The 144,179-nt window shown below is 39.1% G+C and overlaps 10 protein-coding genes and 2 pseudogenes across 10 annotated transcripts; 7 read left to right on the top strand and 5 right to left on the bottom strand.

Moving 5' to 3' along the window:
• Window positions 1–533: 533 nt before the first annotated feature.
• Window positions 534–1,483, top strand: LOC108408899 (olfactory receptor OR51C1-like; annotated as a pseudogene).
• Window positions 1,484–16,801: 15,318 nt separating this feature from the next.
• Window positions 16,802–17,752, bottom strand: LOC108397218 (olfactory receptor OR51C1-like). The gene has a single exon (XM_036990993.2). It carries the CDS (start codon window positions 17,750–17,752, stop codon window positions 16,802–16,804), a length of 951 nt encoding a protein of 316 aa, XP_036846888.2.
• A 6,919-nt stretch (window positions 17,753–24,671) lies between these two features.
• On the bottom strand, window positions 24,672–25,613 carry LOC108397220 (olfactory receptor OR51C1-like). Its single transcript, XM_036990998.1, has one exon. The coding sequence runs from the start codon at window positions 25,611–25,613 to the stop codon at window positions 24,672–24,674; it is 942 nt and encodes a 313-aa protein (XP_036846893.1).
• A 1,562-nt stretch (window positions 25,614–27,175) lies between these two features.
• LOC108397221 (conserved oligomeric Golgi complex subunit 5-like) lies at window positions 27,176–29,716 on the top strand (annotated as a pseudogene).
• Window positions 29,717–37,863: 8,147 nt separating this feature from the next.
• LOC118967039 (olfactory receptor OR51C1-like) lies at window positions 37,864–38,811 on the bottom strand. Its single transcript, XM_036991009.2, has one exon. The coding sequence runs from the start codon at window positions 38,809–38,811 to the stop codon at window positions 37,864–37,866; it is 948 nt and encodes a 315-aa protein (XP_036846904.2).
• A 27,302-nt stretch (window positions 38,812–66,113) lies between these two features.
• On the bottom strand, window positions 66,114–67,058 carry LOC108397222 (olfactory receptor OR51C1-like). The gene has a single exon (XM_036990997.1). It carries the CDS (start codon window positions 67,056–67,058, stop codon window positions 66,114–66,116), a length of 945 nt encoding a protein of 314 aa, XP_036846892.1.
• A 13,589-nt stretch (window positions 67,059–80,647) lies between these two features.
• Window positions 80,648–98,321, top strand: LOC108399454 (olfactory receptor 51E2). Its single transcript, XM_017664248.3, has 2 exons — window positions 80,648–80,800; window positions 95,082–98,321. The coding sequence occupies exon 2, from the start codon at window positions 95,139–95,141 to the stop codon at window positions 96,099–96,101; it is 963 nt and encodes a 320-aa protein (XP_017519737.1). The 5' UTR covers window positions 80,648–80,800; window positions 95,082–95,138; the 3' UTR covers window positions 96,102–98,321.
• On the top strand, window positions 80,698–113,331 carry LOC118967027 (olfactory receptor 51I2-like). The gene is made up of 2 exons (XM_036990915.2): window positions 80,698–80,800; window positions 106,669–113,331. Exons 1-2 carry the CDS (start codon window positions 80,792–80,794, stop codon window positions 107,674–107,676), a joined length of 1,017 nt encoding a protein of 338 aa, XP_036846810.2. The 5' UTR covers window positions 80,698–80,791; the 3' UTR covers window positions 107,677–113,331.
• LOC108399452 (olfactory receptor OR51C1-like) lies at window positions 87,351–88,663 on the top strand. Its single transcript, XM_036990916.2, has one exon. It carries the CDS (start codon window positions 87,351–87,353, stop codon window positions 88,293–88,295), a length of 945 nt encoding a protein of 314 aa, XP_036846811.1. The 3' UTR covers window positions 88,296–88,663.
• Window positions 113,332–118,489: 5,158 nt separating the features above from the next.
• Window positions 118,490–120,242, top strand: LOC108399450 (olfactory receptor 51I2-like). Its single transcript, XM_073215676.1, has one exon. It carries the CDS (start codon window positions 118,523–118,525, stop codon window positions 119,483–119,485), a length of 963 nt encoding a protein of 320 aa, XP_073071777.1. The 5' UTR covers window positions 118,490–118,522; the 3' UTR covers window positions 119,486–120,242.
• A 10,215-nt stretch (window positions 120,243–130,457) lies between these two features.
• Window positions 130,458–131,568, top strand: LOC118967038 (olfactory receptor 51I2-like). The gene has a single exon (XM_036990995.2). It carries the CDS (start codon window positions 130,473–130,475, stop codon window positions 131,430–131,432), a length of 960 nt encoding a protein of 319 aa, XP_036846890.2. The 5' UTR covers window positions 130,458–130,472; the 3' UTR covers window positions 131,433–131,568.
• Window positions 131,569–137,181: 5,613 nt separating this feature from the next.
• On the bottom strand, window positions 137,182–138,135 carry LOC108399455 (olfactory receptor 51E1). Its single transcript, XM_017664251.3, has one exon. The coding sequence runs from the start codon at window positions 138,133–138,135 to the stop codon at window positions 137,182–137,184; it is 954 nt and encodes a 317-aa protein (XP_017519740.3).
• Window positions 138,136–144,179: the final 6,044 nt, after the last annotated feature.

The following is a 144,179-nucleotide window of genomic DNA, read 5'->3' as shown; positions in this document are numbered from 1 at the left end:
GAAATAATGAGTAGGATATTTTGACTTGTATACAATTACTTCCTTGAATTATTTCCTGAAAAGGTTATTTATCTTTCAAAGATATAATATCCCATGATAATGCACTTAATATTAACAAAAATATTCAAATATGTATTTTTTTATTAAATAATAAATCTTACTTCTAAAAAATAATATTACTTTGAGGTCTCCATTAAATTCTTGGTATTTCATATTTGATCCAATTCTTCCTCTGTATGGGTAGACAAAAGAAAGGGGAAAGGAAACCCCTGAGATGAAAAATATATATATGTCCTATTCTCTATTGTGAATCAGGACATGAGAATGATGGATCTTGGAGGGGAAGCTCAATACAGCACAAAGAAAAGAAATAAAAGCTGGGAGCAAAAAGGAGATAATAAAATCCTAAGAATAATTTCCAATTTGATTTACCTAACTACAGTTAATAGAAACTACAATGAAATTGCTGAATGGTGTTTTCATTTTTCCTTCTAGGATATTTTATTTCAGGAGAACTACCTTCCATAGTAATCATGTCATCTTTTCCTAACGTCACTTCCTCTTCACTGATCTTCTTACTGACTGGGGTTCCAGGGCTAGAAGTTGCCCATGCCCGGATCTCCATTCCCTTCTGCTGTCTCTACATAACTGCCCTCTCTGGGAATGGTGTGATCCTATTTGTCACCGTTATTGAGTTCAGTCTCCATGAACCCGTGTACTATTTCCTCTCTATGCTCTCAACCACCGACTTGGGCTTGTGTATTTCTACACTAGTCACTATGTTGGGAATATTCTGGTTCAATGCAAGACAGATCACTTTTCTTGCCTGTGTTGCCTAGACATTTTTCATTCAACTCTTTACTGTCATGGAGTCCTCAGTGCTCCTGGCAATGGCCTTTGACCACTTCATTGCTATTTGTAACCCACTGAAATATGCTACCATCTTGACTGATTCCAGAATCCTCAAAGTGTGGTTTGCCATCCTCGTCAGAGGGACAGTGGTCCTAATGCCTCTGGTCCTGCTTCTGAAACGTCTGTCCTTCTGCCAAAGCCATGTGCTCCATCATTCTTACTGTTTCCATCCTGATATAATCCAACTGTCATGTTCTGACAACAAGATCAACAGTGTTTTAGGACTTACTGCCCTCATAGTTACTGCAGGAGTAGACTCTATCTTTATTCTTCTCCCCTATATTCTGATTATTAAGACCATCCTAGGCATTGCTTTCCCAGAGGAATGGCGTAAGGCCTTTAGCACCTGTATCTCCCACATAGGTGCTTTACCATCTTCTATATCCCTCTCAATAGCTTGTGCTTTCTCCATAGGTTTGGGAAAAATGCACCTCCTTATGTGCACACCCTTATGGCTAATGTGTATTTGCTTATCCTTCCAGTGATGAATTCCATTATTTATAGTGTGAAAACCAAGCAGATCCATAGGGCCATTAAAAAAGTCCTCTTTCCCAAGGAGTCTGAGGTCTGACTCCAACATTTCTGCAATAAAATCTACTCCTTAGTTATCACTTCCAGGAACTAGTATTTAATCAATACAGTTTTTTCTATCAGTGACCTAAAATTTAAAAAACTAGAAGATTTGGTAGGGTAGATGAAGGATGCAGTTTGGTGGAAATTTATTTTTTATTTTCAGTAGAACTATTACTAATCTCTTTAGGAGTAAGCAATGAAATATTCCAATATTATGGAAGTCTTAGAGAATTTTTAAAAGTATGAATGACAATGGCTTAAATGAACTCTCTGACCATCAGACCAAGAGTCTCCAAAATTATACTTAAAACAATAATTCATTTTTTGTCCTATTTCATTTTCTTAAATACAGATAATAGTTATTAGGTTTTGCTTTAGCTTTGATTAAATTAGACCCTGTCACCTATCATTCTTGCATATAAATGAATCACCATTGATTTATTATTTCATTTATTGAGTATCTACGATGGCCAGACACTGCATGATATGATAGGGCAGCAAAGACAAATGAGATATTGTCATAATTAGTGAAGTGCGTAGATAAGAAAGATACCAATCAAAATCTAATGTGCATATATGTTGCAATATAGAGATATAAATAAAAGAATAATAAGAATATATAAGAAGAATGTTTACTCCAACCTGGGAAGATCAGGAAACCATCACAATGTGTTGTTTCAACTATAAGGTCAAAAATTGGAGACACTAACTTTCAGAATGGTAGCATGAGATCTGTGGATATATTCCACAGGGAAAATCCATAAAAGATACGGGCACAAACATTTAAATTCTCTGCATATTGCCCTAAGGTCATACAGCAAATGAAAAACTATTCAAAAAGTGCTATTAAATCACAGCATTGAATCATAGTGGTTGGGCTTATTCCGCCCTTACCAGCTTTAGCCACTCCTTTGCCCCATAGCTCAGAATATTGATAGCTCCACTCCCTGTGGGTGTAGCCAAGAACATAGAGCTTCCTACCCCATTCCCCCACCCCATCCCAGCCAGCTTTCAGCCTAGAGCTATGGTATCTCCCAGGAAGGGCAGACCACAGTATTTCTTACCCCCTCCCAAACTCAGCTTCAACTGTGGAATCTAACTCCCACATGAATGTAATCAGATCAGTGGCTCTTCCTTCCCTCTAGCCTCAATGCATAGAGCAGAGACTCTATCCCAGACATGGTAGTCAGAGAGCTCTGAGACCACAGTCACCCTTTCTCCAGCTCTATCATAAAGCAGAGGATTCACAATGAGAGATGCAAGCTGAAAAGACTCCATGCTATCTTGCCTAGTGCCATGCGTGTAAAGCAGGGGTTTGCTTCCAAGAGAAGAGAATGCCACAATATATTACACCAAAATAGTAGAATAAAGGATAAAAACCACATATTCATGTCAATAGATGCAGAAAAAATTTTTTGACTGAATTCAACATCCATTTATGATAAAAACACTCAAAATTTAGAAAGAAAAGCAATTTCCTCAACTGATAATAGACAACTATAAAAAATCCACAGGCAATATTATACTAATGGTGACAGACTGAATGTTTTGTCCCAAAATGATGAACAAAGCCAATATGTCCACTCTCACCAATGTATTCAACATGGGGTTGGAGGTTCTAGCCAAGTCAATTGAAGACAATGAAATAAAAGCTACCCAGATTGCAAAGAAGAAAGTAAAATTATTTCTATTTACATATGATCTGACTTTTTGTACAGAAGATCCTAAGAAATCTATTAAAAATTAATCAAAACTAATAAATGACTTCAGCAAAGTTGTAGAACATAAGATCAATATATAAAAAATCAATTGCACTTCTAAACATTAGCAATGAACAATCCAAACCTGAAACTGACAAAAAAAATTCCATTTATGATAACATCAAAAGGAATAAAAATACTTGGAAATAAACTTAGTCAAATAGGTATAAGACTTGCACACTGAGAACACTGTACACAAAAATACTGCTCAAAGAAATCCAAGTCCTAAATAAATGGAAAGATACACGATATTTATGAATTTGAAGACAGCATGGTTAACATAGCTATACTTACCAGTTGATTTATAGATGCAATGCAATCCCTATCACATTCAAGTTTGTTTCTTTACATAAAATGACAAGCTAAAATGAATATGGAACTGTAAGGCACCTGAAATAGCCAATACCATCTTGAAAAGGTAAAGCAAAGTTGGAGGATTCATACTCAGTTCAAAATTTACTACACAGCTACCATAATACAGACAGTATAGCACTGGCATAGGATAGACACATAGATCAATGCAATAGAATTGAAAGTACAGAAATAAACTCATATTTCATATCAATTGATTTTTGACACTGATGCCAAAAATCTCAATAAGGAAGAATCAGTGTTTTCCACAATGATGCTGCTGTTACCAGAGATGGGTTCTTGGTCTCACCGTGAGAAAGAATTCAAGGACGGATGTAAAAGCACTTAAACTTTAGAAATTTATTGGAAAATAAGAGTTTAAAGAAAAGAAGAAAATACAAGCTCAAGAGTTGAGTGCAGGCAAATTTGAGGCTAAGTCATGCTGGGATACAATAGTCTTTTTTTTTTTTTTTAGATAATTATTTTTTATTGAAGGGTAGTTGACACACAGTATTACATTAGTTTCAGGTATACAACACAGTGATTGAACATTTATATACATGATAATTCTATGTACCAGCTATCACCATACCAAGTTGTTACAATATTTTGACTATATTCCTTAAGCTACACATTACATCCCGGTTACTTATTTATTTTACAATTGGAAGTGTGTACTTTTTTGTGTGTGTGTGTGAGGGCATCTCTCCTATTTATTGATCAAATGGTTGTTAACAAAAATAAAATTCTGTATAGGGGACTCAATGCTCAATGTATAATCATTAATCCACCCCAAGCCTAATTTTCGTCAGTCTCCGATCTTCTGAAGCATAACGAACAAGTTCTTACATGGAGAACAAATTCTTACATAGTGAATAAGTTACATGGTGAATAGTGCAAGGGCAGTCATCACAGAAACTTTCAGTTTTGATAGTGCATTATGAACTAAAAACAGTCAGTTCAAATATGAATATTCATTTGATTTTTATACTTGATTTATATGTGGATACCACATTTCTCTCTTTATTATTATTATTTTTAATTAAATGCTGAAGAGGTAGGTAGATGCAAGATAAAGGTAGAAAACATAGTTTAGTGTTGTAAGAGAGCAAATGTAGATGATCAGGTGTGTGCCTGTAGACTATGTGTTAATCCAAGCTAGACAAGGGCAATAAAACATCCACAGATGCAGCAGATTTCTCTCAGAACAGGTGGGGGGAGGTTCTAAGCCTCACCTCTGTTGATCCCCAATTTCTCATCTGATGGCCCCCCTGCGACTGTGCCTGTCTTAGGTTGTTCCTCCCTTGAGGAATCTTACCTGTCTCTGGCTAACCAGTCATCTTCCGGGGCCATACAGGGAAATGTAGAGTTGGTAAGTGAGAGAAAAGCCTTATTGTTTGAAAAGGTTAGTTTTTTACTTCTTTGCATATTTAGGCCCTGTGGCTTCTATGCCCAGCATTTGTCTTGAGGTATCTTTACCACTTGGAAGAATTGTGATACATGGTAAATTCGATATGAGGCACGAATTCTATTTAAGCGTTGTAATTAGGAAGGAAGAAGAAAAGCTATAGAAGTAGCAGGCAGAAGAAAACATGGGAAGATTGATTATTTATTTCTTTGACATATCTTCTTGTAGAGTGACTTCAGCATGTATAGGTTTTAAACTACTAATTAAATTGCGTGCACACATTAACATAATAGGAATACAGTTACATAACCAAAGCATACGTATAATTACCAGTCATCTCCCGTGAAACCAAGAAAACCAGTTAGGCACCTTAGGCATTTGTGAAAACTTATCTATAATATGGTGAATATTGTCCAACTGAACTTGAACAGTCTGAGAGAAATCAGACAAATTAAAACAACCCATTCCTGGGGACCGTTCACATCCCATATGTTCTTTTAACAGTAAATAGTCTGTAGTTGTAAGATTTTGCAGCACTACAATTTGCACTTCTCCTAATTCTTGGTTGACTTCCAACAGTATAGATCCAGTCAAATTTGTTGTTTTACTGAATGCACAGGCCAGCTTAGATATCTCCTTCATTCCCATGTCAAGTCCAGGAACTGGTGGGATGAGTGCATCTACACCTGTAGCACCGCGTGGAACTTTGTTGGGGTTTTTTGATGGTCATCTTCTGGCATGAGTCTTCCAGAGAGTGCTGATGTTGGACGTTCTTTTTCATATCGTATCTTAGTTCATTCTCGGGTTAGCCAAATTAGGCTTTGATCCTCTGTATAAGCACAAACAAACCCTTTCCCTACACTTTTATATGCCCTTTATACCATTGTGTAGAACTCATTGGAGGTCACCACACAGGAACTGCTTTTTTGTTGTTGTTGTTGTTATCATTAAACTACACTTACATGATGAATATTATGTTTACTAGGCTCTCCCCTATACCAGGTCCCCGCTATAAACCCCTTTACAGACACTGTCCATCAGCATAGCAAAGTGTTGCAGAGTCACTACTTGTCTTCTCTGTGTTGTAGAGCCCTCCCCTTTCTCCCACCCCCCCATGCATGCTAATCTTAATACCCCCTTTCTTCTTTCCCCCCCTTATCCCTCCCAACCCACCCATCTTCCCCAGTCCCTTTCCCTTTGGTACCTGTTAGTCCATTCTTCAGTTCTGTAATTCTGCTGATATTTTGTTCCTTCAGTTTTTCCTTTGTTCTTATACTCCACAGATGAGTGAAATCATTTGGTATTTCTCTTTCTCTGCTGGGCTTATTTCGCTGAGCATAATACCCTCCAGCTCCATCCATGTTGCTGCAAATGGTAGGATTTGCCCTTTTCTTATGGCTGAGTAGTATTCCATTGTGTATATGTACCACATCTTCTTTATCCATTCATCTCTTGATGGACATTTAGGTTGCTTCCAATTTTTGGCTATTATAAATAGTGCTGCGATAAACATAGGGGTGCATCTGTCTTTCTCAAACTTGATTGCTGCATTCTTAGGGTAAATTCCTAGGAGTGGAATTCCTGGGTCAAATGGTAGGTCTGTTTTGAGCATTTTGATGAACCTCCATACTGCTTTCCTCAATGGTTGAACTAATTTACATTCCCACCAGCAGTGTAGGAGGGTTCCCCTTTCTCCACAGCCTCGCCAACATTTGTTGTTGTTTGTCTTTTGGATGGCAGCCATCCTTACTGGTGTGAGGTGATACCTCATTGTAGTTTTAATTTGCATTTCTCTGATAATTAGCGATGTGGAGCATCTTTTCATGTGTCTGTTGGCCATCTGTATTTCTTTTTTAGAGAACTGTCTGTTCAGTTCCCATGCCCATTTTTTAATGGGTTATTTGTTTTTTGTTTGTTGAGGCGTGTGAGCTCTTTATATATTCTGGACGTCAAGCCTGTATCGGATGTGTCATTTTCAAATATATTCTCCCATACTGTAGGGTTCCTTTTTGTTCTACTGATGGTGTCTTTTGCTGTACAGAAGCTTTTCAGCTTAATATAGTCCCACTTGTTCATTTTTGCTGTTGTTTTCCTTGCCCGGGGAGATATGTTCAAGAAGAGGTCACTCATGTTTATGTCTAAGAGGTTTTTGCCTATGTTTTTTTCCAAGAGTTTAATGGTTTCATGACTTACATTCAGGTCTTTGATCCATTTTGAGTTTACTTTTGTATATGGGGTTAGGCAATGGTCCAGTTTCATTCTCCTACTTGTAGCTGTCCAGTTTTGCCAGCACCATCTGTTGAAGAGACTGTCATTTTGCCGTTGTATGTCCACGGCTCCTTTATCAAATATTAATTGACCATATATGTCTGGGTTAATGTCTAGATTCCCTAGTCTCTTCCATTGGTCTGTGCCTCTGTTCTTGTGCCAGTACCAAATTGTCTTAATTACTATGGCTTTATAGTAGAGTTTGAAGATGGGGAGTGAGATACCCCCTACTTTATTCTTCTTTCTCAGGATTGCGTTGGCTATTCGGAGTCTTTGGTGTTTCCATATGAATTTTTGAATTATTTGTTCCAGTTCATTGAAGAATGTTGCTGGTAGTTTCATAGGGATTGCATCAAATCTGTATATTCCTTTGGGCAGGATGGCCATTTTGATGATATTAATTCTTCCTAGCCACGAGCATGGGATGAGTTTCCATCTGTTAGTGTCCCCTTTAATTTCTCTTAAGAGTGACTTGTAGTTTTCAGAGTATAAGTCTTTCACTTCTTTGGTTAGGTTTATTTCTAGGTATTTTATTTTATTTGATGCAATTGTGAATGGAGTTGTTTTCCTGATTTCTCTTTCTGTTGGTTCATTGTTAGTGTATAGGAAAGCCACAGATTTCTGTGTGTTGATTTTGTATCCTGCAACTATGCTGTATTCTGATATCAGTGCTAGTAGTTTTTGGGTGGTGTCTTTAGGGTTTTTTATGTATAGTATCATGTCATCTGCAAATAGTAACAGTTTAACTTCTTCTTTACCAATATGGATTCCTTGTACTTCTTTGTTTCGTCTAATTGCCGTGGCTAGGACGTCCATTACTATGTTAAATAACAGTGGGGAGAGTGGGCATCCCTGTCTAGTTCCTGATTGCAGAGGAAAAGCTTTCAGCTTCTTGCTGTTCAGTATGATGTTGGCTGTGGGTTTATCATACATGGCCTTATTTATGTTGAGGTACTTGCCCTCTATTCCCATTTTGCTGAGAGTTTTTATCATGAATGGATGTTGAACTTTGTCGAATGCTTTTTCAGCATCTATGGAGATGATCATGTGGCTTTTGTCTTTCTTTTTGTTGATGTGGTGGATGATGCTGATGGATTTTCAAATGTTGTACCATCCTTGTATCCATGGGATGAATCCCACTTGGTCATGGTGTATGATCCTTTTGATGTATTTTTGAATTCGGTTTGCTAATATTTTGTTGAGTATTTTTGCATCTACGTTCATCCGGGATATTTGTCTGTAGTTTTCTTTTTTGGTGGGGTCTTTGCCTGGTTTTGGTATTAGGGTGATGTTAGCTTCATAGAATGAGTTTGGGAGTATTCCCTCCTCTTCTATTTTTTGGAAAACTTTAAGGAGAATGGGTATTATGTCTTCCCTGTATGTCTGATAAAATTCTGAGGTGAATCCTTCTGGCCTGGGGGTTTTGTTATTTGATAGTTTTTTGATTACTGCTTCAATTTCGTTGCTGGTAATTGGTCTGTTTAGATTTTCTGTTTCTTTCTGGGTCAGTCTTGGAAGCTTGTATTTTTCTAGGAAGTTGTCCATTTCTCCTAGGTTTCCAAGCTTGTTAGCATATAGGTTTTCATAGTATTCTCCAATAATTCTTTGTATTTCTGTGGGGTCCGTCGTGATTTTTCCTTTCTTGTTTCTGATACTTTTGTTTTGTGTTGACTCTCTTTTCCTCTTAATAAGACTGGCTAGAGGCTTGTCTATTTTGTTTATATTCTTGAAGCACCAGCTCTTGGTTTTATTGATTTTTGCTTTTGTTTTATTCTTCTCAATTTTATTTATTTCTTCTCTGATCTTTATTATGTCCCTCCTTCTGCTGACCTTAGGCCTCATTTGTTCTTCTTTTTCCAATTTCGATAATTGTGACATTAGACCTTTCATTTGGGATTGTTCTTCCTTTTTTAAATATGCTTGGATTGCTATATACTTTCCTCTTAAGAATGCTTTTGCTGTGTCCCACAGGAGTTGGGGCTTAGTGTTGTTGTTGTCGTTTGTTTCCATATATTGCTGGATCTCCATTTTGATTTGGTCATTGATCCATTGATTATTTAGGAGCGTGTTGTTAAGCTCCCATGTGTTTGTGAGCCTTTTTGCTTTCTTTGTACAGTTTATTTCTAGTTTTATGCCTTTGTGGTCTGAAAAGTTGGTTGGTAGGATTTCAATCTTTTGGAATTAACTGATGCTCTTTTTGTGACCTAATATGTGGTGTATTCTGGAGAATGTTCCATGTGCACTTGAGAAGAATGTGTATCCTGTTGCTTTTGGATGTAGAGTTCTGTAGATGTCTATTAGGTCCATCTGTTCTAGTGTGTTGTTCAGTGCCTCTGTGTCCTTACTTATTTCCTGTCTGGTGGATCTGTCCTTTGGAGTGAGTGCTGTGTTGAAGTCTCCTAGAATGAATGCATTGCATTCTATTTCCTCCTTTAGTTCTGTTAGTACTTGTTTCAGGTATGTTTGTGCTCCTGTATTGGGTGCATATATACTTATAATAGTTATATCCTCTTGTTGGACTGAGCCCTTTATCGTTATGTAATGGCCTTCTTTGTCTTTTGTTACTTTCTTTATTTTGAAGTCTGTTTTGTCTGATACCAGAATTGCAACACCTGCTTTCTTCTCTTTGTTGTTTGCCTGAAATATCTTTTTCCATCCCTTGACTTTAAGTCTGTGCATGTCTTTGGGTTTGAGGTGAGTCTCTTGTAAGCAGCATATGGATGGATCTTGCTTTTTTATCCATTCTATTACTCTGTGTCTTTTGATTGGTGCATTCAGTCCATTTACATTTAGGGTGATTATTGAGAGGTATGAACTTATTGCCATTGCAGGCTTTAAGTTTGTGGTTACCAAAGGTTCAGGGTTAGCTTCTTTACTATCTTACTGTCTACCTTAACTCACCTGTTGAGCTATTATAAGTGCAGTCTGATAATTCTTTATTTCTCTCACTTCTTATTCCTCCTCCTCCCTTCTTCATATGTTGGGTGTTCTGTTCTGTGCTCCTTTTAGGAGTGCTCTCATCTAGAGCAATCCCTTTAGGATGCCCTGTAGAGGTGGTTTGTGGGAGGCAAATTCCCTCAACTTTTGCTTGTCTGGGAACTGTTTAATCCCTCCTTCATATTCAAATGATATTCGTGCTGGAAACAGTAGTCTTGGTTTGAGGCCCTTCTGTTTCATTGCATTAAGTATATGATGCCATTCTCTTCTCGCCTGTTGGGTTTCTGTTGAGAAGTCTGATGATAGCCTGATGGGTTTTCCTTCGTAGGTAACCTTTTTTTTCTCTCTGGCTGCCTTTAATACTTTGTCCTTGTCTTTGACCTTTGCCATTTTAATTATTATGTGTCTTGGTGTTGCCCTCCTTGGATCCCTTGTCATGGGAGTTCTGTGTACCTCTGTGGTCTGAGAGGCCATTTCTTCCCCTAGTTTGGGGAAGTTTTTGGCAATTATTTCTTCAAAGACACTTTCTATCCCTTCTTCTTCTGGTACCCCTATAATGCGTATATTGTTCCTTTTCGATTGGTCACTCAGCTCTCTTAGAATTCTTTCATCCCTGGAGATCCTTTTATCTCTCTGCATCAGCTTCTCTGTGTTCCTGTTCTCTGTTTTCTAGTCCATTAATGGTCTCTTGCATCTCGTCCATTCTGTTTTGAAGTCCTTCCAGAGCTTGTTTTATTTCTGTATTCTCCTTCCTTAGTTCTTGCATATTTCTCTGCAAGTCCATCAGCATGGTTGTGACTTTTGTTTTGAATTCTTTTTCAGGAAGACTGGTTAAATCTATCTCCCCAGGTTCCTTCTCAGGGGAAGATGTAGCAGATGCTGAAGCTGTCTGGGTTAGTCTTGTCTAGATTATATTTTTTTGCGTTTTCATGTTGACAGATGCTATTGACTGTCAGCTGGGAGGGCCAAACTTTTCACTTGCTACTGGCCTTTCTTTACTGGGACAAGTGCGACCCCTAGTGGCCCGTGTTGGGTAATTGCGTGTAGACTGGGTCTTTGTGTCTTTCCCGGACAATATGGAGAAAACTCCCTTTCTGAGGGCGGGGCTTGCCTTAGGAGGCTTCTCTGCTTTCCCAGCGCCCGGAGGGGTAATGGATGGGGTGGGGGGTTGTTTGGCTGTTTACCTCCATGAGGGGTCTCAGAGCTGTTGTCCAGGGGGTTAGTGTGCCCGGTTTTCCCTGTAATTTCCAGCCACTGGACTGTGACCTTTGTTGTTTCCGTCCAGCTATTATGTCCCTGTCCCTTTAAGACTTTCAAAAAGCACTCACCTTTCTTTGTCACAGTGGCATCAGCTTCGGAACCCGCTCAGAGGTCTTGCTCCCCTATTTCCCTAGTTTCCAGCCCTCCATGCATGCACTGTGTCTGCACTCTGGTGCGGGTGGCTGGGGCTGGGTGTTTAGCAGTCCTGGGCTCTCTCTCCCTCCCACCAGGTGCTGGGGGGAGGTGTGCGCAGGTCCCATCAGGCCGGGGCTTGTATCTTACCCCTTTCACCAAGCGCTGGGCTCTCGCACGAGTGCATGTATTCTGGCTGTTGTCCTGTGTCTTCTGGTCTCTCTTTTAGGATTAGTTGTATTTGTCATATTTTTAAAAATATATATGTTTTTGGGAGGAGATTCCCACTGTCTTACTCATGCCACCATGTTGGCTCCGCCCCCCAATAAGGAGCCTTTTTATGTGAAGAGGGATGAATATTTACTAAGTAGAATATGTTTCCATGGGAACAGGTGGAGTCTTCTTAGAGTTTGGGCTTATTCCACCCTTAACTTTGGCAGGGGAGTTCTTGGCTACATGGTTCTCACAAAAACTGCCATGGTGCAGAAAGGTGTGATATCTACCTGTTAATGACATAGGTGCATGATTACTATGTCAATGAATGTATAATGTATTTGGGGGAGAAGTTTGGGCCAACCTCTCCTCCCTATTGGAATCAGCGGTTTTGGCCAGTTGCTGTTCTCACTCCACATATTCTATGAGAATAGCTTACACAGAATGTGGAGAATGTAAACCATAGCCAGAAGACCTCCTCCCCTCCCTGCTCATATCTATCTCTCTACCTACTGTAACACCACCATCCAAACGCCCATCAGCTACAAAAATGGCTGTAGAAACCACGATAGATCCATACAGTGGAATACCATCTGCCAATGAAAAAGATAGAAGTACTTTACACTTACCACAAAACGGATGAATCTTGTAAACATTCTGCTAATTGAAAAAGCCAGGAACAAAAGACCACATATTATATGATTAAAGTTTTATGAAATGTCCAAAATAGGCAAATCTACACAGAGAGAAAGTAGATTAGTAGTTGCCATGGCCTGGATAGGATGGAAAGTAATAAGCTATAACTGGTCCTGGATAAGTGTTGCTTTCCAGATTATAAAAATGATCTAACATTCACTGGTAAGAGCAGCACACCTTTGTGAAAAATCCCTAAAACATTGACTTTTACATATGAAACGTGTTAACTATACTGCCTGTGGATTGTATCACAATAAAATGGTTATGTTTTCTTAAAGAAGAAAGAAGATTGGAGACTACCTGAAGAAGGTAGAAAGAGCAAACATGCCCAACTACTCTCACCCTACAGAAGGGAGAAAATATGTTTGGGATAAAGATTAAATTAACAGAAGCACTGGAATATACATACAAGCATAAGCAGTGCTCTCTAAATTGGAGAATCCATGAAATATAGAACGAATATAAAATAACATTGGTAGATGCAAGTGTAGCCGAAAATATGCACAGGAGAATACAGAATAGGAATTGTAGGCCACTTTAAGGGAGATTGCAAATTCCCAACTGTTGGACTGGAGAATTACACTTAAATCTGATTATTTTACTTCCATCACACCAACCCCAACCTGGCCCTCCATGTACCATATTTTAGGGCCACAGAGAAATTTGCTAAAGGTCGAAAAAATGAATATATATGGTCCTGCCACTGAGGCAGAGCTGCACTTTAACTCTTTGGCAACCCCCAGGAGGAACAGAGAACCCCTCTGCTCAGATGAAGAGCCAAACACATATTCTCCCTCCCCATGACAGGATACCTCATCCCCTCCTCACAATACTGAGGGCAGTCAGCCTTCAGTAAACAGGAACAATACCCATGAAAATATGAACAGAAAGTATTAAATAGAGAGATGATCACACAGTGAGGACTTCCTAAATGCATCATTGCAGGTGGGCTATGAATTGACAAGCAATAGCACCATATTTGCGCAATAGCACACACACACACACACATTAACATTAGATTAAGTAACAGAATGTTCAATACAGAGTATTTTTTAAAGTGTCTGTATATCAGAGCTACACCTGCAACATACCTTAGAGTACCTCCTCTTACACCCCAGAAACGTAAATGAGGGAGGCAGGGAAGAGCAACGCTGTCAACTGTCCTCACATGTTAGGGTGTGGCTAGACCCTTATTTCTTAACCAGCCAGAATCCTCAGACCCACAGATACTTAGAGCGTTTGTCTTTATCCAGAAAGAATTGTCAGTCAGACCATACTCAAGTATGTGGAAAGAGATGGGGAGAAAAACACCGTCAGTGTGCTTCCTCCACAACCCAAAGTTGCCGACTAAGCATCGTGCATCCTTCCTGTGCTGGGCAGTGCAAGACACAGTATTTTTCCTTTACTGTGGAAGAGATATTCCCAGAACACTGGGCCACTGACAGTCTTAATAATGGGACAGGCCTCTGCATCTCTGAAGGTTGCCACCCACCCTCTGCAGTGCATATGTTATGTTACTGGCTACTTCTTGTTCAACCCATGTGATCAGCATGGCTTCATCATTTCATCAACACAGTGAACCATTGTAATGCTCTGTAGGGAGTCCTAGTGACCCAGGTCTCTTTAGACCATATTATGACAGAAGTATGGAGAGACAATATAGTACTGGATTGACTATGAATGTGAATAAGGTGGTGGAATTGGAGCTGTCTACCATCTTCCCTCCAAAGAACATTGATTTGATAGTCAGCCACAGACAGTACCTTTTGGGGAGTCCTGTGGAGAAGCTCTTGTACAACATTGGAGCCCAAAATCCAAAAACAGATGTGCTGAAGAGGATGAGAACACATTGCTTTACCTGCATCTCACCACCCCAAGGTGGCATAGTTCAGTGCCAAGAGAGACCACCTCACTGCACAGTGGAAGTGAGAGGGTAGCAAGGGAGCACTGGCTTCTCCAGCTGTGCAGGATGCTTCCAAAAAAAGCCCACTTCTTTCTCACCCTCCCCAGAACACTAAGATGATTTGCATGACAGCAACAGGGAGAGGCAGGGAGCACAGCAGCCAGGGATTGGGATGGCACAGAAGGAATGCAGATAATTTTAACCACTTTGTGGACTCCATTGCAAGACAGTCCACAAGCCACTGGGGATGCTGCCCCTCAGATCCCCATCTGATGTATGGACATTCCCACTACTTCAGGCACCTCAACATACACCCTCCATGGCTAGCTGCCTGTGTGCACCCTCTCTGGTAGAGAGTGCAGGCTTTTGCAGATGGCCAGTGAGCACACACAGAAAGCTGGTTGGACTCTGTGGGGTTGGGCGAAAGCACACAAATTTTAATTGGTAGCACCACGGTAGGGAAAGCAAACAGGAAGATAGCAGAACACAGCCTCCCTATGCAGTATTAGGAGACGGCATGCAATCTTAAGAAATACCCATAAGAGGAAACAAGATGTTTGAGTGCTCACATCCATACAAAAGATTTGAGAAAGCCCCAGAATCTCTAGGAGAGCTGACATAATTTTTTTAAGATTTGTTTCATGGCCTAACATATGATTTTACCTGACGTAGTTTCTGTGTGTGTTTGTGAATATGTATTCTTCTTCTATAAGAAAGAATGTTCTGTATATATCAGGTAGGTCCATTTGGTCCAAAGAATACTTCAAGTCTAGTGTTTCCTGGAAACTGTCAACTAGCATCATTCCAGAAGATTGTATGGAGAGATATGGAGTGTAATGTGGAAGTGCTCCCTACTTCCATGTACTGTATAATACTGTTATGATCAACAGCTCAGATTAGAGTAACTAAGAAAACCCCTGTAATGGCCATATTGAGCTTAATTATGTTATACACATTACTTCACTGTGCTGGCTAAGAAGCTATTGTATCTTGGCTCCAAAACCACCATTCTATACACACTGCTGTTGATAAGATGGGGAATCATGAGCCACACTCATTTCCCAACTGGTTCCCTGCCATGTTCTGTTAATTGGCAGACGCCACAAGGAGACTGGAAGCTACGAGAAGAACAAGCATCTCATGTTTGCTTGCTGTTCCTGTCAAGGCCAAAACATAATAGTCCTTTGCCTACTAACATTGGATCCACTTTCCAGTTTTACCTTTACCCACACTCCCAGCACCAGTGTCATCATGCTCCCTTGGAAGAAACCAAACCAGATGCCAATGGGCCCCCTTTCAGGGGTGTGAGTCCTACATTCATGAGGCAGCCTCCTCTGTGTTCCTGAGGCTTGAGCTCCAGCCCTAAAGCACCTCTCCACAGAGATCTGCATCTTGGCTCCATGTGGGCTGCCATCTGACTCCTGAGGTACTAGAACCAGCAGGGCAGCACCCTCCCATTGGAGGTCTGAGTGTCAGCTCTGGAAAGACCCTCCACCAAGCTGCTAGGGTTCATGACCCCAAACTCTTCTCTTTGTTCCCACACACATAGAGGTGGAAGTGCATCCTGCACGTATTGTCTCAGTATTATTTCTGTGTTCCCTTTGCGCCTTTTTAGTCCTCCAATACCCAGACATCCAGTTCCTTGGATTAAATACTCCCAGAGTTAACCACTAGTATGATTTCTGCTTTCCTGCCAAAAGCATGACTAACATACCCACTTCCACTTTCTTTGAGGAGAGGGTCCAAATATAGACTCATAAATCAACCAGATCAAAATGTCTACATTTTGTTTCTGGTTATCTTGAGTCTTCAAAGAAAATAATTAATTTATATGAGAAGATATTTGCTAAAACCAAGAACAGATTTATTAAGCTTTAAGCTTAACTAATGGCATTAGTACTTCCAAAGAAATTATAGATTGAAGTTGAATTAAGCAGTTATTTTCACCAAATACTTATGCTAAATGTCTTCCCTAAAGAGCTGGGTAAAAGTAAACATATTTGACAAAGAAATGTTATGTTACTGACAAAGCAGTAAAACATGTATTGATGTTGAAACTAGTTATTACATTAAAAGTAGGCAGGTCAGAGGAAATAAAGAAAAGAATATTAAGAACAATTCCAAAGTCATGGGTAATGCTAGCTGTATGTGCCAAATTTAGATATAAAATTTAGTAATTTACTAGTTGTTAATACACTTTTACTCCTATATTCCTATTTAAGATAAACAATTAAAGTCTACATTTGACCCCAAACTGGGTTACTGATTATCTAGGTCATTAAATCTCTTTAATCTTAAATGAAGAAATATTACTATGGAGAATAATCCATGAATGGCATTTTCCTCATCTATATAAAGACCAAGATGAGAAAATTTTGAAAAACTAGTCTAGTTCTTCTTTATACCACTGGGGTGGAGAAGTTTCACCACAGCCCTGCGGATCTGTTTAGTCTTCACACTATAGATGATAGGGTTCATCACAGGAGGGATTAACAGGTAGGCATTGGCAATCAGAGTATGCACATAAGGTGGAGCATGCTTCCCAAATCTGTGCACAAAGGACAGACTGATCAATGGAATGTAAAATACAGCAACAGCCCCAATATGGGAGACACATGTGCCAAAAGCTTTCTTCCTCTCTTCTGGGGATGCAATGCTGAGGACAGTCTTAATGATAAGAAGATAAGAAAGGACAATGAAGATCAAGTCCACCCCAGCAGTTGTGATCAGGGCAGTCAATCCAATTGCACTATTGACCCTGGTGTCTGTGCACGACAGCTTCATCACATCAGGGTGGAAGCAGTAGGAGTGATGGAGCACGTGGCTGCGGCAGTAGGACAGTCGTTTCAGAAGTGCCACCATAGGAGTCAGTATTAGTGTCCCCCTGGTGATGATTGCTACTCCAATCTGTGCTATTTTACGGTCAGTTAAAATGGAGGCATACCGAAGAGGATTAGAGATGGCCACAAAACGATCAAAGGCCATGGCCAACAGCACTGAAGATTCCATGACAGTGAAGAGTTGAATGAAAAACATCTGTGATGAGCAGGCGTTAAAGCTGATCTCCCTGGCATTGAACCAGAATATACCCAACATGGTGATCAGGGTGGATATGGACAGGCCAAGGTCAGTGGTGGACAGCATGGAGAGAAAATAATACATGGGTTTGTGGAGGCTGGGCTGAGTGACAATGGCAAAGAGAATCATGCTGTTTCCTGAGAGAGCAGTTATGTAGATAAGGCAGAAGGGGATGGAGATCCAGGTGTGGAAGTCTTCCAGCCCAGGAACACCAGTTAGCAGGAAAATAATGGAAGAAGATGTATTCTGCAAAGTTGACATGTTGAACTCAAAATGCAGATTCTTAAGCTGACTGTTAAGCTGACTGTCCTTAGTGATAAATTGCATTTCTTTATAGTGAATTCAAGATGAAAATAATTATTTCACCAGGTAAACATTTATAGAAGACAATATCTACATTCTATTTAAAGGTCATGAAGATTGGTTAAAAAATGTAAGACTGTATCAAATAAAGGAGCAGAAAACATGAAAGAACAACTATATGAGGACACAGAATTTATAGCAAACAAATCTAACAATGACCCATCTTATTAAATTCACGTCTGTTTAGTAATATTGTACCCATAACTTCCTGAATTCGTGTGGTAGATACTCAGTAAATATTTAACGAAATTTGTCTCTAGTGCTGCCTGAAATTTTAGATGAACAGTAAACAATATATGGAGTAATTCTGATATTATACATAAGGTGAGTTTCTGGTGGCTGAAGAAGTAATCCTCCTTTCATCTCCGTATTCTTTCTTTCAATCAGTTTGGGTATCTCTAATCATAATAAACAGCTAACATTTGCTGAGCCCTTATATCTGTTAGAAATTGTGATAATATCCTGGTCAAACATACTGTCTATTTGCAATATCATAAATTGAACTGTATGTAATTAACTTTCATACCACATTAACAAGTATAAGTAATCAACAATTACAAACTGAACTATTTCAGTGTAGTGAGTCTCAAAAGTAAATATTATGGATATTTTGATTTTATGTATTTTATTTGGCATCCCCAATCAATTTTTGAGGATTGCACATTCTAAATTCTGATGGGTTCAAGTGTGGACAGATACATTTATCACCTGTCACCACATGGTAAGTTACTAAATTGTATATGCCTGGACTTCTCCACCGCTAAAGTAATAATGATATTCATACTTCCATAGGACTATGGTGGGGGTTAAATTAGTTGATGTATATGAAAAACTTGGGAGGGTACCTCACTGTGATGTTTTAAAGATCACCAATTATTAGCTATTATCACTTAAAAATAATTAAAATATAATACAATACATTATTTGCTTCCTTTCCAGTTCTATTTGCATATCTCCCTGACTTATCCTCATTTTTTATTATCTGATAGCTGAGAAAAACATGAAAAAATTATTTGATTTATGTAGTATCCCCTGGTTAATATCTTCTTCATGTGGTCCCTTCTTCCTCCACAGCTATGATTTTCTCAATCTTTCTTCATTCTTTTCTGATTCAGAACTCTTGTTTCTTTCCAAAGACAGCCCTACCACCTAGCCTCTCAATCCATTCTCAACATTAGTTTCATTTAACATTAAATTTCTGAGTGCACAAGGTAATCCAAACTATAGGGACGCAGAGCAGAATTAGATATGGCACCTGCCCTCGAGGATATTTAGGAAAGGATAAGATATGAAAAATGAACATGTAAACAAACAAATAAAATGCACAGTGATATGTACAACAATGGATTTGTATTTAAAATACAGAGATTGTATATGTCAGAAGATTGTGTGAGGGAAAAGTCAAGAAAGTCTTCCTTGAGAACAAGATTTCTTTGCAGGAGATGATACATAAAAATCATTATGAAAATATTTTCAGCATGTCCAAAGTATGTAGTTTTAGATATTTTAGAAAAGCCACTAAAGTTTGAGATACAAAGTGCTAAAAAGTATTGTTTGAAGTTCCAGTAAGGAACTTACCTCCATAAAAGCATAAGGAATGTGGAAGTTTCATAAACACAAGTAAAAAACACATAGATCTCTTTCTGCTATGTGAAATAACCCCAACAATTGTCCATCCTACTTAAAAAAAAAAAAGTCATGTTCATTTGTACCATTGCCACAATCTGTAAATGCACTCCTCACATAAAATTCTGCATTGTCTTCACCATGGAGTCAAAACTCTTTAAGATCTTTTTACTGCAGTAGTCAAGGATTTTCCTAATCTAACTAAAATCTACTCTTACTGCTACGCATCCTCTTCCCCACCCCTGAAAACTTTTGATATCATCAACCTGGGCTTGTCTTCCTTCACCACCTACCAAATATTGCTAGTTCTTTCACAATTCTGTGCTTTGCTGAATTTATGCACTTCTTTGAATGAGCCAAAATTCTTTAGATTCATTAGTTGTGCCATCGATTCATTATAATTTATTTACTTCTAGAGGCATTTTTGACATCAACTTCTCTTAATCCAAATCAAGTCAAAAGGAATTACTTCTTCCTTTGGAATCACACCCCTTTTTTTATTTAAGCATCTGGAATGATGGTTATTCTACTGTGTGATCATAAGTTATTTAAAAACATGCTTTTTCAACTTAAATTACTGGCAGGTGAATCATTGCTTATTCATCATTGTATTCCAAATACCTTTCATTCTTTTCTGTGCAGTGTGGGACAACAATATATACTTGTTGATAGAAATTAAATCCAGAATTGTAAACTGACCATGGATTTTGGAAATATATCAGGATCTCAGCACATTAGTTTTGTCCATTTAATTCATGCTGTGTAGCCTGAAATTACACATATGACTTTTGGAAGAACCTCATTGAATTCTCCTTCATTCCCACAAAATGAGGTGTGTGTGTGTGTGTGTGTGTGTGTGTTGGGTTTTTTTGGTGGAAGACTTAGTATTTTAGGGTAAACTTTCATATGCCTCCTTCCATTTTTTAGTAATTCTCTTCTTATACAAAGATAACATTCCAGTCCCAATGTAAGGGCATGCAGCAGGTTCTGTACAGGACTACTTTGAATTATCCCTCTCCTTTGATTACAGAAAATCACTAGTATGATTGCAGGGTCAGGCAAAGCTAGGTTCAGTTGCTGGCTCTGCTACCAATTAGCTAAGGTCCTCCTAATAAACTCTTTACATTAGGCTTTACTTCTGTGAAATCGGTAGTTTCCCAATAGCATTAATTTGTAAAAATTAAATGAAATAGCATTGGTAAAGCATTTAATCTGCTAACTGGTACTTGGGAGGCATTTTAATGGTAAATGAGGATGGGAATGAGGATGATGTTGGTGGTGGGTAGCAGCAGTATTGCCAGCTGCCCTTAGAGGATAGTTTTGAGATGTGGCACAGCTAAGCAGAAAACTCACAATTACAAGGGCATGTCAACAAATTATTCTAAGCATGAAGACATATGGTGCATAGTCAGATGGAACTCAATCAGTTAGAATATAATGCCTCCAGAAATACAGAATGCAGGAAAGAACTTTCCACAGTTTTCCTGAGGCACCCATGAAAGCTCTTTGCAGTTAATAAAATCTTTATTCTTAAAAGAAAACCAGTATGCGTAAAGCTTTACGTTTTCCCTGAATGCAGCAGTTTTACTTACAAAGTATGGAGATGTGCTCTTTTCTGCTTGCAAGTAAGGGACTGAGGAATTGGGAATTTCACTCAGCAATTGGTAGCATATATAAGGAGCCATGGGTCAGGCCTCCTGAAGTCTCTTAATCAGAAAACTCCTGGTGGATTTCTTTGTGACCCCTGGAGTATGAGGTTTCCTAAGGGTTCATTCTACCTCAGCATCCTTTCCCTTCTACTTCATTACACTTACTTTGCAGGGACTGATGTTATAGTTCTTTGATCTTATATCTTGATTAAATGTGGTTAAAGAAAATTGGTGAGTATAAAATCCCAAACAAAAGCACCTACCCTATGCATGGGCTCACTCCCAATCCCCACACTACCCACACACCTAGCTGACACATGTATCATCCACCAACATTATTTGGATGAACTCTGCCCTCTTTAAAGAAACCTCTTTGCTTCTGCAAAAAGGAAAAAAAAGAGGGAAAAAGAAAGCTTCATTAATTATTTCATGAAATGCCTTAAGTATCCATGACATTTCAGGTTGTGCTCTGGTAATACAGAGAATAGAACAGACTCACTTCCCTCTAAATGCTCAAACCCAGTAAAGAAACTGACATAAAACTCAGTGATCACAACAGGTCATTTTTATGATGAGAGCATAGAAGTGCATGTATTTATCCTGCAGGAAAGTGAGCACCAGCTCTGTCAGGAGACAATTAGCACAGAGAATAGAAAGAGTAATATATTCAGCATGCCTGGAACCCTGTGTCCAAGTGGAGGGAGCAAGTGTCAAATGTAGCTAAACAGGGAGGCAGAATCCATGTCATGTAAGTACTGGCCTTCTAAGACATTTGAGTCTAAATAACATAATACAAATGGCTCAGTATGGAATTTTATCTTTCTCCTTTTGTTGCAAAACACTTTTTACAGATCTTTGAGAAGCAGCTGAAGAATTTAGGCATCTATTTGAGTCTACATATTTTAGTTCCCTCCTAGCTGCAATATCAACTTAATAATTAGAATAAAAAATTTCTCTCTAAAATATATCAGTCACACAACAATGTCAGTTAAGAACATTCTCAAACAGAACTTCAATACTTACTCTTCCAAATTCTACATCCAATTAACCAAACTTATCATTATCAGCATTGGCTCAGACAGTCTTGAACTAGCATTGTTTTCATAGGTCTATAAATAAAAGCAAAAGCTGTGAAAATGTATGGATCTCTATATTTGATGATATTGAAATCACAGAAAAATACAGCTAAGATGGAAAACTATCGCCTGGAAGATTAAAAGAAAAAAAATATGCTTAGATAGTTTTCTGTGAATTGTATCACTTTGTAAAGAAGGAGCAGGAATATACCTTAAAATGGATTTTAATGTACATATGACTGTAGTATGCAAAATTATATGCAATTCATACTTCATGAGTCACCTTCATGATTAAGCATAAGTTAGAGTTGTACTTTCATAAGAACATTCTCTAAAAATACATTAAAAAATATGGTTGTCCCACCTTCAAAATTTTCCATTTTCAAATTTTTTCCTGAGCAACTATGAAATTTGAATCCCTCATATTTATGCTTTTATTGCTTAGGATTGAATGTGCAATATATCTCTTCCGTTAAACAATATATTTTTTGGAAGCTGTATTTTTTTTTCATGGCTAAGAGTTTCCTGGGTTGATGATTTTCCTGGGAAAGAAAGAGAGCACCATCTATGACTCCTCTTAGTATCTGGTATAATGTTCTGTACTCAGTTTCATTCAGAGAAATGGTGGGTTAAAATATTATTTCAATTTAGATATGTTTCAGTAGATTATTACCCCTTAAGAATAGAGGTTGTGTCTTCATTGTTCATTATTTTACTCCTGATACCTCCAACAATGTTTGCCAAAATGAACATGCTCAAAAAATGTAAGAACATAAAATTATGTAAAAATAAATTTAATTTAATAAGTATATATTAACTTAGCTATTACTAATAAAGCACTGTGATAAGATCTGTGCAAGATATATCAATCTCCTGAAAACAGTACAATGCTTGTTTTCAAAAAGTTTCAAGTCATTTGGGTAAGTGAGGACTGATTGCTTATAATTCAAAGATTTAATGGCACCTAGAAGAAGGGAAAATCAACTAGCAAGGGGGAAAAAAACAAATGGATGTTTCATCATCGTCAGAGAGAAAAAAATGATCAAAGACAAGAAGCAAGGTATTATGATGTTTTTCAGAAGTGAAAACATCCCAGAAGAATGTTATTCTAACATTCCTGATACTCTAACATGCATGATATACTCTCTATGTATATGATGTAAATTGAATACAATATACTCTAACATGCATGATAATCTGTAAAGAGAATATTAAAATGCAAATTATTGGGCACCATCTAAAGAGTTTCTGATTAAGTAGTTCTGGGATACAGTTGAGGAATCTTCTCTTTAAAAAATTATATGTGCTTCTGATATACTGATGCTGGACTACATTTAATATGTGATGGATAAAAAAGGACGGTGAATATCATATTATAAATGTATCCTATGAGTGGTACAAAGACAGGTTGTGAACGCACATGGGAATGGAAATTGGATGAAACTGAAGAACAAAAAAGTTATTTGTTTTTAGGTGGATGTTAAGTGGACATAGATTACTTCATTATCTGAAAATTTTTTAAAACTCAGTATAAGCATTTTTAAATGCAGGAAATATAAAGAAAATATAAACAAACCAATATCCCATTATCAGAAGATAAGTACATTTGACATTTGGAACATGCTTACCCATATCTTTGTAATGCAATATATAAAAGTGGGCATGCTTGAACCATTCATATGAAATATATACACAATGATAAGTACCCTGTATACTAATCTATCTCTTCTCTTAACATTATCATTTATATCTATATCAGAATTTTTTTGCATGCTAGTTCATATATTATTTAAACAATATCCTACAGTAACTATTTAAGTAGTTTCCAATTTTTGTTGCAATGTATAATGATGTTGAACAGTCACCATACATCATTGACCACTTTCCCCCATTAGACACATATTTAGAAGATGAATCACTAGATATTACATAATCAGATTTTAAAACATTTACCAAAAGGACCCGAATAACTCCTTTAAGAATTAGAAAAGTATGCTTCTCATTACATTTCTTGTGGCTTTTTGTGATTCTCCCCAGCCACGAATAATCCATTAGAGAAATAATAATCATTACCAATAAACAGTTAGGATTACTGCAACTTGGACTTCCCTACTGATCTAAATTATATCACATATCCCCTGGATAACTACATACCCTAGAGGGGGGAGAGACCCTTTGGACACCAATGTATGACTTCATTGTCCATTTTGCAGACATATTTCAATTGTGGATCAATTCTGTACCATAAGCAGCATTTGTGATAAGGTTAGAGGTATACAAGACATAGTTCCTATCCTCAAAGAATCACCAGTCTACAACTGTATATGTAGTAAGTTATCGAATCATCAGAATAGAATGAAAGCATGTATACATGTGTTTTTTCAAGATAGAGCTGTAACTCATGCTAATGAATGATCAAACATGAATTATAGAAGACTTCGTAAAAAAGGATATACTGAAAATGTCCTAAGTTAGCTTGGAAAGGAATACTTTGAAGATGGCCTTGCGAATTTGCTTGGTCTTCACACTGTAGATTATGGGATTCATTACAGGAGGGATGAGCAGATAAACATTGGCAATGAGAGTGTGCACAAAGGGAGGGGCATGCTTCCCAAATCTATGCACCAGTGACAAGCTGATCATTGGGACATAGAAGATATTAATGGCACTTATGTGTGAGACACAGGTACCAAAGGCCTTTTTCTGCTCCTCTGGGGAAGCAATGCTGAGCACAGAATGGATGATCAGAGCATAGGAGAGGAGGATCAAGACAGAGTCCAAGCCTGCAGTAGAGATGACAATGGCCAGACCAACTGCACTGTTGACCTTGGTGTCTGTACATGAAAGCTTCATCACATCAGGGTGGAAACAAAATGAATGGTGCAGAACATGACTATGGCAGAAGGACAGATGCTTAAGGAGCAGTACAGACACTAGAGCTGTTGTCCCTCTAATAACAATTGCCAAGCCCACTTTGATGATCCTTGAATTGGTTAAGATCATTGCATATCTTAGTGGGTTACAGATGGCAATGAAGTGATCAAAAGCCATTGTCAGGAGTACTGAGGACTCCATGACTGTGAAACAGTGGATAAAGAACATTTGGCCAATGCAGGCATCAAAGCTGATTTCTCGAGCATTAAACCAGAAAATACCCAGCACGGTGACCAGTGTGGAAAGGCACAGCCCTAGGTCTGTGACGGATAGCATGGAGAGGAAATAGTACATGGGTTCATGGAGGCTCGATTCAGTGATGATGACAAACAAGATCATGCCATTTCCAGAAATGGCAATGGCATAGAGACAACAGAATGGGATGGAGATCCAGGCATGCTGAGGTTCAAAATCAGGGATGCCAGTAAGAAAGAAGACTTCAGGTTGGAAAATGCTCTGGTTGATGGATGGCATGATGGAAGGAAGCAGATGACCCTGGAGGAAAGGACCATATCCTATGAAAATAGGAAAGAAAAATGTGTTCATTTTTCTCTAGATACCATACAATTTAGGATCACTAGTGAACGTTGCCCTACTTAATGGAAGCGCATGCCCAGCTGTTTTCCTTGATTTGAAGTCGATCTTGGGTGAACTAGGGAAAGAGAGCACTAAATTGTATGAGGGTTTTAGTAAGAGTCCTATATGTTATAGCTGAGCTTTAGTATATTTCCATATACATATATAAAAGTGGTTAGATTAGATAACAGTAACATTTCCTAGTTCTGTAATTCTATGTATACAGCAGGTATTTTTAACAATAGACAATGAAAAAGACAATTCATCCTGCTTTTATTCACCGCTCAGTTTCCAAAGCAAAAAACCTTAAGAGGTGCATTAAGATGTGTAATTCTTTGTGTACCCAGTGAACAAGGAAAATAAAGGTATTAGATATTTTTTTAGAAAAATACTTCTGAATGAATATAAAACAGCTATTTCTAAATACTAGAAAAGAATCAATCAGTCTATGCAAATAGACCATACTGGATGATACTTGTTAAAATATTTACTCAGATAATAGCTGTAAACCTGGTAATATTCAAGGGATGTTCTCCCTGAAGATATGTAGCCTGAAGGTAACCTCAACTAGAACAATGAAACTCTGGAAACTCTTAGATATCAATTGGAGAAGATTTACCCAAAAGTGTCTTGAGACACTATTTTCTTAAAAGGGCACTGAAAACTATGGGACCAGGGAGTTTGCTCAGAAACCCTCATTGAATCTGGATTCAGCTCTATTGTGATGGAGGATACTAACTGAACCATCTCCTCTGTTTGAGGATATGAGCATGTACTCACCAGATAAAGAAGTCTGTAGCATCAAAGTTCCTCTATATTGGATCTTCTTCTAGGTTTTCTGACACCCTATTATCTACAGAAAGAATGCTTGGTTTTCAATGTATGTGTTCCTCGTTCTTTCATACATGTACGCACTCATTCAACAAATGTGTAAAAAACCTATGAACCACCAGTATATACTCTAGAATTAGAATCAGTGCTGGTACCCCAAGGTCTCTACAGGACCCTGGGGAAGAAAAATCTGAATTTAAGTTAATGGAGTGAATTTCATTACAACCCATGAATGAACAGGCAGGCCTTCAACTGAGGTGAGAATAACTGCTTGCAGGAAGTGTGACGAAGAAGGTATCTCCCTAACTATTTGAAGAAAGGAAAAAAGGAAAATGTGGAAAATAGGAATTCTCTTGAAGATACACTAAAAAAATGTAATGGCTAGAAAACTAGAATTGAGGCAATGAAAAACAAAATAAAATCCAGGGATTTGGAGTGAGCTCTTGGATGTCACTTGGAAGACAAGCCTTACTTTTTCATCTGTGATTTACATGCAAGAACCTCTGTAACCCCACCCTCATAGTAAGGCTGAGAGTTGTCTAGCTGATGTCCAAATTACAAGAGAGTGAAAAATATCTTAGAGGAATAAAATCTAAGGAAAAGAAGGTCGGAGTAAAGAGCCCTGGGGAATGGCAGTGTTTAAGGAAAAGAAGCAGGAAGCACCTCCTGATGAGGCTGCAGAGGCATGGCCTCTAAGGTGAGATGACCCCAAGGGAACACCAGGTCCTCACTGGCTGTTCTTGGACCTGTGATCTCAGAGCCTGGAAACATGCCTGGCACAATAGGGTCTAAGAGTATCTGTTGAATAAATGAATGGCTTACATCTGGTAATAATGATAGACCCTAGACACTTAATATCAGGCATATATTGTGATTCCTGATATATGGCCCCTTCAAATTAGAAACAAATTTCATGTAACAATATTGGCATACTGTTTTTTAAATAGGAGAAAAACTAACATTTCTCTTACAAATCTGGTATTTATTCTTGAAACATGGACTTTGCTTTAATATGTATGTTGATAAAAACAAATTTTTCCAGATGAAGAGGTAAGGAACTCAACATCATACCCCTTTATTTTAAAAGTGAGGAAACAAGCTTTCAATTTAATGCTCTTTTTATTAGAGGAAATAATTTAAGACATCACAGTGATTAGCTAAGTATCCAAATTGGTCCTTCTCCCTGACAACATAGCGAAATTGTATGAAATGCCACCTATGAAGCAATTTACTTCACTGTGTCTTTTTGTCTGAATCTGTTTTTCTACTGCTCCACATGCTTCTCATGCTAACTTTATTTAGTCAAAGAGAAACATAGTAGGACTATTCTAATGCAGGAAACTCTATCAGTAAAGTTTGTAGGCAGAAATACTCCTTTTTTTCTCTCTCTCTTCCTTTTCACATCATTCCATTCTCTTTCTTTCACTCTGTGTGTGTGTGTGTTTTCTACTGCCTGAGAATTGTACTTAAGATTTTTTTGATTGGTAAAAAAAATCTTCATGTATAAGATTATGAAACACAATTGAAAAACTTTTAAAGTACATTTAAATTAATAGGTATGAACTTTAGCTTCCCCTATTTTTGTTATTGCTGCTATTCTTTAAGACTTTATTTTTGTCCTTCCACCACATAAAGACACAGAAGATGGCCATGTGTGAAGAAGCAGTTCTCACCAGATGCCAAATCTGAGAGCAACATGGTTTTGGACTTCCCAGCCTAAGGAACTGATGGACAATCTGAAATTCTACACAGATCCGGGAATTCAGTGACTCAAGCACTTTCTTCTCAAGTTCATACGGCAACAAATTCTATGCGAAACAGGCATTTGAAGGAGAATACCCTAAATTATTGCATCTCTGTAATGACTTATGGCAGCGTCTTCATCAATACAGCCAAAATATTCAGGGGACATTTAATGCAAGCAGACCTATTGACTCTATATTGACCTACAACACATGGAAGATAATACACAAAACATAGTCATACAAAAACACCCAGATTATGATCCAGAGAAGGCTTTGAAAGACTCACTGCAACTCTATGAAGCTGCTCATCTATCAAAACCCTTATCTCAACTCTTTGATCCTGTCATCTTGGTGTGTCCCTGTGGTGGTTGTGATCCTCCTTCTGCCGATGAACTTGCAGTTCATATATAAAACTATAGCAAGTGAACTGAATTAGCTGCTGTTGATGCAAACCTCACAGTTGTATCAAAAACATGGCAAAGACTAGTTAAATGGTGTAAAATCAGAGCAGCTTCTCTCCACACGAGGAGCTGCCAATCAGATGACTGGGCCTCTCACTGACGGGCAGAGAAGAAATGTGGCAGTAGTGAATTCACTGTCCAAGTCACACCAGTCAGTAACAAAGGTGGTTTCCAGTCAGAGTTCATTCCCACCAGCAGGTGAGCAAACTATAATTTCAGCCCTAAAGACAATCCATGTTCTAATGGGAAATGCTGGGCAGTCCTTATTGACTTCAGTGGGAGATGCTATAGAAGCCATAATTATCAATATGCATCAAGAAGATTTTTCTGGATCATTATCCACTTTAGGAAAGCCTGATGCTCCCTGTTCTCTGTACATGAAGGAGCTTCAAGGTTTTGCTGCCAGAGTTATGAGTGACTACTTTTAAACACTTTGAATGCAAGGGTTTTGTCTTTGACAACACTGAAGCTATTGCCCAAAGAGCAACTGAACTTTTTATTTACAATTTCAGTCTCATAAGACCTCCTGGTGAAGTAGGGAAAGTATCACTTGCTAATTTTGCACAGATGCAGTTGGCAGTAGGTCTGTTCTGCAGAAGAGCATCTGATTTAGGAAAATCCTATCAAATGCTGAGATCATTCAGACTTCTGCTCTTTCAGACAAGTGAACATGTGGCCAATAATCCTGCCCTAGGAGATGTTAATCCATTCGGCATCATTATTCAGTTTTCATTCCCCAGATCACTTACTGAGCTGAAATTTCCCCTTTCCAAAGGGCAGAATGGTCCCACGCACACTTTCCCAATGGCTGGGTGACCATCCATCTGAAAAGGACAGGCTTCTCCTCATCAGGGGAGCCCTGGAAGCTTATGTTCAATCAGTAAGTAGAGAAGGCAAAGGATTTGCACTGGTTTATCCCATAATGATTCAGCTGTTTCAAAAAGCTATGCCTGCTCTTCAATAATAATGTGATGTATTCTTAACCTCCATTCTGGCCAACCCATTCAAGGTTGGCAGTAAACTGAGTAACATTCTGAAAGACAACTACTTACTATCCACTATTTTAAGAATGTAACAGACTTCTCTTTCAATTTCCTGTTGCTCTTCTTCTGTTTACCTTTTTAGCTTTTTACCTTAAGAAGCTTAAAATACCAAATAAATCCATTATTATCACCTTCAAACTTCATGGACCTGATTTTTCTAGAAAGACACCCAATTCTTTTCTCTTCTTTCAGGCTTTTCTACAAGGCTAAAATTTCTTTTACATCACATAAGAGAGTCTTCTATAAGTACAGACACATATTAAGTACCCACTGCTTTTTTAAGGGATATGATCAAGTTATATAATAAGCACTCTGTTTCCCCGAACCAAACTTCTTCCTCATTCCATAAGTACGTAGTCCAGTGGTTTCTAAATTTAGCCGTACATTAGAATCACTGGTAGAAGCTTTAAAATTTCTGATGCCCAATTTGTACCCAACAATAACATTTGTGGGTGTGGGAGCCAGGCATTAGTATTTTTAGAAAACATCCCAGTGTTTCCAGTATGCAACAAAGTTTAGGAACCAGTGGCATATCCCAAAGCTAAGATGTAAGGTTAATTGTTTAAGCATGTCATACTGCATGTTTAATAAAGATAGAGAAAGGCTGTCATTAAAAACGAGTCATTTTTTAGAGCAGTTTTAAGTTCACAGCAAAATGAAAAAAAAGGGACAAATATTTCCCACGGATTCCCAACACCACACATGCATAGACTTCCACATTAGTAACACCCCGCATGATTTGTTACAACTGATGAACCTACATTTACTTGTCACAATCACGCAAGTCCACAGTTCACCTTAGAGTTCCTTTTTTATTAATTCTGCGATTCTTAAACCATCCTTTAGTCTTCTTTCACTGTAAATAATAAGCAAATATTAAATAACTACTTTTGTAAAGATTTGTTTATAAGTCTCTTTTCCTAACTCCAAAAATTCTTTCCTCTAACCACATCCCCAAGGACATTTACAAAGACAGCTTCCACTACAAAGCTTCACATCTATTGCTGTCACAGAAGCATACATTGGATCTTATTGGTTCCTTTTTAAGATGGAAAAACTAAGACTATGTTTAGAAAACTGAGGCTCAGCGGAATCATGTCACTTTTTTACATTCACCCGATGAGCTGATGGCAGTTTCTAGGGACTCAGCTCTTTTCTTTCTGACTTTAAAAGCCATGCTTTTGCCAATCCTTATTTTAAAAGTGCTTAACATTTAAAAAAAAAAAAAGATCATGGAAATAATGCACACATGCTCATGACTGTAGTCTATATTTATATATATTTTGAATATTGCAGCAATTATTTTTAAATTGACATAATACATAAATCTGTTTAATATATGCTGCTGAGTTCACCAGCTTCCTCTGAAATATAGGTTTAATAAACTATATGAAGATTGTACAGTCCCTGACGTATTAAGAAAAGACTCCAACACACTAAAACACTGACCTCATGCAAAGAAGAAATCATGGATTTGGAAAGGGAGGACACTTGATCCTGCTTGCTGCTCTTTGAAACATCATCCCAGGAAGCAAGCAGAGAGTCTTTTAAAGTCAGAAAGAGAGAGAGAGATTCTGTCAACCTCACCAACTTACAGACAGGAAGATCCTTCATCCTAAGGCTGGGGAAACAATCCCAATCACTCCTGGAACCTTAAACCATCTCCAAGAGGTTCTCCTTCTCAGAACTCACAGGGAGTTCTCAGGAATCAGAGAGCTACCAGATGTGAGAATGACAGCCTTCATAAGGAACCCAGAGGCTGCCTGCTGAGAGCCATTTACCCATCAGAAAAACAAATTCCTGGGGGAGAACTCTATACACCTGTGTCCTGCTGACACTTTGTGCTCCAAATGACAAATGATAAAGGGCAATTTCTTTTCAGTCCAGCTTCACTCTTATTCCCCAAAGGAGAATCCTGGAGATGAATGACTCAAGTTCTCATCCGAAGGCAATTTGACCCCTGCACAGCAGCTGTAAAGCAAAGCCATGCACAGAGTGAGAGCAAGGGAGTAGAGGTGTTAATGATCACCATGAGCTTGCTCAGCAGCCATTTGCCAGTAGCACAGCAATCATAAGGCATGAACCCAAGTAGGAAAGGAATTATTTATTTTGTGACTACAAAAATGTTTGTGGTGATTGTTGCACACCTCTGTAAATATAATAAATACCAATTAATGTTACATGTTAAATGAATATATTGAATGTGATGTGTGTATGTGTCATAATAACATTGTTATATTAAAAAAAAAACGAATTGGAATTATAAGGAAAAGATGGAAAGAGCACACATTTCCAAAGTACTCTTACCTTAGAAAAGGAAGAAGATAGGTTTGGAAAAAAGATTAGATGGCTAATATCACTAGAATATGACAGTATGATTAGTGATCTATAAATTTGGGAAAATCATGAAGGATAGAACAAATAATGAAATAATAATAGATGAAACTACCACCAACTTTGGCACTGAGAATATTGAAGAGGAATTAGAGGCCACTTTAAGGGACTTTCCAAATTTCCAAATGTTGGACTGGAGAATTATACTTGAATCTGATTATTTTACTTCCATCACACTAACCCCAACCTGGCCCTCCCTGTGCCATATTTTGGGCCGCAGAGAAATTTTGAAACAAAGTTTAAGAACTAGGAATGGTTCTGCCACTGCTCAGATGAAAAGCCAAACATGTATTCTCCCTCCCCGTGACAGGATGCCTCATCCCTTCCTCACAACTCTGACGGCAGTCACTCTTCAGTAAACAGGAACAATACCCATGAAAATATGAACAGAAAGTATTAAATAGAGAGATGATCACACAGTGAGGAATTCCTAAATGCATCATCGCAGGTGGCCTATGAATTGACAGGCAATAGCACCATGTCTGCACATGCATGCACGCGCACGCGCACACACACACACACACATTAACATTAGATTAAGTAACAGAATGTTCAATACAGAGTATTTTTGGAAGTGTCTGTATATCAGAGGTACACCTGCAGCATACCTTAGAGTACCTCCTCTTACACCCCAGAAACATAAATGGGGAGGCAGGGGAGAGCAACACTGAGAACTGTCTTCACATGTTAGGGTGTGGCTAGACCTTTATTTCTTAACCAGCCACAATCCTCAGACCCACAAATACTTAGAGCATTTGTTTTCATCCAGAAAGAACGTACACAAATACACCAACCCTGTAATGGACAATACACATAAGTGTCGGAGGATTCTCTTGGTATGTGAGAAAAGCTCAGGGTCAGCCAGACGCTACTCAAGTATGTGGAAAGAGATGGGGAGAGAAACATGGTCAGTGTGCTTCCTCTGGAACCCAAAGTTGCCTATTAAGCATCGTGAGTCCTTCCTGTGCTGGGAAATGCAAGACACAATATTTTTCCTTTACTGTGGAAGAGATATTCCCAGAACACTGGGCCACTGACAGTCTTAATAAGGAGACAGGCCTCTGCATCTTTGAAGGTTGCCACCCACCCTCCTCAGTGTATATGTTGTATATGCTGTGTATATGTTACTGGCTACTTCTTGTTCATCCCATGTGATCAGCATTGTAATGCTCTGTGGGGAGTTCTAGTGGCCCAGGTCTCTTCAGATTATATTATGACAGAAGTTTGGAGAGACAATATAGCCCTGGGTTATGCAGGAATGTGAATACATACTGTAGTACATTTTGGGTGAGTTTAAACTGTTTCTGATCCCCTTTTGTTACAGATAAATTATCCATCTCCTCATGCTGTCCCACCTCATCTCTTGACTCTGACTTCAATATCCCTCCTAATAATAAGACTAACAAATTACTTTCTATCCCCCACACATCTATGCTAAAATGTGTATTTGGGGCTCCTCATTCCACTGGGTTAGCCAATAATAAAAGGGGTTACAAAGCTGATTCCAAAAACCAAGGAGAAATTGGGTTGCTGCTGCACCGTGAGGACATATCTAGAGCCAAAGGTTTTACAATGACTCCTCTTAGGTTCCATATTTTATGGTAAACACAGATGAAATAATACAGTAACCCAATAAGGGCAGGACCAATGAGGACCCAATGCTTTTAGGGATAAAATTTGGGCCAATCCAGCAGCCTGAATGATGGCTAAGGAGAAGAAGATATGTGAAATAAAGTTGGGTAAGAAAATGGTAAGTGTAAACTATAGTCTCATGACCAGCTATGAAAGTGAGGATGTACCATCAATGTGTATTTTAATGCATATATATTAATTAATTATGTTTTCTCTTTCCTTATTATTTTGTATAAGGATTGCGGGTAGTACTTAATTTTACAATTTATGTCATAGGTCATGAGAAAATGAAGATCGCTGTCCTTGTCTTGAGCAGCCTTGGAAAACAGGTTATCACTAGAAGATACTGGACACCATGCTTGAACAGCTTTTGCATCTGTACTTTTTAGGGAGAGGAGGAAAGTGTGTTTATTCATGTAAAAAAACTGCTGGCTCCTATCATATTAAGTCATGAAACAATCATATATATGTATATTTCAAAAGTGACAAAAAGGGTGGACTGCAATAGCCCGGGACATGTTTTCCCTCAAATCCATCTCTTTCTCTTACTCTACTTTGCTTAGTATCTCAGGAGAGCTGACCCGTGCAGACTGTATTTCTCAGCCTTCCACATCAGCTGGATTCCAGATTGGTTTGGCCCATGGAAGACACCAGCAGAATATTGGAATCATACAGAAGGGATCACCCTTTACCTCCAATTCCTTTCTGGGATTTTTAAAGAGGGCCACACAGCAGCCTTATCTTTAGCTCTTATATTGTGAAAAACATTTGGGACTCACTTTTGCTTCCACACAAGTCTAATAGCTCCTGAAGACCTGAAAAGCAAATTTCTTTCTTCCAGTTTTATTGAGATACAGTTGGCATATAGCACCATATACATCATAAAAATTTGACTTACATACATTTTGAAATGATTACTGAAGTGAGTTTAGTTAACAACCATCATCTTACATAGATACAAAAGAGAAAGGGAAAAAAATGTTTTCTTCCCCTTGTGTGTGAACTCTTAGGATTAACTGTCTTAACAAAACTCTCATATATACCATACAGTATTAACTACATGTTGTACACTACATCCCTAGTACTTATTTATCTCACAAACTTTGGCTTCTACAGTGTCAAGCAGAAAGTAAACAGTACTTGGGTTCTTCCTAGTTTATGTTTTTAATGAAAGCAAGTTTGAATAGAACCAAAGCTTCCCTCCTGCCTACCAGTCTGCAATTCTGGCTGTTACTCTATTTGCACTAGAAAACTTCACCAGGCTGTGTGTCCAGTTTTCCACAGACCAGCAAACCAAGAGGTCAGACACTCTACCAGCTTTGTGATCTCAGATCCTGATAGAGTGTTGCGGAAAATCCTCCATAGCTCCTCTGTGCCTAGGAGCCACCTTGGCAGGCCTTGCCCTGAGGTCTTACATGTGGCTAAAGTAAGATTCATGGTACTAAGACCTGGAGTCAAAGGCTCAGAAAGGGCATTTACCTTTTGCCTCAGGTGATGAAAGGATCAACTAGCACCTTTTTTATGCATGTCATACTCAAAAAGTACTTATAAGGGAAGTTCAGGCAGAGGCACCATTGCCAGTAGGATCAAGGAGCCATCACCTTGGCTCATTGAAGAGATTTATGTCAGGCACAAAATCGGCAGGAAAAAAATCACTCAGATGACTTAAATGGAGAGACTTTAATGAAAGAACTAATTGTAGAAAGGTGTACAAAGGTTAAGGAAGCCAACAAGGAATGCTGAGATACTTAGAAACCAAAGAGAGTGAGAAACGATTACTCCAGAGACAAATGGTTGAAAGAGAATTGTTATCTAAGCAGGATTTCTCCACCTACTCTTTTTGATCTTTCTAGTGCCTTTCATTCTATAATGCAACTAGAAGTCTATCCACAGGAGAACCTGGGTGATACAGTCCCTTTGGGTCAACATACTAGAATATCAAGCAAAGCACAGAAGGATGAGCAATAGATCTATTTCACTGGGAAAGGCAGTGAAAATAATGAGCACAAGTTTCCAGTCAAAATCTATCAATAAGGATAGATACGGCATATACTCAGTCTTTGGATATTATCTATGATTAACAAGATAATAGTAATTGGGAGAGGTGAGAGATGCCCTAAGAGCAAAGAGCAAGTAAAATTTAGTGGAAAAGTCCATGAGCAACAAACAAACTCAAAACCAAGCTAATGCGGACACAGATGGAACTCTATCATTAGCCATTGAACAGAGACCTGAGTGGTCCTTGGAACTAGGGATGTGATAGAAAGGAAAGAAAGCAAACCCAAGAAAAAACTGAAAATTGTCAACTAGCAGCATTCCAGAAGACTGTATATAAAAACACTTGGTGAATTGTTGAAGCACTTGTATAGCTTATAGTTACTAGTTATGCTATTATTAGCAACATCCAGTTCAGAACAGCTAAGAAATCCTTATCATGGTTATATCAAGCTTAATTATGTTATATGCATGTTATCCCACTGTGCTGGCTAAGAAGCTATTGTATCTTGGTTCCAAAACCAGCATTCTATACACACTGCTGTTGATAAGAAGGTGGGGAATCATGAGCCATAGTTATTTGCCAGCTGGTTCCCTGCCGTGTTCTGTTAATTGGCAGACGCCACAAGGAGACTGGAAGCTACGAGAAGAACAAGCATCTCATGTTTGCTTGCTGTTCCTGTCAAGGTCACAACATAATAGTCCTTTGCCTAGTAACATTGGATCCACTTTCCAGTTTTACCTTTACCCACATTCCCAGCACCAGTGTCATCATGCTCCCTTGGAAGAAACCAAACCAGATGCCAATGGGCCCCCTTTCAGGGGTGCGAGTCCTACGTCCATGAGGGGTCCTCCTCTGTGTGCCTGAGGCTTGAGCTCCAGCCCTAAAGCACCTCTCCACAGAGATCTGCATCTTGGCTCCATGTGGGCTGCCATCTGACTCCTGAGGTACTAGAACCAGCAGGGCAGCACCCTCCCATTGGAGGTCTGAGTGTCAGCTCTGGAAAGACCCTCCACCAAGCTGCTAGGGTTCATGACCCCAAACTCTTCTCTTTGTTCCCACACACATAGAGGTGGAAGTGCATCCTGCACGTATTGTCTCAGTATTATTTCTGTGTTCCCTTTGCACCTTTTTAGTCCTCCAATACCCAGACATCCAGTTCCTTGGATTAAATACTCCCAGAGTTAACCACTAGTATGATTTCTGCTTTCCTGCCAAGAGCATGACTAACTTACCCACTTCCACTTTCTTTGAGGAGAGGGTCCAAATATAGACTCGTAAATCAAACCAGATCAAAATATGTCTACATTTTGTTTCTGGTTATCTTGAGTCTTCGAATAAAATTAATTTATTTGAGGTGGTATTTTTGCTAAAACCTAGAACAGATTTATTAAGCTTTAAGCTTAACAAATGACATTAGCACTTCTGAACTATAGATTGATGTTGAATTAACCAGTTATTTTTCACAGAATACTTCTGCTAAATGTCTTCCCTGAAGAGCTGGGGGAGAGTAAGAATATTTCACAGAAAAGATTATATTACTGACAAAGCCATAAAACATGTATTGATGATGAAACTAGTTTTTATATTAAAGGTAGGAAGGTCAGAGGCAAACAGGAAAAATAAGAATAAATGGAACAATTCCATAACCAGTAGTATATACCAGATTTAGATGATAAAATACAGTTATTTGCAAATAATGCACTTTTTTATCCTTACCTTTTTTGAGAAAAAGATTTCCACATTTGAAACCAAATCTAGTCATTGGTGATAAGGTCATCAAAAATCTTTCATCTTAAATGATGAAATGTTTATATTACTGTGGTTATCTGAAGAATACTGTGATAGAGAATTTCTATTTCATACTTAAAACTAATGTTTTAAAATGTTATCAGCCCAGGCCTGAGTCTCAACATTTTAACTTCTGAATGGCATTTCACTCACCTATTCAATGACCAGGACTAGAAAAATTCATTTTCTAGTCCAATATTCAATCCAATTTAAATCCTCAAAAAAAATTTAACGTTTGGATATACTAGAACCCATCTAGTTCTTTGTAGCACTGGGGTGGAGAAGCTTTACCACAGCCCTGTGGATCTGTTTGGTCTTCACACTATAGATGATAGGGTTCACCACAGGAGGGATTAACAGGTAGGCATTGGCAATCAGAGTATGCACATAAGGTGGAGCATGCTTCCCAAATCTGTGCACAAAGGACAGACTGATCAATGGAATGTAAAATACAGCAACAGCCCCAATATGGGAGACACATGTGCCAAAAGCTTTCTTCCTCTCTTCTGGGGATGCAATGCTGAGGACAGTCTTAATGATAAGAAGATAAGAAAGGACAATGAAGATCAAGTCCACCCCAGCAGTTGTGATCAGGGAAGTCAACCCAATTGCACTATTGACCCTGGTGTCTGTGCATGACAGCTTCATCACATCAGGGTGGAAGCAGTAGGAGTGGTGGAGCACGTGGCTATGGCAGAATGATAGGCGCTTAAGAAGCACCTGCATAGGTATTTGTACAAACGTCCCCCTGGTGATGATCGCTACTCCAATCTGTGCTATTTTAAGGTCAGTTAAAATGGAGGCATACCGAAGAGGATTAGAGATGGCCACAAAACGATCAAAGGCCATGGCCAACAGCACTGAGGATTCCATGACAATGAAGAGTTGAATGAAAAACATCTGTGATGAGCAGGCGTTAAAGCTGATCTCCCTGGCATTGAACCAGTATACACCCAACATGGTTATCAGGGTGGATATAGACAGGCCAAGGTCAGTGGTGGACAGCATGGAGAGAAAATAATACATGGGTTTGTGGAGGCTGGGCTGAGTGACAATGGCAATGACAATCATGCTGTTTCCTGAGAGAGCAGTTATGTAGAAAAGGCAGAGGGGGATGGAGAGCCAGGTGTGGAAGTCTTCCAGCCCAGGAACACCAGTTAGCAGGAAAATAATGGAAGAAGATGTATTCTGCAAAGTTGACATGTTGAACTCAAAATGCAGAATCTTAAGCTGAGTGTTCTTTATGTATAAATTGCATCTACTTTGAATTCAAGATGAAAATAATTATTTCACTAAGTAAACATTTATAAAATTAAATTTCCATACTAAACTATAAAGGCTTCATATAAACTGGTTAAAAAATAAATAAAACTAAGGCCACCACAAACCAAGAAACAGAAAAAAGGAAATGAACAATTACATGAGGATGCAAGACTTGTTAACAAAACAATGGAACAATGGCCCATCTATTTAAGTTCATATGTCTGTTAAGTGATGGGATCGGGATTTGAGTCCATCACCACCTGACTTCATGTGGTAGAAAATTAATAAAAATTTATGTCTGTTAAGTGATGTGATTGGGATTTGAGTCCATCACCGCCTGACTTCATGTGGTAGAAAATTAATAAAAATTTGTTGAAATGTGTCCAAAGGGTGTATGACTTATTAGACAAAAAGGAAACAATGTATAGTAATTCTGATAAAGTAAATGAATTATATCAGCTTCTGGATGCCCAAAAAGAAATCCTCCCTTCAAACATGAGAGATGAAGACAATTACAAACTAAACTACTTGAGTACATAGGTCTACAATGTATGTATTATGGATAGATTGATATGAGTTTCTATGTTGAATGCCAAAGCAATTTTTTAGGATTGAATATTCTAAACTTTGATTGGGTTCAAGTATAGGCTAATCTGTTTATGAACTAAGTAACCACATGACTAGTAACTAAACTGAAAGTGCTTGAATTTCTGTAGCTCAAAGAAATGATGACATATATATATATACATATATATATATATGTATATATATATATATATATACGCTGCTAGGATTACTTATGAGGATTAAGTATGATAATATATGAGGAAACTCAGCAGATTAACTCACTGTGGGAAAATTTCATGAATTTTAGCTATTAGCACTTAAAAAGAAAAATTAAAGGTAAAAAATTAAGAAACATGTCTCTCCCCTCCTTTTCTTACTTTTATTCCTATACCTGTCCCCACTACCCACCTGTCTCATTATGGGACAGCTGAGAGAAAATGTGAAAGTGCCATTTAAGTTTAACTTACCCAGTGCCTACTGGTCATTATCTTCTTCATGTGGTCCTTTCTTCCATACTTATAATTCTCTCATTCTTTCTTCATTTTTCCTGATTCAGAAGAAAAAGAACTCTTGCTCCTTTCCAAAGACAACACTATCACCTAGCTTCTTAATCATTTAGGATATTAGTTTCATTTAAGATTAAATTACTGAGTGCACATGGTAACCCAGACTACAGGGACACAGAACCAAATTAGATATGGCACCTTCCCTCAAAGATATTTAAGAAAAGATAGGATAGTTAGGAAAACAAGTGTGTAAGCAAACAAATAAAATGCAGAGCAATGTAGACAATAGTTAGTCTGTGCGTGAATCACCAAAGTGACATATACTAGAAAGTCAGAAGAGCCAAGAAAGGCTTCTCTGAGTAAGTGAAGACTGTTCATGTAGGGGTTAATAGGGGAAAATTGCCATGAAAGATATTTGAAGCATGTCAAAAGGTATTTATTTTCAAATATTTAAGAATGGTCACTGACATGTAAGATATGTACTAAAAGTAGTGTTTGAAGGTAACAGGGATTCAGTTAGGAATTATTCTCTAAGGAATATGGAAGTTTTCTAAACACTCAGAAAGGAATGTATGTGTGTGTGTGTGTGTGTGTGTGTGTGTGTGTGTGTGTGTACTTATGTATGTATGTATATCTTTCTGCTCTGGGAAATAACTCCCATAATTTTGTTAGGCAGGAAGACAGATATGAGTGGAATGAAAGAAAGGTGAAGCTCACAAAGAACTCAGGGAGTTAATCAGATAAAGCCAGAGAGCCAGAAAAAAACTCACAGTTAACTTCCTTTGCAATGTGAGTTTATTCCACATGCTCTGTATCTGGGCTGACCTTGCAACCTGCCCTAGCTAATGCAGGTAAGATAGGGCAGAGACATGGGACAAGCATAGTAATTAATTTTCCTAAAAAATACCAAGATTGGCATAATAAGAACAGGAGGGACTTCTCTTATGGCAAGGCAAGCAGTTAACTGATGTGTTCCCAATACTTGGGAGTGGCCACTATCTCAAAGAGGAATAAAAGGTTTGCCCTACAGAATTACCTAGAGGACTGGCTACAGGCAATGATATATTGTCTCTCACCAGAGATAGATATCATGAGACCACTTGACAAATCTATGCCCCCAAACTTTCACCGTTATCCAATTCTTGAAACTCCTTAAAAGATAGAATCCTAGCTTTTGGGTGTGCCTCTTCCTCTCTGAGGTTGCCCGCACCTCAGAGTGTGTATTTATAAAAGACTTCTTACTGCTCAACTTACTACATTTTGTCTCTGTGCTCTTACAGAGGTATCTTTGTCACTTTGCTATTCCATTTCATTTTCTAGACTTTAAGCACAAGTTTTCACTCTCTCTGTCCAACTCCAGATAAGTAGAGAGGGGCTACTGAGAGCTCTGATACAGGTTTGCAAGTTTCTGTAGCCTGGGTGACCTGGATGGAACCACAGATATGCAATCATGCTCCTTAGCTGCCTTCCTGAAAAATCTCTTTTCTTTGCCTTTAGGAAGTTCTCAGAACACAATCTCACTCCACTCAGTGCTCTGCAGCTCTCCCAAATCCTCGGGTGGTAGGAACTTCTTTCCCATGCCATGCAGACTCAAGTGGACCCTGGACAACAGGCAACACTGGCTTTAGGAATTGGCAAGGCATTATGCCCTATACTGGGCGGCAGTTCAGTAAGTTTCTCTTTCCTTCCTCTCTGCTTTATTAAGTAAACCTGCCTTTATCTGCCTTGACTCTAACTCATTCCTCCCTTAGAGTGTATTCAAATAAAACTTTCATTCTGCTTCACTACAGTGTCTCTGCCCTTCAGTTCTTTGGTGTGACAGGGACAAAAACTGAGGAGAAAAAACTCATCACCCCAAAAATTTTACCTTCTTTATTTTTTTACAAAATTTCTATTCCCTTCCATTCATACCATAACCACAGTATATAAATATTCCAACTTCCTTCTTATTAACTCTACCTTGCTGTTGCATATATCTCCTTCCACTCACCAATAATTCATTGAATATTTTTCTAGCCTCATTTCCCACTTTAATTATTCATAAAAATAGTTGAAATATGGCTTGTTTTGGATTGAAACATTCTCTGTTGCATTAGTTGTCTATTGCTGCATAAAAACTAGCACAAAATCATGATTCAAAACAAGATGCATTCATTATCTCACTTTCTGGTAAGTCTGAGCATGGCATAAGCAGGATTTCTGCTCAGGATCTCACAAGGCTAAAACTGAAGTTTCAGCCAGGACTGTGTTCTCATCTAGAGCTTGGGGTCCTCTTCCAGACTCATTCAGATTGTTGGCAAAATTGAGCTCCCTGTAGGATTGAGGTCTCTGTTTTCTTGCTGGCTATAGACTAGAGGTTACTCTTAGGTCCTAGAGACTACCCTCAGTCCTGGCCATAGGGTACATGATATCTTGCCTCTTCTATTTCAGCAGGAGAATCTCTCTGCTGCTTCTTGTCTCTTTTAAAGGTTCACCTAATTAAATCAGGTCCACCCCCATCACATACATAGGTCCACTCGCACTCCAGGGCTCGGTTTTGTCCTGGACAAGTACACAGAGGGCAGGAATCTTGAGGGCCCTTTTAGAATTCTGCCTATCACAACTATTTAGGCCATCTAATCTACAAACCTTTATAGGTTCAAATTATGGAATTGATTAATCATTGATTGATCATCCTTATCCTCTAGTTCCATCACCTCTATTTTATATAACACCCTCATTAATTTTGCAGGAACTACAGCAGTATCCTCATAAGTCGTTTTTGGGCCCTGAGTTTTAAGTGTTTACAAACTTTTTCCATATGGATGCCAGTGTGATCTCTCAAAAATACATCTTCATGCTACTCCTCATACAGAGCTCTTCATTGCTGTCAACATGAAATCAAAACTCTTCATCTCTTTACTAGAGCAGTCAAGGATCTTCCCAATTAACTAAAATCTACTCTTACTGCTACCGATCCTCTTCCCCACCCCAGGAACATTTTGATATAATCAACCTGGGCTTGTCCTCATCTACCAACTACCAAATATTACTAGTTCTTTCACACTGCTGTGCTTCACTTAAATCATGCACTTCTTTGAGTGAGTATAAATTTTTTAGACTCATTATTTGTTCCATTGATCCATTTATAAATTCATCATTAATTTATTTACTTCTGGAAGCCTTTTGTGACAACACCTTCTCCAAGTCGAGTCAGAAGGAATGATTTCTTCCTCTGGAGTCACATCCCTTTTCTTATTTGCGCATCTAGAATAGTGATTATTCTGTTGTGATCAATTGTTTGAAAATATACCTCTCCAATTGAAATAAATTATGTGAAAATAAGCCTCTCCAATTGAAATAAGTTACTGGGAAGGTGGATTATTGCTTATTTATCATTGTGTCCCAAATAACTCACATTCATTTCTGTACATTATGGAACAATAATATGTACCTGTTGGTATAAATTAAACACAAGAGTTGTAGACCGAGGATTCTAGAAATCTATCATGGTCTCAACACATACTTGTTTTTCCTTCTTAAATCATGCTGTATTTCTTGAAATTATACATGTAACTATTGGAATTCTTACTGAGCTCTCTCTCTCAATCCCACAAATACAGTAAATCTGTATGTGTTTTTGCCTATGTATTTGGGTGTGTGTGTGCATATTATATTTTGCATTTTTTTGTTGTTGCTTTTCAATGGAAGCCTCTGTCCTTTTATTTTAGGGTAAATGTTTATGTGTCTTTCCCTTCTTTGATAGTAATTCTCTACTCTTTTTAAGATAATACTCCAAACCCACTGTAAGAGCATGCTGCAGATTCTATATGGGGCTACTTTGACTTATATCTCTCCTCTGATTACAGATTCAGCAATTTGGTTATAGGGTAGGGTAAACCTAGGTTCAAATGCTAGGTTTGTCACTACCTGAGTTTTTCCAAGTAATAGCTTTATATCTGATTCTACTTCTGTGAAATTAGTAGCTCACCAATAGCATTAATTTTTACAAATTACATGATATGCCATTTGTAAAGCATCTAATGTGCTATTACAGGGGAAGCATTTAATAATGCTAAGTGAGGATGATGCTGGTGGTGGTTGGTGGTAGTACACCTTAGGCAATAGATTTGAAATGTAGCACAACCCAAAACTCCATGGGCATACTAAAAACCAGCTCCAAGCACAAGATTTATGGACCATAGATCAACCTAACCCCATCAGTTAGAAAAGAATGTCCCCAGAAATAAAGATTTCAGGAAAGAGCTTTCCACAATTTTCCTGAGGCACCCATGACAGCTCTTTGCAGTTAGTAAAATCTTCCTCATTCTTAAAGAAAACCAGTATGTGTAAAGCTTGATGTATTCCCTGAATGCAGGCAGCTGTACTTACAAAGTATGGAGATGTGCTCTTCCCTGCCCTGTTTGCCAGGAAGGGACTGAGGAATCGGAAAGGTGTTTTATTCAGCAATAGATAGCATATATAAAGAGCCATGGCTCAGGCTACCTGACATCTTTTAATCGGAAAAATCCTGGTGGATTTCTTTGTGGTCCCCAGAGTATGAAGTTTCCTAAGGGTTCGTTCTACCTAATGTCCTTCCCCTTGTACTTCATTACCCTTACTTTCCAGGGACTGATGTTACAGTTATTTGATCTGTTAATTATCTTATGAAATGCTTGAGTATCCATCATGTTCCAGGGTTGTGTCCTGGTAATACAGAGAATAGAACAGACTCACTTCCCTCCAAATGCTCAAACCCAGAAACTGACAAAACTCAGTAATCCCAACAAGTCATATTTATGATGAGAGCATAGAAGAGCATGTATGTATCCTATCAGGAGACAATGAGCACACAGCATAGAAAGAATAACATATTCAGCATGCCTGGAACCCTGTGTACAAGTGGGGGGAGCAAGTGGCAAGTGATGAAGCTAAACAGAGAGGCAGGATCCATGTCCTGTAAGTACTGGCCTTCTAAGACATTTGAACATAAATAACATAATATAAATTGCTCACTATGGAATTTTGTCTTCCTCCTTTCCTAGAAAAACACATTTCTACAGCTCCTCAAGAAGCAACTGAGGAAATGGAGCATCTTATTTGAAGGTCCATAAAATACTGTGTCAATATCAACCTGAGTGGTAAGAACATCAAATTTCCCCTCTAAACCACAATATATCATCTATACAGAAATAACATCTTGGGAAACATACTCAAACAGAATCTAAATGTGCTCAAAAGGTCTTAGCAGACACCCATCACCTCCTCTTCCAAACTCCACATCAAGTTAACAAGACTACTCTTTTCAGCATTGGCTCAGACAGTCTCGAGTAAACATCGTTTCATAAGGTCTATTAAAAGAAAGCAAAACTTGTGAAAATATATAGGCCTTTGTATTGTCGGCGCTAATAGTTTTTCTTTTTTGTATTGCAAGTGCCCGACTTAAGCTTTGATTATTGCCAAGGCATCCATTTCAAAGAGGCACCCAAATCAAAAATGGCTATCACAAAACAAACCAAAAAAATCACATTTCCAGCCACAAGACTAGATAAAGAGCCAAGCTTTCTGCCCTCATATTTCCTTTGTTTTATGGATCTGGTTGATTTAAATAACTGAACATTTGGACGTGTTTTTACTTCCTGTGCTTTAATTCCTGCACTTATGTTTTAAATTCACTAATAAAGCATATAATCCAAAACCCCAGGGCCCCATAAAAGCAGACCCCAATCAAACAGAATCCAGGCCTGTGCTTTTTCTCTCCCCCGACAAACCTCACTGTGTGACCCCAGGTGTCCCATGTACTTTCCAGGACTTGTAATAAATCCTGCCTCTTTCTAAGTTTCCTGATAGTTATTGCTGAAGGTCTTCTTCCAATCATAATACAAACCACAAGGACCAGTACAGTCACAACATTGGTTATTGATAGGCTGAGATCAGCACAAAACAACTTCCACATTGGACGGTGTTGAATTGACAATATAACACAGCTAGTAAGGAAAAGCAAAAAGTATGGCTTATAAGACTTGACAAATTTTTACTTGTGTAATTTTTCTGTGAATAGTATCATTCTATAAAGAAGGTAAAGGAATATACTTTAAAATGGGTTTTAATTTACACATGACTGTAGCATGCAAAATTATTTCTTTTGGAATTCACACCTCATGAGTCACCTTTCTTATTGCAGCATAAGTCAGAGTTAGAGCTTTTATAAGTATGTTTTCTAATACATTTACTTAAAACACACCCAAAAATATCATTTCTCCATCCTCAAAATTCCCCTTTCTCAAAATTATTCCTGCACATACATGAAAGTTGAATCCCTTATGTTTTGCTTTTTTTTTTTTTTTTTTTTTTGAGAGGGCATCTCTCATATTTATTGATCAAATGGTTGTTAACAACAATAAAATTCAGTATAGGGGGGTCAATGCTCAATGCACAATCATTAATCCATCTCAAGCCTAATTCTCGTCAGTCTCCAATCTTCTGAAGCATAACGAACAAGTTCTTACATGGTGAACGAATTCTTACAGAGTGAATAAATTCTTACATGGTGAACAGTACAAGGGCATTCATCACAGAAACTTTCGGTTTTGATCATGCAATATGACCTATAAACCATCAGGTCAAATATGAATATTCATTTGATTTTTGTATTTGATTTATATGTTGATCCCACATTTCTCCTATTATTATTATTATTTTTATTTTTAATAAAATGCTGAAGTGGTAGGTAGATGCAAGATAAAGGTAGAAAACATAGTTTAGTGCTGTAAGAAGGCAAATGTAGATGATCAGATGATCAGGTGTGTGCCTATGGACTAAGTATTAATCCAGGCTAGACAAGGGCAGCAAGACATCCACGGATGCAGAAGATTTCTCTCAAAGCAGGGGGGGTGAGGTTCTGAGCCTCACCTCTGTTGATCCCCAAATTCTCACCTGATGGCCCCCCTGCGACTGTGCCTGTCTTAGGTTGTTCCTCCCTTGAGGAATCTTACCTGTCTCTGGCTAACCAGTCATCTTCCGGGGCCATACAGGGAAATGTAAAGTTGGTAAGTGAGAGAGAAGCCATATTGTTTGCAAAGGTTAGCTTTTTACTTCTTTGCAGATTTATGCCCTGTGGCTTCTATGCCCAGCACTTGTCTAGAGGTATCTTTACCACCTGGAGGAATTATGATACTCGGTAAATTCGATATGAGGCACGAATTCTATTTAAGGTTTGTAATTAGGAAGGAAGAAGAAAAGCTATAGATGTAGCATATGAAGGAAACTTGGGAGGATTGATTATTTCTTTGACATATCTTCTTGTATAGTACCTTAAGTATGTATAGGTTTTAAACTACTAACTAATTTGCACACACATATTAACATAATAGGAATACGGTGACATAAACAAAGCAAATCTATAATTACCAGCCATCTCCAGTGAAGCCAAGAAAACCATTTAGGCACCCTAGGCATTTGTGAAAATTTATCTATGATATGATGGATATTTTCCAACTGTACTTGAACCATCAGACAAATTAAAGCAGCCCATTTCTGGGATCTGTTCACATCCCATATGTTCTTTTAACCATAGATAGTCTATAGTCATGAGATTTTGGGGTGCTACAACTTGCACCCCTCCCAACTCCTGGTTGAGTTCCAACAGTACAGATCCAGTCAAATTCGTTGTCTCACTGTATGCACATGCCAGCCTAGACATCTCCCTCCTCCTTCTTATGGCAAGTCCAGGAGACGGTGGGCTGGATGCAGCCACAACCGCAGCATCGTCCGGATCCCTGTGGAGGCTTTTTGATGATCCCCCGGCACGAGTCCTCCAGAGAGTGCTGATGCCGGAAGCTCCTCCTCATATCGTATCTTAGTTCATTTTCTGGGTATCCAAGCTAGGCCTTGATCTTCTGCGTAGAAACAAACAGACCCTTTGCCCACACTTTGACATGCCCTCTATACCACTGTGCAGAACTCATTGGAGGTCAGCACACAGTAACTGCTTTTTTTTTTTTTTTTTAATTAAGAGAAAGGAATATATCAGAAAAGAGTACCACCATAGCTGATCATCTGACACCCTTTAAGTGATCAACATTAAGGATATTTAAAGCATGCGTTGATCTTTGATTTACCAATAGTTTTATCCTGTTAAGGAGTAATCCCCCTTTTCTTTCTTTCTTTCTTTTTTTTTTTAAATTTTTAATCTACACTTACCTGAAGAATACTATGTTTACTATGCTCTCCCCTATATCAGGTCCCCCCTAACAACCACATTACGGTTACTGTCCATCAGCTTAGCAAAATGTGGTAGAGTCACTACTTGTCCTCTCTGTGTTGTGCAGCCCACCCTCCCCTTTCTCCCTCCCCCCCCATGCATGCTAATCTTAATACCCCCCTTCTTCTTCCCCCCGCTTATCCCTCCCTGCCCACCCATCCTCCCCAGTTCCTTTCCCTTTGGTACCTGTTAGTCCATTTTTGGGTTCTGTAATTCTGCTGCTGTTTTGTTCCTTCAGTTTTTCCTTTGTTCCTATACTCCTCAGATGAGTGAAATCATTTGGTATTTCTCTTTCTCCGCTTGGCTTATTTCACTGAGCATAATACTCTCCAGCTCCATCCATGTTGCTGCAAATGGTTGGATTTTTCCACTTCTTATGGCTGAGTAGTATTCCATTGTGTATATGTACCACATCTTCTTTATCCATTCATCTACAGATGGACATTTAGGTTGCTTCCAATTCTTGGCTATTGTAAATAGTGCTGCGATAAACATAGGAGTGCATCTGTCTTTCTCAAACTTGATTGCTGCGTTCTTAGGGTAAATTCCTAGGAGTGGAATTCCTAGGTCAAATGGTAGGTCTATTTTGAGCATTTTGATGCACCTCCATACTGCTTTCCACAATGGTTGAACTAATTTACATTCCCACCAGCAGTGTAGGAGGGTTCCCCTTTCTCCACAGCCTCGCCAACATTTGTTGTTGTTTGTCTTTTGGATGGCAGCTATCCTTACTGGTGTGAGGTGATACCTCATTGTAGTTTTAATTTGCATTTCTCTGATAATTAGCGATGTGGAGCATCTTTTCATGTGTCTCTTGGCCATCTGTATTTCTTTTTTGGAGAACTGTCTGTTCAGTTCCTCTGCCCATTTTTTAATTGGGTTATTTGTTTTTTGTTTGTTGAGGCGTGTGAGCTCTTTATATATTCTGGACGTCAAGCCTTTATCAGATCTGTCATTTTCAAATATATTCTCCCATATTGTAGGGTTCCTTTTTGTTCTATTGATGGTGTCTTTCGCTGTACAGAAGCTTTTCAGCTTAATGTAGTCCCACTTGCTCATTTTTGCTGTTGTTTTCCTTGCCCGGGGAGATATGTTCAAGAAGAGATCACTCATGTTTATGTCTAAGAGGTTTTTGCCTATGTTTTTTTCCAAGAGTTTAATGGTTTCGTGACTTACATTCAGGTCTTTGATCCATTTTGAGTTTACCTTTGTATATGGGGTTAGACAATGGTCCAGTTTCATTCTCCTACATGTAGCTGTCCAGTTTTGCCAGCACCATCTGTTGAAGAGACTGTCATTTTGCCATTGTATGTCCATGGCTCCTTTATCAAATATTAATTGACCATATATGTTTGGGTTAATTTCTGGGGTCTCTAATCTGTTCCACTGGTCTGTGGCTCTGTTCTTGTGCCAGTACCAAATTGTCTTGATTACTATGGCTTTGTAGTAGAGCTTGAAGTTGGGGAGTGAGATCCCCCCTACTTTATTCTTCTTTTTCAGGATTGCTTTGGCTATTCGGGGTCTTTGGTGTTTCCATATGAATTTTTGAATTATTTGTTCCAATTCATTGAAGAATGTTGCTGGTAATTTGAGAGGGATTGCATCAAATTTGTATATTGCTTTCGGCAGGATGGCCATTTTGACGATATTAATTCTTCCTAGCCATGAGCATGGGATGAGTTTCCATTTATTAGTGTCCCCTTTAATTTCTCTTAAGAGTGACTTGTAGTTTTCAGAGTATAAGTCTTTCACTTCCTTGGTTAGGTTTATTCCTAGGTATTTTATTCTTTTTGACGCAATGGTGAATGGAATTGTTTTCCTGATTTCTCTTTCTATTGATTCATTGTTAGTGTATAGGAAAGCTACAGATTTCTGTGTGTTGATTTTGTATCCTGCAACTTTGCTGTATTCCGATATCAGTTCTAGTAGTTTTGGAGTGGAGTCTTTAGGGTTTTTTATGTACAGTATCATATCATCTGCAAATAGTGACAGTTTAACTTCTTCTTTACCAATCTGGATTCCTTGTATTTCTTTGTTTTGTCTGATTGCCGTGGCTAGGACCTCCAGTACTATGTTAAATAACAGTGGGGAGAGTGGGCATCCCTGTCTGGTTCCCGATCTCAGTGGAAATGCTTTCAGCTTCTCGCTGTTCAGTATAATGCTGGCTGTGGGTTTATCATATATGGCCTTTATTATGTTGAGGTACTTGCCCTCTATTCCCATTTTGCTGAGAGTTTTTAGCATGAATGGATGTTGAATTTTGTCAAATGCTTTTTCAGCATCTATGGAGATGATCATGTGGTTTTTGTCTTTCTTTTTGTTGATGTGGTGGATGATGTTGATGGATTTTCGAATGTTGTACCATCCTTGCATCCCTGGGATGAACCCCACTTGGTCATGGTGTATGATCCTTTTGATATACTGTTGAATTCTGTTTGCTAATATTTTATTGAGTATTTTTGCATCTACATTCATCAGGGATATTGGTCTGTAGTTTTCTTTTTTGGTGGGGTCTTTGCCTGGTTTTGGTATTAGGGTGATGTTGGCTTCATAGAATGAGTTTGGGAGTATTCCCTCTTCTTCTATTTTGTGGAACACTTTAAGGAGAATGGGTATTATGTCTTCTCTGTGTGTCTGATAAAATTCCGAGGTAAATCCGTCCGGCCCCGGGGTTTTGTTCTTGGGTAGTTTTTTGATTACTGTTTCAATTTCTTTGCTTGTAATTGGTTTGTTTAACTTTTGTGTTTCTTCCTTGGTCAGTCTTGGGAGGTTGTATTTTTCTAGGAAGTTGTCCATTTCTTCTAGGTTTTCCAGCTTGTTGGCATATAGGTTTTCATAGTAGTCTTTAATAATTCTTTGTATTTCTGTGGAGTCTGTCGTGATTTTTCCATTCTCATTTCTGATTATGTTGATTTGTGTTGACTCTCTTTTTCTCTTAATAAGTTGGGCTAGAGGCTTATCTATTTTGTTTATTTTCTCAAAGAACCAGCTCTTGGTTTCATTGATTTTTGCTATTGTTTTATTCTTCTCAATTTTGTTTATTTCTTCTCTGATCTTTATTATGTCCCTCCTTCTGCTGACTTTAGGCCTCATTTGTTCTTCTTTTTCCAGTTTTAATAATTGTGATGTTAGACTATTCATTTGGGATTGTTCTTCCTTCTTCAAGTGTGCCTGGATTGCTATATACTTTCCTCTTAAGACTGCTTTCGCTGCATCCCACAGAAGTTGGGGCTTAGTGTTGTTGTTGTCATTTGTTTCTATATATTCCTTGATCTCTATTTTGATTTGTTCATTGATCCATTGATTATTTAGTAGCATGTTGTTAAGCCTCCATGTGTTTGTGAACCTTTTTGTTTTCTTTGTAGAATTTATTTCTACTTTCATACCTTTGTGGTCTGAAAAATTGGTTGGTAGAATTTCAATATTGTGGAATTTACTGAGGCTCTTTTTGTGAGCTAGTATGTGGTCTATTCTGGAGAATGTTCCATGTGCACTTGAGAAGAATGTATATCCTGTTGCTTTTGGATGTAAAGTTCTATAGATGTCTATTAGGTCCATCTGTTCTAGTGTGTTGTTCAGTGCCTGTGTGTCTTTACTTATTTTCTGCCCGGTGGATCTATCCTTTGGGGTGAGTGGTGTGTTGAAGTCTCCTACAATGAATGCATTGCAGTCTATTTCCCTCTTTAGTTCTGTTAGTATTTGCTTCACATATGCTGGTGCTCCTGTATTGGGTGCATATATATTTAGAATGGTTATATCCTCTTGTTGGACTAAGCCCTTTATCATTATGTAGTGGCCTTCTTTATCTCTTGTTACTTTCTTTGTTTTGAAGTCTATTTTGTCTGATATTAGTACTGCAACCCCTGCTTTCTTCTCACTGTTGTTTGCCTGAAATATGTTTTTCCATCCCTTGACTTTTAGTCTATGCTTATCTTTGGGTTTAAGGTGAGTTTCTTGTAAGCAGCATATAGATGGGTCTTGCTTTTTTATCCATTCTATTACTCTATGTCTTTTGATTGGTGCATTAAGTCCATTTACATTTAGGGTGACTATTGAAAGATATGTACTTATTGCCATTGCAGGCTTTAGATTCGTGGTTACCAAAGGTTCAAGGTTAGCTTCTTTAGTATCTTACTGCCTAACTTAGCTCGCTTATTGAGCTGTTATATACACTGTCTGGAGATTCTTTTCTTCTCTCCCTTCTTATTCCTCCTCCTCCATTCTTCATATGTTGTGTGTTTTGTTCTGTGCTCTTTTTAGGGGTGCTCCCATCTAGAGCAGTCCCTGTAGGATGCCCTGTAGAGGTGGTTTGTGGGAAGCAAATTCCCTCAGCTTTTGCTTGTCTGGGAATTGTTTGATCCCACCATCATATTTAAATGATAGTCGTGCTGGATACAGTATCCTTGGTTCAAGGCCCTTCTGTTTCATTGCATTAAGTATATCATGCCATTCTCTTCTGGCCTGTAGGGTTTCTGTTGAGAAGTCTGATGTTAGCCTGATTGGTTTTCCTTTATAGGTGACCTTTTTCTCTCTAGCTGCCTTTAAAACTCTTTCCTTGTCCTTGATCCTTGCCATTTTAATTATTATGTGTCTTGGTGTTGTCCTCCTTGGATCCTTTCTGTTGGGGGTTCTGTATAATTCCATGGTCTGTTCGATTATTTCCTCCCCCAGTTTGGGGAAGTTTTCAGCAATTATTTCTTCAAAGACACTTTCTATCCCTTTTCCTCTTTCTTCCTCTTCTGGTATCCCTATAATACGAATGTTTTTCCTTTTGTATTGGTCACATATTTCTCTTAGTGTTGTTTCATTCCTGGAGATCCTTTTATCTCTCTCTATGTCAGCTTCTATACGTTCCTGTTCTCTGGCTTCTATTCCTTCAATGGCCTCTTGCATCTTATCCATTCTGCTTATAAATCCTTCCAGGGATTGTTTCACTTCTGTGATCTCTTTCCTGACATCTGTGATCTCCTTCCGGACTTCATCCCACTGCTCTTGCATTTTTCTCTGCATCTCATCCCATTGCTCTTGCATTTTTTTCTGCATCTCTGTCAACATGTTCATGATTTTTATTTTGAATTCTTTTTCAGGAGGACTAGTTAGGTCTGTCTCCTTCTCAGGTGTTGTCTCTGTGATCTTTGTCTGCCTGTAGTTTTGCCTTTTCATGGTGATAGAGATAGTTTGCAGAGCTGGTACAAGTGACCGCTGGAAGAGCTTCCCTTCTTGTTGGTTTGTAGCCTTTTCCTGGGAGAATAGCGACCTCTAGTGGCTTGGCTGGGCAGCTGTGCACAGACAGGGCTTCTGCTTCCTGCCCAGTTGCTTTGGGGTTTATCTCCGCTGTTGCTGTGGGCTTGGCCTGGCTGGGGCTGTTCCTCCAAAATGGTGGAGCCCCGTTGGAGGGGGAGCAGCCAGGAGACTATTTATCTCCGTAAGGGGCCTCTGTGCTCCCTGCTGCCCAGGGGGTTAGAGTGCCCAGAGATCCCCAGATTCCCTGCTTCTGGTCTAAGTGACCTGTCCTGCCCCTTTAAGATTTCCAAAAAGCACTCTCCAAACCAAAACAACAACAGCAACAATGAGAGAGGGAACAGAAAGAAAGAGAAAAAAAAAAGGAAAAAAAAGGAAAAAACAAGCGATTTTTTTTTTTTTTTTTTTGTCCTCAGGTGCCGGTCCCAGGCACCCGCTCACTGGTCCTGCTGCCCTGTCTCCCTAGCACCAGGGTCCCTGTCCTTTCAAGGCTTCCAAAAAGCACCCACCCACCGGTCCCGCAGGGAAGGAACGCTCAATATTCTTTGTCCTCAGGCACTGGTCCCACGCACCCGCTCACCAGTCCCGCCGCCCTGCCTCCCTAGCACCGGGGTCCCTGTCCCTTCAAGGCTTCCAAAAAGCACTCGGCAAAAAGAGAGAAAAAAAAGGGGAAAAACGCGCGATTTCTTCCGTCCTCAGGTGCTGGTCTCAGGCACCCACCCACCGGTCCCACAGGGAAAAATGCGGGATATTCTTTGTCCTCAGGTGCCGGTCCCAGGCACCCGCTCACCAGTCCCGCCGCCCTGCCTCCCTAGCACCGGGGTCCCTGTCCCTTTAGGCTTCCAAAAAGCACTCGCAGAAAAGAGAAAAAAAAAAAGGGGAAAAACGCGCGATTTCCTCTGTCCTCAAGTGCCGGTCTCAGGCACCCGCCCACCGGTCCCGCAGGGAAAAACGGGGGATATTCTTTGTCCTCAGGCGCCGGTCTCAGCCACCCGCTCACCAGTCCCGCCACCGTGCCTCCCTAGCACTGGGGTCCCCGTCCCTTCAAGGCTTCCAAAAAGCGCTCGCCAAAAAGAGAAAAAAAAAAAGGGGAAAAACGCGCGACCTCCTCCGTCCTCAGGCACCGGTCTCAGGCACCCGCCCCCAGGTCTCGCAGGGAGAAACGCGGGATATTCTTTGTCCTCCGGCGCCGTTCCCAGGCACCTCCTCACCGGTCCCGCCACCCTGCCTCCCCAGCAATGGGGGCCCGTCCCTCTAAGGCTTCCAAAAAGCGCTCGCCAAAAAAAAAAAAAAAAAAAAACCGCTCCGGTTTCTCTCCACCCGCCGGGAGCCGGGGGGAGGGGCGCTCGGGTCCCACCGGGCTGGGGCTTGTATCTTACCCCCTTCACAAGGCGCTGGGTTCTTGCAGGTGTGGATGTGGTCTGGATGTTGTCCTGTGTCCTGTGGTCTCTATTTTAGGAAGATTTTTCTTTGTTATATTTTCATAGCTCTATGTGTTTTTGGGAGGAGATTTCCACTGCTCTACTCACGCCGCCATCTTCTTCTCCATTCTATGTTTTGCTTTTAAGGCTTAGATTTAAATGTGTATTTTGTCTCCTTGGTTAAACAATAAATTTCTAGGAACTGTATTATTTTTATCAGGCTAACATTTCCTTAGTTGGTAATTTCCCTTTAGTTCAGGCTCTTCCCAAGAAAGAGAGAGATCACTATTTATGACTCTTCTTAGTATCTGGTACAACATTTTATACACAGTCTCATTCAAAAGAAACAATTGGCTAAAATATTATTTCAATGTAGATATGTTTAACCAGATAGTTACTCCTTAAGAATGGAGTGTTTTCATTTTACAGTTTTGCCAGTACCTCACACAGCATTTGCCAAAGTGAAGATGCTCAAAATATGTAAGATAATATATGCAAAGTTATGTAAAAATAAAGTTAACTCAATAAACATATACTAAGTTAGCTATTATTAATAAAGCACTGTGCTTGGGTCTTTGTGTGATATATCAATCCCAAAGTAAAATGCCTGTTTTCAAGAAGTTTCAAGTCAGTAGGAGTAAAGATACTGAACTACATACAATGAAAAAAATGTATTAATGGCTTCTGGTAAAATGACAAAAAAAAAAAACTAGCAAGAAGAAAAAGCAGGTATTTCAGTCAAAGAGAGAAAAATGATTGAAGTCTAATGGCAAAATATTCATGAAGTGTGTCAGATGTGGATATTACCCTAGACCATAAGAGTATACTCTAACATGCATGATAAGCTAGGCATAGCTTGTTAATATACAAATTATTGGGCCTCATCTGAAGAGTTTATGATTAAGCAGTTCTGGGATAGTGTTGAGAAATATGCACTTAAAAAAAAAATACCAAGTGGTTCTGATTCACTGGTGCTGGACCACACAGAGAATAGTGATGGATAAAAATGGAAAATGAATACTGTATTAGAAATGAATCCCATAGGTAATGTGAGGATCATGGGAGTGAAGGTCCTATGGAAGGTGAAGAGCAAAAAAGTAGTTTTTTTTGGGGGGGCGGGGGATTAAACGGAAATTGATTGTTTCATTATCTGAAAAAATTAAAGAGAATATTAAACATTTTTAAACTGCAGGAAACCATAAAGAAAATATAAACAAACTAATATCCAACTATGAAATATAAATGCTTTTAAATTGGGGGATATGTCTATTCACATATTTTGTGTGTGATAAGAACACTTAATATAAGATCTAAACAAATTTCATGTGTAAATTATTGTTGACTAGAGATTCAATGTTGTACTAGAGTTTATTCATCTTAATTACCTGAAACTTTACGCCTATTAGTTAATAACTCTTTTCCCCTCCCCTAAACTCCTGGTAACTACCATTCCAGCCTGATTTTATGAATTTGACTACTTTAGATAAATCACAAAAGTGAAATTATGCAATATTTGTTGTCTGTAACTGGTTTGTTAAACTGAGCATAATGTCAAGATCCAACCATGTTGCCATATTTTGCAGAATTTCTTTCTATTTAAAGGCTAAATAGTACTCCCTTTTTTTCTTTATGCATTTATCTGTCAATGGACATATGTTTCTATGTCTTAGCTACAGTGAATAGTGCTGGAACAAACACTGGGAATATCAATACATCTTCAGGATTCTGACTTCAATCCTTTTGGTTATACACCCATAAATGGGGTTGGGATGGCTGAAACAGCTCAATTTTTACTTTTTTGAGAAACCGCCATATTGTTTTCTATAGTGGCTGCACTGCTTTGCATTACTACCAACAACGTGCAAGTTTTGTGACTTCCCCACATCCTCTCCAACACATCTGAACAGGTGTGAGATGAGATCTCACTGTGGTTATGACTTAAATTTCCTTGGTAATTAGTGAGGAAAAGTATTTTTTCATAAAACTGGTGGTTATTTGTTTATGTTCTATGGAGAAATATCTCTTCCAGTCCTCAGTCCATTTTTAAATAGGGTTATTTATTTATTAATTTGCTTTTGAGATGTATGAGTTTCTCATATATTTTAGACATTAGTCCTTTATCAGATATACAGTTTGCAAATAGTTTCTAGCATTCCATATGTTACCTTTCACTCGATTGTTTCCTTTGCTGTGCAGAAGATTTTTAGTGTTAACCTGAAAAATAAAACTGTCAGTTATTTTACTAGCAAAAGGGGTTATTCAGGAATAGCCTAGAATTGCAATTCAGGATGAGCAAGCTATGGCAAAACCACAAGCTTTCCAAGAATAAAGGAGAGGAGGACTCTTTTCAGAAGAAAGGGGGAGTGTTGGGGTAATGTTCTAAGCAAAAAATCCATTGGTAGAAACTGGAGGCCCATGTGCCACAGCTGCTCATTGGCTGAATTAGAGCAGTCTCTGCTTGGCTGGGCTGTTGGCAGGCTGTTGCTACGAGAGGCAGAAACTCTTCCCTCCTTCTACTAGGTGTAAAAGTAGTCAAAATAGTAGGAGTTGTAAGGTATCTGTCTCTTCCTTCTGGGGGGTCTGAAATTGATCAGGAGTGGTGGGCTTGAGAGCTCCCTGTAGGCCTACTGATGCCATGTCAGTGAAGCTTCCCCTTATCAATTTTCACATTAGCTTGATGTAGTCCCACTATATTTTTTATTGGTGTTACCTGTGCTTTGGTGTGCCCTATCTATGAAAAGCCAAGGTCAGTTTCATGAACATTTTCTCCTATATTTTCTTCTGAGAGTTTTAAGGTTCAGGTCTCATGTTTAACTCCTCAACCCATTTTGAGTTGATTTTTGTGTATGGTATAAAATAGGGGTCCAATTTCATTCTGTTACATGTAGATACCAAGTTTTCCCAATGCCATTTGTTGAAGAGACTCCTTTTCCCATTGTACATTATTGGCACCATTGTCATGGACCAGTAGATTATATGTGCATGGATTTGTTTCTAGGTTCTTTATTTTGTTCCATGGTCTATATGTCTTTGTTGGTCTGTATGTCTGTCTTGATGCCAGTACCATACTGTTTTGATTACTCTAGCTTCATAATATATTTCAAAATCAGGAAGTATGCTGTCTCATGCTTTGTTCTTTCTTATTTGTGGCTATTTGTGGTCTTTTATAGTTCCATATGAACTGTAGAATTAATTTTCTCTATAGAAAATGTCTTTGAATTTTTATAGGAATTAAATCTGTAGATTGCTTTGGGTAGTATGACTATTTTAATAATACTAAGTCTTCCAATTTATGAACACAAGATATCTTTCCATTTGTTTGGTCTTGTTTAGTTTCTTTCATCAGTGTTTTGTAATTTCCATATAAAAATCTTTCACCTTCTTAGCTAAGTTTATTCCTATTTTATTCCTTTTATTGCTATTGTAATTGGAAATATTGTCCTAATTTTTTTTCAAATAATTTATTGTTAGGGTATAGAATGGAACTATTTTGTATATTGATTTTGTATCCTATAAGATCCTTTACTGATCTTTTAGTTTTTAAACAATTTTTAATGGAGTTTTGGAGGCTTCTATATGCAACATCCTGTTTTTTGCAAACATACTTTTTATGGCTTCCTTTCCAATTTGGATGCCTTTTATTTGTGCTTCTTGTCTGATTGCTCTGGCTAAGACTTCCAGTACTATGTTAAATAGAAGTGACAAAGTGGACATATATGCCTTGTTCCTGAATTTAGTGGAAGAACTTTTGATTTTTTCACTGCTGAGTATTATGTTAATTGTGAACTTTTCATATGTAGCCTTTATTATGTTGAGATATGTTCCTTCTCTATCCAGTTCATTCAGAGTTTTTATCATGAAAGGATATTTATTTCAAATGCCTTTTCTATGTATATTGAGATGAACAGATGATTTTTATCATTCATTCTGTTGATGATATATTACATTAATTGATTTTTGTATATTGAACTATCCTTGCTCTCCGGGGATAAATCCCACTTAATTGTGACTAATAATAGTTTTAAAGTACTGTTGAAATTGGTTTGCTAGTATTTTGTTAGGGATTTTTGCATCTATACTCATTAGGGATATTGGCCCATGGTTTTTCTTCTTCCGTTTTTTTCTGGCTTTGATATCAGTAATGCTGGTCTAATAAAATGAGTTTAGAAGTATTTCCTTCTCTTCAACTTTTTGAAAGATTTTAAGACTGATTGGCATTAACTCTTTAAATGTCTGATAGCATTCATCATTGACACCATCTGGTCCTGGATTTTTCTTTTGGGGGATGTTTTTGATTACTGTTTTGATCTCCATACTAATTATATATCTGTTCAGTCTTTCTATTTCTTCATGATTTCATAACATATAACCTACTAAAATTATCTTGGAATTTATCATTTCTTTTATGTCATTTAGATTGTCAGTGTTGTAGTAATTGTTCTAGTAATCTCTTATGAGTATTTTTATTTCTGTGTCATTAATTGTATTATTTCTTTCATTTCTGATTTTACTTACATATCTTTTCTATTTTAGTGTAGCTAAGGGTTTGTAATTTGGTTTATCCTTTCAAAAAGCCAACTTTTCATTACTTGAAGTTTTTTTATTTTCATTTATTTCTACTCTAATTTTTGTTATTTTCTCCTTCTGCTACTGTGGGCCTGGTTTGTTCTTCTTTTACTAGCTCCTTGCTGTGTAATGTTAGGTTTTTTGAGATCTTTCCTCTTTTTCATATATGCTTTTATTTTCTTGAAGTATTTTCTAATTCATTTAATCTTTGACACAATGTTTTCTCAAGAGGGTTATTTAATTTCCACATTTTTATGAAATGCCCAGTTTTCCTTCTGTAATTGAGCTCTAGATTAATTCCACTGTGCTCAGAAAAGACATTCAGTATAATTCCAATCTTCTTAAATTTGTTGAAACTTTTTTTGTGACCTAACGTGTGATCTATCTTGGAGAAAGATCCAGGTGCATATAAGAATGTGCATTCAGCTGTTGTAGGGTCGAATGTTCTGTATAAGTCTGCTAGATGCATTTAATCTAACCTGCTGTTCAAACTCTCCACTTATTGATCTGTCTAGTAGATCAATTTAGTATTAAAACTGGAGTACTGAAGTCTTCTTGTATTATTGTATTGCTGTCTATTTCTTCCTTTAGATTTCTCAATGTTTGCTTCATATATTTAGGTGCTCTGATGCACGGTATGTACGTATTTATAATTTTTATATCTTCCTGGTGGATTGACTCTTTTGTCATTATGTATGTCATTTTTGTTTGTTTCTAGTTATGGTTTTTGACTTGAAGTCTGTTTTGTCTGATATAAGTATAGTCACTCTCTGCTCTCTTTTGGTTACCATTTGCATGGAATATCTCTTTATATCCTTTCACTTTCAGCATATGTGTTTCCTTAAGTCTAAAATGTGTTTCTTATAGTTAACATACAGTTAGATATTTTTTAATCCATTCAACCATTCTTTGGGTTTATTTTTATGGGGAGGGGGATATAATTCATTTACATTTAAAGTGATTATTAGTAGGGAAGAATTTACTATTGCCATTCTGTTACTTACTTACTGTTATTCTTGTAATTCCTTTACTGTCTCCTAGCTGTCCTCTTTGTATTTTGCTGATTTTTTATATATGCCTTGATTCCTTTCTCTTTTTCTTTGAATAAGTTCTGTAGGTATTTTTGTGTGGGATTACATAATATATCTTATAGTTATAACAGCCTAAGTTAAGTTGATAATTTAAGTTGAATCACATATGAAAATGCTATACTTTAACTTCTTCCCTACCTCCACATATACTTTGTTATTTCTATCACAATTTACATCTGTTCATATTGCATATATTTAAGCATATTTGTGGTTATATAGTTATTTTTAATATTTTCTTCTTTTAACTTTGCATTAAAAATGACTTACCTGCCACCAATACATTAATACTGTGTTCTTTATTTATCTTTTTATCTATCTCTTTATCTGCTGGGTTTTTTTCTCTCTTTGTTGAAATTCTCTGTTTATATGTATTGTTCTCGACACCTCAGTGAGCATCTTTATGAAATGTATTTTGAATTCTCTGGTAGGTAAATCATATAGCTCCATTTCATTAAAGTCAATTTCTGAAGATTTATCTTACTTCATTTTTTGGAACATCTTTGGCTGATAGTCTTTTTCCTTGCAAGTTAGATAAAGCAGAACCCTCTCCCAGTCTTCTCCTATACTGGCACTGTAGAGGAGACAACCTCCACCAGTGACTATAGTAGACCCATGTGAGCTCTAAAATTGACAAGAGCAATGTTAGTCCTCTGGGGACTCCTCTCAAAGAAGGTGGAGCATTGTACATACAGCCCAATTTTTTCCCAACCAAAGAGGAAGCTGAGGTGGCTTTTTCATCTGCTCATTCAGTGCTGAACAGGATGGGGAGCTATGGTATCTGTGAGTCCAAGCTGTTACATCCATTCTCCCCCAGATGCTGCCAGGTTGTAATCAACACATCCAACCTCCAAAATTAGCAAACCAGAGGTCAGTCCTCTGGGAGCCCTTTTGAGGAAACTCAGGTGTTTTTCACATGGCTCTATACTTTAATTTTTCAGGAGAAAGCTGGGAGCTGAATGTTTTATATATTGCCTCTGTATTGAGAAGCATGCAGAACTATGGTATCTGTGAACCTAAAATGAGTCTTCACTTTTCCAGACTGCTAAACTGTGGTGGACCATATTTTTTTTAATGCGTGTGAGAATGTATGTGTATAATCACATGAAATATATACACAAACAGTGATAAGTACACTCTATAGTATTCTATTTTTTCTCCTTACAATGTATCATTTATATCTATGTCAGTTTTAGTTTGTTGCATGATAGTTCATATTTTATTTAACCAAAATCCTAAAGTAATTGTTTAAACAGTTTTCAAATTTTGATTACAATGTATAATGATGTATTGAATATCAAAATGAAACCTTGCATTCTTACACATTTTCTCTGATAGACATGTATTTAGAAGATGAATCAATAAACTTTGGATAATTAAAATATTAATATATTTACCAAACTGACCTGTAGGGCTCTTAAGAAATAGGAGAGTACCATTTTCATTCATATTTCTTCATGTTTATTGTGCCCACTCATGTTTGTCAGCCATGAATAATCTACTTGTGAGAATAATAATCATGTCAATAAACTGTAAACAGGGACAGTTTAACTTTCTCCTTGCCAAGCTGGATGCCTTTTATTTATTTGTGTTGTCTGATTGCCGTGGGTAGGACCTCCAGTACTATGTTGAATAGAAATGGGGAAAGTGGGCATCCTTGTCTTGTTCCTGATGTTAAAGGAAAAGCTTTCAGCTTCTCGCTGTTAAGTATACTGTTGGCTGTGGGTTTGTCATATATGGCCTTTATTGTGTTGAGGCAGTTTTCAAATGTTGTACCATCCTTGCATCTCTGGAATAAATCCTACTTGGTCATGATGGATGATCTTTTTGATGTATTTTTGAATTCGGTTTGCTAATATTTTGTTGAGTATTTTTGCATCTATGTTCACCAGTGATATTGGTCTGTAATTTTCTTTTTTTGTGGTGTCTTTCCTTGGTTCTGGTATTAGAGTGATGCTGGCCTCATAGAATGAGTTTGGAAGTATTATCTCTTCTTCTACTCTTTGGAAAACTTTAAGGAGAATGGGTATTAGGTCTTCACCAAATGTTTGATAAAATTCAGTAGTGAAGCCATCTGGTCCAGGCATTTTGTTCTTAGGTAGTTTTTTGATTACCAGTTCAATTTCCTTGCTGGTAATTGATCTGTTCAGATTTTCTGTTTCTTCCTTGGTCAGCCTTGGAAGGTTGTATTTTTCTAGAAAGTTGTCCATTTCTTCTAGGTTATCCAGTTTGTTAGCATATAATTTTTCATAGTATTCTCTAATAATTATTTGTATTTCTGTGGGGTCTGTCGTGATTTTTCCTTTCTCACTTCTGATTCTGTTTATTTGTGTAGACTCTCTTTTTTTCTTGATAAGTCTGGCTGGGGGTTTGTCTATTTTGTTTATTTTCTTGAAGAACCAGCTCTTGCTTTCATTGATTCTTTCTATTGTTTTATTCTTCTCGATTTCATTTATTTATGCTCTAATCTTTATTATCGCCCTCCTTCTACTGACTTTGGGCCTGATTTGTTCTTCTTTTTCTAGTTTTATTAATTGTGAGTTTAGACTGCTTATATGGAATTGATTTACTTTCCTGAGGTAGGCCTGTATTTGCAATATACTTTCCTCTTAGCATGGCCTTGGCTGCATCCCACAGATTTTGTGGTGTTGAATTATTGTTGTCATTTGTTCCCATATATTGCTTGATCTCTGTTTTTATTTGGTCATTGATCCATTGGTTCTTTAGGAGCATGTTGCGAAGCCTCCATGTGTTTGTGAGCTTTTCATTCTCTTTGTGTAATTTATTTCTAGTTTCATAACTTTGTGATCTGAGAAACTGTTTGGTACAATTTCAGTATTTTTTAATTTACTGAGGCTCTTTTTGTGGCCTAGTATATGATCTATTCTTGAAGATGTTCCACGTGCACTTGAGAAGAATGTGTTTTCTGCTGCTTTTGGGTGTAGAGTTCTGTAGATGTCTGTTAGGTCCATCTGTTCTAATATGTTGTTCAGTGCCTCTGTCTCTTTACTTATTTTCTGTCTGGTTGATTTGTCCTTCAGAGTGAGTGGAGTGTTGAAGTCTCCTAGAATTAATGAATTGCATTCTATTTCCCCTTTTAATTCAGTTAGGATTTTTTTCACATGTGTAGGTGCTCCTGTGTTAGGAGCATAGATATTTATAATGGTTACATCCTCTTGTTGCATTGACTCCTTTATCATTATGTAATGTTCTTCTTTGTCTTTTGTGACTTTCTTTGTTTTGAAGTCTATTTTGTTAGATACAAGTACTGCAACTCCTGCTTTTTTCTCTCTATTAGTTGCATGAAATATCTTTTTCCATCCCTTCACTTTTAGACTGTGTATGTCTTTGGGTTTAAAGTGAGTACCTTGTAGACAGCATATAGATGGCTCTTGTGTTTTTATCCACTCAGTGACTCGATGTCTTTTGATTGGTGCATTCAGTTCATTTACATTGTGGGTGATTATCGATAGGTATGTACTTATTGCCATCACAGACTTTAGATTTGTGGTTACAAAAGGTTCAAGGTTAACTTCCTTACTATCTAAGAATCTGACTTAACTCACTTAATATGCTATTACAAACACAATCTAAAGGTTCTTTTCTTTTTCTCCTCCTTTTTCTTCCTCCTCCATTCTTTATATATTAGGTATCATATTTTGTACTGTTCGTCTCTCCCTTGATTGACTTTGGGGATAGTTAATTTAATTTCACATTTGCTTAGTAATTAGCTCTTCTACTTTCTTTACTGTGGTTTTATTACTTCTGGTGACAGCTATTCAACCTTAGGAACACTTCCATCTATAGCAGTCCCTCCAAAATAGACTGTAGAGATGGATTGTGGGAGGTAAATTCTCTCAGATTTTGCTTATCTGGAAATTGTTTAATCCCTCCTTCAAATTTAAATGATAATCTTTCTGGATAAAGTAATCTTGGTTCCAGGCTCTTCTGCTTCATTGCATTAAACACATCATGCCACTCCCTTCTGGCCTGTAAGGTTTCTGCTCAGAAGTCTGATATTAGCCGGATGGGCTTTCCTTTGTATTTGATCTTATTTCTCTCTCTCTGGCTGCTTTTAGTAGTCTGTCCTTACCCTTGATCTTTACCATTTTAATTACTATATGTCTTGGTGTTGTCTTCCTAGGGTCCCATGTGTTGGGAGATCTGTGGATCTCCATGGCCTGAGAGACTATGTCCTTCCCCAGATTGGGGAAGTTTTCAGCAGCTCCCTCCTCAAAGACACTTTCTATCCCTTTCTCTCTCTTCTTCTTCTTCTGGTATCCCCATAATGCAAATATTGTTCCATTTGGATTGGTCACACAGTTCTCTCAATATTCTTTTATTCTTAGAGATCCTTTTATCTCTGTGCCTCAGTTTATCTGTATTCCCTTCTCTAGTGTCTATTTAATTTATTATCTCCTCCACCATATCCAATCTGCTTTTAATACCCTCCACGGTGCTCTTCAATGATTGGATCTCCAACCAGAACTCATTTCTGATTTCTTGAATATCTTTCCGTACCTCCATGAGCATGTTAATGATTTTTATTTTGAACTCCCTTTCAGGAAGAGTCATGAGGTCCATGTCATTTAATTCTTTCTTGGGAATTGTATTAATAATTTTCCTCTGGACCTGGTTCCTTTGGCATTCCATATTTGTATATGGCGCCCTCTAGTGTCAAGAAGCTCTACTCTTTGGAGCTGCTCAGACCCTGAAGCAATGTCGGGGGTCACAGGGGAGTGGTACTGGTGCCTGGAGGGAGGAAAGAGATGTTTCCTGCTTCCCGGCTGCTATGCCTGTCTCCACTGCCTGAACCAGTGGACCAAGCACACAGGTATAAGCTTTTGTCCCAGAGCAGCTGGATATGGATCCCTGCTTTCCACAAGTGGCTGGAATCTCAGTCCCTCCAAGAATTCTCCCAGAGCAGATCTCTGGAGTTAAGTATTCAGCAGTCCCAGGCCTCTACTCCCTCCCCTGTTCCATTTCTCATCCTCCTGCCAGTGAGCTGGGGTGGGAGAAGGACTCGGGTCCTACCTGGCAACAGCTTTGGTATATTACCCTGTTCCATGAGGTCTGCTCTTTTCTCCAGGTGTATGCAGTCTGGCGCAGTCCTCTTTCCTGTTGCTCTCTCAGGGTTAATTGTATTAATTATATTTTCATATTACATGTAGTTTTAGGAGGAAGCCTCTGTCTCACCTCTCACACCGCCCTCTTTAATCCTTTCTCAATAAACTAATAATTACTGAAACCTAGAATTTCCCACTTTCCTAAATTATATCAGACATACCTTGGAACTACATATGCTAGAAATGGTGAAACATCAAACCCCAAGGAATGACTTCATTTTTCCATGCATGCTGACATATTATGATAATGGGCCTAATCTGAAGCAGGTGCAGTCTTGTGGAAGTGCCAGATGTGCACAAGGTAAAGTCTATACTTTCAAAGAATACATAGTCTATAGCTGTATAAATACTAAGTTACTTAATCATCAGAATAGAGTGAAAGCATGTATAAACATGCTTTTTCAAGGTGTAGTTGTAACTCATAGTAGTGAATGATCAAACAGGAGTCATGGAAGACTTTGTAAAGAAGGATATACTGAAATGTCCTAAATTAGCTTGGAAAGGAATACTTTGAAGATGGCCTTGCGAATTTGCTTGGTCTTCACACTGTAGATTATGGGATTCATTACAGGAGGGATGAGCAGATAAACATTGGCAATGAGAGTGTGCACAAAGGGAGGGGCATGCTTCCCAAATCTATGCACCAGTGACAAGCTGATCATGGGGATGTAGAATATGGAAACAGCACTTACATGTGAGACACAGGTACCAAAGGCCTTTTTCTGCTCCTCTGGGGAAGCAATGCTGAGCACAGAATGGATGATCAGAGCATAGGAGAGGAGAATCAAGACAGAGTCCAAGCCTGCAGTAGAGATGACAATGGCCAGACCAAATGCACTGTTGATCTTGGTGTCTGTGCATGAAAGCTTCATCACATCAGGGTGGAAACAATATGAATGGTGCAGAACATGACTATGGCAGAAGGACAGATGCTTAAGGAGCACAAGTAAAGGCACTAGAGCTGTTGTCCCTCTAATAACAATTGCCAAGCCCACTTTGATGATCCTTGAATTGGTTAAGATAATAGAATACCTTAGTGGGTTACAGATGGCAATGAAGCGGTCAAATGCCATTGCCAGGAGTACTGAGGACTCCATGAACGTGAAACCATGGATAAAGAACATTTGGCCAATGCAGGCATCAAAGCTGATTTCTCGAGCATTAAACCAGAAAATACCCAGCACGGTGACCAGTGTGGAGAGGCACAGCCCTAGGTCTGTGAAGGATAGCATGGAGAGAAAATAGTACATGGGTTCATGGAGGCTCGATTCAGTGATGATGACAAACAAGATCATGCCATTTCCAGAAATGGCAATGGCATAGAGACAACAGAATGGGATGGAGATCCAGGCATGCTGAGTTTCAAAATCAGGGATGCCAGTAAGAAGGAAGACTTCAGGTTGGAAAATGCTCTGGTTGATGGATGGCATGATGGAAGCAAGCAGATTACCCTGGCGGAAAGGACCATATCCTGTGGAAATAGGGAAGAAAAATGTGTTCACTCTTCTAGATATTGCACAATTTAGGATCACTAGTGAACCTTGCCATTCAATGGAAGTGAATACCCAGTTATTTTCCTTGATTTGGTATTGATCTGGGCTAGGGAAAGAGACAGAGCACTAAATTGTATGAGGATACCTTAGTTTTAGCAAGAGTCCCACATGTTATATCTGAGCTTCAGTGTATTTCCTTATGCACATACAAAAGAGGAAGTTAGATTAGATAATGGTAACATATCTTCCCATTTTATGATTCCGTGTACATGGGCAGTTAAGACATTTTTGTACAAACCTTGAACAACACAAAATGCTTTTGTGCTTTCCTTCAGTTTTTACTTTCCAAGGCAAATCCCTGAGGTCCATTAACATTTACAAGTCCTTATTACACAATGAAAATACAATAAAAGATAAAATTAAATATTTCCTAGAAAAGTACTTCTGACTGAACAAATACAAAACAGCTATTGATAAAAAGTAAATACTATAAAGGAACCAATTCAATCTAGCAAATAGATTATATACTACAATGGATAATAATTGGAGCAGAATATCTTAGTAAGATAATCTTAGTATTCCATTATTGCAAAAGGCATTGAAATGAAATGGAGGGGCTTGGGAGTGGGGGATGTGGTCCCTCAGAAACCCTCACTGAGTCTCAATTCATCTCCATTCAGATGGGGGATGATAACTGTGAACCACCTCTTCTGAGGATTGATGTGTTAACCCAGATCAAGAAATCTGTAGCATTGTAACAGTTCCTCTGTATTGATTCTTGTCCTAGGTTTTGACATCCTATTTTTATATAGAGAAAGAATGCTTGGTTTTTAATGTATGTGTTCTTCCTTCTTTCATTCACACAAGCATTCACTCAATAAATATTTAAATACCTACAAAATGCCAAGTGTGTATAATGGACAGAATCAGAATTAGACCTGGTACTCTAAGAAGGTCTGTCCATGACTGTGGGAAAGAAAATATCTGAGTGTAAATTAATTTGGTGAGCTTCTCTCCAACCCCTGAATATACAGGCAGTGGCTTCAACCTCACTGGAAATATTGGTTACATGATGTGTGATGAAGAGGGCATCTGAGGAGATGAAAAAAGAAAAATATTCAGTACAAAAAGCCTCTCAAAAACTTACTAAAACAGATTAATGGCTAGAAATTTTTTACTGAGAGGCAATGTATAACAAAATATTATTCATGTGGTTTTTTTTCAGTCCTCAGACCTTCTGTTGGAAGAGTAGCCTCCCTTTTCACCTGAGACTTAGTGCAAGAATTGGATATATGCTTACCTCTGCATTCTTAGGCTGATGTTCAAGTCACAGGAGAGTGAAAAATACCTTAGAGGAATAAAATCTAAGGAAAAGGAGGTCGGAGTAAAGAGCCCTGGGGAATGGCAGCGTTCAAGGAAAAGAAGCAGGAAGCACCTCCTGATGAGGCTGCAGAGGCATGCCCCTAAAAAGAGATGACCCCCAAGGAACATGAGGTCCTCACCGGCTGTTCTTGGACCTGTGATCTCAGAGCCTGGAAACATGCCTAGCACAATAGGGTTCAAAAGTATCTGTCGAATAAATGAATGGCTTACATCTGATAATAGTGATAGACCCTAGACACTTAATATCAGGCATATATTGTGATTCCTGATAATATGTCTCCCTCAAATTAGAAATTAATTTCATATAATCATATCGGCATATATTTAAGTAGGTGACAAACTAACATTTTTCTTATTAATCTCAACTTTATTTTAGACCTGGTTTAAAATCTAATTTTTCTAGATGATGTAAGGACCTTTAAATCGTATCTTCTTCTTTTTATAGATAAGGAAGCAGGCTCTCAACTTGATGCTCTTTTCATTGTAACAAATAAATTAAGTGTCCCCAGTGGATTATATAAATATCGAAGCTATCTTTCTCTTTAATAACATTATGGTAATTCATTAAATGCTCCTATGTAACAAACAACTTACTTCATTATATCTCTTTCTCTGAATCTTTCTTTCCACTGCTCTGCAATCTTCTTTTTTCAATCAAATGGAAACAAAGTAAGGCTATTCTAATTACTCTATTAGTAAGAATAGGAATAGCTTTCCTTTTTTTTTAATTCTATGATTCTTATACCACCCTTTGGTCTTCTTGCACAAAAACTAATGAGCAACTGCTAAATAATTATTCTTAGAAAGATGTATTTAAATGTCTCTTTCTCCCCAATGGAGAATTCTTCTAAGACAAGGGCTATGACTTATCCTATAACCAAACCACCAAAAACATATAAATAAACTGCTCCCATTCCAAAGTTTCATATCCGTCACTATAACAAGCACATGCCTTGGTTATTATTAGTTCCTTTTCATAGGTGAGAAAACTGAGGCTAAGATTATAAAACCAAGACTCAGAAACATCATGTTACTTGCTCTCATTTGTCCAATATGACAATGGCAGATCCAAGAATTGAATTTTATTCCCTCTGACTTGAAACACCATGCTTTACCTCTGTTTATTTAAAAAAGAACTTAATTTTTTAATGTTGAATGAATGAGCACATGTTCATGACTTCATGACTGTAATATATATTTTGTTCTATTATATCAATTGTTTTTCAATTGATATACTATATGCATAATATATATGAATATATTGAATATATACTACTGAGTTCACCAATTTCCTCTAAACTGTCAGTTTGATAAACTCTCTGAAGATTATACAATCCCTGATGTATTCATAAAAGACTTCAATACACTAAAACACTGATCTCATGCAAAGAAATCTTGGATTTGGAAAGTAAGTCACTTCATCCTTCCCCCTGCTCTTTGAAAAGTCATCCCAGGCAGCAGCAGAGTCTTTTAAAGTCAGAAAGAGGTATTCTCTCAACCTAACAAACTTACAGACAGGAAGATCCTTCATCCTAAGGCTGGAGAAACAATCCCAGTCACTCCTGGAACCTTAAACCATCTCCAAGAAGTTCTCCTTCTCCAGAAGAACTCATAGGAAGTTCTCAGGAATCAGAGAGCTACCAGATCTGAGAAAGACAACCTTTATAAGGAACCCAGAGGCTTCCTGCGGAGAGCCATTTACCCAGCTGAAAAACAAATTCCTAGGAGAGAACTCTATACACCTATGTCTTGCTAACCCTTTGTGCTCCAAATGACAAATGATGAAGGGAATTTTCAGTCTAGCTTCACTCTTACTTCCCCAAAGGGGAATCCTGGAGATGAATAATTCCAGTTCTCATCCAAAGGCAATTTACCCCTGAACAGCAGCTGTAAAGGTAGAGCTCTACGTAGAGTGAAAGTAAGGGGGAAGTGGTTTTAGTGATCACCCATAAGCTTGCTCAACAGCCATTTGCCAGTAGCACAAGAATCATAAGGTATGAACCCAGGTAAGAGAGGAGTTGTTCAGTAACTACAGTCACTGAGGCTAGTGCAATAGCATATGGTTCAGAGTCCAGCACTGTTCCTGGGCATTCTGCATGTCTTGGGAGTTGATGCTAACTTGTGCACAGGCTCAGAAAATGACGACTTAGAAGGAAGAAACTCACCAAACAAATATATGAAAACATGCTCCACATCATCCATCATCAGGGAAACACAAATTAAAACAATAAGATGTTACTACACACCTATTAGAATCTCCAAAATCCAAAACACTGACAATACCAAATCCTGGTGAAGATAGCGAGCAACAGGTACTCTCATTTGCTGCTGGTAGGAATGCAAAACGGTACTCCCACTTTGGAAAACAGTTTGGTAATTTCTAACAAAAGTGAACATATTTTTACCATACAGTCCAGCAGTTACACTCCTTAGTATACACCCAAAGGAGCTGAAAACTTATGTCTAGAAAAATTACATATGGATGTTAATAGCAGCCTATTCATAACTGCCAAAACTTGGAAGCAACCAAGATAACCTGGATATCTTGATAAACTGCAACATATTCAAACTGGAATATTTTCAGTGCTAAAAATAAATTAGCTACCAAGTAGTGAAAAGGCATTAAGTCAGTGAAAAAGAAGCCAGTTAGAAATGGCAACATGCTAGATAACTTCAACTATGTAACAGTCTACAAAAAGGCAAACTGCAGACAGTAAGAAAATTGGTTGTTGCCAGGGACTAGGGGAGAGGGAGGCATTAAGTGAAGCTATGAGGATATCTAGGGCAGAGAAAGCACTGTGTATGGTGCTGTAGTGGTGGGTGGATATCATTATCCATTTGTCCATAACCACAGAATGTGCAATACGAAGAATGAACCCTGACATAAACTATGGATTTTGAGTGATAATGGTGTGTCAGTGTAGATTCATCAGTTGTAACAAATAAATCACTCTGGCAGAGGATGTTGATAATGGGAAAGGCTATGGATGTGTGGGGTTAGGGGTTATATGGGAAGTATGTGTACCTTACACTCAGTTTGATGTAACCTAAAATTTCTCTGAAGTCTATTTTTTAAAAAAGGAAGCAACTAAGGACTACACAGCTTTGTAAGTCCCTTGTGTGTCCCTTGCAAGCTTACAAAGGCACTAGGCTAAAAATGACACCAGTACATACACCTCTATGGTGGAGACATTGACTATGTTTGACAGCTTTTGTTAAAATTGAAATTCATAAATTTCATAAATTTTGTTAAAAATGAAACTCATAATGGCCCTCAGCCTTTGTCCCTTAAACCACCCTTTGACAATGAGCGGTGAACTAAGAGGGTTGACAAGTGTCAAGAACAGTAATTAATTAAACATTCTTCTTGTCATAAAATGCTGTGCCAAGAGTACACTGACTTGCTAAGTTCTGCTGTAAGGAGAAGGGAATGAAGTAACTATTTCCATTTGGTGCTGCTGCAGAGCAGAAAACTTAATTATCCTGTTTAATTCTTTTTTATTCTGTTATAAGATTCTAAATCCTTGGAAAAGTTTGTAAAGACAGTTCTTTCCAGGAGTTTATCAAGAACCTGATAGAATATGCTACCATTTGTAGGCACCTTCAGGACTAATAGAAACGTAACCTGCCCCTACTTCACCAGCTGGGGGAGACAGTTTCACAGCCTTTTGTAAAGTTGCCATGAAATATATGAGATTCAGAGGGAAAGATGCATAAAACAAATAGAAGCTCCAATAGGCAGAGCAAAAGGAAATGCCCAGGCTATTACAGAAATATATATTTGAAAATCTTGCTGACCATGCTAAGGATTCCAATCTGAGGAGCACTGGTCCATGAGCAGGGCTGCAAGAGATGGTACACTATGATTGGAACCTCAAGCCATTTTCCAGTGCAAATCCAAGGGATTTAAGCTATTAGCCTAGGCCTAATAGTTAGTGGATATACAGATAAAGGGCATAATGACCAGCATTCATTCTGACTGTTAAGAGTATCTTTTCTAATTACCCTATCCCAGGGTTTGAATAGTTTGGATCCTTCCCTGCATTCACCTACCCATTTAGAGCTGACATAGCATTGGTTAAACTCAGTCTTTGGAACCAGGGAGCCAGGGTCCAAAGCTCAGCTCTGTCACCAAAAGTATGACCTTGGGTTTGCCTATGTACCCCACCTCTGTTTCTTCATTTTCACATGAGGAAAATAATTATATCTGCTTCAGAGACTAATTTTATATAATAAATAAGATGACCCAACATTAATCCATGGAAAAGTCACTTTGCACTCACTCAAAATATGTTATTAATCATTATTTTTTTTGTCATTACTATTATTGTTTATCATTAATATAGTAATTTTAATACATTATCATTTGGTGCCTAGTATATGCCAGATATTATGCTGCAGATAGTGAGATAAAAATAGTCTCTACCCTCCAGGAGTTCAACTTCTGATTAAGATAAGACAACCATTATAATAAGGCAAATCTGATCAGGATATCACCCTGCTTCCAATCCCTTGGCTTTCCAGTTCCCTGAAGAATCTGGCTTTATAGCGCTTCCAGCTCTGTTCTGAAAGCACTGTCTTTCTGTCTCAGCTTACTGAAATCACATTCAGTTCAGTTCCCTGTGCATCACGTGCTTTTGCTCATCTCTGAGCCTTGTCTCATTCCATTCCCCTACACAGTATTAAAGTAGTTTACTGGTTCCTAAATTCTACCTCAAATGTAATTCAAAAGTGATTTTGTTTTTTATTGACATAAAATTTACATTGATACTAAAATTAAATAGCTTTTTCCTAGATTTTATGTCAGCAAAATTAAAGAAAAATTAATGGAAGCTGAACATTGTGGGCTTTTAAAAATTTTTCTGTGTTTGTGTTTTGTTTTGCTTTTTTTTTTTTTTTCAGTTGCCCTGCTTCGAGGTTCCCTAGTACTATGCTCAGTCTGCCTACGGTATAAAGCACTACAGCTATTCGCTGTGCCTGCAGTGTCCCTTAACCTATTATCTCCTCACGCTATCCCTTACTTTCCTACCCCTCAACCCTAGTGTCCTCATATAATCCTTCTCATTCCCTCAGGTCTCACTTAGCAATTATGCCATGGTCAGACTCTTTTGAATGTACGGTTATCCCAGCAACTATGTAATCTACATCAGTGACTCTCAAACTTGAATGTCACATGAATCCCTTGCAAAAATGCAGATTACGATTCAGTACATCTGATATTCTGCATTTCTAACAAGTTTCCAGGTGATGTCAATACTACTGATTTTCAGTAGCAAAGATCTCTACTAATTCTCCTTTTAGATTAACTGCAACAAAGTATTATAATTTGCTGCATACTTAATCATATCCTCCACTAAATTCTGTAATATTTGGGGCAATAGCCACTGTGTTCATTACTCAGCCCTCAGATCTTGCTCAATAACAACATATAGTGAGCATACAGTATTTCTGTAATTATAAATGAATGAATGAAGAATGTTGGTGGAAGCATGTACAAGGTATGGTGAGAGCAGAGAGGAATGGGTAATTAGGAATAGTCAGAAGAAGTTGATAGAGGAAAGGAAGACTACATTCCTTTATCCACTAAAACTAAATGGTTGGTATTGGCCAAATCAACAGTGTAGGAGAACTGCTAATCATTAGATATGGCTGAATCTAGAAGAGGATGAGGCTGTCTAGTAGGAGTTGTTAGACCCTAATATTTTTTTGTAAGTAGTGATCTATACAGAACTATTACTGATGCAGGAAGCAGTTTTTTGTTATGATTGTCTGCTCGATTTTAAGTTTATTTCCACAATTTAGATACAGTACCCCTAGATTACCTGATTTGCTTCTGGCCTCTTGCTCCTGTCTCAGAATTTCTGTTTTTTTTCAGAACTTGCACTGTTTATTGCCTAGAAAGATCTCAGCCCTGTATCTTGCTTTCCCATCTGCTGATTCAGGATGATCATCCACATCACCTTCCACATGCATGAATTTGTAAGGTTGTGTAACATCATATGACTGGATGTGTAAATACTTTTCCTATTTCTGTGTGATTGAGAATTTTTGTTACCTACATTTCTTACTACAGTGAATAATGCTGCACTAAATGTTCCTCTACATTAAATGTGGCCTGCATCTCTTATCCTTTTCCTTTGCATAAATTTCTAAAAATGGAATATTATGGACATTTTAAGGCAACAATACACTGGAAAATCCACTTCCTGAAATATTCACGCAAATTTCGTAAAACAGTGTTGAGTGTATCATAACATAGCAAGACAAAACTATGTATTAGAAGTTTTTTAAAAATTGCTAATTTGACAGGCAAGAATATTTTACTGTTCACTATAATAAAATGTTGACACTCAATAAATAATATGTATTTTAAGTCCCTAATGCACAGTTTTCTCATTTGTAATTCTGCTCTTCCTGTTTGGATAAAAAAACTTTGGAATGCATTAATATAAAGCCCAATGATGTCTCAGACTGCTGTAGTTTCCAGGCTCAGTGATATTGATACTGATATATTGATAACTGCATATTACTGCTGCTACATATTTTTATTGAGGGATATTTTGTTCAGACTTTCAGAAGGTTGAATCAAGTTACCAGCTACTGTTCTGTTGGGCTGGTATGAGAGCAAAGCAGTGAAGAGGGCCTTATTCTGAAAGTATGTGTACAGTGTGTGTCAGTGCTCACACACCAGTTCACACACCAGTTTCTTATGCATACACCAAACTCTGGCACAGAATGCACATAATGCTACTATGTAACGCTATTGTTAGGTAAGAAAATTAACATTCTTTTGGCCAAGGGAATAATAAATGTGATCATTTCAAGGTTCTTTCTGAGCCTGATGGGAAAGCAATCACTGATGTAGAATTTGCCCAGCCTGGTAGAGAAAATGATTTCAAAATTCTCAAGAAGTTCACTGTAATGAGACACAGCAGAACAAACCTTCATATGCAACATATAAGCATACACAAGTGACAATGTGTAACATGTTAAAAGCATGCAAGATGTTGAGTTTAGACAACTTGACTTGGAATTAATAATGGATGAATGGTCATGTGAGGATTCTCTAGGGAATCATTTTTAAAACCCAAAGAGTCTCCAATAGCCCAATCTTTGAATACTGGTTGTAAAACTTATTGACAGACCTAAGTTACTTAAACCCTACAATCCTAGGTAACTTCATAAATCAAAGTAACAATGATCTTCTACCAGATTTATTATCTTACATAGTATAGGTAAGAAACCTGAAAGAAGTCTCACTGAGCTAAAATCAAGGCATCAACAGAACTGCATTCTTTTTGCAAGGGTCTTGGGAAAATCAGTAACCTGCCTTTTCTCCTTCTAGAGACTACCCACATTCCTTGGCTTCTGGTCTCCTTCTGCCTTCTGCAAACCCAGAAATAGTGGATCAAGTCCTTCTCATGCTGCCCATCTCTGTGGTTCCAAATGATTTCCCTCATTTCTGCAGTATAACAATGAAGCAAAACTGAAGGAACAAAACAGCACCGTACTCACAGACTCCAAGAAGGGACTAAAGGTTACCAAAGTGGAGGAGTTGGGGAGGGTGGGTGGAGAGGCAGGGAGAAGGGGATAGACGGGTATTATGATTAGTGTTCATGGTGTGTGGGGGTGTCATGGGGAAGACAGTGCAGCAGAGAGAAGACAAACAGTGACTCTGTGGCATCTAACTACATTGATGGACAGTGACTCGATGGATTTTCGAATATTGTACCATGCCTGAATCCCTGAATCCCTGGAATAAATCCTACTTGATCATGGTGGATGATCTTTCTGATGAATTTTTTAATTCAGTTTGCTAATATTTTTGCACCTATGTTTATCAGGGATATTGATCTGTAATTTTCTTTTTTTGTGGTGTCTTTCCTTGGTTCTGGTATTAGAGTGATGCTGGCCTCATAGAATGAGTTTGGAAGTATTATCTCTTCTACTCTTTGGAAAACTTTAAGGAGAATGGGTATTAGGTCTTCACCAAATGTTTGATAAAATTCAGCAGTGAAGTCCAGGCATTTTGTTCTTAGGTAGTTTTTTGATTACCAGTTCAATTTCCTTGCTGGTAATTGGTCTGTTCAGATTTTCTGTTTCTTCCTTGGTCAGCCTTGGAAGGTTGTATTTTTCTAGAAAGTTGTCCATTTCTTCTAGGTTATCCAGTTTGTTAGCATATAACTTTTTATAGTATTCTCTAATAAATCTTTGTATTTCTGTAGTATTCATAGTGATTTTTCCTTTCTCATTTCTTATTTTGCTCTGTGTGTAGACTCTCTTTTTTTCTTGATAAGTATGGCTAGGGGTTTACCTATTTTGTTTAATTTCTCAAAGAGCCAGCTCCTGCTTTCATTGATTTTTCTATTGTTTTATTCTTCTCGATTTTATTTATTTATGCTCTAATTTTTATTATGTCCCTCCTTCTACTGACATTGGGCCTCATTTGTTCTTCTTTTTCTAGTTTCGTTAGTTGTAAGTTTAGACTGTTCATATGAGATTGTCCTTCTTTCCTAAGGTAGGGCCTGTATTGTAATATACTTAGCTCTTAGCACAGCTTTCACTGCACTCCACAGACTTTGCAGTGTTGAATTATTGTTGTCATTTGTCTCCATACATTGCTTGATCTCTATTTTTATTTGGTCACTGATCCATTGATTATTTAGGAGCATGTTGTGAAGCCTCCATGTGTTTGTGGGCTTTTCATTTTCTTTGTGTAATTTATTTCTAGTTTCATACCTTTGTGGTCTGAGAAGCTGGTTAGTCAAATGTCAATCTTTTTTAATTTACTGACGCTCTTTCTGTGGTCTAGTATATGATCTATTCTTGAAAATGTTCCATGTGCACTTGAGAAGAATGTGTATCCTGCTGCTTTTGGGTGGAGTGTTCAATAGATGTCAGTTAGGGCCAACTGTTCTAATGTGTTGTTCAGTGCCTTTGTCTCCTAACTTATTTTCTGTCTGGTTGATCTGTCCTTTGGAGTGAGTGGTGTGTTGAAGACTCCTAGAATGAATGCATTGCATTCTATTTCCCCCTTTAAATATGTTAATAATTGTTTCAATAGGTAGGTGCTCCTGTATTGGGGGCATAGATATGATAAAGGTTATATCCTTTCATTAAACTGACCCCTTTATCATTATGTAATGTCCTTCTTTGTCTCTTGTGACATTCTTTGTTTTGAAGTCTATTTTGTCTGATACAAGTACTGCAATGCCTATTTTTTTTTCCCTATTAGTTGCATGAAATATCTTTTTCCATCCCTTCACTTTTAGTCTGTGTATGTCTTTGGATTTGAAGTGAGTCTCTTGTAGGCAGCATATAGCTGGTCTTGTATTTTTATCCATTCAGTGACTCTATGTCTTTTGACTGGTGCATTCAGACCATTTACATTTATGGTGATAATCAATAGGTATGTACTTATTGCCATTGCAGGCTTTGGATTTGTGGTTACCAAAGGTTTAAGGGTAACTTCCTTACTATCTAACAGTCTAATTTAATTCACTTACTATGCTATTACAAACACAACCTAAAGGTTCTTTTTTTTCTAACTCCTCTCTTCCTCCTCCATTCTTTATATATTAGATATCATATTCTGTACTCTTTGTCTATCCCTTGACTAACTTTGTGGGTAGTTGATTTGATTTTACATCTGCTTAGTAATTAATTGTTCTACTTTCTTTACTTTGGTTTTATTTCCTCTGGTGACAGCTAATTAGTCTTTAGGAATACTTCTATCTATAGCAGTCCCTCAAAAATATACTGTAGAGGTGGTTTGTGGGAGGTAAATTCTCTCAGCTTTTGCTAATCTGGAAATTGTTTAATCCCTCCTTCAAATTTAAATGATAATCTTGTCAGGTAGAGGATTCTTGGCTTGAGGCCCTTCTGTTTCATTGCATTAAATATATCATGCCACTCCCTTCTGGCCTGTAAGGTTTCTGTTGAGAAGTCTGTTGATAGCCTGATGGGTTTTCCTTTGCAGTGATCTTTTTTCTCTCTCTGGATGCTTTTAATATTCTGCCCTTATCCTTGGTCTTTGCCATTTTAATTATTATATGTCTTGGTGTTGTCTTCCTTGGTTCCCTTGTGTTGGGAGACCTGTGCACCTCCATGGCCTGAGAGACTATCTCCTTCCCCAGAGTGGGGAAGTTGTCAGCAATTACCTCCTCAAAGTCATTTTCTATCCCTTTTTCTCTCTCTTCTTCTTCTGGTACCCCTATAATGCAAATATTGTTCCATTTGGTTTGGCCATACAGTTCTCTCAATATTCTTTCATTCTTAGAGATCTTTTTATCTCTCTCTGCCTCAGCTTCTTTGTATTCCTCCTCTCTAATTTCTGTTCCATTTACCATCTCTTCTACTACATCTAATCTGCTTTTAAATTCCTCCGTTGTATGCTTCAGTTCAGATATTGCATTCCTTACTGATTGAATCTCAGTCCTGAATTCAACCCTGAGTTTTTGAATATTTTTTGTACCTCCATGATCATGTTTATGATCTTTATTTTGAAATCTCTTTCAGGAAGATTGATGAATTCAGTTTCACTTGGCTCTTTTTCTGGTGTTTTAGGGATTTGGATTTGAAACAGCTTCCTTTGACGTTTCATATTTGTAAGTGGTGCCCTCTAGTGCCCAGAAGCTCTACTCTCTGGAGGTGCTCAGTCCCTGGAGCAATGTCAGGGCTTGCAGGGGAGCAGTGCTGATGCCTGGAGGTAAGAAAGAGCTGTTTCCTGCTTCCTGGCTGCTGTGCCTGTCTCCACTGCAGAACCAGTGGTCCAAGGGCACAGGTGTAAGCCTCTGTGCTTTGATTTTGTAGTTGCCCTAGGTGGGGCCTCCCTTTGGCTGGCCTGATGCCAGGGCAGGGACTTCCAGTTTGCAAGCCAGTGCCGGAAGGCCTGGAGGAAGGCACAGCAGGCTTCATATCATGGTGAGGGGCCTTGGAGCTGCATAGCCAGCCGGGGTGATGGAGCACCTGAACTTCCTAAATGTTCCCAACCTGCTGGGCAGAGTGCACCCAAACAATTTTGTCCAGCTGCCCTTTCTCCTGAGCAACAAGGTCTGTGTAATCCTTGCCCCTTTAGCAGCCCTCTCACTGTTAGGAAGTGTCTAAGACTGCCTGCCTTTCTTTTGTCCCAGAGCAGCCAGATGTGGATCCCTGTTTTCCACAAGTGGCTGGAATCTCAGTCCCTCCAAGTATTCCACCTGTCTTAGCTTTCCAAACCCACTATTCTCCAGAGCACCATGCAATGTATGTTCGTGCTCCCAAAGCAGATCTCCAGGACTGGGTATTCAGCAGTCCTAGGCTTCCACCCTCTCCCCGCTCTGTTTCTCTTCCTCTCACTGGTGAGGTGGGGTGGGGGAAGGGCTTGGGTCCCACCAAATAATGGCTTTGGTAGTTATCCTGTTCCATGAAGTCTGTTCTTTTCTCCAGGTGTATGCAGTCTGGTGCAGCCTCTTTCCTGTTGCTATTTTAGGATTAGCTGTATTAACTATATTTTCATATTATATGTGGTTTTAGGAAGAGGCCTCTTTCTCACCTCTCATGCTGCCATCTTTAATAGGTCCTGATTCTGGAATATAGGACATTCTTATGAAATATTTAGTGGATATATGTATGAATGAATAAAGTATATGTTTTCCTAGTTGTAAGATAGATGTTGCTAAGATGCACAGGCCTATTGACACAGGACTGTTGTGAATAATAATAGATGCTAAAGAATTATTGGGCACAGTATGATTTACAATCCCCAAAGGAGATTGCTTTTAACAATATAGCACAATATTTCTTTTTTTTAAAAATCCTCTTCAGAGTAACTGCTCATGGGTATAGAGTTTCATTTTGGGGTGATATAAATTTTCTAAAATTAGACTGTAATGATGGCTTTTGCCCAACTCTGTGAATGTACTAAAAACTATTGAATTGAACACTTTATATGAGTGAATTTTATAGTATGTTAGTTACATCTCAGAACTGTTTTTACAAAAGCGCTTCAATGAAAGGACACAAACACAAAAAATAATTATATTATCCTGTAAAGCACACAGCCACAATAAGTAATTGCATAATAGAACAGATGTAAAAAGACTACATATAACTGAAGAAGTCTTCTGGGAACCAATGTACCCTGGAGACACAGCGAGTGAGTGACACCACAACTAGAACTGGCCTTTCAGCTCTGTGCTGTCTCCAACCAGGCTATAATAAGTTTCCTCCTAAGCTCAGTCCTCCTCTGGAATCTAAAGCCTCCTAAGCATTCAGAATCAGCCTGAGAGGGACAAGTAGACCGCTGTATGGGCTCTGTAAGTAAAATTGTTTTTGTGAAAATGGTCAACTCTAGAAAAACTAAGCTTTTTTATTCATGGGGAAGAATTTCCTTGAAACGTGCAGAGCTAGGTTAGTTAATGGGATGGTGTGCTGTGGTGAGTGGTAGAATTTCTAGAATTATTTATTCTCAGGAATCCTATAGGGAATGGGCATTTTTGTTCTGCCTGGTGTGAGTTTAAGAGCCTGTGGTTTGTCAATCAAATGGCTTAATCACTGTGCTAATATATTGATATATTAATAATAATATAATTAGTGGTTTGCTGCTTAAGAAAACCAAACAGGTTGTCAGGGAATTAAAACTCCACTTCTAAGCCCAATTATTCTTACTAAAAATGAAAAAAACTGTCTATTGTGAACACTTACTTGATGCTAGGTACTGTAAGAGGGATGTGTATACTCTACCTTTCAGATGAGGAAACCAGATGAAAGTTTACATTACTTACAGGTAAAATACTTAAGAGCATTAGCACTAGAATTAGAAAGAACCATGTTTAGAAACCCAGGTCTGATATTCAATAGTTATGTGTGATTCTGAATATGTTTCATAACCTCCCTGATACTCAGTTTATCATAAAAAGGGAATCTAAAGTAACTTTAATATTTGACAAATGGTGTTGTAAGAAAAAACAGAATGTTTACAAAGTTCTTAGCACCATAAACTTCACAAAACAAATTCCAATAAATGGTAGCTGTTATTAGGAGTAATATTTTTTTTATTATTGTTGCTGTACAAAATCTCAAAATTAGTTAGTGTTTGAGCAAGGATCTGAACCTAGATCAGTCACAATTAGCCATGCCATTGGCAATGGTCTAAACAATACTAATATTGCTATATGGTCTATTTCAGCAGTTAAAGACATAACTATGAGCTATAGCTTCTAACAGTGCAGTGGAAGAAGAGCATCACTATGATTAAAGGACAGGAAAACAAGTTAAAAATGATAGTTTATATCTCACAAAAAAATGAAGGCACATGGATTGGAGTAGATGGACTGAAAAGAGTCCAGGGTGATGGCAGCAAAACAGAGTAACTTGGAGGAGTTTGACTGTCTTCCCCTAATAATGTCCATTAGTTCCCTCTATTCTTTGATATTAACAATTTTTCAATTCAGGAAACTACAATGAAATACAACTTCAAGTACCCACTACAAACCAGATTGCTATTACTTAGCCTACATACCCAGACCTCCTGTCACTCCAGCTTTCAGTATTTTAGAAGTGAAATCAATAAACATTTAATGAATATTTGTATGGATGGATGACAGGGGGGGGGGGACAAGTGTGTGTACTGTGTGTACATGGGGGTGGTAATTCTAATAGGATGATTTGGGGGAGTTTGATGTCATTGACTGATAAATGAAGTATAGGAGAGAGAGCCAGGTCTGGAATCGGGGAAGGAATAAGTTCTGTTTAGCTCCTACTGAGGTTGGGGTGTCTAAGGGGTTATAGGTGGGGATGTCCCTCCGAGTAGATAAAATACCTTACTCACCTTTTATTCATTGACAATAAGCAGAGTGCTTTTATATGTTCTCCAAACTGTTGCCAGTTATTTTTCTAAATTGCCTGTTTGACGGCCTCACTCTAATTACCCTGATACATTACTGCCTTCAAGTTTAATCCCAGAAACCTTGCACGGCTTTAAAAATCCTGTTAACATTTGAAACATAGAACTCTAGAGAGTCCATAATTAGATTTCAGATTTGCTAGTCATCTGAACATAAATGCTATTTAAAGCTGTGGGAAAAACCAAGATGTCCCAAGGAGAGTATATGAAGATCAAGAAAAGAAGAGGGGCTTCTCAGAAGAAAAAGACTTCCAAAGAACACAGTTGAAAAGACAAAACAAAAACACTGACAAACAGATAACAATAGCACAGAATAACTATCATTGAAGTTAATGAAGGAGAAAGTTACAAAGAGAAAGTGGTCAACATTGAGAAGATTTGAAATGGAGAGAAAAACAAATCTGAAAATAAACTTTTGGATTTGGTATTAGGAAGTCATTGGTGACATCAGTTGGAGAATTTTCTGAGAGCTATTAGAGAAAAAATCAAGACTGTCACTGAGGTAAAGGAATAATAAACACAAGCAGACTGCCCTTGAAAGGACATTTTTTGTCAGTATAAAAGATATGACAGGAAATTTAAGGAGAAACGGAGTTTATGTCTTATTTCTCCCACTAGGTAAATACAGTGGTCAATTATGATAACATTTTCCTCAATTTCCTTCCATATCTTTTATAATTACTATATATATGTGTGTGTGTGTGTGTGTGTGTGTGTGTGTGTGTGAATTGAATGTGTTGAAAATATATTAAAAGTGTGAGAAACTTTCATCAGTGGGTTGGAATAAAACTTGAGCATTGTAGACTGCAAAAAGAGAGCCAATGGTACTAAATAAGATACTAAAGAAGGAAAGGAATTTTGTTGGAGTTAAATGAGAAGAATGATTTGTTTACTTATTCATAAAATATTTGGAAATGACTAGCTCTTAATGCTCTGCATCTAAAATCTAAGCTCCTCACTCTTTCTATGGAATGCAAAACAGTCATGTGCTGGCCCCCACTGGTACCTCTAGCTTCACCTCCCAGAGCACCCAGCCTTATATTTAAGTCTCCAGCATACCAATTTTCTTGTAGTTATGCAACAAACTGTCTTGTGTCATTATTTCATTCACTCTCTGCTCATGTTGTTATCTATGTCAAGAATACCTTTTTCCTGCTTTTAAAGCTTGTGAACTCATACCTACCCACCAAAACTTTACAGTTACTATTCATATACTCTGTTAAGACTTCTTAGATCTAATTCCTCCTGACACACACACAGACACATTCATGTATATTATACACACACTCAGAGTCTGTCATTTATTGGGCCACTTAATGTAACTTCACAGTTTTTTCTCTAGTTTTCCATTAATTTCAATTAAAATTTCTCAATATTTCAAACGTGCCTAATCCCAAAGATTTCTTTAGGGAATCCTTGAGGTAGCACTTTATCTAGCTGAACTCGCATGGTCTGGAAACACTTCACTTCCTCCGAGGGGCAGTTAACATTGTCAACTTCCTACTGACTGACCCCTCTCCAGTGATAGCCCTAATCTCTGTCTTCATCAGAACCCCCCCTCTTTCATCTCTCATATATCCATCTGGCAAGCCTTCAATTCTCTACTCAGTGAAAATAGAAATGTGATTTTTTACAATAAAGTTGCATCTTTCCTCCAAAGCAAACTGTAGCAGTAACATTCTACTAGGTATCTCCTGAGAAGTATGTGTTAAGAAAATGGAGAAAATCTGTCCTGGAGAACTGCTAGTCTTCAGGTAGACTGAAGACAAAAATATATTTCAGAATGGCACCATGTTACAGTATGTGAGGGCCAGGGCCTCTGTCCCTAACTCTCTCAAATGTGAAGCCACCTGATGCATTGTAGCTATCACTTTAAAGGTTAGATTCTGTCGCGACCCTTCAGGGACCGAAGCAACACGCCCAAGGTCTTGATTCTTCTCTAGGCTTTATTGTCTAATCTCTCATGGCAGTTACAGCAGTTGTCGGGAAGCTTTTCTCCCTCCCAGCGGGCTCCCTTATATTCAGTCACCCAACCAATCCGGGACAGTATCATGCGTGACCTTTAAGCGGATAGGTGTCACGCGCCACTCTAAGCGGGCAGCATGAGCTGTGCACGGGTACAGAAGTCTGCTGGGCCAATCCCCAACAGGGAAGAGGGGAAAGGGTGGTGCCAGCTAGAGTGGGGCTCAGCCTTGGCCATAGGCCAGGCCCCCACATATCCCCCTTTATTGTTTTAACCAAAGTGCTGTCAGGATCATGCCTGTCTTAGGTCGTCCGGAGTCTGCAGCATTCTTACCCGTCCTCAGGCAACAGACAGCTTAGGTCTGCGCCCTGTCTTAGGTTGATATGTGCAGCTCCCGATCTTACCCGTCCTTGACTACTGATCCAGCATAAGCCATACTCTAGGGGAGATGCCTTCCTCTAGCGCTGCCATGGCCTGCAACAGGACCTTCTGTTCTCCCCGTTGCTGTTTTTGTATGGAACAGACTTTCCTCCCAACCAGGAGGAGGCCCACAATTAGCAATATTCCTATGACACCTACACCTGACCAGGCTTTGGTGGTGTTTAACACAGCTTCAGCTATTTGAGCTACAGAGCAAAATTTCTAACCATAGGTGAGTGGTGAGCTCGTCAAGCTCACTGGACCAATTTGTGGTTAACATCTTGCCTAACTGTCTGGACAAGTTGGCAGCTTTAGAATAATTATGAAAAGGAATACCAGTAATACACCCTTGTATATGCAGCCCACAGACAAAACCTCCCCCAAGAGGTCCAATTGTTCTTGAAGAAGGTTCATGCATTGGTTGACCAAGGCCATCCCATTCTTAAAATGGCCATTGATGACGTTCTGCGCTATCATTGCCGAGGCAGTGGCCTGGGACAGACCATTCAGTGTCTCTGCCGTAGGAATGGTGATAGTCAGCGCGGCGGTGGCTGCAGCTGCAGCTCGGCTCGCCGTCACCTGCTGTAGGATCCACGGCAGGTGCAGAAGCAGTGCAATCATCTTGTACCTCCGCTCTGGGGTTTTCCACTCTGTGTATCAGACGTTCAGGCACCCAAACGGGGTTCTGCTGGTCCTGTGGAAAAACACAAACCGAGCCTCGGGTCCAGATTATCACTGGGTCCGGGCCTTTCCATGTTCCTTCCAACACATCCTTCCACAAAACTTTAGGCATGTGTTTTGGATTGGATTGTTGGCCATGCCGCTCTGCTGCACTGTGGCCATTTTTGTCCAGTGTTCTAGGCATTCTTGAGGGTGAGGTGGGTGCGTTCCACCATACCCTGACCCTGAGGGTTGTCTCTAGCTCCCTGCTGCTCTCATGACACAAAAGGATGTCATCCATATAATGATAGATGATTATCAGGGGAAACTGTTTCCTGACAGTTTGTAAGGCCTTCTTTACATACACATGGTGGGGCTATTAGCCATGCCCTGTGGCAATAAACCTTTGACAGTCTCTGGGGTGAAGCGGGATGGAGAAGAAACAGTCTTTGATAATCTCCACTTGCCAGACTTTTTCCTAATTACAAAAATAGGTGTGTTCCATGGCGAGGTAGAGGGCTGGAGGTGACCAGCTGCTATCTGTTCTTGTACTAAAGTGTGGGCTGCTTCCTTCTTTTCTTTGGTGAGGGGCCACTGAGGTACCCACATGGGCCTTTTTAACTGCCATGTCCTCATCAGATGGCAGTCCCTGTTCAGATCCCCCTTCCGATGCCTTTGCGAAGGCACGCTCTTCTCGTACTTCCTCTAATATTTCCTCCCCCTCTTGGATGGCCTCTTGGCAGCTTGGCTTCTGTCCCTTCAGGCAATTTTTTACTTGACCCCAAATAGGGATTGTCCCTGGTGGAAAGGGCTGGTGATTTTTCCTTCATGCTGTCTGCCCTGCCACGTATACTTTCAGTTTGCTCGCCGATCCACTCACCCTCCTCGGTTCCCTCTCCCGGTCTGGCCAGCCAACCGAACGGCGTCCAGCGACGTTCATCAGCAGGCACCAGGGTCAGCGGATCAGGTCGCAACGAGGTTTAGCGATTCCCGGGGTTCAGCACCACTCGTCGCGACCCTTCAGGGACCAAAGCAACACGCCCAAGGTCTTGATTCTTCTCTAGGCTTTATTGTCTTAATCTCTCATGGCAGTTACAGCAGTTGTCGGGAAGCTTTTCTCCCTCCCAGCGGGCTCCCTTATATTCAGTCACCCAACCAATCCGGGACAGTATCATGCGTGACCTTTAAGCGGATAGGTGTCACGCGCCACTCTAAGCGGGCAGCACGAGCTGTGCACAGGTACGGAAGTCTGCTGGGCCAATCCCCAATAGGGAAGAGGGGAAAGGGTGGTGCCAGCTAGAGTGGGGCTCAGCCTTGGCCGTAGGCCAGGCCCCCACAGATTCCATAGACACCTGAACATGACTACACTGGTGCCTAAGCCATTTATTATAACTTCACTCATGTTAATTGTATTATAAGTATCTCTTTGTTGACATTTTCCAGCTTTCCAGATTGTCTGTAAACTTGTCTGCTTTCTAACTTACAACTGATATAATATTGCTTCTCCACAGTCTCAATTTATTTTTCTCTAATGCCAAGTACACAGAAAAACTAATTTCTACTTTTTTATCATAATTTAAAAATGCATAAAGGATGAAATATGACTGGCCAACCTTGAGTAAAGTGTCTTTACTTAAAAGTCATCTTTGGTTATAGAAGTAGGAGGAAAGATCACATAATATAAACGTAGCTACCAGCAAAGGGCCCTAGTACGTACTATAGCAGGTGAAATCTTACAACTCTTTCATCAATTTAAATGAGTCATTCATATTTACATAGTATACATAATTACGTAGATATTCATTGTTGATTAGTTTTCAGTTGAATAAAGTTATTTGTAATTGGATTAATACAAAAAATATAGTTTTGTTATTCTTGTTCCAGAGTTTCATTTTGAACTCTGTTCTTTTAATCCAGCATGTCACAATTCCAGAATATCACAACTTCTTCCATTATTTTCCTACTAACTGGTGTTCCTGGACTGGAAGACTTCCACACCTGGATCTCCATCCCCTTCTGCCTTCTCTACATAACTGCTCTCTCAGGAAACAGTATGATTCTCTTTGCCATTGTCACTCAGCCCAGCCTCCACAAACCCATGTATTATTTTCTCTCCATGCTGTCCACCACTGACCTTGGCCTGTCCATATCCACCCTGATCACCATGTTGGGTATATTCTGGTTCAATGCCAGGGAGATCAGCTTTAATGCCTGCTTGTCACAAATGTTCTTCATTAAACTCTTCACTGTCATGGAATCCTCAGTGCTGTTGGCCATGGCCTTCGATCGCTTTGTGGCCATCTCTAACCCCCTCAGGTATGCCACCATTTTAAATGAGTCCAGAATAGGTCAAATTGGAGCAGCAGTTGTCACCAGGGGGACACTAATGCTGACACCAATGGTGGCACTTCTTAAAAGACTGTCCTTCTGCCGCAGCCACGTGCTCCACCACTCCTACTGCTTCCACCCTGATGTGATGAAGCTGTCGTGCACAGACACCAGGGTCAACAATGCAGTGGGGTTGACTGCCATGATCTCTACTGTTGGTGTGGATTCAATCCTCATTCTCCTTTCTTACATTCTGATCATTAAGACTGTCCTCAGCATTGCATCCCCAGAAGAGAGGAAGAAAGCCTTCAGCACATGTATCTCCCATATTGGGGCTGTTGCTGTATTCTATATTCCATTGATCAGTCTGTCCTTTGTTCACAGATTTGGGAAACGAGCCCCAGCCTACGTTCATACTATGATTGCTAACACCTACCTCCTGATCCCTCCTGTAATGAATCCTATCATCTACAGTGTGAAGACCAAACAGATACGTAGAGTTGTAATAAAAATTCTCCACTCCAAAATCACATAGAATAATAGAATTCTAGAGATGGTCTATGTTAGGTATGTTATCAATTTAAAAACAAAACTGGTGATCATTGAAACTAGGTGTACAAAAATTTTAAATTAAAGCTGGAATATATTTAGAATATCAGCTAGTTTGACACCTTTATTTTGCAGATACAAAGACAGAGACATAAGAATGGGAGAGATGAACAGTCAAATACCCTAAGTCTAGAATTTCTCCTGTCCATTGGTGTTTGTTCTAAACAATTGTTTATCCTGCCAACAGCTTTTCTCTTCTTTGTCCACTTTATAGAATTTAGAATGATACACTATGAAAATGTCACCTTTATAAGAAATAAGTTGTATTTTCTAGCCATAATAATAATAATTATAACAAGCATTTATTATTTCCTTCAACCAGTTATCATTTTTAGTGTTTTTTTATATATAAATACATTATATATCCTAAACAACATGATAAGGCAGTTACTCCTATTATTAGTAAGCAAATTGAGGCACAAAAATGTTATGTCACTTGCTTAAACAGCTAGTAAATAATAGAGCTATATTTTACATCCATGTAAACTAACCTCAGCATGCCCCATACTCTTAACTTTAATGCTATATTACTGCCTATAATACACACACACACACACACACACACACACACACACACACACACATGTAATTTGTACTGGGAGACATAAAGAAGCAAAACTAAAAACACAACTCTGTCTTCTAGAAATTTTCAACCAAATTATAGAGAAAAGGCCCAAAATAAAATTTTCAAAACTTATAAGTGTATTTCTACCTGATGTTCTTTCCAAATCAAGCATATTCCAAAATTCCTACCTGCCTTCTTTCATCTTTCTGCCCAGGACCAACTGAAAAGTGACCAAAGATGGCAAATGAGTATCAATTTGTGCCATTCACTTAGAAATGTTTAATTTGTGGTGTATGTTTCACATAACAGCTTAATTTGGGAAGTTAATTTTTTCCAACCTCAGTATATCCATTAATTCTCAAATTTTTAAAGCACATATTTCAATGACACATTGGTATCAATCAGTAAAGGTGAGCCCTGCAACTGGAATCAGATCCAACAAGGAATTAGTAGTCATTCATATCTATAGGGAATTTGCTAAGTGATTATACTTCTGACTATTTAATAATAAAGATGATGTAAAATCCTCAGCCACTTTGACACTAATATTTCCTGTCTCAATTATTGTTAGTCTTCATCAGCCTGAAGTATGTATGTTGGAATGTCCTAGAACTTTGTTCTCAGACCTGATTTTTTCTTTATTATATTCCCATTTTGGGTCATGTCATCTAGTATCAAGGCTTTAGATACCACCTATATATGACAAATCCCAAACAATATTTATAGTCCAGATTCATATGTTATGTATCAATACTCCTACTTGAATTTCTAATAATCATCTTAGACTCATCATGTCCCAAACCATATCTAATATTTCCATCAAGGGAAAAATATGCTCAACCAAGTTTTTCCTAACTCAGGAATTCTACCTTTCAAGTTGAGATGGAACTCTTGGATTTATGGTTGACACCTGTCTGTCTCTCTCATTCCATGTCCAAGCAAGTGCTGATGGCTCTTTCTTCAGATATTCCAGATGTTGATGTCTGGAATCCAACGACTTCCCACCAGTTCTGCTTCTACCACCACGTTAGAAGCCATCATCGTCTAGGACTGAAATATAATAATGTCTGGGTGGATCTTTGTTTATCCACTTTTGCTTTACAGTCCATTTTCCCCATAGTAGTTAGAGTGATTATTTTAATACACAAAACAGATTGTATCACTTCCTCTGTTCAGCATGTCCCAGTGGCCTCCTGTCTTACCCAGGGAAAATTCAGCATCATTGTATCTCATAAGGATCTATACAGTCTGACTCCCCTCCAGAAACTCAACTTCATCTCCCACTACTCTCCCCTTTATTTGCTCTATTACAACCACACTAGGCTCCAAATATTTCCTTATATTCACCACGCATGTTTCAACATCAAACTTCACGCTTGCTGTCCTCCCTTACTGTAATGTTCTCCCAGATACTCGCACAGCTTACTGACTCACTTCATGCAGGTCTGTGCTTAAGTGTTTTTATTACAGGGCCCTTGACATATTTTTTTAATTTTAATAATAACAATAGTAATAATAATAACACCTTTTCCTCAGTTCCTGTCTGCATTCACTCTCTTCCTTATCTACTTTGGTTTTAATTCCTATCACTACCTACCCCACACAAAATAGTACATAACTGTTTTTTTCTTTTCTAGTTTCCCCATTACAAGGCAAGCACTTAGACAGTAAGGACTTTGTTTCATTCATGCTGTCTTCCAGACCCCAAAACAGAGCCTGACACATAGTAGAAATAACAGAATCTCTAAAAGACCTGGCTCTATGTACCTCTCAAGCCTCATTGCTTCTCCTCCATGTGGTGCTCCAAGCACAGTGGATGAACACATTTCCTTAGCCCTGATTGCTCTATGTCTCTTACAAGCCTCTGTACAAGCTGTTACCTCTACCCTTACTACAGCACCCTCACTAGCTCCCTCCTCCTGACTTAGAATACAAGAGGCTTTCTTTCAGAGACTCCTTCCTAACTTCTCACATCTACCCAGTGTCCTTTTCAAGAGCTTCTGCAGCACCCTGTGCTTCTTTCTCTGGACATCCCTTACAGGCTCTACTGTGACCACTCTCCCCACAAGACCCAGGACTGTGTCTTATGCACTGCTGGAAATAAGTGGAAAAGTTCAGATGATGTGGACTTACAGACTGGATTATTTGTTTGCCTATTTATTTCCACATGTTACGTAAGATGGAAAATGGAGAGAAGAGAATGAGAAAAAGTGACTTAGAGAAGAAGGATGGGGACACTCAGGGTCCTACAAGTGGGAAGAAGGAACTTCAGTCTCAAGACCCAGACAGCCCAGATGCTCATGCTACTTCTACAGTTGTTTCTGTCATACCCACACCCCCACACATATGCACACTAACCCATGGACAGACCCACTGTCCAATATTCCTGGAAACTTGGAAGCTCCCATCCCTAGGGAGTGGGTAGCTTGGACACTGTGGGAACAGGTGGTCCACAGAGCAAACGTCCTCTCTGACCAAGGCAGACAAAGGACTGTAGACTTTCCTGGAAGGCAGATCAGAAGTGGACACTTGGCTTCTGTTGCAGCTACTTGTATTGAGAATCCAATGGAAAACCTTTAAATGTCCTATAAAAAGTCCTATGAAGTGCTATATGATCCAATTTCCTATTATCTTTCTGATTCTCCCTAGTATTCTCTCCTTTGTTTTCACTGCTGAGGCACACTAGCCTCCTTATTCTAAGCCACCAGATAAATTCCCTTCTCAAGAACTCTATCTGCAGTTTCTGCTCCTTCATCCTTGATATAGTTCTCATTCCTTTCAGGCTTCTCCTCAAATGTCTCCACTATGTGAGGCCTCTCCTGGCAATTTCATTTAAAATCTCAACAGCTCCCCACCCTGATAATTATCTGTTCTCTTCTTTCCTTTGTTTTTCCTCCCTATGACTCCTTAACATCCTATTTCATTTTTCATATTTGTTCTATTTACTGTCTGTCTCCCTTACCAGAATTTATACTCCATGAGGGTGGATTTTTAAAAATATCTTATTATATCATAAGCCCTTGATAAATATTATTGAATGTGAATAAATAAGAAGTCAGAACATCAGTTCTCCAATATTATTGTTAATTAACTGTGTGACCTAAGGCAAAGAGCCCCTATCACATCCTTTCTTTATCTGTAACAAAGGTGCAATAAAGAGTGGCTTCCCTATCAGAAGGTCTGTTTCATCAACTGACAGAAAAGCTGGGAATGGTGAAACTGAAGAAGCATATGCTCTTTATTTTGAATTGTGGGAATTTTTGGTTTTGTGTACCCATCTTTGTTTTTAAACAAGATGTATACTCCTAGAGTCAAAGGATACAGTTATACACCCATTACACCCATGTTGCCTGTTGTGTCTAGCAACATGGCTAATGAGGAAAAGCACTAACCACTGTAGCTAACTGAGGGGGGTTTGAGCTCTTTGGAAGAGTGAGGAAGGACTGTTGAGACCCATAAGTGTGTAAGTATGGGAGTGATAGCAGAGACAGCGGACACTTACAATTGTCTCCACACACACACACACCAGACAGAAACAGTGGAAAGTTTGTGGGAGTGACCCACAAATGGACACGGAGATATTTTTCCCCTCTGCCAAGCTCTTGGTACCTCAGTCCATATTCCCACAGCCTGTTCCCATGGCCCTCCTGGGCAGCATTATAAATAGGCCTGTGCCTGAATGGGGAGCCAGCTCCAGCTGCTCTCTTTCAGTAAGACTGCACCCTTTCCACATGAGTACATCCTCACCTGGGGCCGGGCACCCTAAACTCCTGCCATCCTAAGGAACCTTGAAGACCTCACAACTGCCTCTTGGCAGGGCAGGAAGAAGCCCTTATGTCTTACCCACATCTTCATGGGCTGAGAAGAAATGTCCCAGAGCACTAGCTGACAGCCCAGAAAGGCAAGTGAGAATGAATGCAACAGCCACATTCAGATCCAAAGAGAGAGTGAAATTGGGTCTACCTAGGGGTCCCTTTAGGAAGGCCATATAGCATGGGAGGGGGACAACAGGTCTTCTGGGATAGGTTAACCGGCCCAAAGTCTTAGGCTGCTACTAGAAAAACTGAAAAGATGACCTGCAGAAAGAGGAGTCAGGAAAGTATCCAATTCTCTGGAAAACAGAGGCCCTGACATCTGTCAGCGCTGCATGTAGCACCATGAGCAAGAGGCCTTGAAAAAGGGGAAACACATCACTCTCTCCCCTCACTGTCCCTCCTGCCTGCCCTTATCTTCACCATGGACCCTATTTCTCTTAGACACAGGGGTCTAATGATCTAGCCTCCCTCCTGGGAAGTTTCTTTAACCCTATCCCACACTTTTCAGCCTGATTTTTCTGGATTTCTGAACTTCTCCCCCCAAACTACATAGGAGAGATACAAGTTGAGTGGATACAAGATAAAGTTTTTTTATCTTGGTGAAGGATGCAATTAATCTACCTCTGAAAAAGGCTTTTCATTCTCTGACTGTAGTTGGGGGCCAAGTTTGGAATCTGACATTTGTCAAGAAGGATATTTTCTTTATCTGCACAAAGTCTGAGGATAGGAAAAGAGCAAATAGTGGTCAAAGATGTGATTTGGTGGTCTTTGAACCCTGGATCTGTTCTTCCTTGCATATCCATGATGGAAAATGAAAGTTAAGTCTTCTAGTTCTCATTTTATCATTTTATATTTTAAGACTGTTGGCCTTCAAACCCACTCTATTAAGGCTAAATGTAAGAGCATCTCCTCGTTGCAGTATGGACCCAGATTAGGAGTGAAGAAGAATCCTGGGTAGATAAAACAGGTTAACTGGAATACCACTGATGAAGACACCTGCAGAGTTATTCCAAAGATTCAGAAGTTCATGAAGTGAACTTGCATTTTTAGAGACAATTAGCTCTAAAAACCAGGGCACCTAGGAAGCCTTGCAGGGAAAGCATTTGATGAGGTCAGAGCCCCAGTGAGGGGGTGGGGGTGTAGCAACACTGGTTCCTTTCCAGAAAGGATATGTCTCCTTTAATAGGACTGATTTGTTGTCCAAGGTTCCAGGAAAGACAAAGCTCTAGGAGTATCAGACTCAACCTAAGTTCTCCTTGGGGCAGAACTTAGAGTGGCCTTAGGGGCAGCTTTCAGCTGCAGCGGAACCTATCAGCCAGAAACAGAGAGAGGAGCCTTCACTGAGACTGTTCCAGGCGGTCAGGATCTGCTAAAGGCCACACAGCCAGCAGTATCTTCATCTCTGGAGTCACTGGAGGAAGCTGCCTTCCACATAATGACCCCGGATGAGTTCCCTCTTTCTCCTTAATGGATTGACTTTTGTTTGGCCCTTTTTTCTCTTTGTTTTTTAAAAAGTTATATTTCTCTCACCCCATGCTGGCCTTATACCTGGGTACCTGGAATCATGAAAATTTGCAACAGTAAGAACAACAAAACTCCCTATCCTCATTGGTCTGGTATGTTCTTTATTCACTTATCCGTCTAATTTCTACTCATGTTTCAAGACTGAACAGAAGGATCATCTTTTTCAAGAAGGTTCTTCTGTTTATGCCTTTCCCCTTCCTGTGCATTAAATGTACACCTTGTGCTAACACTTATCCCAAACCTCTGGCAATTTGGTTACTTGTCTTTATCTTTCACCTAGGCAGGGTATCTGAAGGGCAACATATATATCTCTCATCTCTGTATTATCAGCAACTAGCAAATAACCTTGTACATAGTACAAGTATTTAGGAGGTCATATAAGTAGATGTTTATGGAATGAATAAATAATTGAAAGAAAAAAGAGGAGAGGAGAACAAAGAGGACACAGCCCTATCTGGAAGGGGTTCCCAATAGGGTATCTCTAAACACCTATCTGAGAAAAGGACCACTCAGTATCCAGACAATGAAGGACCAGGAGAAGGAATAGAAGGAACTCAGAAAGGACCATTTTGGTATAAGCATTTTTCTCCCCAGATTGACTTTTAAAAATTTACATGGACCTTAAGAGTAGTGATTGATAAATGAATTTGAGCTGTCACTTTCCTGTTGGAAGAGGCCTTCAGAACTTATGAGAGAGCTGAAACAGCTTGGAAGAGTGGGAAGAGAAAGTAGGGGAGGGAGAGCTAGGTGCATTCAATTCCCAGGTTTCCAGGACCAGCCTCTCTGACTATGCTCCATGTCCTAGCAGGCTAGCAGACTGCCAGTGTGACCTCACCCTCTCCAGTGTCCATTCTTGGTGCCAGCTATGAGTTCCTGCAACTTCACCCATGCCACCTTTGTGCTTATTGGTATCCCCGGACTAGAAGAAGCCCATTTCTGGATCGGCTTTCCCCTGCTTTCAATGTATGCTGTGGCAGTATTTGGAAACTGCATCGTGGTCTTCATCATAAGAACAGAGCGCAGCCTGCACGCTCCCATGTACCTCTTTCTCTGCATGCTGGCAGCCATTGACCTGGCCTTGTCCACATCCACCATGCCCAAGATCCTCGCCCTCTTCTGGTTTGATTCCCGAGAGATTACCTTTGATGCCTGCATTGCCCAGATGTTCTTTATTCATGCTCTCTCAGCTATTGAGTCCACCATCCTGCTGGCCATGGCCTTTGACCGTTACATAGCCATCTGCCACCCACTGCGCCATGCTGCAGTGCTCAACAATACAGTGACAGCCCAGATTGGCATGGTGGCTGTGGTCCGTGGATCCCTCTTCTTTATCCCACTGCCTCTGCTCATCAAGCGGCTGGCCTTCTGCCACTCCAATGTTCTCTCACACTCCTATTGTGTGCACCAGGATGTGATGAAGTTGGCCCATGCAGATACATTGCCCAATGTGGTCTATGGTCTTACTGCCATTCTGCTGGTCATGGGTGTGGATGTCCTATTCATCTCCCTGTCCTATTGTCTGATTATACGAACAGTTCTACAACTGCCTTCCAAGTCAGAGCGGGCCAAGGCCTTTGGAACCTGTGTGTCACACATTGGTGTGGTACTGGCCTTCTATGTACCTCTTATTGGTCTCTCAGTGGTGCACCGTTTTGGAAACAGCCTTGATCCCATTGTGCATGTTCTCATGGGTGATGTCTATCTACTTCTGCCTCCTGTGATCAATCCCATCATCTATGGTGCCAAGACCAAACAGATCAGAACTCGGGTGCTAGCTATGTTCAAGATCAGCTGTGACAAAGACCTTCAGGATGTGGGAGGCAAGTGACCCTTACCACTCCACTTTCCCTTACCCTTAATGACTTGATATAATAATTTCCTAATGCCATTTTAATTTTATTTGCCAATAAGCATATCAATGCTTTTCTCTACTTTGGCTCCCAAGTTCTGCTCTGCTCAGAGTGAAATTTTGGGGGCTACCAAAATTCCCTTCCATACATCAAAAGGTTATTGATATCATTATTCCATTAAAAAATTCAGATTAAAAAGTCCAACAATGCCCCTAATAAGTAGTAAGAGAACATAAAAAAGAGTGACAAAAAAATATAATTGTCTTTGAAACAAGGGAAAAATTATTCTTTCTAGTAATCCAAGCAACCTATATTAAAACAATAGTTAAGCAGCATTTTTGCCTATCAAATTGGCAGGGGTTTTTAATGAAAATTCACAATGAAAAAGGAGACTGTTGAAACATATATTGTTGAGCATCACAGTTGATGGTGTAATTGGCAGTATGTAGCAAGAACTTTAAAAAAATTATATGCTTTAATGCTGTAATCTCACTTTTGAAAAACTACCTTAACAAAAGATTTCTAAATGCAGAAAACAGGCTTTTTATAAAATGTATTAGTTACAGCATTATTTAAAGTAATCATATATTATAAATCTTAGGGCATCTAATCTAAAGAATTAGAATTCTGTAGAGTAAGGAACATACATATATATATAAATATATACACACACACACATATATATATGGAATTACTTTATATATGTATGTGTGTGTGTGTGTGTGTGTGTGTGTGTGTGTGTGTGTGTGTGTAAGGAATAGTAAACACAAGCATGGTACATTTACTTAAAGGAATATCATGTGGAATAATCCACATTAAAGGAATATTATCTGACCTTTAAAGACTGCTATAAAATGAAACGTTTATAATGTTAAGAGGAACAATAAGGACACTTGATTAGAGCTAACTTATGAAACAAATTATGCCTTGAAGGAAATGTGCTTCAATTACTAGTGACTTATTTTTGTTCCTACTTTCTAAACTTCTTTATTGTGGAGGTCTTATCCAACTGATGTGTACAACTTTCAAAATGAAGGAAATGAAACTGATAATTTACATAAATCAGGACTTGTCACAGAGCTCAGTACTGGTTTGCTAGGCATTACCTGGGAATTTATCTAAGCCCTAAATAACAATGCCAATGAACATATTTTGAGTGCTTAGAATGTTGCAGGCACTAAGGTATGTGCTTTATAGGTTTTATTGGATCTTCACAATTTTATGGGGTAGGTATTATTTTTGTCTCCCATTACAAGTGAGAGAAATAAGAGAAAAATAACAAGAAACTTAAGTCACACAGTTTGTGGGTGCTGTGCCAAAATTTGAAATTAAATTTGATATCCAAATACATTTGCCTAATTTCCATGTTATATTACTTCCTGTTTAACATCTGTCATTTATTTCCTCAGCCTGTGAAAATTCTGTTTTCACTCTGCTGTGTGTCTTATAAGATGAATGACTATATTTGTGCTGAGTGATCCCCCTGCCCTGTTGTTGACAACAAATCCCAGATCGTTCTTCATGGTTTATAGCCACCTGTCATGTTCTATAGTCTGCTTCTCTCCAGATTGAGGAAGGATAGTTTTGTCTATTTATATCTTACATCTTCTCAAGGATGTCTTCCTTTTTTTAATGTATTCTGTATCTGTCAAACATTTCCAATATCTGAGTTTTAACTTAGGTATAAGATTTAATAAAATTTTATTTTAAATTTTGCCAAGTGGAATGCCTATTGCTTTTATATGTATAGAATCCTATAAACTCAGATTTGGAGATGTGAGAGTTTCCCTCATCTTCTTTCCCACCAATGCAGCAATCCTGACAGATATCATTTGTACAACTGTAAAGATGCTGAATACATCTTTTTCTCAATTCTGATGTACTGGACAAAATGAACAGAACCTTATGTTACGCTAAATGAAACAAGCTAGACACAAAAGAACAAATATTGAATGATTCCACTTATATAAAGTACCAAAAATAGGCAAATTCATAGAAAAGGACAGTATAGGTTACCAAGGGCTGGAGGGCATGAGGAGGATGAAGAGTTATTGTTTAACACATACAGTTTCAGTTTGGAATGTTCTAGAAATGGTTATGGTGATGGCTGCCCAACAATGTGAACATACTGAATGCTATGAAATTGTACATTTAAAAAAACTATTAAAATGGTAAGTTTTATGTTGTGTATGTTTTACCACAATAAATTACCCCCAAAGAAAGAATGTAAAATATCTCATTATCAATTTTATATCAAGAACTTCTTGAAATGATTGTATTTGGGATATACTGAGTTGAAGAAAATATATTATTAAGCATTTTTTAAAGTAGCCCAAAGAAGATGATATTTGATCCCCCCGTTAAAGGACGGACAGAGCCCTGGGACAGGATTTAGGACCTCTGAGCTATAGTTCTGTTGTGCCACTAAATGGGTGACCTTCTCTAAATCACACAATCTCTTTTAACTAACTCTGTAAAACATGGTGATAGGTAGGCTCCAAATCCCATCCCCATTCTAAATATCATGTGCTCTGAACACTAAGAGCCATGAACAATTCCAAAGGGCCTGTGAGGCTGAAAACCTCCAGGGGCTCCATGGGATTTGCTTTCTGACCCACATAAGAAAGCCAGCCTCGTTCCCTGAGGCCGCGTGTTCACCCAAACATGGTTCTTATCCACTTGATCTCTACCCGCTGATTCTACCAATCATGGTTCTTCCAAAAATCAAAACTGCTCTCAAAGACTGAGGGATTTTCACCCTAGGAGATCGTCACATGCACAGGCTTTCTAAAAGAAGCCCAGTCCAATAGGAAGAGCAAAGGGACCTGGGACATCCTCAAGTCAGTTTGCCCTCTGTGAGCCGTTTCCTCCTCTGTTTACTAGAAAATCGTATCTACTCTTCGGTGTTTTTGTAAGAATTACATACAATAGTCCATTTCCAACACTTAGCACAGTACTTAGTACATGGTGTGAACTTAATACTCATTATTATTATTACCACAGAACAGGCGGATAATAAACCTTGCCTCACAGTAATATCGAGGGGATAAATGTGGGTTTCTGCCTCTGACAAGCAAACCACACAGATTTTTTTTTTTTTTAAACACTCAGGCAGTCACATAGCCTGGGAGCTTGGAGTTTAAGAACTGAACTTTTTCCCCTTACACCCATACTGGGACTAAGGTTGGGGGATGGCGAAAAGGAAGGGAGCGTGGTGGATGGGGGAAGTGGGATTTAAATGGGATTAAAATGGGATTGAAATGGCTCATTTTATGCACTAAAGGAGGAAGACCAACAGAAGCACCACATTTTCAAGGTTGGCCCAGGAAAATGTGATTGCCTGCTGGAAGGTGGCAAACTAAAGGGGAGTTAGACCATTGCTTATTCCTTGTTTACCCAGGCCAGGGTCCTGGGAGAGCATCTGCCTTCTGGTTCCCAGTGAACTAGAAGGGCTTCCAGGAGGAGGCCCTCCGGATGCTTGGGGAGCTGAGTCAACTTGTAGAGGTGGTCCCAGGCAGCCCCTGCCATGAGAGGCCTCTGGGTCTCAGGCAAGTGCTCACAGCAGTGAGAAAATATTTCCCAGTGAAAAAGGGTCTCCAGGGACAGAGGACCATAAAAATACTGCTCTGTTCCCAGCCTTGTTTATGTTGGCCTGGTCAGTGGAGGGCACCAATTTAGGTAGCCAACTCCCCCTGAGAGCCAAAAAGTCTGAGGTTGCCCCAGAACTAGGATAGCTCCCATTCCCAGTAATTTCATTTAGCCCCATGTCTAATCAGTCCATCATTTATATTTATCCCAGGCCGGATTAACAAAAAATAAGGACAGGATGTAAATTTATTTGTTTTGAACGGACAGGGATTTCCCCAAGCTCTTTTTATTTTTGGGAGAAAGATTTACTCTCAATACATATTTATGACCAGAGATTACCAGTATTACATATTTGAGATTCTCTCTGAGATGATCACCACCAGTTCTCCCAGCTGGTGCCAATACACACCCAATGTCCATTTCTTTGATACCATTCAACGTTAAACACACAAGAATCATTTACTGTGTTCTAGGCCTTGTAACAGGTAAAGGGAATGCAAAAGTAAAAAATAATGAATATTATAGAGGGTGTCAGGTACTACCCAAAAGAAGAGAAATAAAGTGTTGGCAACGATGTGGAGAAAAGGGAGCACTTGTGCACTGTATTTGGGAATGTAAATTGGTATAGTCACTATGCAAAACAGTACAGAGGTTACTCAAGAAATTAAAAATAGAACTACTATATGACTCAGCAATCCCATATCTGTCTGGTTATATCTCCAAAGTAAATAAAATCATTATCTCAAAGAGATATTATTATTATTCACAACACCAAGTTATGGAAACAACTTATGTGTCTGTCAGTGGATAAATGGATAAAGTAAATGTGATATATATTATATATACAATATTTGGAATAATATTTATCCTCAAAAAAGGAGGAAATCCTGTCATTTGCTACAAGATGGATGAAACTGGAGGGCATTATGCTGAGTGAAATATGTCACAAAGAGAAAAACAAATACTTCATGGTATCACTTATATGTGGAATCAAAAAGAAAAAAAAGTCAAATTCATAGAAACCAAGTAGAATGGCAGTTGACAGAGGCTGGGTAGGAAGCAAACAGGAAAGGCTGGTAAAAGAATACAGACCTGCAGTTATGAGATTAGTAAATTCTGAGAATCTAAGTATAACATGATGGCTGTAGATGATAATACTGCATTGTATAATTGAAATTTGCTAAGAGAATAAAACTTAAATGTTCCAGAAAAAAAAGTAAATATGTAAGGTGGTGGATATGTTAACTTACTGGGAGAAAACTTTCACAATGTATGTGTATATCAAATCATCACCATGTAGACTTCATATTTATTGCAATTTTATTTCTTAATTATACTTTAATATATACATAAACTAACTCAAAATTGATCACTGACTTAAATATGAAAATTAAATTAAAAATGTAAGCATAAACCTAAAACTTTTAGAAAAACAGTAGAAAATCTTCAAGGTCTTGAGCAAAGGTTTCTTAGTCTTAACACCAGAGGCATGATTCACTTAAGGAAAAACTGATAAATTAGACTTCCTTAAAATTAAAAACTGCTGCTGTGTCAAATAGTTAAGAAGATGAAAAGACACCCCACAGAGTAGGAGAATATATTTGCAAATTACATATCTGAAGGCCTACTATCTAGAATATATAAAGAACTCGGAAAATTCAACTAGAAAAAACAATCTAATTAGAAATGGGCAAAAGACATGAAGAGACATTTCATGGAAAAAGATATACAGATAGCAAATAAATCCATGAGAAGATGTTCAAAATTATTAGCCAGTAGAAAATGACAATTAAAACAGTGACAGTGATGTATCTATTAGGATGGTTAATTTTTTTTCAAAAAGGGTGAAAACTTCAAACACTGGCAAGGATGTGGGGAAACTGGATCACTCATACATAGCTAGTTGAAATGTAAAGTGATACAGCCAGACACTCTGGAAAACAATTCCTAAAACACTAAACATGCAACAAACAAATGACTTGAGCATTTACACTCCTGGATATTATCCCAGAGAAATGAAGAGTTAATTCACCAAAGACATGCACACAAATGTTTATAGCAGCTTTATTCATAATAGCCCCAAACTGGAAACAGCACAGATGTTCTTTGACAGGTAAACAAACTATGGTATAGCTATGCCCTGAAATATCATTCTTAATACAAGGACAAAGTGGGCTAAATCTCCACAAAATTATGCTGGGCTGGGGGTGGGGGGGGGAGCAATCTCAAAAGATCACATACTGTATGAATTCATTTATGTAACATTCTTGAATTGACAAAATTATACAGCTCTAGAACACATTAGTGACTGCCAGGGATTAAAAAAGAGATGAAGAGGGAGGAAAATAGGAGTAGCTACAAAAGGATAACAGGAGGGATCCTTGTGGTGATGGAAATGTTCTGTATCTGTAGCAATGTCAGCATCTTTATTTTGATAGTGTACTATTTTTGCAAGATGTTCCCACTGGAGGAATTAGGTAAAATATTCATGGGATCTCTCTATTAAGTCTTACAATTGCATGTGAATCTACAACCATCTTGAAAGCAAAAGCTTTTTTTTAAACAAAATCTTAAAGGGTCTTAGGTTTTATGCTATGGCATTCAAAATGTTTCATTTGTTTTGTTTTTTGTTTTTCTATAAGTAATGGGCAGCCAACAAAGCAGTGATTAAAAGGGTTAAGAAGGGTTGAGATGAAGCCCCACATGCCTTACAGTGGTCTCTCTCACAGGGTATAAATGGAGGAGTGGAAGTGGGTAGGAAAGTAGATGAGTTGGGCAACAACCTAGAAAAAAACACCCTAGATGGCCTCCACTTCTTGTGAAATTAAGAGCAATACCAAATTAGTGACTGAGAGCAGAGATGGTGGACTGGATAAAGAGCCTGGGAAGAATGGTGACAATTTAAAAACTCAAAAGAAATAATTAAATTACAGAGTGATCTAAATTCTAAGCTCAGATTAAGGGCCATGAATTTGTTGTGATATAAGACTTCAAACTTGTGTAATTTCTCCCTCAATTTACTTATCAGCTCAGGAGGAAAAAGGTAGACAGAGACTGGGTCCAGTTTAGCTGGGAGTGTGCAGCCAAAATCAAGTAGGAGATGTCAAATGTGTCCATAGAAAACAGCTTTTCAGTGAATGACCATAGTCCAAATATTAAGGAAAGAGCTGAGACCACAGCTATTTTGTGGTAGAGAGCTCCAGAAAGTAAAAATGGAGATGGACTTATATGTGGTGAGAAATAGAGTCAGACTTTGAACCCAGGTCCAACTGGCTGAGCGGTTCATGTCCCTTCCACTGTCCAAGTTCCCTTCTTTTTGAACCTGGTTGATTTAGCAGGTCAGTCCTCAGCTAGGAGTGTGGGCAGAATCTGTGCCAGCCCCAGTCTAGAGCTGAAGTCCTGATGTCTGTTGCAGCATGAGAGCTTAGAGGTTAGAAGAGGGTCTGTGGGTAGACCTGCTCCTTCTTACAGGAATCTGCTCCCTCTCCACCTCTAGGAAGCCCTCCCTGACTCCCTCAGGCTGGGTTAGGCCAACACTTCTAAGCTCCCAACACATCACTCCATATCTCCACATACTGCAGAGACTGGGCTCTGCAGGACTCATTCTGGGACTTGGCCAAGAGGAGGTTTCAGGAATATTGTCTTGGCAGGATTTCAAATGCAGGTGGACTGTTGAAGCTGATAGTCTCTGAATATAATCATTTCAGCTTGGTGGGATATTGCAGAATCTGATTCTGTCTCCCTTTCCCCTTTTTTTGTTTAGTTATTCCAAACTCCTTCTCCTGACTCCAAAGCTACCCCTAATTTTTCTATTCCCCTGGGACCTGAGTGGAGTGATTCCCCTGTGGCCCAAGCCTGGCCTTCCCTGGAGATAAGCACTGCTGACACGGCATCTCTGTGCAGTGCGATAAAACTCAGTCCCTCTGACACAAAGACATCCTGGGCTCCTGAAGGATGTGGAGTGGCAGAGCAGCCTAGGATAACAGCCAGGGTGAGTAACCTAGGGCTCCAGCACACCCCCTTCTCCACTTCCCAGATGAGTGACACCCAGCACCTTAGCCTCTGATGGGGATATCACTGGGAGGGGTCTGAAAATAATGCAGAAGGAGAAATAATCCAATGAGAGACAATAGTCCCATCCCCTGCTTGAAGAAAAGGGCCTAAAGAAGACTTGTCTTCCTGTAACTCAGGGAGCTTACAGTTCAGAGATGAACTAGAATCCCGGATCACATCTCCAGGGAGGGATGTCTCTCATAGTCTCTCAGGAGAGTGAGTGGATGACAGGATGTGTCAAGCTATCGTCCCATCTGAGACATCTGAGGTCATCTGAGCATCAGCTCAGCATCTCAGCTGTCATTATCTGTGTCTGAGCTGGCATTTCTCCACAGGCATTCTTTGTCACAATCAAGTTTTTATTTTTTAACTTAGATTTTTCTCACTGCATCTCCTGCTATCTTTTAACAATGCTATCTCCTACATTCTCTATAAGTTGATAGTCAGAGATGAGTCAGGCTTGTTATTTTTTAAAAATACCTAGTTTTCTCTCATTTGTGATGCTATCACAAAATAATTGTTTTTTGCCATTATGTCATTGATTTTTTTTAAAGTAACACTTTAATTCTATTATTTCTTAGTAAGAATGGATTGCTGCTATAGAGAGAAACTTTCTTCATTAATATTTTCTTTATTCAACAATATATAACTAAAAAGCAGGTTATTTACCAGCTTTCAAAATACTGAGTACCTAGCCTTGCTGACCTCATTCTTATACACGAACACACACATTTGATGTGTTTCAATCTATTGCAGTTCTTACTCTCATTGATGCTCCATTGGTCATATTTGACAAGGGGAAGCCTCTTTGAGTAGACTTGTCTTTTTCAAATTATCCCAATTGTTTTGGTTTAGTTCCTTATTCTCCAGTATTAAAAGATATCCAAGCTCATTTGGTCTATTTCCAGCCCAAAACTTGAAGTCAGCCATTTATCAAAGAATACCTCACTCTTTTGAGGGGAAAATGGTATTTAGAAATCATACCTAAGGATTAGGTGTGTTCTTTGCTACTACTCTGAATAAAACTGAGAAATACATATTATTTAAAAGAAATATTTCTTGAGCTTACTAACTCAGCTTTGATATTCCTAACTCAGCTTTATGTTTATAGCATTTTAATACATTTGTTTGATTTTAGAGATGTACCCGTAATTCTTACCCTGAAAGTTTTGGTTCCAAAGGCATTACTTAATCAAATGTTTATCCTACAACAGCCCATATTACAAATAATAATAAAAACATTGATTTGATGTATTTGTTTTCTCTTTCCACCTGAATAACACCCTGAATGTCATAGAATGCTTAGAATACATAATTATTTTTCCACATATCTCTCTACACATTGATACTTTCTTTGTGGCTATCTAGTGCCTTAAGTGATTTCTGGGATTAATCTGATATTTTTCCATTTTGAGAGTTGTTGCTTCTACCAGCATACTTGTAGGATTTTTATTTATCTTGGCAATACAATAACTATACCTAAATACAACTAGAGATTTGCTTATTCATTAGTATTTATTTCATGGTACATGATAAGCACTTGGGCATAAAGTTTTAGTTGGTTGTTTTTTCATTTTTCAAAAAATATTTTATGATGTGTTCAAATATTTTTTGTTTCTTATTTTTATTTTACTCCTCTTCAGTAATATGTATTATGCTTGGAATTTCACTATTTATTCAGCATGTCTATTATATTCTCTCTACTTACTTTTATCATTGTCTTAATTTAATTTTGATTATCCTCAGTCCTATTCTGTGTATCTGAGTATTTTAAGCAGTATGTTTTTTTGTAACAATATTTTCTGTTTTATAATAGCTTTTATTATTTCCTCTCATTATTTTCTTTGCTTTACCATTTTGACATTCATTTTCTTTTTTATTTTCAACTCATTTTTATATTATAATGTCAGAAATTTTAATTTGGTCCATGATTACTTTCATTTCTTTATTGAGAAAAATTTATATAGATTTTACTTTTCTTTCTTGAATAATTCTCTTATCTCAAAGAATTATTATTTTTACATAACTTAAACCTTTTTGGTCCCTTTTTAATTTTACAAAACATGTCTGCACAAATTCTATGTTGGAAATTCTCTGTTTGTTACTCATTTTTGGATGGCTGAGTTCCACCAGGGATTATATTCAAAAAAGAGCCTGGGAGAGGAGTGGAGGATGGAAGAACTGACACTGTCAGTAACTGTATTTCACTATATTTTCTTTTAAAATCTTCTACCAGAATATGAATAATCATCACTCCAGAGGCACAGTGCCTGTCACTCCCCATCCAACACAAGCAAAAAACATGATTGTAACCTTCAGAGTAAGTAGAGACATTGACAAGATACAGTACACCTGCAGTCCCTACAGTTCATAGTAAAACCCTTTTAGCTCAGAGATCTATTTTGGTGGGTTTAAAAATCTCCACTAAAAGACATTTGAGTAGCTGTTCCCCTTAATGTTCTTTTATTGAGCTACCTTTAGAGTATTTTGTTAGCTTATTTACTTACTTGTTTGTGCCTTTCAGGATTTAGAGGTGAATCCAAATAAGAAAGGTAACAAGCCCATGCTGTCAACCCTTCGGGATTCCACCATATGTTTGGAATTTACTTCCATGAAGACACTGTTTCTTGATTAAAATGGAATGCTTTTGATGGGACTCTTTGGGATCATCCACATATTTCTAAAGAAAGTACTGCTTTCCTCACTATATAAACAGATCAGTGTTTCACCCTATGAAATGATACTTTTGTTGTCAAATAAGTTTAAATTTTACTTATTCTCTAGTTTGCTTGTAGATGGAGGACATTGTAAATCCATTTTTCTATTGTGTGTAAAGCCATGTAAACTAATATCAGAAATGGTATTTTTTCCAATACTTTTGTCTTATCTTATTTTCTTTCCCAGACTGAAGAGATCAAGTCTTTCTGGAACCTCAACTGCCTCCCAAGGATGCTCCCTTCCCAGTCCTATGTCAACATCTCCTTCTTCCAGCCACCTGCTTTCCAGATGATTGGCATCCCAGGGCTGGAGGCCCTCCACGCCTGGATCTCCATCCCCTTCTCCTCCATGTACACTGTGGCCCTAACTGGCAACTGCCTGATCCTCTTAGCTGTGAGGAGGACTCCCAGCCTGCACCAGCCCATGTACTACTTCCTGTCCATGCTGGCCCTCACAGACGTGGGCCTCACCTTGTCCACACTGCCCACCACGCTGGCCGTGCTCTGGTTCGACCGTCGGCTCATCGGCTTCAATGCCTGCCTGGTGCAGATGTTCTTCCTCCACTCCTTCTCTGTGGTGGAGTCCTCGGTGCTCCTGGCCATGTCATTTGACCGCTTTGTGGCCATCTCCAATCCCCTGCGCTATGCAGCTGTCCTCACAAACAATGTCATCATCAAAATTGGGGTGGCCATTGTGGCTCGAGCTACTGTCTCCCTCTTCCCAGTGCCCTTCTTACTGAAGCGGCTGAACTTCTGCCCTGGCAAGATCCTCTTGTCCCACTCATTCTGTTTCCATGCAGATGTCATGAAATGTGCCTGCACTGACATTACTGTCAACATTGTCTATGGGCTGTATGTGGTCCTATCTACAGTGGGTGTAGACTCCCTGCTAATTGTCCTCTCCTATACCCTTATTCTTCACACTGTGATGGGTCTGGCTTCTCCCAGGGAACGTGTCCGGGCCCTCAACACTTGTGTTTCTCATATCTTAGCTGTTCTGATTTTCTACATCCCAGTCATAGGTGTGTCCATGATCCACCGTTTTGCGAGGCAACTGCCCCACGCTATACATGCTCTTGTTGCCTATGTGTACCTGGTGGTGCCCCCTGTGCTCAACCCCATCATCTACAGTGTCAAATCCAAGCCCATCAGGGAGGCCATGCTCAGAGTGTTGAGGGGGAAAGGCCAAGGCTGACAAAAACCAAGAAAATAACCACAGAATCTCAGGGAAACATGACCAAACTGTCACATGTCACATGCCTTTACTCAGAGCCCTGAAACAGACACATTATCAAGAGTATGATAAGCGTATGGATACTCTCGGACTGGTGAGTGAAGAACATCTTAATTCTTTTCTTCACTTGTTAACAAGCTTTGTTACTCAATATTTACTTGTGCAAATATCTGTGCTCATCACTAGAGATATTAAATTGAATCATATAAATCATATATGGTTTCTTCCCTCCTGCACAACAGAAGCTTCTAAGTACACAACTATGATAAAGTGTAACCTTATTGCTATAGGAACCCAGATGAGGTTTTACTACTTGTCAAGAGGAAAGAAGACAGAAGGCAGGTAAGAAGGAGGCTGGAAAGTGAAAGGAGGTTTGTCAGGAAGAAAAGTCAGAAAGAGGACATACCTAATAAAAGGAAAAACATAAGAAACAAAAGCACTGAGGTGTGGAATGGCTTGGTGTGCATGGGAGAAAGGTGAGCAGTGAGACGAACTTGGCATAATTGATGTGTGTGCTAGAGAGAGGAGGACAGGATATGAGCTAGAAATGATGGGCAGTAGTGAGATTTCCTGAGGCCTTGCAGACCCGATTGAAACGTGTCGACTTCATGCTTTGTTTACACATCAACCATGGAAAAGCTGCTCTATTGGTAAAAGGCTGCACAGGCTTAACTGTGAAGTATAGACTGGGAAGATGAAAGAGGAAAAAAGAATGCAAGGTAAGCATCTAAGATGTGGTTATAACCGTCTAGGAAAGAGACAGGGGAGACTAAAATTAAATCAATAATAGAAAGAGGTAGATGTATTTTTGTTTTAACTTATGTCTATACTTTTCATTGTCATCTGAAAATGCCTAGAAGCAATGACACCAATAGCAGTGAGCAAAACTAGCACCCAGCTATTGGTTCCTAATTATCTTTATCCACTACAAATAATAACCTGGGATCCTTGCAGCAGTGGCTAATTCCATGGAGGAAACAGAAAACCTAAGCTGCAATAGCTTGTGCCCAAAGCATTAAAGAACACAAAGACAACAGGGTCAGGTAAAAAAAAAAAAAAAACACAGATACTCATTTAAAGAGGCTATCAGTGGCCAAAGTGACCATTAGAACATTATAAAGAATTTTGACAGCATTTGATTATAACACATTGAAGCTTTAGGGAAAGACTAAATACACAGTGATAGACAAAATAAAGAGGGAGAAAAGAAAAAAGAAAACTTTTTTTGTAGAAGAATGTCATTTAACAAATGCAAAAGTATTGACTGATTTTGAAAATACCTTTTGCAGTTTTTAATGCTATTTAAAGCTAATCAACAAATGCTTAAAGGATGTCGGGAAATGGAATAGTCACACCATCTCCAAGTATTGTTGCACAGCTAACTAACTCCACAGAAAAGGGTGACTGCCTTAGCAATAAAGAGATTGGCAATTACTACATCAAGCAAGTAATCAAATTTAGCCTAACCAATAATGGGATAATCTGACCTTATGTACATTCTGATATGAACAATAAGGACACAAAATCGCATATGTAAAGGGCCTACCAAAAGTGTTCAACCTGAATGAAACTGTGAGTAAATAATCAGAAAAATCTCAAATATGGGAAGCATACCCAGACACAAACACATCTGGAATCCTTAAAAATAAAATGCAGTGTGCTACAAAAACTACATCAAGGGAATTAACCTAAATTAAAGAAGTTTAAAGGGATGTAACCAATACTAGCATTAACTAGTCATTTTTAGGACAGTTGTAAAATTTGAATATGTATTGTATATTGATGATGTTAGTAGGTTAGTATAATTTGCTAAGGTTTGAAAATGGTTTGTGGTTATGTAGAAGAATCTATTTTTAGGAGGTACATGCTTAATATTTATTGAGAAGGGTTGCAATGTCAACGGTTTACTTTCAAATAACTCCACAGAAAAAGTGTGTGTGGGGAGAGAGAAGCTGTAGGAGAGAAATAAAGAGATCCTCATGCCCAGATTTCTAGATTTCAAGAAAGACAGGACAGTCTCTCAGATAATTACTGTATGCTGGGAGAAGTCCTAAGATTGAGCCTGGGTAAACTGATCCATTGGTGTTAAGAATGCAGAATTCAAACGCAGAGGAAGAAAAATAATTCTATTTCTTTACTAGAATGTGATATCCATTAAGATTTTCATTGAAACTTTGCTCAAATCTCACCCAAGTCAGGGGTTTCAGCAAGGATCCCTGAGCATCCTGTGCTTCCTCCAGTTTCACTAAACACACTGTATTGTAATTATAAGTAATTGTATATGAGAGGATAAAATCTTGAGGTAGGGATGGTGGACTATGTTTTAATTATCTCTCTGACCTCAATGCTTAACTTGGGTCTGGCACATAAAACCTTACAAGTCAATAAATAATGTTTTAGTAAATGAATGAATGAATGAATGAATGAAGACAGTGGAAGAATATAGCATGGGACCTGTGGGTATGGTCAGATGTGAAAATCTCCGAGCATAGTCTAGCATTATTTCCCCAGTTTACCTCCAAATGTAGGCAACAGAGGGATGAACCACATAGCACAGCCCTGGGGAGTGGGTCTCCAACCTTTTATTTTACTGCTATAGGACTCCCCTACTACATACTCCATTTAACTTCAAGACTTTTGTTCTTTGAGGAGGAGATAAAATGTTCAGTCCACAACGTCCTGGTCCTCGATCTTCTCTCTTCTGCTCCCTTTGCAGGTTGTATAACTTCACCTCTCTCAGAGTACTTACCACTTGCTATTGAAATCATCCCTTGCACCCATCTGTTCTAGTACCTGGAAGGCAGCACTGAAACCCGGTTCATATCAAATGCCTTCATTAACCAGAAAAAGAGTTGGCCCACAAGTGGCTTCAAGAGCATTACTTGAATTAACTACTTATGAATCGTACTTCCTGATTAAATACTCTGAAATGTATTCCTTCATTAATTCAACAACTAGTTACTAAGTTCACACCACATTCCAAGCAATGGAAGCTGCAGATACAACTCTTCACTGCTATGGAGATCATGTGCATCCCATGCTCCAAAAGGGCACCTCCCTTGCTTAACACAGCCTTCCTCTGCATTTCCTCTACTGTCTGAGACTAAAGTATTAGAGACTCTAGACTTGACTTACACATCACTCTCTTTGGTCTCGTCTCCTTAACTCAGTGTCCCTGGGATGGGGACACCTTCATTTCAAAGTCATCCTAAAAGGACCACTCGGGCAGACACTTTCTTCACTGCCAGAAAATTGGGGAGTGGGTGAGTTGAACCAAGACTTGGAGGCCAATGTTTGGAAACATAAATGTTCTCTCAAGATGCTTCTTCTCTTCAAGACCCAGATATCAATTCTTTTGGATATATATCCGGATGTGGGGCTGCTGGATGATATGGTAGTTCTATTTTTAATTTTTTTGAAGAACTCCATACTGTTTTAAATAGTAGCTGCACTAGTTTGTTATCACCAAGAGCATAGGAGGGTTCCAATTTCTCCATGTCCTTATGAATACTTTCTATCTTCTGGGTATTTTTTGTTTGTTTGGTTGGTTGGTTTGGGATGATAGCTGTCCTAATAGTTCTGAGGGAGGTAATAGCTCATTGTGGTTTTGATATGCTTTTTCTATAATTAGTGATATCAAGCATATTTTCATTATACCTGTGGACATTTGTATATTCTCTTTGGAGAAATGTCTAATCAGCTCCTTAACCCATTTTTTAATCAGGGCATTTGTTTTATCCTATCATGTTGTGGGAGTTCCTTATATATTTTCATATTAATACCTTATTAATATGTGGTTTGCAAATATTTCCCCCCATTCCATAGTTTGCCTTTTCAGTCAGTTGTTTGCTTTGTTGTGCATTAATTTTAGTTTGACGTAGCTTCACATGTCCAGTTGGCTTTTGTTGCTGAGATTTTGTTGTCATAACCAATAAACCATTGCCAACTCCAAAGTTATGATGATTTTCCCCTATGTTTTCTTCTAGGATTCTTATAGTTCCAAGTCTTACCTTTAAATCTTTATTCTGTTTTTTTTGGTTGATTTTTTTTCACTTTTTTATTGAAGTATAGTTGATTTACAATATTATAGTGGTTTCAAACACAGTAATTTAACAGTTATACACATTATGAAATCCTCACTCAACTAGTGCAGTTACTATCTGCCAACACAGAAAGATGTTACAGAACCACTGACTATATTCTTCACACTACACTTTCATCCCTGTGACCAAGTTACTTTATGATTGAGATTTTTGTGCCTCTTTATCTTTTTCATCCACTCCAACCCTCCCCCATGGTCTTCTCAGTATATATGAATCTACTGCTGTTTTGTTCATTTTATTTTGTTTTGTTTTGTTTTTAGATTCCACTTCTGGGCCTTTTGGCTAAGATCGAGCATAGTCAACTTTTCTATATGGTGTGAGATAAGGGTCCAACTTCGTTCATTTGCATGGGGATAACTAGTTTTCCCAACACCATTTGTTAAACAGATTGTCCTTTCCCCATTGCATATTCTTGGAACCCTTGTCAAAAATTAGTTGACTCTATATTTGAGTTTATTCCTGGGCTTTCTATTTTATTTGTCAGTTTTTATGCCACCATCACACTGTTTTAAATTACTATAAATTTGTAATATATTTTGAAATCGGTAAGTCTCATACCTCAAGCTTTGCTTTTTTGTTTTTCTATCTCAAGATTTCACTGACTATTTAAGTCTCTTGTGGTTCCTTATGAATTTGAGGATTTTTTTATCCTGCTTCTCTTAATAATGTGATTGAGATTTTCAAAGAAATTGTGATGCTGGGGTTCTTGTTCACGAAGCCGAAGAATGAGCTTCACAAACACTCAAGGTAGGAGAGCAAGGTACACGCTTTTATTTAGAGATAAAGTGAGAGGACAGAGCTCCTGGCTCAAGCCAGGAGGGGACAAGAGTCCATCGTTGTCTCATTGTCTATGGGTTTTATGCGCAGTTGAGGATTTTCAGGAATGCGGGTAAAGGGTTAGGGGTGCAGACTTGTTGAGTGGTCTCAGAATGCTCATTCTTGATGAGTAACAGCAGATTTTCAGCTCTGATTCTTTCTCAAGATAGCAGTTTCTCTCTGGGAGCATGTCAGTTAAAACTGCCTACCCTGCCCCCAAGGTGGGCTGGGTTGTTGCCTATTTGCTGAAGTAAATTAAGAATCTTACTTCTTAACTTCTTGGGCTGTTTATAGTTGGGCTTGCTTACTAAATTAGTCTTTTTCCTAGGTTGCAGATTACTTGGTTAGGATCAGAGAAGGAAATACAGTGCATAGGTACGGTTAAAATAAGCTGGGCCTTTTAGCAGGCTAAGGTAAATTTTACAGTGAAGTCACGGGTTATGCTGAGACACTTTTCTTTATCTGCAGAACACTCAAACATTCCAGGCTAAGTTGCTGCTGGCTTTTTGAGCTTTAACTGATCTCACTGAAGATGTCTATATTCCTAGTCTGGTATCTCTACCTTAGAGAATTAGTGTGACTCTGACTATGGGTAATGCTTATCACAGAGTTTCAATAGGGACTTCTTTGCACATTGCTACATTGTTCTGATGGTAATTATCTTGCTCTGCTTTTTCTCTGGAGGCCCTCACCCTACTCTGCCTAATCCCAAGTCCCTGTCTCATTTGCACTGAATTGGTAGATCACTTTAGGTAATACAGACATTTTGACAATATTGAGTCTTCCAGTCCATGAACACGCAATATCTTTCCATTTATTTGTGTCTCTTTAATTCCATTCCTCAATAATTTGTGGTTTTTCAGAGTATAAATTTTTCACCTCCCTGGTTAAGTTTATCCCTAAGTATTTTATGCTTTGATGGATATAAGTGCTATTTGTTAATATCCTTCTTGGATAGTTAATGTTCTAATATAGAAATACAACTGATTTTTGTATATTGATGTTATAGCCTTCAACATTACTGTATTTGTTTATTAATTCTGATTTGATTAACTTTTTGGATATCTATTCATACAATCATATTTTCTGCAGAGATAACTTTTCTTCTTCCTTTCCATTTTGGATGTCTCTGACTCTAAGACATTCAGTACTATGTTGAATAGAAGTGGAAAGGACAGACATCATTGCCTTCTTCCTGATCTTAGAGGAAAGTCCTTCAATTTTTCACCATTAAGTATGCTGTTAGATGTGAGCTTATCATATTCATCTTTCATTATGTTAAGATGCATTCTTTGCATATCTAGCACTCCCATATTCATTGTAGCATTATTCACAGTACCCAAAATATTAAAACAATCCAAATGTCCATCAACAGATGAATGTATAAAGAAAATACAGTATTTGTAGAGTAGATTATTTTTAAGCATTGAAAAAGAAGGAAATCCTGACATTTGCAATAAGAAAACTTTTGGAGGTGATCAATGTCTATTACCTCGATTGTGGTGAGATGATTTCATGAGTGTGCACATGTTCAAATTTGTCATATTGCATTCATTAAGTAAGTGCAATATTTTGGTATATCAAGTATATGTCAATAAAGATATGCACAGATGCATGCAAGCAAACACACACACAAATACACAAAGATCTTTCTGTATTTCAGCCCGTGGATATATTCATGTCTACAATTTATTCACTCTAGATAGAAAGGAAGCCCCTGGGGATGGAACCAGATAGCAAGGAAAATATCTTAGGGTGTAGGACACTCTGCATCACTAAGGACGTAAACAGAGATATGGAAGAGCTCCCAGTAAAAGTGCCAGCTGCTATTCATCTCTGTCTTAATGCCCTTCATTCTCCACCTATCTCCTCAGGCTAATCAATGCACATCTGCTGTGGAACACCATAGGGCTTTAACAGTGTCATGTGAGGAAAAGTCACAGGAAGTGGGGGTACCTAACCTGCATGAACACCCCTGGGGGCCAAGGAGAGAGTGTTGAAAAATAAACAGCTACATCTGGAGGGGCCAGAAAGTGTTCTGTGTGGTTTCAAATGGCTGATCTGATATCATTGAAGAGCACAATAAAGGAAAGGTTTGAAGTGCCCACTATAATTCCCTGAAGATGTGGTAGAATGGATGAACTTGGACATGATGATGAATCTAGCCTTTTCCTCCACAACTCACCTGTTTGAATATTTCATTTGTCTTTTAACTAACTCTCCATCCCAACACAAATCCCACCATGCTCCATTGCATAAGAAAAACTAAGCAGAGAACATCCTCTGGGCCACTGGCCTGAACATCCCTGGGGAGCAACAACACACTAAGGCCTCCAGACAGTGGTATAAAGGTAGTATCTTAACTGCATACTTTTCTTGGGTTCCTTCAGGATGTGGAGAGGCAGAAAAGGCTGCAAAAACAAACAGGGTGAGTAACTTGGGGCCCAAATACAAACCTTTCTACACTACTTAGAAGGATTGGGGCCTGGATGGTGAGTCTGAAATCCCCCCTGTGCCAGCTGCTGTCAAGTGGAGGATTCTGGGGTGGGGAATGAGCAGATGTCAGAAGAGGAAGAAGAGTAAAAAGGTCTAGATTTCCACAGATGGCATGTCTATGCCCCTACATGAGGGACCGGAAGTGGTGCAGGAGGCTACTTTCCTAAGCAGGGAGGCTTCTCAATGCAGATAATTATACAGGAACTCAGACTCAGTGTTCAAGCAGATTAGTACACTTTTGTTTCTCTACATAGGGCAACAGTATAAAGGTATCTTAAAATCCCATCGCAGAGAGTGTCCTGTGGATGCTCTAGTGTTTGCTTGGTGTCTTAGCTCTCATTATGAGATTGCCCTCCCCATTATTCTGAGGAAGCAGAGCTTTTTAGAAACACATTATATGTATTATAAAGTGATTATAATATAATACATCTGTCATGTCACATAATTACCATTTCTTCTTTTTGCAGGGATAAAAAGGAAAGCAGAGCAAAGCAATTGGCCTTGAGGTAAAGTAAAGAAAGTATGGTGAATTCAGCCTTTTGTTTCTAGGCAACCTGACTTTACCAGACACACCCAATAACAACAGAATCTTAGCATGCTAAAATGGAAAGAATTTGAATTTAAATAAAAACCATATTCATAATATCTTTGACAATTTTGTGATCTGGGGATAGTAACAGAAGACCAAACCTGGTCTGATTGACAGGTTTAAGTGATTTAATATAATGCTTTTGCACTTCAAGGGAACCACGAAACATGTCAATCCAATTTGGCTACTAAAATGCTCCTTTTAGTAAAAGAACAGGGGAAAAAAAAAACTGTCCTTACACCACACAGAATCCCTTCACAGTGTCTCAGCCCTCGTAACATGTAATACTCACAAAGCATGAAAAGGGATAGAAAGGCCAGTATCTGGATACAAGGGAGAAGTTGGCTTGTTTGTGTAAGAGTTGTCCCTAATTTTTGGCAATTTGTCTTGAATGGTGCCCTATAATTTAACCCTTGCGAGCTCTATGCTTCTTGTAATATTCAGCTTAAGTTTAACATTTGGATCCTTCTACCACAGTCAAGAGCAATAGATCAGACAAAATACCTTGAGTTGCAGAGGACCTACATATCAACTAGAGGACAAAGGTAAATTCTAAGAAAAGGACAGATTTGTGAATTACCCAATAATAAAGAAATCAAGGAAGGATGAAAGAAAGAGAACTGTGACATTAATCCTAGGTAAAATTAACCCTCAGAGTCCTGCAAGTTAAATGGAGTGTGTGAAATTCACCCTCTATTCTGATTTAAGCTACCAATACCAAAGAGTAGTTCAGGAGTTGATACTAAGTAAACCCAAGTAAGATTGCATAAAAATATATATTAATTATATTAATCTGAAGAAGCCACTGGTCTTTATACATACAATCCATGAAGTCTAAATTATGACCCAATGCACCTAAGATGTATTGTATTAAAAGGGTAAGGAGGAGGGGAACTGGACTATAAAATTAGGTAGTCTGCACTCAATTTTTCATTTTCTTGTTCATTCATTGATTGTCCCTGAAAAGAAAGAAAGGGAACAGAAATTTTAAAGTCATCAAAGTCAGAATAATGAGATTGGATTAAACCTGAAGAAATGTGACTTGGATTAGTAAGAAGAAAGGCAAGAACAGGAAGGAAATTAGGGCAATTAGGGCAAATGGCTTTACAAGAATGACCCAAAGGGTTACAGAGATAAGTGAAAAAAAAGATTTTTGGAGAAATAGGAAGGGGATTCATTTGCAGAGCCCCAAATCATGTCACCATGGAACATCAGAAGACAAACTCCTCACATAATCTGATCCAGCCAGCCCCACACATTACAAATCTCCCAATACCTAGTAGAGTCCATGGCCAATAAAGGCAGTGTAAGACTGCTGACAGTGTTTAAGCCAAACAGACCTGAGTTCGAATTTAAACTCATTTTCAGCATGGCCTAGGGGAACTCACTAAGCCTCTCCCCACCAGTTTTATTGTTTTAACATTATTAGTACAATGATTTATTTAAAAGATACAATAATACTTAGCCAAAATGGTTCTTTCTGAGACCAAGAGATAGTATTTATAAGCAAACAAAAAGATAAGGAGTGTATTATTTGGAACATAAGAAATATTCAATAATTGATAGATTAGTAAATTTATATGCCAGGCATCAGACATTAAACATAGTGTCATTACTAAGTCAGATTCCACTGAACACCGAAGGAGGATACATTTATCACTTTGAGTCATATTTACAGGTGGTGTCAGTGAACATTCTAATTTTGGGAAGAGAATTCCAGGGACTGTGGGCCCTGTAACTGTGCCCCCTCCCATGCCTCCCGCTAGGACATGTCAGTGCAGAAGGACTTACAGGGAGACACGTTCAAGGGCAAGTCAAGCCCTCAAGATGGCTGCGCTAAGGGCTGAACAAAATATTTGGCTGGTATTCTAAAGGTTGTAGGTAATGTTGAATGAATGGAGTGAGGATGTGATGCCTGAAAAGCAGTGTGTAGCCTGCATTACAAGGGCATCTGATGACCCAGGCTGAATTCTTGGGCAAGGCATACATGGACCTCAGATATTTAAGTGTTCTCAGAGACTTGATGAGAATCACTTGTCTCTTCTTCATCTACCAAAACTTTCCTAGTACTTAATTTGATTTTCAGCCTGAGGCTTCACCATTACTGGGGCTTAATTAAAACAAAATGCCATAGGATTGGTCCTCAAACCCTCCAAGCACAAAAAGGTCTTGAATTCTATTAACTGATTCAGGAGAATGCTGTGGCTTTCTGTTCATTTAATGGACTTAAAATGTTTTCTCCTTTCACTTTAAAGAAACCATTTCCCTTCTATCCATTAGCAAAGTATTTGTGAGTCAATAATGAGATAATTACGTAAAATCATTTAGAATACTGGAAAATACCTTATCAATAGAATATCAGTAATGAGCAGAAGAAAAACTATGAAGATGAGGAGGAATAAGAGGAGGATATAGAGACTGCATTGCATATGAAAGAATATTAACAAACATCACTTCATTTATTGAAGACCCTGATGCTAGTGCAGAAACAGTACACAATCTGTATTTACAAACAACTAAATTCTAGGACATTTCACTCATTTATATCCTTAGTTCGGTCATTTAATCATGGAGAAGGTAAACACTACCCTACATTTTGCATTTGTTTTGAGGACATATTAACTAGTGTATATACACACCTGGAACACTTAACAATACAAAGAGCTGAGAAAATGGGAAATAATTGATGAAAAATCCTATACAAAATAAATGTCTTTGTAACGACAGGAGTCCTGTCAATGTCTTTCTGTCTGCACAGATTGAAGAGGTCAAGTCTTTCTGGAACCTCAACTGCCTCCCAAGGATGCTCCCTTCCCAGTCCTATGTCAACATCTCCTTCTTCCAGCCACCTGCTTTCCTGATGATTGGCATCCCAGGGCTGGAGGCCCTCCACGCCTGGATCTCCATCCCCTTCTCCTCCATGTACACTGTGGCCCTCACTGGCAACTGCCTGATCCTCTTGGCTGTGAGGAGGACTCCCAGCCTGCACCAGCCCATGTACTACTTCCTGTCCATGCTGGCCCTCACAGACGTGGGCCTCACCTTGTCCACACTGCCCACCACGCTGGCCGTGCTCTGGTTCGACCGTCGGCTCATCGGCTTCAATGCCTGCCTGGTGCAGATGTTCTTCCTCCACTCCTTCTCTGTGGTGGAGTCCTCGGTGCTCCTGGCCATGTCATTTGACCGCTTTGTGGCCATCTCCAACCCCCTGCGCTATGCAGCTGTCCTCACAAATAATGTCATCATCAGGATTGGGATGGCCATCGTGGCCCGTGCTACCCTGTCTCTCTTCCCAGTACCATTCCTCCTTAAACGTCTGAACTTCTGCCCTAACAAGATCCTTCTGTCTCACTCATTTTGTTTCCACCCTGATGTGATGAGAAGAGCCTGTGATGACATCACCATCAATATCCTCTATGGGCTTTATGTAGTATTATCCACAGGGGGCATAGACTCCCTGCTCATTGTCCTATCCTACACTCTCATCCTGCACACAGTGCTGGGGCTGGCCTCTCCCAGAGAGCGCATCCGGGCCCTCAACACCTGTGTCTCCCACATCCTGGCTGTCTTTGTCTTCTTTGTCCCTGTCATTACCATGTCCATGATCCACCGTTTTGGGAGGCACCTGCCCCACGTTGTACATGCTCTTGTTGCTTATGTGTACCTGGTGGTACCCCCTGTGCTCAACCCCATCATCTACAGTGTCAAATCCAAGCCCATCAGGGAGGCCATGCTCAGGGTGCTGAGGGGGAAAGGCCAAGGCTGATGATGCAGGATGCTTGCAGGACTGAGGGCACTGAAAAGAGGTTGGTAAACCAAAAAATTCAACTCCTGGATAGATCAAGTCTTACCCACTGCTTTGTTTTGAGCATCTGGAAGAGAGGTGATAGATATTCATGAGAATCTTATTTATTTACTCTCACTCATTTATTTCACATGCATTTTTCTCAATGCTTATTTTTTCTTTTTTTTAACCTGCTTTGAGGTATATTTTACATACCATAGAATTCACTCATGTTAAGTGTACTTTTTCAATGATTTTTAGTAATTTTACCAAGTAGTGTTACATTTCCATAAAACAGTTTTAGAGTATTTTCTTCCCCTCTAATCAAGTTCCCTCATAGCTACTTATAGTTCATTCTTGTTCTGACTTCCAGCCCTGGGCAGCCCCTAATCCACTCTTTACTCTTCACCAGTTGATAGACAGAGGTTGTTTCTAATATTTGGTTATTGGAAATAATGTTGCTATGGATTTTTGTGTAAGTCTTTGTGCAGATATGCATTCTTATTTCTCTTGGGCTTAGGAGTGGAATTGCTGTGTGATATGGTAGTTTAATAATTAACACTTTGAGAGATAACTGAACTGTTTTCCAAAATGGCTGCCCTACTTTACATTCCCACCAGCAATGTAGGAGGGTTCCTGTTTGTCCACACCCTTGCTAACATTTTTTACTGCCTATGTGATTTATTATAATCATTCTGGTGAGTGTGGAATTGTATCTCATTTTTATTTTAATTTGAATTTCCAGAAGACTAATATTATTGAGCATCTTTTCATGTGCCATTTTTTTCATTAACTCCTCATACACCTTCTTTCATGAATGTTCACGTTTGCCCATTTTTGATGGATTATCTTATTGAGTTGTAAGCATTTTCTTATGGAGTTGTAAGCATTCTTTGTAAATTCTGGGTATAAGTGAAGTCCTTTATTGGGTGTGTGTTTTGAAAATATTTGTTTCCTATCCATTGCATGTCTTTTCATTTTCTTAATGGTGCTTTTTGAAATGAAAGTGTTTTAAACTTTGCAAAGGCAACAAAAGTAAAAATAAAAAACTGGGAGTACATCAGACTACAAAGCTTCTTCACAGTGAAAGATACCCAGAAATACAATTAATGAGTCATATGGTAGTTCTATTTTTGATTTTTACTGTTTTCCATAACAGCTAAACCAATTTATATTCCCACCAAAAGTGCATGAGTTTCCAGTGGTTTTTCAGGAGGATGTTGCTTAATCTCCACATACTTGTAGGAATTTTTTTTTTAGTTTTCTTATTATAATCGATTTCTAGTTTCATAACATTGTAACTGGCAAAGATGCTTGATATGACTTCAATCTTCTTGAGTTTATTGAGACATTTTATGGCCTAACATGATCTAGCCACAAAGTTTACATATAACATCCTACGTATATTTATTTAACAGTCTATTTTAGGTTGATAGCAACTTAACTTTGAACACATCCCAAAACTCTACTCTCCCCCCATTTTATGTTTTTGATTCACATTCAACTCTTTGTATTTTATGTATCCCCTAATTAATTATTGTAGTTTTAGTTAACTTTACTACTTTTGTCTTTTAACCTTCATACTAGCTTTGTGAGTAATCCACTACCTTTACTATATATTTAACTTTTCCACATTTATTTTTTACTTTCATATCCTTTCTTGTCGTTAATCAATGCCTTTTTTTTCAGTTTAAGACATACTTTTAACATTTCTTATAAGGCACTTCAGCAGTTATGAGTCCTTTTAACTTTTATTTATCTAGAAAAATTCTCTCTCTCTCCTTCAATTCAGAATGATAATCTTCCCAGGTAAACTAGTCTTGGTTGGAAGCTTTTTTTCCTTTCAACATTTTCAAGACATATTCCTCCCTTCTGACCTGCAAAGCTTCTGTTGAAAATCTGCTGATAGCCCTATGGGGTTTCTCTTGTATGTCATAAGTTGCTTTTCTCTTGCTGCTCTTAAGAGTCTCTCTTTACCTTAACTTTGGACATTTTAATTATAGTATGTCTTGGTGTGGACCACCTTGGGTTCATTTTATTTGGAACTCTCTGGGACTTCTTAAACCTGGATGTCTGCTTCTTTCCCCAAGCTAGGGAAGTTTTCGGCTACTATTTCTTCAAGTTTTCTGCCTTTTTCTTCTCCTACTGGAACTCCTGTAATGTGAATGTTATTCTGCTTGATGCTGTCCCATAGGTCTCTTAAATTATCTTCATTATTTTAATACTTTTTTTCTTTTTGCTTCTCTGTCTGGGTGTCCCACTGCTTCACCTTCCAGCTAGCTGATCCACTCCTCTGCTTCATCAAGTCCAAGATTGAACCCCTCTAGTATTTTTCAGTTCAGTTATTGTATCCTTCATTAGTTGTATTCTTCAGTTCTATGACTTCTGTTTGGCATTTACTTTCATTTTCTCTTTGTAAAAGTTTTACCTGTCTTCATGCATTCTTCTCCTGAGTTCAGTGTACATCTTTGTAACCATTACTTTGACTTCTTCATCAAATAGATTACTTAACTCCTTATCATTATGATCTTTTGCTGAGATTTTGCCTTGTTCTCTTTTTGGAACATAATTCTCTGTTTCTTCATTTTGCTTGACTATCTGTGTCTGTTCCTATGTATTACATAAAACAGCTACCTGTTTCAGTCTTGAAGAAGTTGACTTGTGCAGGTTATGAACCTTCTTGTTCAACTCTTGCCCTGGCTCTTGGTTCTTTCCCCAACTTTTGTGATTGCCTAAACAGCCTTATTTATTCTTTATATGTCCACATTGTTGAGGCTGTGCCAAGACCTGTCAGTGTTCTAAAGGGAGGAATCTCATTTAGCTCCTAGTTTCAGGCTGATTGAAAGCCAGACCCTCAGGCAGCAGTTTTTAAAGTATGCGAATATATACAGTCCTAGGGGGCCTCAATTGTAAACCCTGCTATCCTCCAGATCAAGATATCTGGAGGTGTCCCCTGAGTGGCAGTTGCAAAATATGGGACTCCAGACAAGCAAGCAAGTTCCTCTCTGGGAGGTCTGGCCAAGCTGTAGGGAGACCAAGGTGGTGCATAAGGATGATGTCTTTCTGCTTTCTTTCTGAATATAGCCTCTAGATGTATGAGAAATCTGAAGTCTATGACTCAAGCTGAAGCTCCAGGTTAAGCAAATAGGCCTTTTTCATAGAAAGAGTGGGAGTGTGTGTCAGTTCACTGTTTGTGAAGTGTCCTGCATGTGGTGGCCTGCCAAGAACTGTCCTTCTGACTGTGATAGTCCCTTGGAGCTCAGGAATGCCAGCCCCCTTGGCCACTAGGGCCAGGCAAACAAGGGGCATCTACTATATGGTTTGCATATGCCTGCCTGCTTTAGTAAATCAGTTGGAACATGTAGGACGTGGTGCATGCTCACCAGCATCAGAAAGGCAGTGAGATAGTGCCATGACTGTTCACCACTTCCTGGCTTAGTGAGACAGTTAAATGTTGCCATGCCCGAGCTTGCCTGCCAATACTAGCAGGGTAGATAGACAATGCAAAAATGGCATCCACAGGCTCCATCTCCAGAGAGGGTTTTAGCTGTCTGCTGTTACTCCATTAGATGCTTTTAGATTAGCAGATGATTTCCTTCACATATAATCCAGGCATTTTCCAAAATGGTGTTTTTGTGATAGATCCTAGGGCAAGTGAGACCATGTATGAGCTCTTTAAAAGGACAATCCCAGTTTTTTTGGGGGGGGACCCTTGGATGTCAGACTCATTGGTTTCCTAAGCCAGAAATTTTGGAGGGCTTATCTCTCTGGCACAGATTTCAAGGGTTGAGGTGACTGATGTGGGGCACAAACTCCTTGTTCACCCGGGAGAAGCACTAGACTTGTGAGATCCTCGTTATTGTGTTTTTGGTGACACTGTGTCTCTGCCTATCTACCCATCTTGATGTGATCCTTCTGTCCTGTTGCAGAGAGTAGTTCATCTAGTTTTCATATCTTTTCAGAGGGAAATGATTCACAAGTAGCTGTACCATTGGTGTGGACATGGGAGGAGAAGAGTTCAGGATCTTCCTATGCCATCTTGTACTCCCTCTCAATGCTAACATTTTTCAGGAGCTCTACTAGGTACCAGGAATACAGAAATGATATATAAATGATCTTGCCCCTTAATAGCTCACATTTGAGTATATATAAAAACCACTTAAATAAGAAAATGTTTAATTCAGTATAATAAGGGCATTATTAAAGGTTTGTGCAGAGTTCTGGGTAAGTTCAAATTACTTAGTTCAGTATACTTTGGTTTCCTCTAAAATTAAATGGGAATGTTATAGCACCTAGCTTATAATGTTGTGAGGCTCAGTATATATAAAGTGATATATAATATATGGTAAACACCAATAAAGGTTTTCTATTCTTGTTATTGTATTAATCATTCATTCATTCTTTAGGAAAAATATTTGATCTGTGCCTAAGTTGTGAGACCTCAGACATGAATGAGGTTCAAATTTTTGCCTTTGAGAACCTCATAGCATATTTGAGAGATATGGCCAACATGTTCTAGCTAACCCAGCCCACAGCTATTTGAATCTTCTTAGTTAAGGTGCTAGACATGTAAATGAATGAGTTCTCAGATGATTCGAGGCCCAGCAACTATCTGCAAAGGTGCGAGCGAGAACTGCTTAGCTAAGGGCAGCTACCTCACAGAACCGTAAGACATAAAGGAGTGTTGCTATATAAGCCACTAAGTTTGGGGATGGGTTGTTACACAGAAATAGATAATAGTAACTGGTTGTAATGGTGAGAGGAACCTCCTTACTTCCATTCCTTAGTTTCTGGGCTCATATTTTCTAACTATCCAAGACACATAATCATTAAATGGCTATTAATTCCAACACTGCATCTTGAAGACAGCACCCTAAGCCCACAAGATGTTACCCTCAAGATAGCACCTCAGCTACACATTTAGAAGACCAGCCAAATGTTCAGAATGGCCAAGCATTTCTAAATGATATGGTATATGGTAGGACGAGTGGGTCCAGTGGTCATGCTTTCCTTAGAAGCCACTGGCTCATTGTCACCTCCTCACCATAACTGAATCCCCTCTACAGGATCCTTGGCAATAAATCAGCCACTCTGTGAACTTTCAGCTAGCACTGCTGGCTGAGGCACTGAGGTAAGACAAACCCATGCCCAGCATATAAATCAACCTCAGTAAGCAAATTACTGCTTTCTTCATGGTATAAAAGATCAGGTAGAATTAACCAAGTGGCTGACTGTTTTCCTTAAGGAAGGTGCCACTCTATATGCAACTTTTTTATGTTGGTCTCTAATATTAACAAGTCAGACATTCAGCAGTGGCAGCATCTAGATTAGCCTTGGTGAAAGGGAGTTTTTCCACCTAACTGTTGCTTACTTTCATCCCTGACACCACTGGCCACTCAATTCCAGGGCCCACTGTGCAAGCACTGCGGTGAGCAAGGTCAGAAACTTAACTGAGAACTAGATGTGCCATCTGGTTTACCTGGTTGTTCAGTGCTTCTTTACTATTGAGACTAGCTGGGAATTAATGTGAGATGTGTAGATTTTCACTAAGTTACATTCTCACATAGCCATTCACATGTCTGCCCTAGACTTATTTGTCCTCAGTTTTCCAATATTTATTCTTGTCTGCCTCTAAAAAACTCAAGCTATTTGCCAATGTTCAGGAGTCCACATGTAACCTTACCTAACACTACTTCTCTCTGTGCACCAAGTTGATAAGCCAGGTAAATTACTCAGATCTCTGCCCATTGGGAATAGTTCCCCTCATCACTGTTTTTCAGGGATGTTCTGAATAAGGTAGCATTGAGGCAGCATTATTTATTTAACTTCCACCTACATACTCAGCCACAAATCTATCTCAAATTATTTGCTCCTCCATCAGCTAGTTACAGGGAAATCCCCATGAGATTTTCGGTGCAAAATAAGGAAGAGGAAAAAGAGATACATAACAGGAATCTGGGCCACCTGTTTATGTGACTCAACTGTGCACTCTAAATGCATACCAATATAATTGATTGTTACTGTCTGTACTCACCCTTATGATATGGATGGGCCTGACATTAGCCATATAAAATAGGTAATCTTAGTCACATAGTCATCTGCTGCTTCATAATCAGGTAGTTAATCTCTACTAGGGTCCAATGATATTTCAATACCTGTGTTTTGCACAGACAGGACCCTCTGCTAGAGAGAGCATGGTTTTGCTCCGAAGTATTAGAAGCGTGTGCCATAGCACTCCCAGTAGGACTTGATGGAGACTTCACACTATTTTTTTACCACAGATAGAATGGGCACCATGATTTTACCAAGTTACATAGATTCTTGTATCACCGACTAAACCTGCTGCTTAGCCCTCTCTTGTTTCAGGTCCTCTGAAAATTGACAGCCTGCTACATGCTTGATAAATGGATCAAAAGACTATTCCCAAGTGGTATGTGTTATCTCTAATGTCGAAGGGAGACTAACAGGTGCTGTGACTCTTTGCTGACAATAGCAAATGCAAGGTGCAATAATCTGCCCCTTATCTTGGAGAGGGCATTCTGACAGGACACAAAGCACTGATCATGTAAGGTCTTCACTGATGTGCCAGGCTGCGTGATATTTAAGGAGTTTATCTCCTACTCTGCAGTATGCATGTTGTCTTACCAGAGCATTCAGAGTACTTACCACCTCCTGATCTCTAAAACCTTATCAACAATTTCAACATCCATATCGAAACATGTTCCTTCAGTTCTTGAAGCTCTTTTGGCAAAAACCACCTTTCCTTCTGTGACATAGGCACTACCTGTTTTCTCATAACCGACTAAGTATTCAATCTAGTTATTAGTCCCAAGTAGACTCACCCCAGTGTTGCCTAACTCTGCCTTTTTCCTGTAAATAGAAAGATACTCTTTCTAAAAATGAGATGAACAGTATAGATGGGCCACCGAAGCATCAAAACACATTGAAAGCATGTCTTGGAGAGGTCTGGGCTAGATAACCAAACAGTCTCTTCATTCCAGAGAGCTCTGATCATTCTCTCTCTCACGTCTGGGCTTTCCTTTCTCCTCACATTTCCCTCCAACCTCTATTCTCCCTACACTTTCATCACATGTTCCCATCCCAGGGGTGGAGCTCAAAAAGGGTGTTTCTCTGTGAACCCAAGCCTGATTTCTCTGGAGACTGTCTACACTGCCCTGCATCTGTATAAAAGGGAACTATCTTGGCTGCAGGGGCTTCCCGGGGCATGGTAAAACACAGCAGCCTGTGGCAGGAGCCAGGGTGAGTATCCAGGGCCAGCCCCAGAGCCTCCTCTATTTCCAGAGTCCTGGAGGTCACCTCTGTTACCTCCTTGTGTCCATCTCTTGACAAAGAATCAAAGAGAGAAATGACAGAAAGTAGCAGAGAAATAAGGAGAATTGGGTATTGAGTATCCCATGCCAGCAGGTTCACACCTGCATAAGGGAGAGGAGATCAAGGAGGATCTCTTCCTGTGGCTCATGGATTAAGTAGCTCAGAAAAGAGCTAAGAATACCATACTCTATTTCTAAGAATGGAACATTACCTAATTGGTCATCCAAAGTGGCTATGGTTAAGGGGACCAAAATCGCTTCTGGACTGGCATTTTAGAAAAAATATAAATGTTCATGCTTGACAACCATGATTCACAGATTTCTCCAGTGACTTTTCATTCATTCATTCATCAAAACAACTGAATTCCTAAGACGTACCCATACCTAGTTCTGCGTGTAGCCTTATGAATATAAATCAGAATTACTGTTCATAGGAAGCTCAAGCTAGTTGAAAGGAGAAATTTGAAATTACCATGTAAATGACTGAATTATTGAATGGTGTTTTCAAAAGACATGAATGAACAAATAGAAGGGAAGGAAAAAAATGTTTGGGGATGGGATGATTGGTGTAGCAAAAACAAAAAATTAGGAGCAAGTAATGCTTAGGAGAAGGAGATTTGGAGGGGAAAAAAAACAGTAAAGTGAAGAGGTAGGAAAGTAAAAAAGTAACTGTTTCAGGAACACTGGATCTTGAATCATAGAATGCCAAAGTTAGAAACATAGGTAATGTGATCCAATTCCCTGATTTTATAAATGAGGAAATTGAAAACCATAAGGAGATATTGACATGTTTTTAGTAAGCCTGGAACCAAGTATAATGTATGACAAACAGTGCAGCTTATTTGAAAGAACAAGGTATTTGGTGCTAAACAGAACCAAGATTAAATAATTCTATGATGTCTCCTGGCTAGACACTTGACTCCTTTAAGCCTCAGTGTTTTCATCTGCACACATGGAGAGAGTTAGATCTACCTTATGATGTTGTTTCAGAGCTGAGGAAATTTTCACTGTTCATCAAACCTTGACTAATTCCTATATGTGCCATTTATAACCAGCATATTCAACGACACAGTGGCATACTGGATCCAGAAGCCTATTCTCTAATTCTCTGCATTAAAATAAGTTGGAATACATCATACCCGCTTCAGGACGTGTTACTGTTACTCCAACAATTACAAGGAATAAAGAGAGAATCTGAACGTGTCTGGAGCTGCAATTATCCCAGAGATTCTGGTTCTAGAGTCTGGAAGAAATGTACACCCCAAATGAGAATACAGAGCTCCAGCTGAATGCATGATGGAGCAGACTAGAAAATGATTATGAAATTCAATGGAGCAGGTATATGCCAATTCCCATATGGTGCCTTAGAATAATGAGCTGATTAAAACAGTTTGAATAAAGCTGTAAGAGGAGAGAGGTGGTGGTGTATGTTGAGGGCAATAATACCAGCCAAGCAGATGCCCTAAGAAACTATAAGGGAAATAATGACACTACGAGCAGTTGAATTAGGTATTGAACAATGATGGGAAGGAAAACAAAGATGTAAGGCATATTGTGTAGATAGGATAAATTGATGAGAAGACATTTACCCACCAGCTTTAATCCTATGCAGCTCATCCAATAGAAAGGCTGTAAGTATACATGTTTCTACAGGAGTCCCACCACACTTCTCAAGGCAGAGTATGGATAACTCCAACTACTAGAGGTTCACTGTGGACACTGTTCAGAAATTTAACCAAATCTTTCATTGGAAATTAGTTTTTTATCCATAAATCAAACTTTTCCAGTTCTATAATACATGATTGTCTACAACAGGATCTCAACCACCCTACTCTTCAAATTCAGCCACTGATCCTCGTATCTGGAAGATAAGGGACTAGAACTTTTCTTTTATATCCTTTTCTTTCATGAGTTTATAGACCTGATTATTCATTCTGTTTTTTATTTACTCAGGCAAGCAAATATTGACTGAGAATCTACTCTGTTCCAGGCACTGCCTGAGGCAAGAGCTATGTGTCAGCAAATAAAACCATATAGCTACTGAATCCATGGATCTTACAGTCTAGGGAGAGAGAACCAAAAAACTTCAAGGAAAGAAGCAATCATACAATTTTTAAATGTGTTGAATAGTATAAAGGAAACTAAGAATGTGTGTCATAAGGATAATGAATGGGGTATGTGGCACAGGGCGCCTACTTAGTGAGGGTCATCTCAAATGGCTCTCTGAGAAAATGATATGTAAGACTTAAAGAATAAGAAACCAGCCATATAAAAAGCAAAGAGGGGAGTATAGATCAACATGAAAGCCACAGAGTAAAGTAATTTGGCTGTTTAGGAAAACAAAATAAGGTTAGTATAGCTAAACAACACTGAGCAAAAGGAAGTCCATTATGTGACAAGGGTGGAGAGTTAGGCAGGTGCTAGACGATAGGGGTCTATGGGCCATATCACAACCATTTTATTAGAGTCTGATGCGGAATGACTGAAGAGTTTAAGCAGGTGAGTAACATAACCCTGTCACTTCCCTGAACCTCAGTTACATCTTCCCTAAAGGAAGATTAGTAGTCCCTTCAGGGTCTACATCACAAGATAACTATGAAGATTAGACGGGTAATATATAAAGAAAGATTTACAGAGATACAATGTGTTAGGCGATACAGTAATAATAATAATGATAATCCTATCTGTGGTACTTTGCATTTGACAACTTTTTACATACTTTGTCACATTAAAGAAGAGGCCACAGGAGAGTATTGGATTTGGAATCAGACAGACCTAGATTCAATGTCTAGGACTCTGATATATGAACTATTCATTCAGAGGTCAGCCACTACAGTTTCTGAGTCTCAATTTCCTCATCTGTATAATGGGAAAGATGGTTTGTCCAAAGTCTCTATTGATTCTGAGTATGGGAAAATTCACTCAAAAATACTGAAGCAAGATCAAGCAATTTATTATACATTAAAAGTGTATCATACAAAAGTCAAGAACAAGAAAAACATGCGACCTTAGTGAGATGCAGTTTCAGGAAGTGCAAAACTGTCTCCATGGGGGAAAAAGTAATTTCTCACTCTGACTCTCCCTCTACGGGACTGCACAGACTCTCACCCTTGCTTCTGTCTGCATATCTGTTTCAGTTACCGTTATCTCTTTCCAAACAGGTATTCTCTTTTCTCCCTCTGCCCAAAGAAATAATACAGCCTTAACTGGGTAACAGGTAGACAATGCTTAAGCTCTAAACTGCAATTACTATTTCCTCGCACAGAAATCTCATTCCATCAGCTTTATGGATGTTGAACTTTCACAAGATAGGTAAGATTACATAATAGTGATGTGACTCTTAGGGCCCAATTCTGTGGTTAAGGGAAACCAGGCCTTAAAAAAGAAATTTATGATTCCTATAATCAAATGAGAAAGTCTAAACAAATGCAGTAGTATAGTTCCTGGAATATAACATAACTAGAGTCAGTGAAATTTTGATTGTTATCATGTTTGAAACATATTACTAGTTATAAAACTGGATTTTTTACTGTTTGGATTCTTTACTAAGTTTTTCTTTTTTATCATCCTGGATCCTGCCAGTGTCTACCCAGTCTGAAGAGATCAAGTCTTTCTGGAACCTCAACTGCCTCCCAAGGATGCTCCCTTCCCAGTCCTATGTCAACATCTCCTTCCAGCCACCTGCTTTCCTGATGATTGGCATCCCAGGGCTGGAGGCCCTCCACGCCTGGATCTCCATCCCCTTCTCCTCCATGTACACTGTGGCCCTCACTGGCAACTTTCTGATCCTCTTGGCTGTGAGGAGGACTCCCAGCCTGCACCAGCCCATGTACTACTTCCTGTCCATGCTGGCCCTCACAGACGTGGGCCTCACCTTGTCCACACTGCCCACCACGCTGGCCGTGCTCTGGTTCGACCGTCGGCTCATCGGCTTCAATGCCTGCCTGGTGCAGATGTTCTTCCTCCACTCCTTCTCTGTGGTGGAGTCCTCGGTGCTCCTGGCCATGTCATTTGACCGCTTTGTGGCCATCTCCAACCCCCTGCGCTATGCAGCTGTCCTCACAAACAATGTCATCATTGGGATTGGGATGGCTATAGTGACCCGTGCCACCTTGTGTCTCTTTCCTGTGCCATTTTTGATTAAGCGTCTAAACTTCTGCACTGGAAATAACTTCCTGTCTCACTCATTTTGTTTCCACCCTGATGTGATGAGAAGAGCCTGTGATGACATCACCATCAATATCCGCTATGGGCTTTATGTAGTACTGTCCACGGGGGGCACAGACTCCCTGCTCATCATCCTATCCTACACTCTCATCCTGCACACAGTGCTGGGGCTGGCCTCTCCCAGAGAGCGCATCCGGGCCCTCAACACCTGTGTCTCCCACATCCTGGCTGTCTTTGTCTTCTTTGTTCCAGGTATCACCATGTCCATGATCCATCGTTTTGGGGGGCACCTGCCCCACATTGTACATGCTCTTGTTGCTTATGTGTACCTGCTGGTACCCCCTGTGCTCAACCCCATCATCTACAGTGTCAAATCCAAGCCCATCAGGGAGGCCATGCTCAGGGTGCTGAGGGGGAAAGGCCAATGCTGATGAAACTATGAACAGCATATGGGTACCATAAAAAAGAATTGCTGTACCTCACAGGAAACTGCTGTCCTCAGAAAACACTGAAAATCCCTAGTCTATAATAATATGGAGGGAAGACCATCAGGTCTATTTGCGTTGTAAATTTATGTTCACCATTTACTTTTTACAGGATGCAGTGCTGAAAATAAATGACTGGAAATATACTAAACTTGGTCCTTTTTTCTCCAGTAACTCACCGTCTTGTGCTAGGAGGCACAAGGTATGTAAATAAACAAGCAGAGTTATAAGTACAATAAAGTTCTGTGCAAGAAATTACTTAGGCACTACAAATTGGTAGTTGCCAGAACTTGCCTAGGAAGATTGGACAAACTTCTACAAAGGAGAAAATGCTTTTAATTTTATCTTGGAGAATCTGCAGGGTTTTTCCAGGCAAAGAGGAATTGAATAATAAAGAGAAAATTCTAGGGAAACAAAAGAGCAACATGAAAAAAAGTCTCCACATTTTGAAGAAGCAAATATGCTTGTGGAAAGATGAACATTCCTGTGCTTCTTCATGATCTACCACTTGTTATATCTTTACAGTTACTACTGGCATAATATTTGACTGCAGCTCATCGTCCTATTCTAGGATGGAGTGGTAGGAGATGAAGCCAGAAAGGTAGTGGCCAAACTGTACAGGACTGCACACACTATGTAAGTACTTTGGTTTGAATCACATACAAATCACTTATTAAGTTGTTTTGCTATGAAATAAATAAGGAGTATGAACTACAGATTAGAGGTATGTTGAAGAGATGAGCAAGACTGGACCCAAAAAGACTATCAGTTTAAGCTCTTACTTGATCTCAGGATCTTCAAAGACACCATTTACTCTGCCCACAACATTCACATCCCCGCATCTACCTAGGTCTCATTTCTAGCTACCCTAGAAGAAAATGTATCAAGAAAGAGTTAAACTGTTGTTGAGAAGTCAGGGATGATAAGGACTGAAAACCTCAGGCACACAGATCCTTGATGATGATAGTAAAAGCTCTTTTGACAATTTGATGCCAAAAGATGCATAAGTGGAGATAAGTTATAAAAGTTTTCTAAGAGATTTGGCATGAAAGAGACAAAAGAGGAATATTAGGATCTAAGCAGGTTGGTACTCATTGTCAATGTTGTTTTTAATATGAGGGAAACTTGAACTTAATATATGCTAGAATGACTGAGATGGTGAGTTTGAATATCTGAGAGGGAGAAGGAACAATGGCGTGAGTTTCCTAAGAAGGCAGAAGGATACTGACCCAAAGCACATTAATAAAAACATATATGAGACCCAGTTTGGTGTCATTTTGATTAATAAAGCCTTTGTGATAATTATGCTAATCAAAGAAAATATTTCCTCCTTTGATAAATTTATACCTTCAGCAGTTTCTTTGGAAAGATAAAGAGCAATTTATTTTGAGCCCCTCACTTCCCAGTTTTTTTTCCTTTAGATTTTACTCAACAATTATTTAGTGCTGCATTTATAAGACTAGACTACTTTAAGAATATCAAAAATACGTTCAGAGGTTTGACACATTAGTAGTTTATTCTTCATTTATTCAACTGCCTGGTGCAAACACAAGTTAGTGGAGAGTTGCAAGCGGGATAGGTTTGGTTCTATGTAAGTTTTAAGGAACCCAGGCTGCTGGTGGTTTACCATATGCAACACATGGCTTCCTACATCACATCTGATGTTAACATGGAAGATTGCACATGGGAGGGTTTTTTGAGCCAGGCATAGAAGTAGCCCATGTCACTTTCACTCACATTGGAAGTAATGGCTAGAATTTAATGACACCAACTCAAAGGAGACTGCAAAATGCCTATCTGTGTGTCCAGAATGGGGAGGAATTAGGTTGGGTGAATAGTAGTCAATGTCTGCCATAAGCACCTATTATGCTTCAGGCATATTACCAAATGCCAAAGATTCAATGATGAATAGATTCAGTGAAACAATGCTTACATACAACCCAGCAGCAAATACAGGTACTAAAAGCATTTCCAAATACAATGAGTATTAAAAAGGGAGAAAAAAGTGTGTTGTGGGGAAACATATCAGAGAACTGAAGATTGAAAAAGGAAATGAATCTTAATCACATGTAAAATCATATGTTTCAGAGTTTGTTACTTGAGTAACTTGGTGAAGACAGTTTTCACATCATATGAAGACAAGACCTGTCTAGCCTTGGAAACAGACCCCACAGAAGCAGTGCTGCCTAATTCCTACCCATCTAAAGCAAAATTGTCTTCTTGTTTCATACCACACAAGATCCCAAATAAAGCATAGCCCTGAAGGACTCCCTCACTTGCCTCCTACCAGTCACCCTCAAATGGCCAATGTTATCTACCCTGTCAACTCACACTTCCCATATTAACCAGTGGCTCCCAAATCTTGCTATCAGAATCACCCATGGAGTGTTTAAAAATATTAGCTTGTTGAGCCCTATGCCAGGCCTCCTGAATTAGAATCTCCAGTAGGAGCAGACCTGAAAATATGCACTACCAAAGAGTTCTCCGGGTGGGTCTCATGTGTAGTCAGAGAACATTTGTCCATGAATCAGCAGCATGTGAGAAACATTAATCCGAATGTCTCCTGCCATAAAATCATTCTCAATAAATTTTAAAAGATTCAAATCATGTAAAGTATGTTCTCTAATCAAAAGGAAATTAAGTTAGAAAGCAATAACATATATGTATATGCTTTAAAAGTGCACAAAATCATTGAGAGACAGCAAGTATGAAGTAGCTGAATAACAGGATATGTGGGAAAATCAGAAATATCATACCATAAAAATAAAATGGGGACAGATAGAGAACAGAAGAGGAGTGGCCTGCTTCTACTCTAAGAAGTTGGAACTCTATACAGAAGGAAGCAAAAGACATCTGAAGGACTTTAAGTAGGGAAGTTAGGTAATCAGAGTTGTGCTTGGAAAAACTCCCACAAGCTACCTGGGATTTAGGACTGCTGCAAAAGATGTTCAAGGCAAAGAGACCAATGAGAGGTTATCACTGAACAAAAGGTGAGTATGTGGACAAGAGTGCTGGCAGTAAGAATGAAGAACACAGGACATATTTTTGAAACATTTCTAGATAAAACATAAAAATATAATCAACTGCTTTATAGACTGGGACATAATAGTATCCAGACTTCTTCAGGACACAACAAAGGTCCACATGGCACTGATAGGAGGGCCAGAGACAGGAATGTCCAAACAAAGGGACTGGGGAAGGTACAAGGATGCCCACATAAAAGGTATATGATGAAAGTCTTTGTGCAGGACATACCCTAAATTCCAGCAACATTTCCTAAAAGAAGCAGCTTCTCTCTCACATTCTAGTTCTTAACTCCTGGCTCTTCCAGTTGACATAGTGAGTATTCATGAAATAAGTGACCAGAAAACTGATCTAGAAGTTGGGAGATTCCTTCAATAGTTCTGTCCCTGCTTCTGGCATTCAGTACTTATCAAGAAACATAAGGAAGTTGGTGGTAGGCAGAGTGGTGGTGGTGGCAGTAGTGTGTACCTACACGTGTGTACATGCATATTTACACTCACAAAACAGTTAAGTCATTTGGGATCCAAGCCATGAAACTGAGCATATTAACTATCATAGACTTGGAATCCATTCTAAAATCTAGTATAATGCTGCATCTCTAGAAAAAATTCAAAATCCATCTGTCTAATTTATCTATTTTCTATTTGTGCCTCCAATAGGATTTCAAATATAAAACAGATACACACATTCATTGTATGCCCATGCAGGTGCACATACACACTTACTAAAAATCTGGAAATATAAACACCAAAATGCTGACAATCATTTTTCTCTTACGGTTACGGGTTTGCTGGAATTTTTCATGTATTTATATTTCTTTTATATTTTGAGAGAGTCTGAGAGCTTTTCTGCAGTGATCATATGTTGCTTTCCTAATAAGAAAAAAGATCTGTCTCTTTCTCTCAATCTCAATATCAGGGCACTACTGGAAAGTAGGCTGATCTTCCATTCAGTCCAAAATGACCAAAGCCTTCATGGACTCTATGCTCCCCATTCTGCTGGCCACCACTCACCTTGGTATATCATATTCCATACTGCCCACAATTCTCATCTTCTGGATTCCAGTCTAAGAAATCAGATATGCTTTTCCTATGCCCTCTCTACCAAGTAGTCCTGAGCTGTGAGTTTTGGCCAGAAAATTCTGGCTGGCCCTGTGTCATACCCTCCACTACTACCTGCTTCTTACACTCATCTACCTCTCTTCTGAGCTGACTAGCACTCCTCCCTCTGTGAGTAGTGGTCTTATTTCTGTCCTCTCCATTCCTATTGCACTCCTGTAGTGCCCAAAACCCCTTCTTCCCATTCTGCTCCTTTCTGGAAGTGTTGTTCCTGGCTTGTGAGGCTCTGGGTGGACCTCTGGGGCCATATTCATGCTAAGTACAGCTAGCAGGGATTGTTTATCAGCCTCTTCTATGGTCTTGTTCTCCAAGCACTAAATGTGGGCTTCCCACAGGGCAACTCAGAGCCCTGGGGATATACAGTGTCCGCTTGTATGTTCTGCTCTGTGTCTGTGGAACAGTGCTTGTGTTAGCCTTGCTGCCTGACTAGTCACATAGACAACTGGCCTCGCTCAGTCTCACTATGCTCCTGACTCCATCTGCCTTGGCCCTGCCTTTTCTTCCATGAACGTCTAGGTGTTCTCAGCTGCATCTCTCCATAAAGTGTCTCTCCAGATATCCAGTGAATGTCTCCACTGCTAATCATACTAGCCACTTTTCGGGAATTATGAAACATTCCTGATATGACACTAATACACAAGTACAGTGGCAAATAGACCAGGAACAAGTGGAATTAAAGCCATCAACAACATTAATAGGAAATTCCTAAATACAACAGTGGATGAGCGAGAAAGGAAATTAAACACCTCTCCCAGAAAATGCAAGACTCTGGAAACACCTAACTTATTACCACCCTGGCCTCTGTAACAATTCCTATGCACAATATGGGATTGGGCATCAAAAGACTTAAATCTTTGTAATCTCATTTAATTCATTGATCCCCATTAAACATCAGTTATACCAATGAGGGTACTAATCATAGTCCTGCCTTAATCAAAACATCGATAAGAAAGTTAAAGTGTCCTTTGGCTATGAAAACTGTCAAAACAGACCATATCATCTTTCATTAACTTGGTAACCAGTCTTTTCATGGTTTTACTTTCAATCCCTTCTTAAAAGCAGGTGCCCAGAAGCAAGAAAGTATATATTCTCTATGGAGGTCACTTTTATTCTCTGTGGAAATCCAATATGGCTGGGGATTCTGAAAAGGAAATCAGAGTTTTAAGATAGATTAGCTGATTATATTTTATTTTTCTGTTTTTTTACTTTTGCCATGCTTATCTCTGGATCCTGTGGACCATCAGTGCAAACAATTTATTGTGGACTGAATGGTTAAATGGGAAGTAATAACCCCTCAACCACAGCTGCCTCAAGGCTTTAGTAATTATATAGAGAGAAGAACTAAGGGGAAAACATATTGAAAAATGGGGTGGTGTAGTGTGGGAGTATATTGTTCTGCTGCCCCTGTCCAGTGGAGCTTCTCCAACCAGCTTCATTTTTGAAGGATCAGTTGTGTTTTCATTACGGAGATTTTTTTCCTAATACTACCTTCCAAAATGTTGATATTAAAATCTGAATTGAAGGACTTTGAATGAAAAAGTTTTTACAGACACCTAGGGATCTGCAGTGTGGGTGATCACATGCAAAAGATGAAGGATGCGCTTCCGGATCTCCCTTGTCTTCACTCCATAGACAATAGGGTTGAGCACAGGAGGAACAAGCAGGTAGGTATTGGCCATTATGACAGGCAGGAGGGTGTCATGTTGCTTGCCAAAGCAGTGCACCATGGACAATCCAATGAAAGGCACATAGAATATGAAAACAGCACACACATGAGAGAAACAAGTGCTGAATGCCTTTGCCTGGGCATCACGCGTAAAGCCCAACATGGTCTTGAGAATAAGCAGATAAGACAAGAAGATGAGAAGTGAGTCCAGGCCTATGGCAGAGATGATGACAATGAGGCCATAGATAATATTAACATGGATGTCAGCACAGGCCAGCTTCATGACATCTTGGTGCAGGCAGTAGGAATGGGAGAGAATATTGGAACGGCAGAACGGCAGCCATTTGATGAAGACAGGCAGGGGCGCCATAAGAGCAGCACCCCGCACCACAGCAGCCATGCCAATCTTGGTGACACGAGGCATTGTCAGCACAGTGGCATGGCGAAGTGGGTAGCAGATGGCCACATAGCGGTCAAAGGCCATGGCCAGCAGTACTGTGGACTCCATGCCAGATAAGGAGTGGATGACAAACATTTGTAGCAGACAAGCATCAAACTGGATGGTAGTGGAATTGAACCAGAAGATGGCCATCATTTTGGGCATGGATGAAGTGGAGATGAGGATGTCAAGGCCAGAAAGCATGCAAAGAAAGATATACATGGGCTCATGCAGGCTGTGCTCAGCCCGCACAATGTAGATGATTGTCAGGTTACCTAGCACAGCAATAAAGTAGAGGGAGCACATTGGGAAGGCCAACCAGAACTGAGCTTCTTCCAAGCCTGGGAGGCCTACTAGAATGAAATATGTGGCACTGGATTCATTGCCATTGAGACCCACCATAGTGAAGAAGCTGAGCTGCAACCAGTGCCAGGCAGGTAGCGGCTGGAATGCAAAGATAAGCCATTGTCAGAATCTCCAGAATCCCAATACCATGTTTCTTTCCCTTCACCCTGAAGTCCTATTCTCTGACCCAAACTCCAACTTCATTGCCTATCCAAACTCTGATTCTATCCTTAATTCAATCAAGCCATCTATCATAACTCAAGGTCCAACCCTACTTACTAACCACACCTTTAAAGTCAATCTTGAAAACTAGTGAAATACTATGGAAAAATTTCTAAGCATATTTTAAATCATTCAGTTCACCATAGGTAGGCTATTGACTGAGTATGCATCAGACTTAGATGACAAAAAATCCCATCACTTCCTGCCTCCTATCCTACTCTTAATGTTCCCCTGTGCTTAATATCAACTGTAATTCTATCATTAGACAATCTTTAAAACTAATTCCAGTCCAATGTAGCAATACTACCAGTAACACAGATTAACACTGAAACCTAATCTTATCACTAATCCCAATGATCTCTCCAATTCTAATTCGACCCTAACTTTAACACTAACCTAATACTTAACTCTAGAAGCCATCTCAAGCTTAACTGAAAATTTAGTAACACCTATTTCATTACAATAATCCACTAAAAAAACCTGACACACTAACTTTTTCCTGAACTCTGCAGTTCACTCTTGCCCAAACATCCACATAAACTCTTCTTCTTGTCCAGGCTACCCAGTTGCTGTCATAAAAAGGAACAGTGGCTGCAGTGGATGTCAGTGGTATTCCACTCAGACCCCCTCCACCAGCCCAACACACCTATATCCCATCTGCACTGGGTGTTGAAAACTAAGGCTCCCTTTCTCCAGAAAATTATCCTTACCAAATGAGAGGCACCTCACCCTGGAAGTTATGCTATCCCACCCAAGGCACACCCAGAGGTCCGTCAATTGCCTACCTGACATAAAGGTACAAAAAGCTGACCTCCTTGTCTCCAGCTGGGGTCAGAGCTGTTGTGCAATGTGTGCTTCAGCACTTCCTGAGGAGCCCGACCTTCCTGAAACCACCTTACTTGGCTTTCTGCCCCTGTTCTATTCTGGTTCCCTTGCTCCTCTTCTGAGGACAGCAGTCCCTCAATGTATCATTTAAACAAGAATCCCCATCTCAAGCTCTGTTTCTAGGGGACCCATCAGGTTTAAAAGAGTGGGAATGACACAAAAGACTAAGCCTGAGAGATGACCACATTAGAAGCACTGGAGGAATAGCCAATCCTATAGCAAGGCTACAAAAGTGATGAATATAAATAGAGATTGCTGAGATGTAAAATGTCAGACTTGAGTTTTCTGACATCACCTCTCTCTGAAGCAATTAGAGAGTTAACTAACTTCCTCCTTTCCTTTCTTCCATCCACAAATACTTATGTGTTCCTATGATTTACTGGATTATGTAGATCTGTGTAGATTTCTACACATTATGTATATGAAAATATGCTCAGCTATAATTTGGGAGCTATCTACCTCTTCTTCTTATTATGGCAATAGTGCCGCTTATTGCTAGGATATATTCAAGATAATTTTATCTTGGGAAGGAAAAAGAAAGGTTAGATTCTTGAGATCTGGCCCTGACAACTGCTGTAGGGGCTTCCTGCATGGGTTACCAAAGAGTAGCTGAGTGTGAAGAAGAGCTCATGGCCAGCACCAGGAGGGGCTTAACCCATTCACTGGGCTCAGGACATGTTAATAATCTTTGTTCTTCCAATGAGCTGTCACAAAGAGATTCCCTCGGGCCTGCTGGAGGGAGAATGTTGTAAGGTATATTTAACCTAGAACTTCAGGCAAAGAAGCCAAAATCATCAGTGTCCCTTAAATCTTCCATACGACCTCTCTGTAACATGCCACTGTGAGCAGATCCCTCCGTAAAGCTTCTCTTTCCTTCTTCTGCAGCGAGTCATCTCTCTGATCACTACTTCATGGCCTCCTTTCTAGATCTTCAGCCTCTTCTGCTTGACTCCTGTCATCCCCTTCTGTAAATCCATTTGTTATGTATCAACTTGATTCCCAAGTCTGTTGAGCAAGGCTTGAATTATTTTTTGTAATCTAGATTTGAAATTGATCCTGTATTCAAGTCCTAGTCCACAACTTTTGTTACCTTTGTGATCTGGGGTAAATAATTTTTCCTAAGCCTCAGTTTCCTCATCTCTAAAATGAGGATAATAGTCACTGCCTAATAGAGGCCAATGTGAATGAGGTGGTAAGTATAAAGCACTTACACAATGCCTGGCACATTAGTACAAAACGTACAAAAAATTTTTATCTGTTGTTAACTGTTTTCCTATATCATCCCCTTTTTTTCTGTTTTGGTGACCTAAATAGTCACACAAAGGTAGGTACTCTGATTCTGGCTGCTGGGCCTCCAGTGTAACCTTCTTCATTTGCACAGTCCCAGTAATCTTCTAACCAAAATAATCCTAGAATAAAGACTAAACTATTAGGCTGTGGCACAAGGTCTACCTTTCAGCATCTGGCCCTAGGTTCTCTCCCACCACAGCCCACCATACCCTTGTGCTCCAGCCACATTATAATGCATGCTGATGCATGAAAGTGGCATTGATTCCCAAGTTTCTGTGTCTTTGTCTTTTTTACTTTTCATCTCTTTGTCAAGATCCTTCCAAGTCTTCCTCCTTGGCTTTCCACTGAGCAAAATCTTACTCATCTTTCACATCCTGGTTTACTGTCTCTCTCCTATGCTATTATGATAAGCTTCTTTTCCCTGGGTATAATTAAATGTCTCCTGCCCTGTGCTCCCAAAGAACTTTGCTTAGGGCTCTTTTTATGCATTTAGAATCCTGAACTGTAACTACTGCTATATTTTTTTTCTCTGAATTATGGATTCCTTAGTGGCAGGGACCTTACCATATTTACTAATTAGTATTATCTAATGTTTATTGAAAAGAAAAGTGGGTTTATCAAAAAAAGAATCCCTCAGTGGATGTCCAATGAGGGCATGGCCAAGGATAGTCAATCATAGTAAGAACTGCCAGCTGTCTGAACTATAAAGACTTCTAAGAAGAATGAAAGAATGTTGAGAAGGTCACCACAAGGTGATCTTAAGTTTAGAACAACAATCTTTAGGGTCAAACAGAAAAAGGCTTTCTTACTCAGGAAATCATACATGGAGAACAGGGAGGTATAAAGCCTTAGCCCTACATAAACACAAAATGGACATGCACAACAGTTTGTGCCTGAGAGAGGGGGTGACCTAGGATCCCTCACCTGGAGACATCCCCAAGAAGGCTCTGCTACTCTGGGGGGCCAGATAAATACCATCCAGAAAGTTCACATGAACAGACACATAAGGGCAGGGCAATTCTCAGGACAAAAATGTGCCATCTTAGGAAACACTGGGAAAGAATCATGGTTTGGCATATTCAACCCTATTACCTCTGAGGGTAAAATGATGTGGTGAGCAAGTCTTGGGTTGGGAATACAAGTCTTGGCTCAAAATAAATGGAGACAACAATAATAATATAGTAATGCTGCAAAGTCATATGAAATGCAATACATCAAAGGGCATGATTAAAACTGCATCCCAGTGGACAAAGCACTTCTTTTCACATTTCCATAAAAACTGGAAACAAAGTCTCTGAAAATGTACAAACTTTCCAGAAATTTTTCATTTGGTCCCTGTCACTTTAACCACACCTCCACTTCAGGCACACACACATACAGATTAGCAGTCACTCTCTCACCATGGCAAAGACTAAGCACTGACACAGAGGTACCAGAAACCGAGGACAGGAGGATACAGCTGGCTGGGAAGGGAGGTGCCTTGGCAGCAGAAAGCAGGTAGCTATCACTGGAGGAAAAGTATGAGACTGGCCCTCAGAACACTGCAGCAGGAGGGAAATGAAGGAATGGGGCCAGGAGCCGACGGTAGGATCCAAGGATCACCCCTCTGGCCATCCAGCCTTAGAGCATCCCAGTCTCCCACAGTCCTGCCAGAAGATAGGCAGAGGGACCAGATGACGTCTACTCTGAGCAGCTGTTGGTAATTAGAACCATTTGCACGCACTCAAAGGACGTTTAGAGCTCAGGAGGAAATTGGAAATAAAGCCCTCTATTTTGAAAATAAAACATAACTAAGGAAAATAAACAAAGAGAGGATTTTTTTCCCTTTTCTTTCTTATTTTTTTTTAAGAAAGCCCACAGTGCCCTAACCCCCAAGGATGCTTAAGATTTTCTCTGAAAAAGTCATACTATCTTAGCAAGACCCAGGAATGTTTCTTGGAGAACTATGAAGGACGTCTTGGCCCCTTCTTGAGAATAAAGGGAGCAGAGGCCCCAGCTACACAGAGTGGAAACCCATTTTGAGGCCTTCCGTCCTCCTCTTTCCTTCCCTCTGGCTGCCAGGACCGTCTTCCAGTGTCAGCTCAGCCTCCATGACCAGCCCAACCTCACACTCCTCCCAGAACTCTCTGAACTCCCTCTTTCTCAGAGACCCATGGAAAAGCAATTAGGGAGGTAGAAAAAGGGGCTAGGAGCTCTATCTCTTCTGGCCCAAGAGAAAAAACACTGAGGTCACTCCCAACACTGATTTTATTGTTTAAAGTAATAACAGAAATCACTGAGTGGTGGCAAAATGCTGGACAAGGCAAAAAGATTATTTCAAAACCAAAACAACTCTGCAAGGCCTATTCTAGGTTACCTTAAATTGTGCTGTACCTTCTGAATGCTAATAAAATATGCCCAAGAGGCACAGTGGAAGAACTTGGTAAGTAGGACACGTGGCCCAGGTAGAACTGTGGAAGGGAACCCGAGGACACAAAGAGGACCCCCCTGGACTGGGCTCAGGCACTCTTCTCTCTTCAGCTCCACTCCTTGGGCTGTGACTTGGGCAGCCTCCACAGTGGAGATTAAAAAGCTTCATTATCTACCAAGTACTTCCTTCCAATGTGATTACGGATTCTCATCAACCTGTCAGGTAGGTGTTATTAATCCCATTTGACAGATAAGGATGTTAAGAGCTAAAGCTCTCAGTGCCAAATCCATGTGCTTCCCAGGCTACTGCCCTGCTTCTCCCCCAGTCTCCTTATAATGGACCAGTGCTTCACAAGGACTATTTTATTGTTATTCACCAAGAAATCTAAAATTTGAGGACCCATGAGTCCAGGGGGCTTCTCCAGAACTCAGGACACTGGACCAGCTCTCCCCACTCAGGTTCAGTGGTGAAGGGGAACAAAGAGGGAACAGAAAGGGGATTGGTGGTCATTGCCAATGTCTAAGCTAAACACACCTAATGTTCCATGCCTAGAGCAGTGGGTTGAGGACCTCTGGTGCCACTGCCAGCCTGTGGGAACATCTGGAAAAGAATGTCTTTGGAAGGAATCCCAGAATACCTGGGAGCTTCTGGCTCCTATTCCCAGACCCAGAGAGGGAAGGCAGACTTCAGAGGCAATGCTGTGGCCAACAAGTACTACAGAAGCTCTTCACTCAATTCATGGAGAGGGAGCCCTTTTACCTAACATTCCGTGAGAGTGGTAGCTCCAGAACTGTATCCATTCCAGATCATCTACACCTTCTGTTCCCCACAACTTGCTTGGATTACATAAAACAGACGAACCCTTGCCGGGCACTGGCTATTCATGTCAGAATGGCTACAATGATAATGAGACATAGAGAGTGTAATTTCTAACTCCGTAAAAACTGAGTGAAGCTCCCAGCCCCACTCTACTCCCTCTAGTCAGCCTGGCCCTCCAAAATCATCCCCAGCCAGAGCTCTAGGGGTTCAGGTCCCTGCCCCCCATTCCCCAAGTAGGACCAGAGCTAGTAAGTGTCCCACAGACATGCAAAGCTTGACTTTGTTATCAGCACCTTTTGGCTGCCCTGTTGCCTGCAGGCAGGGAAATGGGGTACAGTGGGGAAGCCTGACCTGGGATTTTGATCAATATAACTGATTTTTCTCAAAAATTATTGATTGACTGACTACTGTGTGCCTGAATCTGTGCTAAACACTGTAGACACTAAGATACAGAGTCAGCAAGGCACAGTTTAGC

This window comes from Manis javanica, chromosome 11 (genome assembly GCF_040802235.1).
Source record: "Manis javanica isolate MJ-LG chromosome 11, MJ_LKY, whole genome shotgun sequence".
In the NCBI taxonomy this organism is placed as follows: Eukaryota; Metazoa; Chordata; class Mammalia; order Pholidota; family Manidae; genus Manis; species Manis javanica.
This window is presented reverse-complemented; position numbering and strand designations above follow the sequence as displayed.

Bases quoted from the DNA above. Each gene is read 5' to 3' on its own strand.
- LOC108397218 (XM_036990993.2), bottom strand. From the start codon at position 17,752: ATGTCAACTTTGCAGAATACATCTTCTTCCATTATTTTCCTGCTAACT.
- LOC108397220 (XM_036990998.1), bottom strand. From the start codon at position 25,613: ATGCCATCCATCAACCAGAGCATTTTCCAACCTGAAGTCTTCTTTCTT.
- LOC118967039 (XM_036991009.2), bottom strand. From the start codon at position 38,811: ATGTCAACTTTGCAGAATACATCTTCTTCCATTATTTTCCTGCTAACT.
- LOC108397222 (XM_036990997.1), bottom strand. From the start codon at position 67,058: ATGCCATCCATCAACCAGAGCATTTTCCAACCTGAAGTCTTCCTTCTT.
- LOC108399452 (XM_036990916.2), top strand. From the start codon at position 87,351: ATGTCACAATTCCAGAATATCACAACTTCTTCCATTATTTTCCTACTA.
- LOC108399454 (XM_017664248.3), top strand. From the start codon at position 95,139: ATGAGTTCCTGCAACTTCACCCATGCCACCTTTGTGCTTATTGGTATC.
- LOC108399450 (XM_073215676.1), top strand. From the start codon at position 118,523: ATGCTCCCTTCCCAGTCCTATGTCAACATCTCCTTCTTCCAGCCACCT.
- LOC118967038 (XM_036990995.2), top strand. From the start codon at position 130,473: ATGCTCCCTTCCCAGTCCTATGTCAACATCTCCTTCCAGCCACCTGCT.
- LOC108399455 (XM_017664251.3), bottom strand. From the start codon at position 138,135: ATGGTGGGTCTCAATGGCAATGAATCCAGTGCCACATATTTCATTCTA.